General features: G+C 42.4%; 1 protein-coding gene across 1 annotated transcript; it reads right to left on the bottom strand.

Annotated features, from left to right (window-relative positions):
- Positions 1-24,593: 24,593 nt before the first annotated feature.
- TAF4B (TATA-box binding protein associated factor 4b) lies at positions 24,594-95,630 on the bottom strand. The gene is made up of 15 exons (XM_059859637.1): positions 95,357-95,630; positions 80,822-80,970; positions 79,976-80,083; positions 75,583-75,750; positions 75,354-75,476; positions 73,164-73,253; positions 69,450-70,028; positions 64,291-64,426; positions 63,601-63,706; positions 58,448-58,617; positions 55,629-55,759; positions 51,108-51,233; positions 50,093-50,149; positions 37,659-37,778; positions 24,594-26,569 (listed from the first exon to the last, which is right to left on the bottom strand). Exons 1-15 carry the CDS (start codon positions 95,628-95,630, stop codon positions 26,405-26,407), a joined length of 2,502 nt encoding a protein of 833 aa, XP_059715620.1. The 3' UTR covers positions 24,594-26,404.
- Between the last annotated feature and the right edge of the window lie 12,178 nt (positions 95,631-107,808).

Below are 107,808 nucleotides of genomic sequence, written 5' to 3'. Positions count from 1 at the left end.
GAGGGACCTAATAGAAGTCCTGTGCCTCTAAAATAATAGGAGTGTAATACTTTTCAGGTGATGTTGGAGATTATGGGCCAGATCCCATCTTCTGCCTTCTATACTCATGGTGAACTTGCCTCACACCCCAGTTAGAAGCCAAAGGGGTACAGTATGCCCGTGGACTGTCAGTGTCATTGCATCCACAGCAATAGTATGTCATCTCTGTTGCTTCTAAAAATACAATATTTTCCACTGCAGGTCAGAGGAAGTATGGGTTGATGAGACTCTTCTGTCAGCCTCGTTAAAGCCCTCTCTGGAGAGGCTGTTGAACAGGCTGGATTTGTGCTTCTTGGGGAGCACGGAGTGCTGGTGCCATGGCCCAGCCCATTGATCCCTGTCCTGTGGTCCTCAGAGCGCAGCTCTGGCTTGCTGGTCTGAGGAGAGATGGAGAGAGGGACATTTGTCTCTGTGCTCTGGAGTTTGGACTGATAAATGATCTCATCTACAACCCTAAATGGTCTTGTGGCTTCTGTTATGTAGCTTGTCAGTGTTGTTATTAATTTTCCTGAGGAAAATGTGAAGCGTTGGATGGCTGGCCTTGCCTCCTTACCATTAGGATGCAGTCTAAAAGACAGGGTGACATTGACTTGAAACAAAAACTGCATACGGTGAAGTCCCCTAAATTCATGTACTGCATTCATTCTGACTTCAGGTCAAATTGGAGGGCTCAGTGAGGCTCACCAGTGGATGTTTCATACTTCATTTGATTAAATGCCAAGAAATTGCAAAAACAAAAGGCAAAACAAGCAGAGCATGGATGCTTGTTCTGAAGATCTGGAGCCATAATTTCACTAATCCCTGCTGCTTCTGAATAAATATTTCAGTTCTGGGTGGCTTACATTAAAACCAAAAGCAGCTGTGCATTTCTTTCCCTTTCTTTCTCCAGTTCAGTTTTTCTTCTGCTGGGAGCTGTGCCTGGGCAGCTCAAGAGTAATAACTTTGGCCTAATGCACTTCTTGGTCTCTTCAAAGCATTGTACAGCACTTCAATTAAGCATCTCTCTACTTCTAAGGGAAGAAGGCAGCAATAAACTCACCTTGCAACTGGGGAGGCTGAAGAAGCTCGACTGCCACTCACTTGGGTCTCAAACTGCACATCTGGAATTCCACTTTTCCACAAGCCCTCTTGCAGTACAGAAAGAGTTGGAAATCAAGGAGGAACTGTGACACATTTATTTTTTTAAGCTGACAGTTTGAAGCTATTCAAGTACATAGAAGGCATTGCTGTGATGTCTGCATGAGCTTAAAATGTTAGCGTTACTACCATGTTAGGCTTGACACACCTTCTGATTTCTTTTTCTAATTCCTTCCAAAGTGAGAGAAAAATAAATTAAATGAAATAAAATTTCCTTTACCTTACATGTTTTAAGTGAAGTCAACTGATGGTCTACTTGATTTCCTTTCTCTGCCTCAGCTCTTCAACAGGGACTATCATTTTCTGTTTACGTCTATGTTCCTTAACACAGAAATCAGGCATTAAAATGGGAGAAGGAACCAGTGCAGTTTGTGAAAGAGTTTTGTTTGTTCATATAGTGGTCACAACAAAATCCTGCTGCATGCCAGGATGACAGGAATGTTTTTCAGGTGTGGTTGTTGAGATGGGGCAAGGCACGGCTGGCTCCCAGCTTCAAATGCTCCACAATAAAGATGACAACAGTGGGAAACTAGGGCTCAAACCCTCATGGATTATCTTCCTCCTCAAGCATCTGCTCATCTTTCTCACAGTTGTAGCCTTTAGATGAGTAAAAGCTGTGCTATCATCTCCACTGTAACCAGTGCAGCTATTCCAGAAGAAAGCTGCTTGGATCAGGGACAGCTGTTCTGCAGAAAAATTCTCTTCTGATGCATTATTGATAGATGTAAGTTAAAGCCATAAAGCTCACAGCTTTATCGGGAAATATCTACTAAATCCTGGAAGCATGTAAGATAACCTAAATGTAATCTACTGCATACCAGCTTCTTCAGTGATGGATAGCACAACAAAAGCAGGACTAATGAAAAATTAATGAAAACAGTTACTTCCATAAGAAAAATGATCTGTTTTCTCCCACCTTTGTATTGATTTTAACTGGCCCTGTAATTGGAAGTGTATAATTTTTTCCTCAGGTAAAGAGGATTGAGGGTGAGGGAGAGCAAGTGTATAATTCTATTCATGTTTGTGACATACTTTCAGGCTACAAAAACAAAGCATTTTCCTTAGGATGTTGAAGCCGCCTGTGAATGCCGACTTCAAGCATATTTTCTCAGCTCAGGCAAACTGCCATGCTGGTTTGCCTGAAACCAGATATTGCATGAGCAGAGTACTTGGCATACTTTGAAGGCTAGCAAGGAAGTACAAAGAAACAATGTTTAAGGAAAACCAAATACAGTGCACGTAAGGTGGTGGGTTTAACATGTTTCATGCATTTAAGTTCATTCCTGATTGATCTGCTCCTTGGTGAAAGGGAAAAATCCTCCATTGCTCTTTGGAGAGGGAAGGAATGTCAGGCTCTGAGGAAGGACCTTCTCTGTGAGACCAAACCAAATGTACCATGATGTTCGTGTGCCAGCTTGGCAGAGAATTCATGGCCACAGTGAGCCTCAGCCTCTTTTCACTAACACACTTAAACACAACTGTCTTTTTCTCTAAATTTAATAGAGCATTTCTGTCTTTTTCACCATCTCACAGCAGAATTCAGTCAGATTTGCAGCTGCTGTAAACTCTGTTTTTAATTATTCCTAAGTTTTTACCTGCTTAATGTTAATATATCCATTGAGCCTGAAGGGCAATGCTGAGATAATAAATCAATCAGAACAGCATATAGTTTGTTTTGCTAGGATAAAGAAGTGCACATTTTTAAAGTGTTTAGGAAGTGCTGCTTTCCTTTTCCCTGTTGTATATGCTCTGGGTCTTTTTCTAATCTCTTCCATCAAAGACATGATATGGGCCTGTAGTGTTTTGAGGACCAGGATGTTCCTACACATTTGTAGTAAATGTTACTCTTAATCTTTGGGGATTTTTTTAGCTGATATGCCTTCATTTAAAAAGTACTCTTTTTTTTTTTTTTTTCAACTTGAGAGATTTAGCCATGCCTTTTTGCTTTTATTCCTTGCTTTTCTTATTGGCCTGATAACAGCTGCAATACAAGATGAACCACCCCTTTCGATGCATGTCTTTAAAACTTCGGGCATTTACTTGTCCTCAGTGTTTGGCTTAATTTTTGTCTCAGCAGCCTGCTCTGGTCAGCCTCAGCTGGTGCTCCACACAGCAGATGTGGTGACTGCTTGGCACCAGTGACCACAGAGCCTTTGTGATGGTGTTCTGCCCAGCTCATGGGGCCCTGCTGCATGAGTGAGAGCTGCAAGAGCAGCACCAGTGATGAGAAACCACCTAAAAAGTGTTATAGCTGTAACCATGCAGCAGCCAGAGGGGGTACATGCAGCCCAGGGCAGTGCCTGTACTCACTGCTGGGGCTGGGAGAGGTGCTGCTGCCAGCAAAGGGGTTCTGGGTGCCCAGCTCCCTGTTCCACCATCAGGCAAATCCTCTGGGTCCCCTGGAGATCAAAAGGCATCGGACACAGTCCTGGGCAACGGGCTCAAGGTGGCCCTGCTTGTGCCAGGTGGGAGTGAACAAGATGATCTCTAGAGACCACTTCCAACCTCAACCACTGTATATTTTCTGTCATTTCCAACAAGAGTGGACTGATTGAGATGTGAAAGGTTCCTCAAGAAGCGTGAAATGTGGCCCTCTTTACTTGGTGCCACTGTCATATTATCTGGAGATTTAATTCTGTCCTGTCTTTCTTTTCAATCAAGAGAGATCTTTTACTTTTTTTTTTCAGCAGGGAGCAGAATGGGGATTCTGTCCTAATGGGACTTGAAAGCCAGTGGGTGCAGGTGCTGGACTTAATGTAATAAACTGTATTTAAAGTATTACTCTCAGAAATTCTGTGAACAGTGAAGCTGCATCTCACAATTACATGTCACTGTTGCTGAAGAACAAACAAGGAACTTCAAGAAAGGCAGATACAGAGCTCCTTCACATCTTCTTTGTGGGGTCCTGATTTGGGGAGGCATTTCAGGGGGCACTTAGCTTTTGTTAGAAGTTCGGTCTTCATTTCATGGGACACCCACAGCACTGAAATTGTGTTTGTATTTCCATACCTCACCAAGTGAAGACACAGAGGGGCAAGAACACACCAGAGAAAGCTTCCCCCAAGTTCTCTCTTCCGGATTTTTTTGTTTGTTTTCTTACTGTAGGGCTAAATATTGATTTTTCAGCTCTGAAAAACTGAAGACATAGCATCTTCTTCTGCCATGTTCTCAATATGCTTAAAATGAAAAAAAGCACTCCATGACCACGTTTTTCCCCTACAAAAATGTGAGCAATTAGCACAGCAGGTTTTCAGCTCAATATGTATAATTTATTGTAAAATGTATATAATTAGTTTGGCAGACAGCAAAAGCACCAACACAAGCATAAACCCTTCTATGAATCCATATGTAACACTGGATGTGGATGGATTATTACTACAGGAAGATGTCATGTTAAATAACTGATGCAGATGTACAGTAGCAAATAGTATGCCATTTTCATTTAAAAAGAAACCAAACAGAAAAAAAATTCTTCACATCTTCATTATTTATTGAAGTTGGGGGTTTTTTATATACTCACTGCTGGAGCATCTGGGTGTATTAAACAGCTGAATCCAATATCACATTAAGCTAAATTGCCCACAATGGGCAGCTGCCTCATTTCACTCTTCTTAAAAGTTCAAAATGTGTTTTCTGAACCTGAGGCATTTGTCTCCTTGCCGAAGTGATGTGCTGGTTAGTATTTCACCGAAGGGAGAAGCAGTGGGGGACATGTCCTTCTGCTGCTAAGACCCTGGCCAAAACATTCTCAGTGCAGAAGAGAGGACAGGGATAGGAGGAGAGGTCAAAACAGTGCTCCCAGCTTTGTGTGGATCTGGTTTAAAACCTGGTAGACAGGGAGCATCGTGTGCTGTCACTGTGGGGCTGGATCTGAGGAAAGAACCACCCTCCTGGACGAGCTCAGAAGTCTCCTCAGTTCTCTGGCTCCCAAGTACCTATGTGCCATGTAGGGGTGTAGGGCAGCACAGCCTGCAGTCCTTTGGCTTCCTGGTCAGGTCTTGGATAGCCCTGCAGCGCTGGACCGTGGGCTGGGAGCAGCAGGGTGGTGCAAAGAGGGATGTGGGGGTGGGGGGGAGTGTCGGGGCAGGGGGATGTTTGGGAGGAGTCACCTGGGTCTGCCTTGCTCACTGCTTGGACCACATACCTGATCTGGGCTTCTCAGTCCTGCCAGAAACCCTGAAGCCCCTCAGGAAAAAGCAGGAACTCCTGCAGCACCTGTCCAGGCTTGATCTCTGGGGCATGTCCAGTAAAGTGGGCCAGACAAGGGATCCCCCTCCATTCCTTCCCTGCTCCATTTTCCCCTGTGTCTTTTTCCATAGAGACTACAAAGTGCTCAGACATTTTCCAGCCTCTCTGGAGGTGTCCACACTTCTCCAGATGTTTCTTCCTGTCATCTGTGAGGCTTAGAGCCAGATGTCAAAGCCCCCTTATCGGTGCCTGTACCCAGAACTAGCTGTGTTTCACACCAACCTTCCTATACCTGTGTCCTCCTTCTACCTCTTCCATCTCTCTCTCATCCCCAAGTGGATTTTTCAATTAACTTCCCACCTTTTATATGTTCCTCCTCCCTTAGCCCATTTTTCATCATCTCTTTCCAGTTGTCTGTTTTCTTTCTTCTCCTATAATCCTGTACATTTGGATAATTTTCATTTGGACTGTTTAACATAACCACCAGATTTGTGTTTTAGCCTTGCTTAGCAGGTTGGAGGCTCTTTTTTCTATCTTATGTTCTGCATTTTCTTCTCCCTCTTAATATGTCAGCATTAACAGACTGGGATCCAGCTTCACTTCAGTGGGAAGTTTCACCAGTAATTTCCATAGGAGAAGAGGGAGAACATTTGAAATGTGAGAGGCTAAACCCAAGCAAATGGGTTTGTCTATTGCTACATTTCCCAAGCTTCTCCATGCTTCCAGCCTCTCCTAGCTCCAAAGGGACCTGTAAGTAGAAAGAACAATGTTTGTGAAAAGCAGGCCACATTTCCTTAAATTACAGAGATGGAGGCATCATCCTACCTGGAACCTTATCCCCAGCATGTCCCTGCTAGGCATGGTGCCAAGTCCTTCAGCCACATTTATAAGCATCAGTGGTATATTTAAGGGGAAGGAAGGAGAAAACCTTTTTTGCCTTCCAATTTTTTTTCCAGGGGAAGCTTGTAGAGGTTCATATGTTCCAAACAAGCCAGAAATCTCCCTCCAATCCCCCCGATTATCCAGTCACACATTACCTGGCTGTGGTGCACAGTAGTGTTCTGAGCACATGTATCCTGCAGACATGCTGCGGCCATCCCTAAATGACAACTGCGATGGCTGAAGTCATTCATCCACATAGATAATCCAACAAAACCACCAGTAATGTACATTCAGTGATATGCTAGAAAATATAGTTTTTCTGGCAGTATTTATCCTGTGACCCTGCTCTCTTCAAGTGAGCAAAGCAGTCAGAGATGTGAGGGATGCCCACAGGAAGCCTGCCCAACATCTGCATAGCCTGGGATGGCTATGCTGCCAAAGCACTGCTAATACAGCCCTAGGAATGGACAGCCCTGGTTGTTTTCAGCCTTGGCATGGAGAAAGATTCCCACATCTTGCTCTGATCACATTCAGGTGGGTTTTATTCTGCAGCTGTGAAACACCTCAGAAAAAGAATCCAAACTGACCTCAAGAGTGAAAGAAAAATCGAAGGGCAGCTGGTTTTGAGTGAGGCTCCTTTATCAAATGGTGTCTGTTCCAACCCCTTCTGTTCAGGAACAGCCCCAGTAGAAAAAGCCCCACTTTCCAGCTTATCCTTTCTGCAGCTGTCACTGCACTGCTCTTTCTTCGTGAAGTTACCAGCACCCGTGTCTCGGATGTGATCTAGAGGCTCCCACTGTTTATTTCAATGTAAATATTTTTTTTGTTGAGAAACAAAAGGGGCTGGAAAAAGGGAGGTTATGGGAATATTCAGGATGAGATAAGGAATCTGAGGCAGAAAAGAACACACCAATTACCTGAGCTCACATGCTCATCTGCCAGATGAAACCAGTTTTACCGGCTGTTGCCCAAAGGCAAAACACCACAGGGCTTCTGATGTCATGTTGGCCTTTGGTTATGAGCCTGGGTAAATGGGTACCTGGCAGAGAGAGAAAAAGAGGTGTGCTGCTTAATGCCAGCTTCATCTATTTATGTTCCTCTAGCATCAATTAAAAATATCTCTGTCTCATTCTGCCTGCCTGCTACTGTGGTATTTGTTTTCTTTCCATAGCACTGCAGATTGCCTTGCCTTACAGTTTACAACAGTGAGAGCTGGCACTTGCCTCTGGCAGGGCAGAGGATGAGAAACCATTTCACTTTTCCTCCACTCTGTCTTCGTGTGGAGACACAGAGGTGTTTGATGGGCTGTTTGTTGTGAAGGGGTGATGTACAAGGCCAGGGCTGTTGTTAATTTGCAGTGCTTCAATAGCATTAGCTTTTTCCTTAGGATTTAAATTGAATTGGTGGCATTGCTGGGACAATATAGTGCTGTAGATCTGAAGTGTGTTCTGTGTACTCATCTGTCTTTTTTTCTTTATTATATTACCCTTCTTTTTCTTCCTCTTTTTTTTTTTTTTTTTGCCTTTTTTTATATCACCAAGACCCAGTGAAGCAGATTTTATGCTGCAATAATTCTGTGTGTTTTGGTTATAAATTTCCCAAAGCAAAGTTAAGGATTTTTTTTCATATAACTATCAAAGCAAATGTCTGCTTCAGCCCAAATTGAAAGGGACGTTTTACACATAAAAGTTCATCAGTGGATGGTAAACAGCTTCTGTCCCAACACAATTGCAAATATTCTGCTGCGGCACAGACCAACACCTTTGGTGAAACTAGTGGAATCTGACCTACACAACAGTTCCCTGTGCTAGTTGTTGTCCCTGGAACTTAACCAGGGTCTGAGCATCCAAGAAATCCCAGGAAAATCAAGTCTTTTGCCCATAGCAATATAAAACATGCTTCCAGTCTCCAGTTTCTCCTTGCATTCCTGGTTGTCTCTTTGAGAGCAAATAATGCCGCAAAGTAATTTAAAAACAGAGGAGGTAAAAATCAGTAACTTCAGCAATTGCAGCACAGACAGTTTCCTCCATCACAATCTCCCATCTAGATTTTCCAAGCAGACTTGCAATTTCAGTGGTTGCCTTGGCATGTGCCCAGCATGATACGCCTGAAAGCAGCCAGGCTGTCTGAGAGCAAATGCACAATGATTTTGAAAAATCAGGGTTCTTCAAGAGTTCTCAAGTTGATCATCAAATACTACTAAATATTTCTCATTTTTCTCCTTCCTCAGAGTTGCACACCCTCAGAAAGGCAAATGCTTCATGATCTGAAGCCAACACAACAGCACTGGCATCACTGGCTTGCAACAACATCTATTTGAAGGGATGTTTTAAAGCAGTCTGCAGTGCTGGAAGGCGGCTTTTTCTGTACTGCTTCTAACTAGGATGTGCTGATCTGAGCACTCAGCAGCATAATTTATTTATTACGACTTCATACAATTTTTTTTCCCCATTGACACAGGATTAAAATTAAACATTCCTAATTGCACAAGATGTAAGTATAGCTTAGCTCATTCAGGTACGTCCGCATTAGACATGTGTGTAAGCAACTGCTGTCCACTAGCTTCATCCTGCTTTCGTGTACCGGCAAAACTCCCCCAAGATGACTCGCCTGAGTCGGATGTTCAGCTGAACCCTGACTGTGCCCAGAGGTGGCAGTGATTGGAAAAGACCAGAGCAAACCTTCACCAGAGCAAAGCCTTTGATTCTCCAGACTCCACCAATAGCTGCCATTGAAACTGAGGGGGGCTGCGATTAGAGCGGAGATCCTTGCGAATTCATCGATTCCTTGACCCCATTATTTCGCCTGCCAAGCACAGTGCTGCACCCACACGCAGTGAAGCTCAATAAGTCACCTCTTCTCGAGCTGCTGGAGAGGAGATGCATTCCCAAGCCATGCAGCTGCCTGGCTGCCAAGCGCTGGAGACACAGGACAGCCACCCTCAGCATGGCCTGTGGTCACTTGGGCTGACTCCACTTCACTTGAATACTTTGCTCATACCAGTTACCAAAACTGGTACCTTGCTATGGTCTCATCCCTTGATACTGCCTCTCCCAGAGACAGTCCAGACAGACAGAAAATATCTGGCTTAGTGTCCTACTGCTAGTGTACAGCAACATCTCACAGGGTGACACTGTGTGGGGCCAAAATCCTAAGAGCAGCCCTCGAGACCCCCAGGACCCAGGAGAGGGAAAGGAAAAGCATCCCCCACCAAAGATCCACTGGCAGGGAGGCAGCACTAGCTGCTGTGGGTGCTGGGAAAAGATCAGATGCCTGCAAAAACCCAGCTGGCCGGGAAGGCATCAGATGCAGAATAAAAGGTCTCTCTGCATCCAGCCACTGCTAAGGGGAGCTGATTGACCCAGCACTGAAAAACCCTGCTGGGCCCGGCACTGCTCCTGCAAGCAGGTTGCATTCTGCCTCTCAGTCAATAAATTTTCTCCTGCTCCATCAAGCACTTTTATCCCAGTGTCTGGGCTGACAAGCATGAGTTTGGGGTTCCAACATGACAGATGGGGAAGAAGGACTCCAGAAGATACCACCAGCTTTTCAGGGAAGAAGTTTGTCTGCACATCTTCTTCCCTTGGGGTCTTTGCTGCCCTTGCACCTGGGAGAAGAGTGGTGGGAAGCAGTCACCCACCCTGGCCACAGGGCATGGGGCCTGCTGGTCCTTTGCTGGTGGATGTGATATAGAAAGTCTGAGTCAGGCAGCTGATTTGGTAGTTTGTGGCATACTAGGAGCATGCATGGTGCAGACTTGCTTGAGTGGACTATGTAAAGGCCTTGTCAGGGATGGAAAGGGTTTTTTCAAAAATGTTGCCTATGAGGGTCCCTAAGCTTTGCAAAGCCTGGAAGTGAGCACAGTGCTCTGAAAGGAGTGGGATGGACTGTGGTGGACTACTATGCCAGAGCAGAAGTGGGCTTCCAGTGAAAACAACCCTTAGTGTTATCTAAAAGCTGAATGTTTCCCTGGGAAAGATCATGAAGGAGAGATGAAATATACCTGGAATATCATTGCTGGAAATATCACTGAATGCAGAACTTGTTGCATTTTACACCACTGACTTTGAAACACATCCTCATCCTGCAAGGTTGGCTCTGTCCTTCAGACTCCCTCCTTCTTTGATAAGCAACACATGTATTACTTTGTCCATTACTCCCTGTGCATACATTATGTGGTGACATACGATGTGGTGATGACACTGAAACCACCTGTTGGTTGCCCAAGGTTTGAAAAGGTGGCCTGGAATGGAAACTATTGTCACAAAGACACATGGGTTGGTTGGTTGCTTGCTTGCTTGGTGATTACAGACTAGGAAGGGATGAGTGAGTAGAGCCTGGGCAGTTTTGCTGCAAACACTGTGGTCCAAAGTTATGCTGTAGATGTTGGGGTGTCCTCATTCATGGAGATTAAAGCACTCGATAGGAGAAGCCACCATGTTACTAATGCTTGCAGAAGCATAACATATATGAAAGTACTTCCAGTGCTTCCATCTTCCCAGAAGTAAACAGAATTTAAAACGTACTCTAAGTTTGCACACACAGAATCATTAACTTTGTATAGTTAGGGACTAGAGAGAGGGAGGGAAGGGGGATTTTGGTAGGATTTTTTTTTTTTTTTTTGCCCTGGGCAAAATTTTCAACATTAACTAATTAATGTTTATAAAGCACTTTGCATATATAGTGCCTTTCATCAGGGGATCTCCAAGTATTAGATTATATTATCTTGAAGGCCTCAGGCCTGTGCATACTAGCCCTATAAAGTATTACCCTTATAAACTTTAGTAATTCACTTTGGTTTTTTTCCTGGGTTTTTTTTTTTGGTGGGTTTTGGGGTTTTTTGGTTGGTTTTTTTTCTGTTGGGTTTTTAATCTTCCCTCTTCTGAAAATGTGCCGAGTATTTTGGCTGTGTATGTAAAAAGGTGGTAAAAAGTGTGGTGTCAGCCAGAATGACCATATGAAAACTTAGGGCTCCATAATGAACTTCTCAAATCCTCTAATTGCCAGGGTTGGGGAGTAGCAACTGTGCCAAACTAAAATTCAAGTATAAGCCCCACTCATAAGTAGGGTTGAGGGGGAAGCATCATCACTGGTGAGGGAAGCAGCTCTGACATTTGTTCTGGTAATGATAATGGGGATAGGGAGAAAAGGGGAAGAAGGGGATACCTCTGAAATCCAGCAGCCTCAGGAGAAAAATCCCTTGCTCCAGCTTGGGTGCAAGCTAGCGGCTCTTCTGTATTGCGTTAAGTTTCTGTTACTGGTGGCTGGAGGCTGGGAAAGCAAGGATGGGCATGAAATGGCCCATCTGGAGTGTGTTCATTGCTGCCATCCTCCTGGGCAGAGGCAGGAGGTAGGGTACCCCAAAGCCACGCCAACAGCAGTGAATCTCCCATGTTCTAAATCTGAAAAGTTTGCTTGGGTGTGGGCTCAGTGGATGACTCAAACAATTACTTAACAATAGCTGCTTGCGTGAGCTGGCAGGGATGAAGCCAGGTTCACAATGGAAAAAATGTGTGGGCATCTTGGCTTCAGCGAAACACGCGGGGAGCAGACTTGCTGCTGCATGCAAGAGCTACCAACAGAGAAAGCAAGGCCTTGGGGAGCAGAAACTTGACAGGGACAAGGCAAAGGATGTCTTTGCCCTTACTTGCACATCTTACAGGTGGAATTCCCCCAGCTGAATTTAGCTGGATAAGGGCTGCTACTCTGAGGGAAAGGCTGAGCAGCAAATCCAGTCTTTTGAAGAGTCAGCAGTATTCAGAACTCCAGCATGGAGGAATGGAGCCATCACTTGTGAGGCCATCTTGTCCACACTGAAGTGCTCTTTCATGAGAGAAAGTTCACAGCAAGGATGGGAAATCCCTCCCCGTTCAAAGGAGAGGAGAATTCAGAAGAATGATAGCACATGTAGCTCCAACCAGACAGGTACTCTGTCATAGAAACAACCTGATAGCTCTTTAGAGTCTGCATACACTGAAGAACCTAATGGGGAGCTTGGAACAGATAAAAGTGCTCACTTGCTGCTTGTGGACTGACATTCCAAATCTCAAAATATCCACTCTGCATGCAACTCTCATGAGAGAGACAAGTGGGAGAAGTGTACAAGGCGGCTGTGGGGAATGGCTCTCCAGAGAGGTTGTGGGCAGCATCTGGACATGGAAAAACATATCAGCAAGTAGGGATCACTCACCAGGCTTGCAATGTGGATAAGAGCTTGGTACACTAAGCCTAGCACCCTGCACTGTGCACTCCTGGTCCCAAGGAAGAGTGGGAACTCCACAGAGATCTGGAGAGTGTTCACTGTGCAGACCTAGAGCAGCATTTAGATGAAGATCCAACTGTAGCAGAGCTCCTGCTGGGAGGGAAAAGGCAGAGACATCTTTGTCATGTCCACATGCTTTATCCCTGGAGCCCAGTGCTGTGGGAGAGCAGGAGGCTCAAGTCTTGTGTTGGCAGATGCCCTAGGAAGCATGGCCCACATGGGTCTGTTGCTGCGAACAAGAGAAGGTTGTGAGGGCCAGCTGTACATTGAGAGTGAAAGAGAGAGTGAACTTTCCTGCTCTGGAGACACCACAATGCAGAGAGCTGGCCTGAGAGCAGCCAAAGGTCCCACCACCTTGCTCCAACTAACAGCACGGGCTGTTGTGATTGCACATCACTATGCAATTGCAGTGAGCATTGAGAGGGACTTCTGCTCTTTTTCTCTCCCCTTCAAGCAGCTGTGGCTATAGAGAGACTGGGGGAAGAGGAATCAAAGCAAGAACTACGCTGTGATATGGCTGGGTCTGTTCTACTTGGCTCCAACGGTGCTCTTCTCCTGGCATTGCTGTGTATGCTGGTCACATTTTGCTCTTCCAGTTTCTCCAGCACTTTATGCACTGTGTTCAACCCCTGCTGGCAAGTGTGTATTTATACTGGCAAATGAGTCCATCTACCAGATAAAGGGCCCATAATGAGGCAAGCAGGCATAGTTACAAAAGGTCGCTGCCACGAGCTGTCCATGTACATGTTAATCTTGCATCCTCTTTGATGCAGATGCTTCACTTATGGGTCAGGCTAATAAATCTGGTCTTTCTGGTCTCCCAAACTTGATATGCAGCAGGAGGGAGTGCTTGGTGCTATTGGTATTATCTCCAACCTAGGGCAAGCATGGATTAATCCACACTCATCAACAGGGAGCAAGGCACCTTTTCCCTTTCACTGAACTCAGGAAGCTGACATTGCTGCACCAGGCCCTGGGGAGCTGGGAGCCGGGCATGAGGACTCACAGGTAATCATAGATGGGCTGTGAGTCATTCCTGCCCTGGAAACCGACCAGCTTCTGCTCATCAGCTACCATTACAAGAGCTGCAGCTTCTGTTAGATGTGAGTGGTTTCGCTGCCTGTCCATCCAGTTGGAAGTTACCGGTACTCCTCTTTCACTGGTGGGTGGTACAACTGCTTTGGAGCAAAATATGATGCTTGGCTTTGAAGGAGAAAGGCTGTGAGGTTTACCCATTGCACAGCCACAGCTCCACCCCTCACCAAAGCAGGTGCACTGCCAACTGCAGTCTTTACCCTCAGCAGATCTGGGAGAATTGGGGCTCTTTGGTTGCTCTTCCCATTTGCATGGCAATTCCCTCTAACTCCTGAATTCTCTCCCTGCGACAAGTGATTTGCCTAGCCAACAGGAGCTCAGGAAGAGCCATGCAGCCTGGGATTTCCCCACATTTCACACCAATGAGTCCTGACTGGTACGAGTTGAGATGTAAGAGCAACAAGGAGGCACCACACAAAGATGAGAGTGGCTTCTGCTGAAACAGAAGAGATATTGGTCCAGTGCAGGGAAGCAACACCATGTGCTGAGCTTGGGTCGACCATTTCATGGTGCTGTGTAGCCAATCACCTAGGGAGTCCTCTCCCTTGGAAGTCATGCTGCTCCGTCGGTAGGGACAGCTGTAGCTGAGCAGTTGTAGCATGACCAAAGAGCTTGCAAGGACTGACATTGTGGCACGGATGGTAACTGAGGGACTCCAGAGGGAAACAAGAAAGAACTTGCAGCAAAGCTGACTCTGCAAGGCCGAGTTGGGCAACTGCAGTTTAGATCAGTTATAGATCTAGAGGCCCTCAAGTGAAGCAGGAGACAGAGGAAGGTTCTCTCTCCTGCCAGCACACCCATATTTGGAGGTGTGGGTGAAGGCTGCTCCCTGCCTGGGGGCTCAGGCACCAACAAATTGGGCCACTTGGTCTAGTACAAAGGAAGTTTGCCACAGCACTCTTCTTCTCAGGTTTTTGGGGGTTTTGAGTAACTTTGGGGGAGGAGGTATTAATTTGTACCCCAGATAAAAAAGTTTCAGCTTTGTCTTAAAGCAAGATCCTGCATAGTACAGAAAAACAATTGATGTCCCTCCAGAACAGGTGTTGCAGGCAGCTCTCCCTACCTCGGGCAGTGCTGAGCTGGTTTTATGGCCCTGACTAAGTATATCTTTGGACTATTCAAAGCTGCGTCTCTCTCCTATTAAAGTCTGAGGACTAAATAAAGATGCCTCTTCCTCACCACCTATCCACAGGGAGGAGAATAATCCTGGTACAAGCAGCTGTCGTTTCCAACTGTGGCAAGGTGGGCACTGGGGCTTGGCTGTGCTTCCAGGCGGCACATCAGGGATATGAGGGAGCAGCAGCAATGCCCCACAGTGGGGAGAGCACTGCAACAAGGCAGGTTTGGAGGATTTGGAAGGCAACACAACCATCTCAGGCTCCAGCAAAGGGAGGATGGATTTATGAGCATGTGTAAGCCCCAACTCCAGCCCACCAACACTCTCTCCCCAAGGGAGGGCATACGGCTTCCCCTAGAGCATTGAAAACATGGAGGGAAATACCCTTCAGGAACTGCCCAGATTTCATACTTGGAATTTAGACCACCAGTCTTGTGATTCCTGGAGATCTGATTCATACTTTTTGAACGTGTGGGTTTGGCAATCCTGTGCTTACACTCACAGCCATTTCCCAACCCCTTATTTTCCCCAGAGGTGTTCTTACTTTTCCCTTTTTTTCTCTTGTACACATGAAATAAACTGCTTGGGGGTTAGGGGGGTTGTTACTGATAGCAAAACTCATCTATTAAATTCACAGTGAGTTGCTCACTAAATAACAGCAAAAAAAATCCCCCACAATTTTATAGTCTAAACCAACCACAGCAGGTTGGAGCGACTCCTCACGGCTTTTGCTTTGCCTTGGGGCAGGATATACTGAGCAAGGGTTTTTTTCCCCAAGGAGCAGCAGGAAAATGCTGTCCTCCCACTGCAGCCATGGTGGGTGTGGCAGACAAGCCCTGTACCGTTGTGGTGGATGTGACCTATCTGTCCCCACATGTTTTTGTGGGAAAGGTGAGCCCCTGTCCCCCCAGCTGCTCTGGGGAGGGAGGTCTGGGTACATGGAGGCACATAAGCTCCTAGAAGAGCATCTAAGGGCCTTTCCTGGGGTCATGAAAATAGGATGGTTTTGTTCTGGGAGATTTAATGTGAGAGTTTTGGGCCCATATTAATTTGGACCAGCAAAAATTCCATTTTTTCCTCCCATATATTTCTTTTGTACAGTCATGAAAATGACTGTATCTTTATCATTGTAGACATCAACCAGAGGCATAAGTAATTCTGTAGCTGAAAGAAACAGTATTAATTATCCAACCCCTGTGCTGAGCACCATTTGTATTCCCTCAGACAGCCTGCTGTTGGCACAATGGAAGGCAAAACCACGAACCCATGGGAGTGGAGACTGTTTTCCATTTTCTCTAAGAGCTCCCTGCCCATTTGAGCACAGAGCAGAATCAGGGAGCAAAAGGATGAGGGAGAGGGTTTGCAAAGTGCCATCCTCAAAGTGGCCCCACATGCTCAGAGGTGTTACAAGATGTGACCTTTCAGTCAGTTTAGGATCCACAGCCAATTTCAGGAAAAGGCTTTGTTGTGGTAAATCTTAAGAAGGTATAATATAGTGCTGTCCTTGGTCTACATTGCCTCAAGCAATGGGCCATGGACATTCACAGAGGATGGCGCATTGGGAAAGGGAACTACCAAAAACTAGATGGAGGGAAATCCCCAGTGCAGGGTTTCAGCTGCTGAGGAGTGCTTCCTTCTCATGGCATTCTCTGTGATGCCGCAGAAGCCTAACACCAGCAAGTTTTTATTGGCATCACAGCAAAGCCCAACTTGAACGAGACGTCTGAAAGAGCTTAATAGCCTAGAAGCACTGCAGCTGCCTGGGACAGCGTGCCTTCTTTCTGCAGGAGGTGCACACAAGAATCTAGGGAAGGAGAACTCCTCCACCCAGGCTGTCCTTCCCTGGGAAAAAGGGAACCTGCTTCTCTGACACCTTGGAAAGGCAGAAATGACAGCAGAGACTTTTGCAGCCAGCACTCCTCAAGGCTCTCGAGAAGTTACATTCAAGGTTTGGAAGCTCTCAAGATTGCAAATACCACAGGACTGACAACTGCCTACTCATTAACAAAGAAAATGGGAGAGAAAGTAACAGCCCTAATGTAGCCCTGTTCAAATTGACTTAATGTCTCGACATGCCCACAGGGACCCCCAAGTGCTCACAATTCCTGTCTGGACAACAGGTTTGTGATACAGCTTTGTGAGCTCTCAGCTCAGACAAGGGGCAGCTGAGGACTTACTTGTGCAGGAGACGTCTCCTATGGAAGGCAATCAAAGCAGCAAACCTGAAGAAGGCTGAGAAGCGATGGCAGTCATCCAAGGGAAACAAATTATTTGAGGGATGGGGAGGAGAATCAGAGCAGCCATGGAAGCTGAAGAGAAAAGTAGGCTTTCAGGCAGAGCAGAAGTGCCCAACAGCGGTGAAAGATGAAGGCGGAAGCACCTGGTCTGGCTGTTGCTGGTCCATGAGCATTTCACCTGGGTTTTGCCTAAGCACAGAAGTTCAAGTCAGGCTGGAGGGTGTCTGGATGAAGCAGACAGTTCCCTCCCAGTTCAGAATTCACAGAATCATCATAGCAGAGTAGAGGGGCTGAATCACCTTCCTTGATCTTTTGACCATGCTGCAGCCCAGGACACAGCTGGTTTTCCAGGCTGCAAGTACATGTTTCCTGCTCATGTCCAGCCTCTCATCCACCAGAAACACCAAGTCCTTCTCATCAGTGCTGCTCTCAGTGACTTCTTCCCCCATCTGTACTCATGTCTGGGGTTGCCCCAACCCAGGTGCAGCACTTGCACTTGGTCTTGTTAAATCTCATGAGATTTCCATGGGCCTACTTTTTGAGCTTGTCCAGGTCCCTCTGGATAGCATCCTTCAGGTGTGTCAACTGCACCACTCAGCTTCTTTGTCATCTGCAAACTTGCTGAAGGTGCACCCGATCCTTCTGTCTATGTCATTAAAGAAGATATTAAATGACACCAGTCCCAATACAGACCCCTGTGGAACATCACTTGTCATTGATTTCCTTCAGGGCTCTGAGCCATTGACCACTATCCTCCAAATATGATCATCCAACCAATTTCTTATCCATCTAATAGTTCATCCACCAAATTGGATGGACTGTTCTCTCTCTAATTTGGAGAGACAGATGTTGTAGGATGTTGTTGTGTCAAAGGCTTTACAGACACTCAGATGACATCTGTAGCCCTACCCTTGTCCACTTATGTAGTCACTCCATCATAGAAGGCCACTGGGTTGGTCAGGCAGGACTTGCCCTTGGGGAAGCTGTGCCGGCTGTCTGAAATCATGTCCCTGTCCTTCATGTGCCTTAGCACAGCTTCTGGGAGGATCTGTTCCATGATCTTCCGAGGCATGATGAGACTGAGAGGTCCATAGTTCCCAAGGTCTTTCCAGAGATGAGTACAATCTTTCCTTTTTTCCAGACATCTGGAATTTCAGTTGAGTGGCTTCAGTTTTCAAATATAGCGTGGCTTGACAACTACATCAGCCAATTCACTCAGGATTCTGGGCAAGTTATGTACATTCAGGTTCCTCAGGTGGTCAGGCTTACACAGTGGAAAACACTTTGCTCCCCAAGTCCCCATCCTGCTGTCCATCCACTTGAGCGATGTGGAAAAGAGGTTGCCATTGAAGCCAAAAAATTGTTGAGTACCTCAGCCTTGTCCTTATCTGCTGTCACCACTATCCCAGCATTGTTTATTGGGGAGGGTACACCTTATACTTTCAAAACATAATTCCCAGGGGTTAAAACACTGAGAAAGGGAAGGCGGGGGAGAACAGTAAGGGAAGTCAAGCAGTGCTACAGCAGGTTTGTGCAAGGCACGAACAGGGGGGAAAAGATGCAAAACTAAGGCAGCTGTAGGGGTAAAGAACTGGTGGAAAGGCGATCCAACACCACAGAAAACAGGTGGAAGGGACAAGAGCGGGAGAAGGGCCACTGCATGTTGGTCAGATGTGCCTGGGGATGCTTGTTCCAAGAGCCAGGGAGTGCTTGTGCTGCATCCCGACTTACGGCCTGCGATGCAGACTGGCTTCTCAAGGAGACCTTGTCAATGAGAGATGTGCCAGAGGAGGCTGGTGCCATGTCACATCACGGACACCCAGGGAATAATGTTTCAGGGAGAGCTCACAGCCCCCTAAGCCAGGCCTCCCACCCGCCCTCTGGCCGAGAGCCGCCGGCGCGCCGAGGGGAAGCGCCTTCCCCAGGGCAGGGCCTTCCCCAGGGGCTGGGCCGAGCCGGGCAGGCCCGGCGGCCCTGGGGCACCAGGGCGGTGCTGGCTCCTCTGGGCTCCGAGCCAAGCCGGAGCTTTCTCAAGGCTGCCTCCGCCAGCGCAGCCTCTCCGCCCTTCCCGGGGCTGGGTCGCCGCGCAGGAGCTGCCGGAGGGCCGAACGCCAGCGCCCGCCATCCATCGCCCCTGTGCCACCCGCCCTGCCCCAGCCCTGTGCTGATTCGGCTGCTCCCGTGTGTCAGGTGCCGCCCAAGGCGGGTGACAGCTAAACGGCAATTTTCAATCTCTTCTTGATCCCTTCTTTAAATGATCCGTGTGTTTTTGGGGGAGGGGAAAGAATCACCAAATGAGGCAGCCCTTCCACTCTGCGAGGGCTGGGCGGCAGCTCCCGGGCTTTATTCCTTGGGGGATGCTGCACCTGGGGTCAGCTCGGCTTCCCCGCTCCCAGACATGGCTCAGGAGTGCAGAAAGTTGAGCCTGTTAACGAGAAAAAGCCTGAAAAGGCAGACGTCTAGCTCAGGAGGTGGAGGAGCCTCACCCAGGTACAGGGAGGTCTGGAAGAGTCGGGTCTCTGGAAAGTGTTCATACCTACGAAGATTTTACTTGATCAGGACTACCGAGAAGAAGAAAAAAAAAAGAAAGAAAGAAAGGGAGAGAGAGACAGAAAGAAAGAAAGAGAGAAAAAGAGAGAGTGGAAAGAAAAAAAAGAAATAAAGGAATAAAAGGAAGGAAGAAAGAAAGAAAAGAAAGAAAAGAAAGGGCTCCTGACTCATTCTCTTCCCAAGACTGCCCTAGCCCAGGGCATTTTCCCTGCCTTGGGAAGTGTTGCAAAATTTGAGCTTGCCCTGGAGGTATCTCTCACTAATAACTGGATATCCTGGTTTTGTGTAAGGACATAGGCAGGACCTTCCCACAGGTTCTTCTTTGCCGCATGGGAAAAAAAAAAACTCGAAATGCTGATTTCTGTTCCAGCATCCCCAGCAGACTGCTGTGAAGGGCTGATTGCACACTTGAGGGGATCTTTTTCTGGAGCCATCCTCCCCAGCTCTGGGGCATCACTCACCAACAGCTTCTAAGAAGTGTGGAATTTCAAAGGCAAAAACAAGCTTACTTTTAATATTTGCCCTCTGTACCTGATGTTTGGGTCACTTTCAGGTTTTTTTTTCCCCTGTAATAAAGAAGGCTAAAGCTTTCAAATTAGAAGAAAAGACTGAGAGCTGTGCGAGATGAGGCCTCTTTGAGCTTGCACCACCCACCAGCCCGGTCTGCAAAGGGCTAAAGAATGGGCTGGTGAAAGGCAGGGTGCAGAAAATTACAGACCTGGCTCTGACAAGAGGTAGCACAAGCCTGATTACCACCTCAGCTTGACGCAAGGCGGGTGTTCACACGGGCTATAAGCCTCCAACAGTGGTTTGTTCACATCAGTAGAGGAAAATTGCTTCAGCTATGAGATGTTGAGTAGCCCGTGCTGTATTTACACAGCTCCTTGTCTAATGTAGCTACACATCTTCTCCTTTCTCCAGCCTTTTCTTTCAGCATGGGGCCACCGACTCCCATGGACAGCATGTGGCCCACAGCCCACAGTAGCTCAGTTGTGTGCTGATGACAGTACTTGCTACTCCTTCAGAGACATGAGGTGATAATGGAGGGGTTTGCCAAATGTTAAGAGACATGGAGTTAAAAATGAAAATTGCGTTGAGCAGGAAGCAACAATATAAGGATTTTTTCCTCAGCAACTCTGCTTCATTAAATACACAGCCTGCCTACATGTACTCACCTACTTTGTTTCTAGGAAGGTCCTTTTCTGTCTTTTCTCTAAAAGAAAGCCTCTGCCACAATGCACGTAAATGTATCACTGAAGCTCCTGAAGAGAGGAGCAAGCTCTGTTTTCGATTCTCTGTATGCATTCTCCTTTTCTTACCCTTCCTTCTTGAGACTTCCCACTGATCAGCTCTTCAAGGGAGTCTTTATTCTCTGCCCAATTTTGCACAAAGGTATCAAAGGATTTAAACACATTAAAACTTGAAACCTCTTAAAGAAAGAAGATAATTTATCTCCTTCCTCCCTCTCTCCTTGTTGCTGGAGTTTCACACCTGGGAGCTGTTATAACTCAGTCTTTACATAGAGAATTTCTTTATAGAAGTTACTCAGCCATCCTTATACACACAGAGTACATGTATATTCACACATAATTACTTGAAAAAAATACTTCCATCCTCCCTTCCAGCTTCTAAGAACAGAAATTAGAAACACCTTAAAATAACTGTAAATAATAAACCCCGTCATGCTAAACACTTCAAAGTGGAAGAGCAAATATCTCAAGAAGCTTGGGGAACTACACATAATTATGAATTAGCTCTCAAAACCAGATGATCTGTCAGATAATTTTTCATTTCAAATAGATTTAAAAATACGATTCCCTGTGATCTGGTAGAGACAGTAACTGCTTACTGATAACTGCAGAGCAGTTATCAAACACAGCCTGGGGAGCAGGAGCATGGCATGCCAAGCTGCTAAGAGGTACTTTATGCCTTAGCAGTACCTATGCAGAAGACCCCCACCTTTGCTCCGTCCCACCAGGGTGTAGCCCCAGGAGAGGTATTCTTTTAGTGACACTGCAAATGGGCAGAACTCTGGTGAAACACATACTGGTCACCCTCTGGGGCCTCAGTGTGGGTCCTGACACCCCTCAGTGTCCACCTGAATCACACAAAACAGGCTCTGTACCCTTTGCTAGTTCTGAGACACACAGGCAGACAATGAGACACATGGAAGAGCTGTGGGACTGTGGGATGGGGCTGGGGAAGAGAATGGATGACCATTTCTGATAGGGTGTCCAGCAGAAACTTTAGGTGGCTCTGCCAGGGAAACATCACTTGGAAGATGGGAGGCACCTACTGCTATAAGGACCTTGCAGAAAACCTCTGACTGAAGTAGGACTTAATGGTGAGTCTTAGCCACCATGAAACACCAACTTCCTGCAAGGATCTTCCTGGTGCAGAAAGCAGCAGCCTCAAGGCAGTGGGCTGACCTGTGCCACCATCTCCTTCCACTCCAGAATAACCATTAAAGTCCAGGATGAAAGTCTTCCTTTTCCTCCCTTCTTCACAGCAAAAAACCCTTTCAAAACCAGGCTCCCCAGAAGAGGAACTGTCAAGCTGTTATAACTCAGTCTTTACATGGAGTATTTATTTTTAAAAGTTACTCAGCCATCCTTATACACACAGAGTACTTGTATATTCACACATAATTACTTGAAAAAAATACTTCCATCCTCCCTTCCAGCTTCTAAGAACAGAAATAATGTTTCTCATGAGGAGAGACGCGGTAGCAAAGTTATCAGCTAGCATGCCAGAGTAGCTACAGAGAGCAGGCAGTGAGTGATCATCTCATGCCTGCAAGAGAAGAGGAAAGAGGAGGCCATAGGATATATCTGAAAGGAAAAGATGAAGTTTATTGCTTATTCCTTCAGTGTTACAAATGGGATGCTTATCTAGGTTACTGAAGGCCTGCACCAAGTGAAACACTGGCATTGTGGCCTGCACACAAGCAGCCTTTGTATCCAGTGAGGATACAAAGGCACTGACACGTGGTAATGAACCCAGAACCCAAAGTGTCAAAGCTGACAAGTCCAGTGTGCTGTTCTCTTTAGTCTTGGTACTCAGCTTTGCACCCCTCAAAGGAGTGAAGCCTTCACTACAGGTTGTAGTTATTTCCAGAGCTACAGCCGTGGGACCTGGGCTAACAATGGCATCCAGCTTTCACAGCATGCACAGACATCATGTGCCATGCACGGGGAAGAGTGTGAAGCACTTGGCCTCAGAAACCCAGCAGCCCTCATTTGAAAAGCTGCTGGGAACAAGCCTGTTTCACCAAGTCCAATCACTTGGACTGTCTGCCCCTTCAGGACATCCTCACTTGCTTTAGTCTTTCTCTCTTCACCCCAGTGATTACAAATGAAGGGGAAAGCAAAGAACAGAGCAAAGAAATAAACCTGGAGAGCAGCTGACAGCACTTTTGCTCAGCACAGTGCACTCACATGGCAGGACACAGGTGCCTACAAAGAGAGGGGGCCTAGAACAACTTGATGCAAACAGTAGCCTTAAGCTACTCGTGTCAAAGTGTCCAAGAGAGTGCAATGGCTTTGAGGAATCATCCAGCACTGTCTCACGATCCCCTGCTACCTTCCTCATTAAACCTCCAACAAAGCTGCAGGGTGTGTTAGTGCACTCCAGCTAGGCTTTCCCATGGGGAGAAGGGAAAAGCTGGAGTCAAAGACAGTGCAAAGGGCTAGATTCAGTGCTAAAACTTGAAAATGGCAATAAAAGAAAAAAGCAGCAGTTGGAGGAGAAACATTACAGGCCTCCTTTTGTCAGCAAGTAACACACAAAATTTGGCATAGAATGGTGCTGAGATAGTAGTAAAGAGCAAGCAACAACAGCTTTCCCCCCCAACTGTATACATTTTTCTTTGAAGGTTGAGCACTTCAGTGGCAGGGATAGTTGCCCAGCCAGCTCAGTGCATCAGAAAAAGCCACCAGGCTAGCAGGCCAGCTGGAAAGCAGGAAGTGCCTGAAGCAAGTTTTAGAGCCCTCCCAGCACCGGTGGCACAGACAGTTCCCCTAGGTTCCCAGGCTTGAACATGAGCACACAGAGAACTGAAAGGCAAGGGAGCATGATAGCAGGTTTTGTCCTCATAACTTTATTACTGCGATTTCAGTATTCCCATAAAGGGCAAGAAGAGCAGGGGAAAGCATGGAAGTGAACCCCTGGTGATCTCTCCTTTAATTCCTGATGTAGCCACTTTAGAGGACACTTTTCTCAGAAGTAAAGCTGAGCTCATTCGGGGGGGCAGGATGAACCTTGGCAAGGAGACAAGTATTTTCAGTTTTTGCACCAAGGACAAAGTCGACCCTGTCTGAAATTAGGCCTAAAGACTTGCTGAAAAACCTTTTTGAAACATCTGCTACTCCTTACAGTAAAAAATCTTGGATTTGAGAGGTCTTTTGGGAGTGGGGTGGGTGTGGACATGACACATGGGGGAAGAGGGAGCACACAGGGAGAATCTACTGGTGAGAGACAACTTGTTCTGGCAGCAGTAAAAGCATGTGATCTGCATCATAGGCAGGCCATAAAAACACCTGAATCATCCATAATCCCTTAGATATATCTATTTATCAATTATTTTCTCCAACATATTTCACTTCAGTATTGCACTGGTTTCAAGAGAAAGAGGCAGGCCAGTTTGCAGATGCTCTTTGTGGTTCTCCAGCCTGCATTTAATTAATTGTGAGTTGCTTTAAAAATAATTTAGGACAGTGCTTCCACAGCACATTGCTGAAGTCTGACACAGTTCATGCTTTTGCTTCCCAGAACATGTGCAAAGCTCTCACCTCTGTCCAGCTGTTACCAAAAACCCCCAGTCTCTGTGTTGTGAGGAGAAAATCAGAGACATTTCTTTTTCTCCCTGCTCACCCCTCCCCTTTCCAGCAATCCTTTTCTCTGTCACCTACTTCTGTTTAAAACCCCTTCAAACAGAGATGTTCGTAGTTAATATGTTACATGAGGAAACTGTGCCAGCCCCTGCGATGGGCAGACAGCTGGGACTGGCTCTCCAAGTCACACCATTAGTCATGGTGCTGACAGCTTCAGATGCTGAACTTCTCACATCAGGAAACAAAGTTACCAATTTATTATTTTTAATAAAATAATTGCTTTAATGTAGTATTTAAAATAATTTTAAACATCTGATCAATAAGATAACAGTACACAAATATGGAAAATGCTGCACTTTACATAAAAAGTAAAGATAAGCATTTAATAATACAAAAACAATTTTGCCAGATGTCATCAATATCTTGCAAACTATAGTCAAAGTACTACTTTTCTTATATATATATATATGTGCTATATATACATATATAAATAATTTACAGCATTCTTTTACTAGATTTGTTTACTACTGTTCTAACAAAAACCAACATAACAGATTCACAGCTTCGTGAATTTGGTCACCATCTACAGTGGTTCTGACAGTGCAGAATAGTTGTGTAAATAGTTGCTTCAAGTTTTGAAGCAGCATGCCAAGTAACCCTAGGAAGCTTGTTTCTTGTCAAAGAAAAGAAAATTCAGCAGGAAGCCATTCAATAGTTGGTTAGAGCATGGTGCTAATCATGTTCTGTGTTCGATCCCTGTGCAGGCCATTCACTTTAGAGTAGGACTCGATGATCCTTGGGGCGGGTCCCTTCCAACTCAGGATATTCTGTGATTCTGAGGATGCAGTCAGTGTCTTTCCCACCAGTCCTGGGAAACAGCCATGCTATACAGTGCTGTGTGACGAAAGGCAACATGTTTGGAGCCTGGGGAGAAGGGTGACCCAGAGGGATTTCCTTCCACCACAAGGCAGACTTTACCAGCAAGTAGACAATCTTTGAACCTGTTCTAACAGTCTCTATAATCCAGAGTCCTCCTTCTCACTGAATGGGAACAAAGCAACTGTCTAAATACTTTCTATTTGAGAAGCTTCCCTGTTACACCACATTAAAGTATTAAAACAATATTCTAAAGCAGTGAATCCTGTGCTTTGCAAACACTGCTCCTCTCCAAGGAGAGTCTTCAGCTCCAGAGTTTCAATGCATCTCAACTTTTTAGTTTTTTATAGTCAGAACAGGTTTTGTTAATATCTTTCCACATCTATGCTCAAGTTCAATGCTATTTATTGTATCCACAGAAAGATAAACTCTTTTTTCTGTTTACCCTCCCTTTTTAGGATCTTTTATTCCTTTTATTTTTAGTAACTCCAAATTTTCCATGACCATCCAAGTATGCCCTAACTACTCTGTGTGGAGTACTTCAATCACAAGAATGATTTGTCCTCCTTCCCTCAGTCACTTTCTCAGAGGAAAGGCTGAGGGCAACTGAGGCAAAGTGTGGGGTACAAAGGACCCCTCATTCCTTTTGCTTGCTACTTTGATCTCCACAAATGAGCATCCAGTAGTAATTCTAAATCCAGAACATTTAACATGTTGAGTCACACAGGCAATACATTAGCATGTTTACTGACTGCTGGTTCATTATTAAATACAGTTGCCATGCTATGCTGTGCCGTTATAATGATATTTGTTTCCCTAAATAAGACAGGGTTGGAAGGTGGCACTACACATAGAACAGATGTTGCAGACTCTGGAGTACTGAAGCAAGTGGCATTCATAAACTAGGGACACTTATCAAGCCCTCAGAGCTTGTAAGACAGTTCAATGCAAGCAGATAGGTGCTTATGTGTGCAGCTCAGTGTTTTCACTGGTTTACAGACAGATTTAAGCCAAGTATTATTAAAAACCTTACAGGTGCTAAGTTAGGTATTTAATAAAAATGTTTATCTGTAAACAAGAGTTATCCTTACAATGGATCATTTTCCAGAAACTGGAATTTCAAGACAGTGCAACAATGCTTCAGTGTTATCTTTGGCAGTAGACAGCACGGTGAAATGCAAGATTCAAATCACTTCAGAAGGGCACGGTACAAGCGTAGAGAATGCTTCATCTCCCTCTCTTGTTCCATGCAGAATATCAAGTCCCTGAGACAGACACGGGTTACTCGTGGACAGAGCATCTGCTTCGTAAGGCTAAAACCTGATGATCCAGCAATTCTATTGCTTTTCAAACCCTAAATGGGGGAGAGAGGGAGAAAAAAACCATCAGAAACATTAGAATTTCATGAAAATAGAAGTTTTAACTAAACTGGTTGGATTATACTGCCTACTTGTATAAAACTAGCTCACTGATGTTCAGCTTTCCACATTGAAAACCAGCAATCCAAAAATCCTTGCAGATTATATACTGAAAAAGACAAAGCAAGCACTTGCCAGCTGATGGTTTATTTCAGTCAAAGAAACCACAAAGTTCTTTCTTCCTTTAAAATTATACTAATATGGTAAGATATGGTATATGATATATAGTAAAATAACTGCCGTTTCACTGAAGTCTGCTAAACAAACTTGCACTGAGAAAACATCAGCCAACTATGAAGAAAGTACTAACACAGTACCTATGCAGAGTCCCAGGTCATGCACAGCTCTTACTACCACTTGCTCCAGAGGTTTCCATCTCTTAATGAGGAAAACTGTCACTGTCAGTGCACCCTAGCTTTGGAAAATGGCCAGGTGAAACTCATCCCAGCCATCATCTGTGCTCTGTCCTTTAAGAGGGCAACAAATACTCAGTGAAAGTATCCAGATATTCAGAACACTGTATCTGAGCCTATCCACCTCAGCCAGCTGCGTTGGTTATGAAAATACAGTTGGTAGGAGATGATGACATTGAATAGTTTTGTATTCAAGCTACTGGAATGAGCAAACCCCACGCTTTCCAAAATGCCCCAAGATTTATTATTAGGGGTGGGGAAGAGGAAGATTACCATGAGCTGCACAATAGACTGGCTACTTATCTTGGAGCCAATCTGTGCTGCACAGCCAGTCTCTTATCACTACTGGAGGGTTCTTGGTAATGAATGTAATTTGTACAAATACGAGTGCTCAGTCTCTGTAACTTCAGCAGGGCAATGCCTGCCAGCATCAACACCACTTGGAGATGGTGTTGCTTGGATGCAGTGTTAACTATATCAATTCTTACCCTAACACTCTCTGCAAGACTTCAGCAAAATGACTTTGCCCACTTTGCTTAGAGAAATCTGTTTAAACCCCCCATTTATTAGAAATGACTACCAGTGCTAGACTACATATAGCAGCAAATGCTACTGTTGTTAGTGTGGAAGCATTGAAATTTATTAAAAATAAAAAGAGATTCACCAGAGAGCACATGCTAGCCACAGAAAACCCAGGGCACATTGCAGAAATGGAAGCTGTATTTTTTTACAAGCAGCATGCAGGGTATTCAGCACCATTTCATTTGCTTTACAGTCAATACTATTAAACACTATGAAATGCCATCATTTGAAACTTTCAGTTTGTTAAATGGCTTGGAACAAATGCGTGCGTGGGGAAGACTGTTGGCCACATTGCACAGAGGGCACTGCTGTCCTGGTAAGACACAAAAGGGTCACAGTTCAAGTTTGTCATATGACAAGCCTGAAGGATCCAGGGAAAAGATAGCTCTGCAATGCAGCTGCCAGCACGGGTTGAAAAGGAGGTCAATCCAACAGGATGCAGCAGAAGGCCCGAGGCAATGTTATAAATGAAACAAACCCCAAGGGTTTTCAGTAACCCAACAGCAATGTCCTTTATCATTCAAAGAACTTTATTGAGGTGAAAGGATTTTCTCTCTAAATAAGTCATTAGACTGGAAGTTTTACCTTAAAAAAGACACCAAACAAAGCCACCTCAATCCTGTTCACTCTTAGAAAAAGGGAGATAGATGGCACATTTCGCCCAGCCTGCTTTGGAAGCTGCTGTAGCTGCTCTAGCTGCAAGATGCTACAACAGGGCAGAAGCTGCCTGAGTTTGAGACAGAGTTATGGATTTGTTTATTCTTAAATTCCTACCCATCATGCCCATTGCAGAGACATAAAGCAATATTATGCTGTAATACCACATCCAAACTCAAAGCTTATCCTGGGCCCCTGTTTACTAAGACAGCCATTCACAGTTCTGAGTTTCCCACAGCATCACTCTGGCTTATCAAAGCTACCAAGCACAGCATTTCAGGGGCCAGGGAGCTCTTCGACAACCAACAGCTCCTACCACAACCAACAGCTCCTACCACTTTAAAAGAGAGTGTCCTTCTCTCAAAGTACATGTTGGTTTAAAATTAAAGAAGCCAACAGACAGCCTAGGTCATTCCAGTCCAGACAGGGACCATGCTGGAGAGCCCACTTTTAAGTGAATCTATGCAGTGCTGAGCATCATCTCTTGTTAGCTACTGTCTTCCACAGTTTGTATTGAAACACTGGTTTTTCCTGGTTTTGTTTTGGAACTTTGGACCAAGCAGTGGTCCAAGATCTGCACATCCCAAAGAACCATCACAGACCCCTCTGTTCATGTCCAAGACTTTACTTATGAAATGCCCAGCTGTGAGCTCTCAAGCTGACACAAGGGACACTTTAGGGGAGGGTCATCTGTCATCTGCTGCTCCACTTGAGCGAATTCCTATTGGGCAGGAAGTCAACCTTGTATGGCCCTAGGCAACAGTCAGTAATCCTCTCCTTTAGATCTCATATACCCCCCTTCCTCAAAAGCAGAAAACTTTTGAGCCCTGAAAAACACTAGCTGACTCCTTGCTCCCAGACATCTCTATTAAGCTCTTTCCATTCGGGCAGCAACCACCTTTGTCTTGTTGTTTTGGGGGATTGTTCACTGCTAGTCTTCAGCATACCCCCAAGACAGCTTTGTCTGTTTCTAGGGGAAAAGTGTTGCTCTTCAACCAGGTCACAGACAAGTACAAAGATAAACAAATAGAAAATGCATCCCTGCAGAATCAATTCTAACAAAGGGTACTGCAATTGGCCTGCATCCCCCTACTGCAACATCTGATTATTAGTGCTCTAACTGGCAACTTCTTCTCTTCTTCTTTTTTTCTTGCCTTTTTTTTTTTTTTTTTTTTTTTTTGTTACCTTGAAGTTCCTGCCTTTCAGTAAACCCTCACCATCCTGCCTTTTTTCCAAAAGGGAAATGAGAGACACACAGCCTAGGAGGGCCAACTACCAGTGTAGACTCTACCTGTCAGCCTGGATATCCCAGCTGATATCCTCTTTGTAAGCCAGGTGAAGCACTACAGCAGTGTAACTGCACCACTGTAAACCACCCATCCCAGTACTGAGACAACAGCTGGCTTAAAATCAGCCCCAGGAGGTCACAACAGCAGCAGTCCTGCTTTTGAACTATCCTCAGAATTGAGCCCAAATCAGCACCTTTTCCACAGCAGCACACTGTCACCCTTAGAGCCTTTTATAAACACCTGACAGAGATCAATTACACTCACTTGGCAGCAGAACCCATTGTGGTGCTCCTGCTGTAGTCCCAAGCTGTTGAACAGCCAGTTTCATTCAGAGGTTGCTCTGGAAATCTGTTTAAAGATCTCTAGAGCTCTCTCCAGTGGCTGGATGGAGAATGAAATAACAATTCTCTGAACAGGCAAGAGTGAAGTTAATACAGAGCCATCAGTCCCACCTTACTTCTAGTCTGCAAGGTATCTGGAGCTTGGCATCTGCAAGTTTGGATCATGGATACCAACAAGGATTTCAAAACTGCTCAGAGCTATTCTAGACCCTAACACAAAGCTCATAGAAGTCTGCAGACATTTCCCTCCCCACCAAGTTCCAGTCAGGTTCAGTGAGCTGTTCCTGGTGGAGTACACACTCCCTTCCCGAATTCAATGACTTCACACTAACCAAAATTCAAAATTTTAAAACTCTTGGGAGGGAGACACTTTAAGGGAGAAAAGTACTCAGTCAAATGTTTAAAAGTCAAGCCAAGAGTTCTCATTTCAATTTTTGGTGTGGCATAAACATATCACAGGCCCACAGCCAAGATCCCAAGAGAGCAAACTGTTATTGCAGCTCTGCTGCACAGCAGAAGGAAACAAAGTCATGAAACACTTTGCAATGACAGCCCCAAACACTGAAAAATGGCAGCTGTGTGCAGCAGAGATGTTGCTGAAAGGTGGTAAGCTTTTGCTTCCATTCACTAGGTGCTTCCATTCACCTAGTGAATGGAAGCAAAAGCTTCCAGGTTCAACCCCCATTTCTGTCACATGTGGTCACACTGAGATCAGTGACATCTAGTGTACACTGTACTTGGTTTCCCAGCTGTAAAACACAAAACACATTCCTGTCTTATAGGAGGAAACAAGGGTTAAAAAACCATTAACACATTGTGTTCAAGCAGTTACCTCAGTCTCCTCCAACAGCCAGGGGGAAAGGAACAGACCCTGGCAAAATTTTGACATTTTTGCTCATACACACAAGTGCCTAATGTAGGCCAGAGAAAACAAAATTAAAGAAGTTGATAGCAGTCTGGTGGCAAGTCAGCCTACTGATGCTGCCTATTCTAACAAACCTTGGTCTGACAGAAATACTCCCACATTCACAACACTAAAATATTATGTGACTTAATATTTATAGGATTCTTTTTTAAAAAAGAATAAAGTTGGTTGTGTTAGGTTTGGGGATTTTATTTTTTCTTTTTTATCTTATAGACCATTAGAGTAGCTCAAGCCAATGGCTGAAAGACTCAGATCTCTATGTCCAGACTGCTTCTTGTGCAGCTGAAAACAAACGTGTATTTATGATGTTATCTGCAGCCTACAAAAAAGCCTCACAGAGCTGTCACATCTATATAATAGAAAACTCCATTCAATTACACATTTTTCTTCAGATTTCATTGCAACATTCCTACAAGTCTTTTCAAATGTAGGCAACAACATGTTTTACATATTGAAACAAATTACTGTGAATGCAATGTCAGTTTATTCACTATTATGCCCAAGATTCATGTACGCATGTCACTTCTTATGGGTACATCAGATGCTTAATCTGTACCTGGAGGTAATGAATCCTATACAAATATGTCATGTTAGTTAACAGACAATTATTAAGCTGAAATTTTCTGGCTCTTTGCCACATCATTTTAAGCAATGTATTGTCGACTAAATTATAAATCTCTTGACCCTTCACATGTCATCAACATTTGTGCATTACCAATATGTTCAGCCTAAAGCTACAATGCAATTAGTCATTTAAATTGCAGATCTCTTTCACATATAAGAAGAATTAAGTTCATCTCTAGCACAGAGAAGGCACAATATGGGCAATGAACTGTATTTCTGAAGTGTGTGAATGGCAGTTGAGAATATTTTTGCCTATTTACATGGGGGAAAAATTCAGATCAAGTGTATAGCCTAGACTGACAGGCGCCAGGAAATTCAGCACAGAAACTGAAACTCTTTAGCTGACAGAGCTGTGCTTTGTTAGGTCTTGAAACAGGTAGCTAAGATGCTGAAGACATTTTATACTTGCAGTAACTTTTAGCTCCCTTCTTCCCCAAAGGTATGACCATGTCATAGACACTTCAGTTGTCCAAGAGCTTAAATAAGAACCAGAAATTTAAATCAAGAGTCTGCATACATTAAGCATATGCAAAGTAGAAAAAAACTCACCCTTCAGTATCACTTAATACCTGTGGGCTGGGGGAAGAGGTGACAGAGACAGAAAGAGACACAGAGAAAGTCAGGGAAAACACTGAAGTATAGAAACAGATTTTGTAGCCTCGTTATGAAAGCCTACTTATATATAAGTGGCCCAATTTGAAGTGATTGCTTTTAAATTAATTTTACACAGCTTCTAAGAAAATACTTTAGCAGACTATCATGTACCCATGCCAAAGACCAGACAGTGGTCTCACTGCACAGGGAGCTATCATTTGCTACAGAGGCAATTCATGCCTTTAAATTCACACTTAGACACAGTCATGTCCTTAACACCAATACTGAAGCTGATGAATTGTGCTAGTGTTCCCTCATCAGAAGAGCTTATGGCCAAAAAGAGTGGCAGTAGCTTCTACAGTTACCACTTATAAGAGCATAAACCCCTCCTGGAAATAAAAAATAAATAAAATAAAATAAAATAAAATAAAATAAAATAAAATAAAATAAAATAAAATAAGCCATTGGATTGTCACACACCAGAAAAAACAAATCATGTCTCTTCCCCGGCCACTTGGAAGAGTTGGGTTTACTTCCATTCTGCAAAAAGGACTTGTTGCTCAAAGGCTTAGTTCTTCCTCAGTCAACCTAAAGAACATTTGCAAAGCTCAGACAAGCACCATGTACAGAATATGTTTCATCAGTGTGCATACCAGCATCCCAAAGCTGTAAAGCAAGACAGGTAAGTTTAAGTTCTGCTAACAATGATCAGATGTGGCAGACACAAGAGAAGATGACAACCTCATTTCCTCCACCCACAGTCAATACTAAAAATGGAACAGTGACCACTGTGGTAAACAAGGCATTTCTTCCATTTTTGCTTGCCAAACTTCTTTGCAGAAGGAGAATGCAAGTGTGGACTGCTGTATTACATATGCACAACCCTGGAAGTTATCACATTATTTTAAGTATGTTGGCCAGGGCTAGGAGTTTGACAGAAAGGGAGTATTTAAATGGCTCTGCACTGATCACAGCATATCAGCTGCATGATTTACTAATGTAGCAACTACTTGCAGTAGCTTATGTTTCCACAGCAAAGCCAGACTGCCTGTGATGAGGCAAGACCCACACTTACTAACAGAGCAGCCAGTCTTGGCAGGGGACAGAAGAGACACAAGCAGTATCTGGAAAGAGGATTTTCCTTTGCCATTGGATCTGGCAAAAAGAAACAAAAGAGATGAGATGTACAACCCTGAGTCAGTCAGTGGAACCAACCTAGAGGAAAGCAAGTGAAGAACTCAGCAGCAATAGTACTTTGGGGCAGGAGAGACTGCATCACTTTTCAGTGCTTAAGGTGTTACAATGGAGCCAGAAAAGCAATGCAAAGCAAGTGTTCTACCCCAAAAAATTACACAGAAGTACTGGTGTTCAACTAAGTTTTCCTATACAAAGTAGAAGAAGGGCCCAACCACAGTATTCAGATAAGGACCATAAGTGTAACAGCCAGTCTTCTGAGTCTACTTTCAGAAACATCTGTAGACTTTTTTCCTCCCTGGTGCATGATTCTGCACAAATACACAGCTCTTGGTTTAAGGCCAAAGATGACCTTGCACCCAAGACACCTCTGAATAGAAGGAAACAAAGTTTAAGGACTCAAAACTGTAGTCTTCAAATTTCTAAGATTTCAGTTGCAGTGGAAGTGAGAAAAAGCTGTTTCCAAAATGGCTTTGTCAACAGAAAAACAGTAAAACTTAATGAAAAATATAAAAAAATCCTTGACTATTTATCAGCATTGAAAACATTATGAGGCATGTTACCAGCCAGTAAAAGCTATGAAACAGAACAAAGAATTGGGAAAATGAGTCTGTGGTTTCAAGTTTACTTTTTTCTTACTTGTTTTAGAAGTCTCCTCCCTTCCCAAGATGAGTTAGTTTTCAATTCTTCCTACCCTTTAATTCATTACTGTTTACCACATGCCCTCAAACTAGGGGAGAGGGAGAGGTGGGTAACAAATGCACAAACCCCAAGACACATATAAATGAAATCCAAAGGCCTCTCCTATTCATTGTATCCAAAAGTGTCCAGAGGGATAAGAATGAGAGAGATGAAGATATTGCCACCTCTGGATTACAAGTAGCACCAATTAACACATTTTCACAACAGAGGGATTTTCTTACCAAGGCTTTCTCAAATTGCTCTTTCTGAACAATACCATTCAAATGTTAAGCTGCAGTGAAGAGAACATGCAAAACTACCCAAACTAGTGTTTCCAACAAGAAAGGAAAAAGAATTCCCATTATACTGCTGCCTTTTCTTTCTTTTATTTTTTTTTACTTAGGCCTAGAGCATTAGCCTTATTTTTTCATTCCATGATCACCATGGATTTGTCCCTACTGCTACTTCAACTTTAGAGATACATAAGCAATCGTGGCAACATATAGATTATTCTTTTTATATTGCTTTTATGTCCAAATTAGTTGAGAGGCACTCCTCTGGACAAGAGCCTCTTTCTGTACTTGTTACACTATGAGGTGAAGAGGCTGCTGGCAAGCAGGCTTCTAGCTGGAAAGCACATGCTTGTGTCACCACATGTTCTAGTTACCAAATTAAAATGACCCATAATAGGTCTCCTGGAAAGACTAAGTAAAGCACAATTTCAGACATCAAAATAAGATGAACGGGCAGGAATCATGTGCTCAAGTACCTTGGGAAAAAGACTTTTCAGAAGAGGAGCAAAGCCCAGTGCTGGTGTGTGGAGAAATAGAAAACCTTGGGCTGAAGAATCATCCCAGTTAAACACAGATACTCATTTGTGGATAAGTTAGCATACCATGCTCCCTCCCTAAAATGCTGGTTTGAGCCCTTCACATTTACTGCAACAGCAGGCAGCAGATCCAACCAACCCAGTCTGCTGAACTGAACTTTCCCAGTCTCCATTCTGTTTTGGTACTGAATAAAGAAAGGCAAATATAAGACAGATTTGCTTACAGAGTTTCACTTTTTAATACATACTGTAACTGATTATTTCTTCCCTGTCTGCCCAAACACATTAGGGCTTTGGTTTGCGTCAATAATTACTTGAAACAATTCCTTTCCTTTAATTACTGCAGTAGGCAACCGTAAAAAGAAGCTGTACAGAGCTGACATGGCCATAGGAGACACAAACATTGTACAAAGAACATTATCCAAACAAATTTGAAGTCATAGTTAAAAATCTTAATCTTAAAGCATCAGTGATTTCACTCAATAATGTTAAATATAATTCCTATTTAGGAATAACTTCTTCCATCGTACATGTCTACCAAGTTATCAGTCTTAAAAAAAAAATTTTTAAAAAAATGTCACAGGAGTATTGTGCACAGATTTACTTGCCATTGCACAATCTAGAAGTTCTGACATTTAAGATTATTTGAGAGTAAAGCTCTCTGTATTTTGTCTGTATTTGCAATTTGAAATGAAAAAGCACATCCTGCCTGTTTAAATTATTCTCAGACAGGTTGCCCAAAAAGATGATTTTAAAGATGCCCAAATGTGTATCAGCCTAAGGCCATATTGTACTTGCTTTCAGTTTCAAAGACCTCCTTTCATCTCTGAAGAATGGAATGTTGTTTACTGCTCAGGATGTTTTGCCATGTTATCATGAATGTATTACAAATGTTCTGCTTCTTGAACTAGAGAGTGTTTGTCAAAACCATTCTTTATTCTACATGAGAAGTCTTAAGCCTTTTATAAATCCTGCTCAGATATATTGGGACACTTAAAAACATTTAAATCTAAACATCCCTCTCAAGGATTGCTATCCTGCATAATTTCACAAAATAGAAAAAACAAAAGTCAGCAGAGAAATGCTTTCCAGTAGCATGAAGCCTAAGAACTAGGCACTGGAATGTGAGCTTGCATGCAAGAAACAAAAATGGTTTCACTGTCAGAATTACTTTCACCTACTGCCCTTACAAATCAGTCCATATGGCAGCCATATGAGAAGCTGCTTAAAATACAGCAGGTAAATTTGTGACAATGGAATGTTATCAAGGTTTATGGTCAGTTTTAGGTGTGTTGTGTCCACATTCTTTTAAAGTGGCAAAGTAAATAATGGATAACCACCTTTCAACAGCAACACTGTTATCTGTCTCACTTTGGCATAATCTCATGAAGCTTTTAATAAAGCAGACATACCACAGATGATGAGAAATAACTGAATAATACTTAACAGGCAGACTCGTTAAATATTCAGAAACAAATCCGACAATAATTACAGAAAACCACTATGAAGAACAGGAATAGTTACCTGATAGAAGCTTGGGGGAAGATGAGAAAAGGATGGGGGAAACTGTTCTTGTGCTAGACTGATTTTTTCAAGTTTTTCCAGTGGTATTAAAAAAAAAAAAAAATAACCATACATTTAGCTTCATGTGAAAGTGCATTAAAAAACTTCAAAGAAGAGAAGAAAAGCTGCTCAAAAGCTGTGAACGCCGCTTTCTGCAGCTTGTTTACAGAAAGATTGCTTCCCTTCACTTGTGGCTAACAGGGAGTATTCAAAAGACCTAATTCTGTATCCATGTCAGGGAAAAAATAAGTTAGAAATTCACTGAAATAAGTATATCTCACCTGCTTAATGAGGCCTCTCGTCACAGTCCACATGAAGAAAAAAACATGGGACAGTTGCCACCACTGTCTCAGTTACAATGCAAATAAATGAGGACAAGGCCCTCCCAGACTCTGCCATGCTAAAATGACAGAGTATTTTCAATCCTACCATCTATTTAAGCTTCCCAGACAACAAGAATGAAAAAGACTGAAGGTTCATCAGAAAGGACAACTTTACTACCACTGCCTCTACACAAAAGTTACTTTCCAGGTTCCTGATCGTTGTGATTATGTCAGGCCAACCAGCCTTTCACTTGAGGCTTCGTGATAGAGGGGCAAAACTGGCTGTAACACCCATTTATCCCATCTCCAGCAAAGATGATGATCTCTAACAGAAGTGGGCTGTCAGTTTCCTCAGAGAGGACTTCTGCAGCCACAAAAGCTTCCCAGGTACTGGGAACAGTTACTCTTCAACACATTGAGAGATTTGCTCAGAAAGGGTTTGTTAAAAGCACTTTCAGTATCCAACGTGAGCCATAGAAGATGATATGGCTCATTGCAGGAAGTGAATGGTCTTGCCTTGCTGACTTACTTACTGCTTGTTGGGAGAACCTAGCCACGGTGAACTCACAGAATATTTGAGAAGAGTTCCTATGCATTGTGCACGGATTAATGTCCACAGCCAAATGTCAAATCAAGAACCATTTCAAAAGCCATCCAAACCAGGAACTGTGAGTTCACCTCAGGGGCCATGACAATTACCCACTGTGGAAGGCCACCACAGCTTGGTTACCCTCCACTATAGATGGGAATTTCTCTGAGTCATCATTTCATTTAGTCCTTCACACACAGCGCTCTTATGCAGAGTCTTTCCTTTAACACACAATTACACACTCCCATCAAGTTTATCAGAAACAATCCTTTCAAGCACCTAACACACAAACCAGGTTTCTTACAGCATGCAACAAACCATTTTGTGTGAGAGAATTCGCACTTCTTCCTACAGGAAAAGATAAATGTAATTCAGTATGAAGATGTAACACAGGGCAAGTCATTGCAAGCCAGGTCTGTACCTCGAGCCCAGATCCAATGTTCAATGAATCCAATGGTCTTTTCTTCCTTGGTCCAATGGCTGCCAAAGCTGTGAGGTTGGCTTCTCTTTGTTGCATCTGTGCTAATTCCAGCTGCTGCATCTAATTTAAAAAGAAAACACCTACATTAATTATGATATACATTATGTTCAAGTTTCTTTTTAGAGCTGTTTTAGATGGCTCTGTAGCTCCTACAGAAACAATGTGTTTCATGGCATCTTTCCCCTCTTTCTGGCCACTTCTGACAAATTCTAGTACTCAGACATGCTTGGAGCCCTATGGACAGCACTGTTTAACTCACACCTTTTATGGAGACCACACTGTGGTATTAATGCATCCTTAACACAAGCCTTGCAGCTGCTTCCTTACCTCATAAGGTTTGTTGTTTCTGGTTAATGGAAAAATTTGGTCTGAACTGGTTTATGAAGCTGGATTAGTATTAAATTTGAACTTACCAGGTTATGTGACCTGGTTTTAGTCTTATTTCAAAATCTCAATTCCTGACTGCACAAGCAAGATACCCAATTTCCTCTATCACCTGAACTCAGCACTTAATATTGCCTTTGTGAAACACTGTACTACCCAATTTAACGTGATGCTGCTAGCTGACTGCTAGTCTTTCTTTTCCCAGTACGTATTTGAATGTTCAGGAACATCTGAAGCAAGGTAGAGATACACTTCATGTTTATTTTCACTCACCTCCAAAACTGCTGAACACTAAGACATCATTAGAAAAAACCTTCACCTGGGTTCAGTAACTTGGGATGGGATAGAAACCCACAGTAAGGAGCATTAAAAAAAAAATTTTAAAAAAGTTTTATTCTTGTATCTTGAGATGCATTCTGTTCAATAATTATTGATGCCAGCTGCTCTGGAGCTCAACCCAGTCAAGTCTGCTGCTGGCAGACTTACTGTCTTAGATCAGCCTCCTCACTAATACAACCACACTTCTTCCAGATCCACCAGCTGTCCAACTTGGAGCATAAGTGGAGAAGGAAGGCTTTCCAAACATAAACCTCTGGGTGATGTCAACCCTGGGATGGTCTGACCTGCAACTAGTATAGTTCTGTAGCCCATGTCCTCTCTGTTCCCAGGACTTAGGAGATTGCTCAGATGGGGATTCTCTGTATGGATGTGTGTGCATGTCTTAAAAAAATTAAAGTACAACCATAACATGGGTAGGAAAGCATCCATATCTCCTGCCCTCCCTATCATAAACCCAATGAATTACCTGGATTTCCCCACCCAGTCAATATAGATAGCTTGGTCACCAAGCTTCCAACACCCTATGATTTTGCTTGCTTTTCAGCTCTCAGAGGTCCTACTTGGGGAGGAGAAGAGCAGCTGATAACAACTGAGCTTGCAACCCCTACATGGTGTTAAGTCTCCTACTTGCTACCACTTAAATAAAGAAGAAGCCACAAAAACGAATACTTTGGGGCTCATGGGGAGTGTTTTGGGGGAGAGATTTTGGCTGGGTGCTTTCTGCGTGGGTGGTGTTACAAGCCTTTTTTTACATCATATAAGTAGACTTTAGTGATGGTGGCAGCTTCACATCAGATGGTGGCACCAACTATTTTATTTAAACAAAAACAGTATTTCAGGGCAAGATTCCTAAAATGACAATGTTCCCTGGAAGACTCAAACTGCTCAAGGTTTTTCAGCAGAAATCAGGGAAAGTGAGATTTTAATAAATATGTTGAGAATATAGTTTTCAGGGGGGTTTGTATGTTTCAGTTTTGAAAACAGCCCTATTTGCAAGTCATCTTTGATCACCCAATGTAGGCTTTTATTGTAGTAGTACTTCTTCACACAGTAGGATTTCTTCAAAGCTAGATACCATCATTCACTTACCACACACACTACTCTTGCTTTTGTGTGCAGTATACACAATTAAAACCTTATTTATCAAAATTTATTCAATTCAGTTCAGCTTGTTTTTAGCCAAATATACAGGACTGCTTTCAAGAATACACGCTATGAACTTTCAAACTACTAGTATTTTGCAATTGTCTGAGGTTAACTCCAGCCAGCTTACTAGCATAAAATGTTTAGGAAAAATTTTCCTTCAATCTCATATATAGATTAAATCCCTTATCTTTATATTCAGTAACACACTCCAGGCAATAAGAGATGGGGGAAGGTGAAAATAAATTAAAAGAAAAACTTGAAACTTTGCAAACTGTGAAAGATTGAGGCAGGAGAAATAAAATGCTTAGAATAAGCGTCAAATCTCAGCAATAAAATGCTGAGATTTTTGGCAGAGGCAGGTAGTGACTTCCAGCCTCAGCTGCCCAGGCCTCCAACACCTGGAGCCACTCCTCCTTACAGGCAGCTATGGAGCATCCCTGCAGAAGTAAAGCACTCCTTCCTGCCAGCAGTGTAGTTCAGCCATCACAATGGTCACAGGTACACCACAGTCTTCTTGCCATGAGAAGGGGCACTGCAACATGCCATGCACACAGCACCCCTCTGGGGAAAGATTAAACTTCTAAAGGCTCCAGTGAAAAAGAAAACCAGAAAGGGAAAGATGATTTGCTTTAATTTAGGAACCAATACACTCAAAGTAAAATGACTTTTAAAACCATTCAGCTTAAGACAAAGCAAAACAAATCAAAAGCCTTTATTAGTCTAATGGTGTGCTTCCATCCCTGGGAGTCACTGGAAAACACCTCTCCCTTCCCTCTCAACCCTACAAAACACACACCAACCAGCTTTACTGCAGTCAGACTTGCCAAAAACCTGTGGTTGCTGAACACCTTTGCCTTGAAGCAGCATTGAAGTAAGCCCCTCTCTCCTTTTTACAGATGCTATTAATGGGCAGCCATGGTCAGGTGTGAGGACTAAAGGCAGAGCTATGAATTAAATACCAAGAGGGCTTTGGGTTGGCATCAGCGTGGGGTGGAGGGGACTGGGCAAGCTGAGGCTCTCATGGTGGAGCATCAGGATGCTGCTCTGGTTGAGGACTGGGCAGTGCCTTGGCACCATCACCATTTACCCCATGGAATTCTAGCGGACCAAGCATGCTGCTGGCACAGACACACTGCAGGAGGGAGCAATGCTGCTGGAGGGTAGTGCTGGCAGAGGTAACAAAGGAGAGGATGACACTTGGGAGACTCTATAAAAAAAGATGTGCCTTCTAGAAACAGAACTGATGCATCTTTGACCAGGCAGTTTCCAAGACATTGCTGGAATCACATGTCATTACCAACATCTGCTCTCTCCAATACATTTTCCACCTCCTAGCTAGTCAAAAAATTTTTCAAATCATAAAGAATCTCACCAGGGTTTGGAGCAAAAGAAGAAAAAAAAATCATAGTCTTGTTGCATTCTACACATCTCAGGGATTTTTCTGAGAACATAATTAAGACAAATGAATTTAATCACTCAATTTCTATAATGGACTCAACAGATCCCCGTTAAGCGATATGGGCAGGCATCCAAATTACCCTGCTGAAGCCAGCAAAATCATCTTTTCATCAAGTTTTGTTCCATTAAAAACTGCAGATTAAATGTCTAAACATTGTGTGAGCAGTTAAAAGCACAGGAGAAGGAGAAGACAGGCAGATAATGTCAAGGGATACCCGAGGATACTGGCTGGCTAACTACTGCCAGATTTTCCTAAACAAGATTAGGGAAGAGCAAGAGGTGACTGTGTGGAGTCAAATCTTTCTTTAATGCTTAGTTTTGTAGCATGTAAGTTAGGGAAGAAAGATCACTGCATAAGGGGCAGTAAAAGCAGTAGATACACTTTATTAAAATATAACATAGAGAAGCTGCATGGTTTCCCTTCTAGAGATCAGTTTTATTAACGTTGGTGTCTTTGAGTGCGATAGGATACAAAGAGAACTGTCACACCCAGGTGAAATCATACCATCATACTCATCTTGACTACAGATTGATCTTCCTTTAAGACCAAAGGCGTGTGATGGCAATTCCAGAGGAGCAGGGGGGAGCTGCACCATACATTGGACCCCCAAACTAGCAGGCTGCCCCTCAACCGGACCTACTTCCTCTGCTGAAAGATGCTGCTCTTCCATCACAACACAAGAACCCAACACATGCTCTATTCAAAATTGGTTCCCCAAGAAGGGCAAGAAGAGGGGATGAGTTCCAGGCAAGTGGCAAATGAATGTTCATGCTTCCTTCCCCCCTTTCCAATTTCACATACGCCAAGAATGCAGTACAAAGAGTTCTAAAAACCTGTGTATAAAGATCGAATTGCTATGAAAACGTCTCAGAACTTGTAAAATAGTCTTTGTTGCTGCTGGCCTTTTTAATAATAAAAATAGGGTTTAAAGTCTGGTCTTGCAGCAAGCAGGAATCTCTAGGGTGACACAATAACCATTTTAGTTAATCTGACCTGCAGCAGAAATCAGGAAATAAGGTACGTTTTAAAGTCCTTCCTTATAGTGAAATGGCATTTGCAGCATGGCTGTAATCACACAAAATGAAAGGTTTTAAAATTGACCTCTCTGTTCTTCACTCAATCCTCTGAGAAAAGTATTTTTTTCCTGCTCACAGAAACTCTCTCCCATCTCATACACCACATTTCAGAAAATAAGCAAAATCTATTTTTACTGTTACAACGACATTTTTGAGTCACTTTAATATTAAAAAATAAATTTCAAGTTGTATAAGAAGACAAGAAGTACTTCAGCTATGAGATGCTGAAACTTTTACTTAAAGCAATATTGCAGATTGGTTTTAAACTCTTTTGGTTACAAAGTACATGATAATGTGGTTGCCTGCCTTATCAGAGCCTCAATAATGCAAGTTATGCAAATCTTGAGGCTTTCCCTGAAGAGAAAGAATCCCTTAAATACAACTGATGAAAAGTATACACTGCTACAAATAAAGACAACTCATTCACAGCAACTAATCCATGATGTGTACAGCAGAGGGTGGCTGTATTATCAAAGGTGGGGAAAAAAATAGTGTTATCTAGCTGAATACAAGTTCACCTTGGAAAAAGAGTAGATTAAAGTCTTTGTGTCTGGTCACAAAGTCCCCAGGACAGGATTCAGATATTTGATATAAGCTTTCGTAGAGGACAAAGTACATGAAACATTTGCTCTCTAGATCTTCAAAAAAAGTTTTACCAGGGAAGGTTTTTCTACAGGTAGAGATGAGATCACCTGTCTTAGCCAGGGCTCACAGAACAGTAACAGGACTGAGGTTAAAGAATAGCCAGACAGGCAGCCCTTGTCCAGCAGATGACATGCCAGCATCGTGCTGGCGTGAGAAATTCATACCACTGTCTGCTTCTGCAGGCACTTCAATATACAAAGTACTAGGAAACAAATCTGAGGAGCAGAGAAAAGAAATCTCTCTTCATTTGAACGCTAGGAACTTATGCCTGGGGTTAAAAAAAAAAAAAAAAAAAAAAAAAGCCAAAAAATTGCCTTGGCAATGCAGTAACAAATAAATACAGCCCCATGGATGTAAATGAGCTCAGAAGAAATGCTGGCAATACAGATGTTGCTAAAATTTGGACTTGGTTATAATTAATATAGGAGAAAGACTTAAAAGTACATGTACAAGATACTGGGTTTAATATTAAGTAAAAAGTGGGGATTTCTCCACATATGACATTACAGGCAGATGGAGTACAGGACAGATTAAATAAATATTTAAACTAACAGAAGAACTGGCAGGAAAGGAAACCAGGGAAGGCTGAAGACAACTTAATGTATGCCTAAGGGTTATGTGTGCTATCCAGCAATAAGTACATCAGCAGTAATAAAAGCACTAAAGTAGATGAACACGAATTTTTATAAGACTTTGGGGGGGGGAAGAAAGGAATATAGGCATACAAAAGAGACAGAAGCTCCCAATCCTATCAGCTCCCTCAATAAAGAAACTAAACAATAAATTAACAAATAGTAAAAGTCAAAGTCAGTCAAAGAAACTGTGACCAAATTTCAATGTCTACCTTTTCTAGCTCACATCTGTGAAAGAGAAAACTCAGGACCTATCTGAGCCTTTTACTGCCCTTTACTGTGTATTTTTAAAGAACTAAATACTGAGGTATCTTTTTAATGGGTCCACTTATCCCACTGAAATGACTTTTTCTGTATCCATTCTTGCTTTTTGACCAGCTTTTTTGAGCAAGGTTTCACTGGGTTTCATTATGTCCTCTGTTTAGGGCTTTGAAAGTTGTCTACTGCTCTCAGTCACTTCTCTCTTCATTGTCTTAGGAAGAAAGAACTGCAATTTTTTTCACATTCCCTTTAAGCATTTTAAGGAACTTGAGAAGAAAATGAAAAATAAACCTTAAAATCTGCTTTCAATCCCAAGCCTCTCACACTGGTTGTCATAAAGCTCAATGAGCATTACTGCCTCCAGCCTCTACCTTTCCTATACAAAATTTTCTGCCCTACAGGTTAAATGCGGCTGAATAGCAGACTTCTCATATGGGGGACATTCTCTGAGGAAAACTGACACTTGGAGGCTGCATATTTAAACATTTACCATCCTCTCCTCTTGCCTATAATGCAATTTCTCTTCTTGCAATTGCTTCCTTTCAAACTGTTTTAATTAGCCATACAATTAGTTTCCACTGACTTTTCCCTCTGTTGTAATTTAGATTTAACAGCAGAAAGGCAGAATAGCATGCACTGGTTTGAAATGCAGCCCTGACTTATAATAAAGCTGTAGTTTTATAGTGCTGAAGATTTCTTTCAGGTTAATATCCCACATCCTTGCTTCAGTAGCTGAACAGGCCCTACTGTGGCTTTGTGCCCTAAGACCAGGTGCTTTGCCTGTCTAAAAGGTTGCAATTAAATGCTTTGGAGAACAACAGAACATTTTTCCAGGATACCCACGAAGTAATCTACCCATAGGAGGAAGGAAAAAAAAAATGGTATTTTGAGTTGATACTTCCTAATATATAATTAGCTCCAAACAAGGAAAAAATCCAGGGCACAGTGACTTCCTGACCCCTTATTTTGCCTGCTCTCTCATCATCAGAATTTCCAATGTGTTGGAGTGTGTATTTCCTTTTACCTTTTTTTTTTTTCTCCTTTGCATAACCATTATTGATACATTTCTGTGTTTTCTAGGACATTTGCAACATGATTTCCCCTGTGCAGTCCCATCAGCTTGCCTTACTTGGAGGCCCAGGAAAGTTCTTGGGCATCCGGCATCCAGCATCAAGCTCTCTATGTGCTTTCAGACACTGTTTAGCCTTATTTTGCTGCAAGGACAAGAAATAAGACTACAGGACCCCACAGCAAAGCAACATATTCCACAGGTTTTCTTTCAGATGCTATCACTTAGGAGAAGACTGTTCAATGATCACCAGCAGGCAGGTTTGTCCATCTCATCATGCAGTCCGCCCAACTCTTCTTGGCAGACAGCTCTCTGGTGGATCTTCATTATCATTTTCTTTTTGTACTTTCAGCCCTAAAGTTTCCTCTATTAGCAAATTTCTAATCCAAGGCCATACTTTCAACCAGTTTTATGTTCATTCTCTGTCTCTCAGACAAACTGAGAAAAGGCTATTTGTAAATCCAAGAACACACTTAATGGAGTTTTGTGGGGGGGCTGTTTTTCACTATTGATAGTTGTTGCCATCTTTCAGGCAGATGGTTTTAGGGTATTAGATGCAGTGTCTCAGCTGCTGTTTTTTTACATTCCTTCAAAACACCAATATAAGTGTCACAAATAGGCATTTGGTTTGCTTTGTAGCCCAATAATCCAATACGTCGTGGAATTTCTATTCCTGACTTTTTACAAGACTTGTAACACACTGAATCTCTGATGATTGCCCTTTGTAATTTGTAAGGCTGCACTGGAGCTAATATAATGTATGTCTCTTTGATTATCATGGTTTGGTTTTTTTGTTTTTCAAAACATGCAGAAGCAGGTAAGAAACACTACAGAACAATAAAGATAATATAAATCAGGCAATTAAGCAGAAGCTCTTAGGCTGCCACTGAAGGCTTATAAAAAAAGCCAATTGATAACAATGAGGTCTTGTTTGCAGCAACCTGCACTTGCTTTTTTGAGAAGTTATGATTAACTTTTGCCCTGCCACAAGAGTGGTCTTAAATAATTTGAACCATTGGGTCCAGAAGACTAGATATTCGAGAAGCAGCACAAGAGGCAAAAGAAAACAAACAGCTTGAAAATGTGAGTTGGAGGTGGTAGGGCAAGCAGCACAGAATCAAATTACAGTAACTTGAGAGTGTGAGAGGAAATAAGGGAGTTAGAAGGTTATATGAAACAGGAAAAAAATATGGTAACCATTGAAAAGGTACTACAGAACAACTAAAATTCAGTCATTACTATGTAAGACCAAGAACACACTGGAATCATGCTGGCTCTTTGTCTGATGTTTTCTGCAGGGGTTGTTTTGTCTCTTCAAAAACCTTAGGGTTTGCCATTTTCCTCCCAGTCAGCTCATACTAAAGGTATTGAATTTTCTCAGCATCTCATCTACTGCCATCTTGGATCTGTGTCAAAAAATGTGAGTGCGTCACGCAGGCAGGAACAAGGAGTGGGAAGATCTGTGCAGTCCCAAGTGAACAGAGCTGCTGAGAGGGCAAAGAATGGGGCAGGCAAATCTGCTGTCCCTCAGGTGCTTGCTCCACACACTCCTCCCCTAGCTCAAGATGCAGCTGCTCCCCTTTATGCGCTGACAGGCGCTGCAAGGTGACACAAGGTAAGAGCAGGGATAAAGGTGGCTACCATCGAAATAAGCAAAGATGCTCAGTAAAATACCTCTTCACCTGCTCAACACCAAGCAGGTGTCTTGCCCAGATACATTCTGAAAGGTTTGCCCAGGCTCAGCCTTAAGCTTCCTGAAGCTGTACTACAAAAGCACTCACTTTTGAAGAGGATGGACAGGAGTACAAAGAAATTGGGAAAAATTCCTTCACCAAAAGGGCTGTCAAGTGTTTGAACAGGCTGTCCTAGGAAGTAGTTGAGTCACCATCGTTGGAGGGGTCTAAAAAATATTTAGATGTGGCACTTAGGAACATGGTTTAATGATGGTCCAAGACTTGGCAGTGCTGGGTTAGTAGTTGGGATCAATGATCTTAGAGGTCTTTTCCAAACTAAATAATTCTAAGGGATCAGAGTTTATATTTAGAATTATAGGACACACTGTTTAATACTGACATTTTTACAAGTTTTCTGCGATGAACTGTTCATATGGCTGGCTTGCACATTTGACAGTATCCTACACCTACTCAATTTAGGAAAGCTCATTTCAGGAAAGGGGAAGAAGCCACAGATAAACTATAAATACAGCAACAAGAATCACATTGACTGAACATTTTCTTTGTAACTGGAAGCATTGTGGAAAGTAGAACAGGAAATAGCAGAAACCACCTAAAAAAAGGCAGGGTTTAATAGCGCAAACCTTACAGACAATGAGAGGGCTGCATCCTCTCAGCCTGAAGAGGCAGATAAAGCAGAATGAAAAACAGGGGTAATTTACCCAGACTGCAGGAATGCCACTGCACAAAGAGCTGGTCTGTGAGGAGAGCAAGGACAAAATTCTTGAGTGCACAAAGCAGCAGCTTGGGGCAAGCCTTGCAGCTGTCTCAGAAGGAATGTGCACTTTCCATAGGTATTAAAATCTGCTGAAACAGGTGAAAGAGGGAAATAAATACAGACTTAATTCAGGGCAAGCTGCATAGGCTAAGAATATAGGAAAGTAAATGACTTAGCATAGGGGAAGTTTGAGGCAATAGGTCATGAAAAAAGGGATGAAAAGGTCACAGCAATTATGTATAGCCTTTTGGATAAAAGAATCCACTGCAGAGTCTCTGGATGTACTTCCAGCAATGTTAAGATTTTGCTTCCAGCTACTGGATGACAGCACATCCTGGATTTATAAGTATTCATTGTCAGGATGTACACCCTGCATTTTGGGAAACTTTGCTTTAGAACATGCTACAGTGCCATTACTCCACATCCTCTTCCTTCTCCCAGGGGATCCCCATCAACATACAAAAGATAGCTTTGAGGAAGGCAGGTCCATATTAATTCTTAAAGAACTATAAGCAGACAATCAGATCAGGCTTTCCAGCAGATACTCAACTGGAGTGACCTGGAAAGGATCTGATTCCAGCTGACAAAGTTTCCAAGTTTGATTCCTTAGGATCAGACTATAACCACAACATGACAAGACAGACAGACAAGGGTAAGCCATTTCAAGCCTTCATCCCACTGTACACCATGCTTCTGTGTCACCAGTTTTAGTCTTAGGACATTTGTTGATTTTTAGTTTGCTCTTATTCCAGTCCTATTCATGCTTGCATTTTTTTCAATGCAGATGTCTGCTGACCAGTTCTCTCCAAACTGTCAATAAAGTGCTAATTTTTTCCAGCTGCATGTGCTCTCATTTCCACTCTCCATCTTGAGATGGTCCCAGATGTAAAAGCACCACTGGCACAGAAGGTGGGCGTCCCCATTCTCTGTGTGAAGCTTGGAGAAGCTTCAGGCTGCCTCATTCTCTGGAGAACACAGCAGCAGGACAGAGGGCAAGTGAATACCAACACAAAGATCTGTGTTGCCCCAAGAGGCACATCTGCCTCCTCTTCTTTTGGTGGAGCAGTTGGAGATTCATTCTGGGAGCAGCACAGCATGGAGAAACACACAGGACAAAGAGTGATGCAGGTTGTGTTAGTCCGGCACAAGATGAGATACACTGAAGGAGGGGAACTCAAGACATATTAGAACACCAAGCACTAAACTTATATGCCTTCCCTGCTCTGTTGGCTAATTTTTTTGTACACCACTATGCCACTTTTTAAAAGAGATCTCATGAAAAATATCACTGAATCTAACCTTCTTTGTGTTCTAAATATGCAAACCACAGAACACTTTTAATGATTTTACACATTATTGTTCAGAAAACAAGTGAAAAGAAGCTGCATAAATGAATTACTTTGCAGTCTTCATTAAAAGAAAGTACATCTAGAAACAATCAGATGATGCAGAGGTAAAGTCACCTACAAAACAAGACAGATTAGCATCACCCACTGATTGTTGATCCTGGTGGCACTACAGGCAAACTGGGAAGGGCTTTAGGGCAACTTTGTACTCACAGATTGTAGCAATGAAGAAAGAGTTGTAAGCAGAAACAAAAAATTAAAAGATAGATAGTAAAGCAAGTTCCTTCTTTCTCATTTTACAAATTTCATCTACTGTGGTGCAAATCCAGAGCATTGATTCAAATACTATTTTACTGGATTTCCATTTGTTTTGCCTGGACTCCTACATTAATCCAAACAATAAGGGCCTTTAAAGCATTCATAAATAACCTGCTGCTGCTGCTGGCACCTAGGAGCCAAGTGCAGCAATGTTAAGCAACAACAAATTTCATAGTTCAAGAGGCACAGTTAAGGAAAAAGGTTGCTCAGAAAATCACTCTCATTTAGCACAAAGATCCTTAAAAATTGCATGAAATCAGTCAAGTAACTATAGAAACCAATTTCTTCAGCTCTGTATCACACGTCTCACACCTCAATTGTCTTTATTATCGTCTGCTGTCAGATCCTTAATCAGAAATGTGAACAGGCTTGATGATTTATTCAGCAGGGACAAGAATCTGTAGGTCAAGTGAAAAATTTCACACACACATACACACACACACACACATCTTCAACCTTAGGTACTTTCATTTCATTCTGTTCCCAGTAGCTCTGGGGGCAACTCCAGTGAGATCCAATATTAAGGCTCAATTAAAATAAGCTCCAATTAGTGGAGCTTTTTTCTCTCAGGCTAGAAAAGTCAGGAAATGGATATTGGGAAATGTAAAAAGTCAGCTACTGAGAGGAGGCTGCAGACATAAATGAACTTATTTGTTGATTTCTACAGTTGCTATGCAGAGGCCTCTGGGAGTAAAAGCTTAACCAGTCTAAGCTATAAACTAAAACCCCTGCAGCTAAACATGAACTGTGTGAAACAAGGGCTCCATTCCAGAACAGAAAACTGCTGGGCCCAGAAAATTAAAAGCCAGAGGCGTTTTCCATTTAAAACTAAATCCCAGTACCGCCTCCCAGCCAAAGAATTATAAGCAGTATCAGATTTACAAAACGAACAATTACCCTGGAAAAATGTAGCCTATTGTACAGTCCCAGATGCTAAATCTCAAAAGTTTCTTTTTTTTTTTTTTTTCTAATCCCACATTATATTCCTACCAAGTGTACTGCTGCAGTTTACAAAGGACTGTTTCTAGACAGGACTGAAACTGCAAAAATAAAATGTTAAAAAAAGAGAGCTCATAATTCATTGACCTCATTTGAAGCACTGCCCTTGCCTGTGGCAGTTCCTGTCCTTCCCCAAGGCCTCTGCAAATGGTATGCAGCAGCAAAATAAACCCTGACCTAATTGCCAGGACAGGGCTGCCAACCTTCTCTCAACACACAAAGGCAAGCATGGTAACTGGAAACTCCTACCTCTTTCGCTTTCTGCTTTAACCGCAGTTGCTCTGGATCTTCTTTATTGGAACGGCTCTACCAAAGGAAGAAGAAAAAGATTGAATAGAAATTACTGGAGTCCAAACACCATCCTATCTGTTAAATATTTAATAAATGACAGTTTTCTCTGGTGATTGAAAGATTTAGCTCCAGGGTTGAATGCCTCAATCCAGACTGGCTTCCATCCCCCTCCACACACATACGTGCACACCCCTCCTCATCTGGGCCGGCTGCCTCTGCTCTAGCCAGAGGCAAGATTAAGCTGAAAATGATGCTAACACTGTCAGTCAGGTCCAGTCTAGGCATGATGTTGTTCATGTCAGCAGCAGACACTTAAAAAGGACAGGAAGTATAGGAAAGAAAGGAGTTCTATTCATGCAAGCACAACACTGTTCGTTCAACTCTAGATTTCGGCTTCCACCCAAGCGGCTCCAGAATTCGGCTTGAAACAAAACCAAAAAAAAGAATCAACAGAAGATGGTCAAGTCACAGCTGATGAAGCAACATCTACTGTCATGGGCTTTTTTACCTCCTCTTCCTGAGGGGAAGGAAGAGAGAAGAAACTTATTCTGTACTAGCAAGAGCTCCATCAGGAGTTCATGGATGCTGTGGTACCAGCTCCAAGGCTAGCCCTCTAAACTTGACTACAGAAAACAAATACACCTGCAAGGGTGGTGGATCTCACCAGACTTCTGTTTCAGAGGCAAAAAGAGATACAGGAAGGACTTATAGATTTTTTTATTTCATTTTGACCAGTAGAAATTATCTCAAAAAAGTAGTTCACCCACCACACATTTCAAAAAACTCTTGTAGACTTTTGAAAAAATGTAAATAGGTTAAATCCTTTTCTGTATAGCCTCAATTGTCCTAAACATTATAGATTTTCAGTGACAGAATTAATGGTTACTACATTTAAAGCAGAAGTAGGAGAAACCTGAAGATGGTCACCAATCTAGAGGACAAGACTACTTCCCTTGGAAACCTTGAGTCTTACCTTGGCTGCCCGAAGCAACATTTCACGTTCCTCTTCATCTTTTCTCTGCTTTTCTAGGTGATCGAGCTTCTCAAGAAATCTCAGCTGTGCTCTGGTGTCACTACATACAATGTACTTATCACTCCCCTGAAAAAAGAATTTTGTTATAGACAACCAGGAGCTCATAAACGTAATGGGAACAATCTGAGAAGAACAACACTATTTTTCAAAGCTGAAGAGCATGGGCTGTTTTACAAAGACTTCAGGTGGTAGGTAGTCATTTACATGTCTCCTCTCCACTGAAGCATGTTTCCAGGTGTCTGTGACTAGTAAGAGGTTATTGAACAAGCTGACATTAACAACATCCAGTCTATAATGACTATAATAACAGAAGTCTTCCTTAACCTTAGACTAAAGAAATTTTATTTTAAACCACCAACTTATTATCCAGTAAAAACGTCAGGAAAGAAAAAGGAATTGTAAAGCAGCAGGGCATAATATCTTTTCTCCTTTGAAGAAAAAAAAATTAGAATTTGACATAAATTTCTAGTGCTTTGTGTTCCAGTTTCAGCCATTTAATGCAGAAGTTGAAACAAGCATCACCTGGTATTTCCAAAAAGATGATGTATGTATTGGAGGGGTGGTCTAGAACCAGTTATAATGAATCTTAGGGGTGAAGAAGATGAAATGTATGATATCTGCTTTATTATAGCTTTAAGAATACATATTTTTGTCTCAGTGAATCTTTCAAGTGCCAGGATAGCTTATGTTGAAAGGTAACCTAGGGAAGTCATCTGGCCCAGCCACCTGTACAAAGCTGGGCCAGTGAATACCAATGATGGGTTTTAGCCCAACAGCCACTGGACACAGAGGCATTGAAACAGGACTGAGGTCCTTTTGGTCTCAAGAATAGCAATTGGTAGTTTATTTTACGTTCTATTTTTGCCCCCACTGGAAAGCCTGAGTTGACATTTACTTGAGCTCAGAAAGGCAGAGAAAGGAAAGATCCAAAACATGGTGAACTGGCAATGAAAAGCTTGGTTTTAGTACTCTGCTCTTCCAAAGACAGACTCCTTGAGCCATGCATTGGCCAGATGGTAGTTAGGCAGCACAAGACAGGGAGCCCATTCTAGATGAGGCATGTCTGTGCCACCTGTTTGTACCACTTTTTAGTGCATGTCCTGCAGCTGTCTTCTTTCTCTGTTACCTTGTGAACTTGCTTTTTTTTTTTTTTCCCCCTGAGAAATTTATCCTGGGGCATTTATCAGCCAAAAACACCATGTACTTTCAGTGTCTCTTCATTCTATCCTACACCAGTCTCACATTGTAATGAAACAATTTTGACACACAACTATTCTAAAAGAAGCACAGGATATTTTACAGCTGTATTTTAGGCAAGGTGGACTATCCATGACTTCAATTACTCAGTTTTCAAGGATACTATACTCAGACTCTTCTTCTCACACCCAGTTGTACATTATGAAAAGACGGAAGGAATGTAAAAGTTGTCTTGTGGAGCACTGTTGTCTCGTGATCTGAATTTTCACAACTGAGAGCATGAAATCAATCCCTTTTCTGGTATTATGTTTGGGCCTTTTCAATGAGCCACCTCACTGTCACATATTACCAACTGTGGCCCAAAACACACCATATAGTGCAACCAGAGACTTTCCTAAGCAGTGTCTGTGGCTTTGCAAAAAGTCCAACAAACCTTTTCCTCTCCACTTCTGTCACTGCTTGAGTCTTTTTTAACTGCTCTCCAAAAGCATAAGCTATTTCTGAGTCACTCTCAGTACATCAGTACAACTTGTTTTGAAGCAGCAGTTTATAATAATCCACCACCATGCCACAATCCTTTTAAAAGGACAAAGAAGAAAGCTGTAGTACCAGAAGATTATTTTTTCCAAAGTTTAGAAGTGTATTTAGCTTTGGAATAGCCAGATATTTACACATTTTTAGACAAATCTATGACCCTATACCAACCAGCAATGTAAGTCTCTCAAGCAGAAGCTCCCCAATGCACCACCATGAGCTTATATGGGACAAGAAATAGGTGCATCTATTTCAGTAACAGTATTTCAGCTGATCACCTGTTTTAAGATAGCTTATTTCAGGAATTTTTAAAAGAGGAACCTGCAGTTATATTTCGTCCTACTCAATGAACTTCTCTGTGGTCATATAGCAGGGAATTGCTGAGACAGAAAACACTACATTGTGCCCCTGTTCATGACTTGTGGCCAGTGCTGTTATGATGAAGCATTATCACCCACATCCCATGGCCCTACAGATAATGCAGTTTAGTGTTGTGGGATTTCAGGGCTACTGCATGAGGGGAAAATGTTTCCATGAACATCATTTATAGCTCAGCACCACACCATGCCTCTTAGAGCCATGAGCTCAGGGCCTCCAACCACAGGAGCATGGCAGCTGTTTCATGCTGGGATGAATGCACATAAAACCCCTTTTCCTTTATGGTCTTCCAAAGGCTCTATACGAGCACTGCAACAGGAGCTGCATCATAGAAAGCAGCTCCTGACCATCTGAAAGGGTATTCCTACTTCACAAAAAGAGACCACCATCACAGTTTTATCCCAATTAAGTCAGTGACTTCCAATTATAATTTCTTTTCTTAAATTTAACAAAATAAGCACTAAAGTTGACAAGTCTAGGTGATGGCATAGCATGAAGCTTTTACCCTGCCAATTCACTCTCTCTGCAGGGCTATCTATCAGATGAAAGCTGCTAGGCATGAGCTGAGCAAACTGGAAAGAAGAGTTTCCTGACTATGATCCATGAATTACTGGCCTTTTTACACCAACTCCCACCCTAACAATAGTTTCTTTGGTTTCACCACAACTACCCCTATTAATGTCTTTTTGTAATGAAGATAGGCCAATACAAAACCCCCAATGGAGCAATCACCCAACCCTCCTGGAAATACTTTGGGAATTTATCTGACATAGATGTGGCCCACATGGCACACAGGGACCAATCAAAAGCCAGGAGAGAAAAGAGAACAGGGGGTAAGCACCAGGGCAGATGGAATTCAGGGCTGTATAAATACCTATACTAATACATAATGGGACTCCAGCACCCTGCAGTGCTCTCTTCTTGAACTTTAGATTTCTAAAAGCCTGTCAGCATCTCTCACAACAGCATTGCTCACAAAGGCAATCCTGTAGGACACTCCTCTGTCAGGTAATACCATCTTCCTAACAAAAGAGGGTATCTGTGCCTCTAAGATTACTGTGCCCGTAACTTTTGATTTTTTTTGTTTGTTTTGCTTTTGAGAAAAGAGGAAAAGAAAGCCAGCTTATTGCAATCTTATAATCTTATCATTGCTTCTGGCAATTCAATCAGACAAAAACCTGTTTTTCTATTGCTTTAGTTCAATGAGAAAGAAACTAGCCCTATCCAGCCTACTGTCCAAAACCATTTCCTTCTGTTCTTGGTGTGTGCAAGACACTATGTCCTACTGGTTACTCTGGACTTCAGCTTCCTCCTCATTTTTGTTCACAAGCTCAATAGTACCTCCCACTTTGTAGAAAACAACATACAACAAGTGCAGATTTCTGAAGTCTTTTCCTACAAAACTCTGTACTTGTTCTGTATTGATTTTCTTTCCAATTACATCTTCTTCTGGGAAGGAACAGAATACTCCTACTGCTCCAGAAAACACCATAAATACTCAGAAGCTTCCAAATAGTTGCTCCTCTTTACAATTTCTGCTGTGGTGCTGAAAAGCCTATAAAGAGTATCCAGTACAAAAATAATTCCAATTCCATCAGTTGGTTGTTCTTGTTAAATTTTATTAAGTATAAGTTCTTGTAAAAAAACTCAACCTGAACAAACAGGAAACTAAGAGCTGACAAACATATTTGCTCCTCACCTTTTTTTTTTTTTTCCTAAAACAGCTTCACATTGAAAGATGTAAGGATTAGTATCTTGCTATTGAATGACAAAAGAAAAAAAGAAAGAGCTGGTTTGGCCAGTAAATTATCACTTCTCATTTGCACCATACAAGTATCTGAAGGGATACTAGCTCACTGGGACACAATATACTTTATATTGAATGAAGCTAAAAAAAAGACTTAAGATGAAAAGGGCCTCTGCCTTCATGGAGAACTTTCTAAAAGTAAAATAATCAATTCCGTTTCCCAAGGCTTTTTACTGAGCTAATACTAACTGCAATTCCACCAACAGCACATTCATAGGGAAAATACAAGTCCCTAAATCAACCCACCATCAAGTGCATTCAAAGTCAGCTTTCCATTTACCATGTAAGAGACTTTGGATAACAGCCACCACTGCTATGGAAGAGAAGAAAAATATGCATTTAGTCTTGTGCTGGGTTTTAAGAGCACCTGTCCAACAAGTCAAATGGAACAGTTACATGCTGGGCCAGACATAGCTAAAACCAGCCTTTGGTAGATACTAAGAACGCAAATGTTGCCTGTGATGTGCCCACTCTTGGAAGAGGTTTACCTTCAAGGCTGCAAAGCAGGAAAACTTTGAGCAAAACTTGCTAATGATTTCCTTTACCTTGTGGGTTGATACTCTGTGCCGAGCAATTACAGTTAGTTTTTCCAGGAGCCCTCGTAATCTTTCCTGTGTAGCGTGGGAGATCAAGTTCACAACATCAGAGTTAAGTTCCATAATGTCATGCCTTTTACCTGTGGAAGCAGAGAAAATCCATTACGTGTTTTAGTAGTAGCTGATAATTGAAATAATTAGCACAGCAGGTATTCTGTTCCCCCTGGAAGTCATACCCATTATGAATAAAGGTTTGGAGATTATGATTTTCCTGGTAAAGTCACAACTTCAAAGATCTTAGACATTACATTAATAAAACTTAGCCCGGAGCTTCAGAAAATATAGACATTGTTTCACTTAGCCTCCAGAACCACTCTCCTTGCAAGGTCATTTATAGGACAAAGTTAATAAGAACACAAATCAAGCTTCATGTTCAGGGAGGGGGAGAAGCGGTAGCTGTAGAAATTAGTGCCATATTCTGTTAATTCCAGTAATTAAAAAAATACAGAATTACATTTTGCCCTGCTTGACACCGTGCTTGTTAACAACTCATGACATTTATTTGACGAGCAGGAATGGGTTTTGCAGCACACTCCAGGCACACGAGACCCTCCAAAGCGCCTTGACCGACCGACAGGGGCAGCCAGACCCAACCGAGCCTCAGCAGCCGCTCGGACAGCGCGGATTCCAGTCCAGCCGGGCTCATCCTGCCACCACCTTCAACCTTTCCTCTCGGGCTGCTGCTGAATCTCAGCATCTCAGCAGCTGTGACCGAGGCTGGTGACAGCTCCAGGCAAGGCTGTGCTGGCCCTGCACCCAGAGCTGGGCATCACCCCTGTGACCTTCCCGCGGCTGCTGGCTGCCGTCGGAGAAGCCTTCCCATGGCTGACACCATCCATCACTCAGCACGGCTCCATCAGACACCTGGGTGGCAGTGGCTTTTCCCTGGTAGGCATGGCAGGCAGCAGTTCCACATGCCTCATGCGTTGTACCTGTCAGAAGCACTTTTCCTTGCCCTACACTGCATTTACAGCAGCTGTAATACTTTATGATGCAATATACAGCACGCCTTCAAAACCCATTTCAGTATTTACTGCCAAGCCAAGTGTTAAGAATGGATAAACAGCACGCTGTAAAAAAACTAATCACCTATTTCATTTGCTTTTGCTACTGTTACTGAAAATGAATGACAATCTCACAAGGCAGGGAGAACCTAGAATGTTTTCCCAGGTACAATCAAAGCACTCCCCTGTTTGATCAGTAAGCACTGGCCTGTAACTTAACTGAGTGCAAAGCTGATTTTGGTCAATCACCTTTCAATACTTCCTCTGCAGCTTCTCACTAGACTATCAGATTACTGAAACACCAACTCAAAGAGAAAATATAATCCCTCCAAACCTCAAGATCTCCCTACACACACATTTCTTAATCCAAAGACGGCTCGGTTCAAAAGCAGACATGTTAACTTTCTGAATTGCTCTACTCCCTGGCAGCATTCCTTTCCTTGCAAACAAGCACTTATCATTTATGACATGAATTATTGATATTGCTATTATTATTATTATTAATTTGGAACAACTACCATTCTAGCTATGAAACAGCCAGGCTTCTATTTTCCATCTTTCAACACAATGTCTTTACACCCACAACCAGCAAATTATTCTAGAAATACTCTCTCTGTTTTTGCAGAGCTCTTTATTTTTCCTTATATCCACTTCCACGAATGACTGATTCATCTTCTACTGAACTTGGAGAACATCTTCTGGGCACCTGGTCTGATGTGCATTTTCCCTCTGCCACTAGTAACACAGCATTTGCTACCCCCCATACAGCTTGAGATGACACATCTGGCTGACCGGGGCAGGAGCACCAAGGTCACAGGTAGCATTTGCAGGTTACATGCTTGTCACAGGCTGGCTGCTCACTCTGGACTAAGAACCAGTTGTGTGTGGAAACAGAAAGACTTTGTGAACACGTGGTTAAGCCACTGTGACAGAATTGTGACTGTACATTCAGGCTTTACTGGATGCTCAGCTGTAAAACTCAGTGTTCCAGTACAGCAAGTACTGGGCAGAGGGCACAAGCAAGGAGCTGAGCAACAAGCATCGAGTTTGCTGTTGTCAGGAGTGGGACCAGCCAGTGTGCTGCTACACAACTGCATGCTCCCTGCTCTGACATAACACAATGCTAAGCAACACGTATTTTTTTTGCTCAAAAGAAATGATATCTACATTAGAAACTTCCTGTAACACAGGCATTCAACATACATTCCACAGTGTTATTCATTATACAGACAAACAGCTTCAACATCTCTTTTATATAAAATTAACAAAAGTTTTTTCTGTGAAGGGAGTCATAAACAAAGCTGTGCTCTGTGTGTATTGGAAGTTTGAAACTTCTTCCTAATGTTAGTTGATAGATACATATACCCGAACAGGCAGAGGAATGCACAAACTGTTAGGGAAGTTAGTGTAATGCATCAAATTGCAAGCTGCTGAGACAGAAAAGCACATTTAAGTGTTTTGATGTATGGTTGTTAAGTGTTGCATTAGGTTTTGGAGTAAGAAAGTTGCTCACTTCTCACATATTAAAGCGGCATCAGTTTCTTTTTTTGGGTTGTGCTTCAGACAGTTTCCATGTAAAGAAAACCTTAAAGGACAGTTGTTTCCTAGAAGGGGAAGTGAAAACTCAGTATTGTTTGGTAGAAACATGTAAGATGGTAGATCATAATAGTTCCAGGTCCTTCTTCACAGATTGGAGGCTGGCTGATGAAAGAGGCAAGGAAACACTACATCCATACATATCTGCAGTGTGTGCTTTGTTCTCACCTATGTTCAAGATCTTACTCTGAAGAGCTTCCAGAGACAGAAATGGTTCATCTGCACAAGAGCGAATCACTGTGCCAATGAGCTCAGAGTTTGCTGCCAAAATGCAGGCATTCTCCTCATTGAGATTAACCCCAGCCATAGAAGTCACATCATTTAGGTCATCTTCGTCTCTGCAAAAGAGGAGACCAACATTTTATGCTTTGTTTAGAACAGACACAAAGAAAAAGTCTCAACTATCAACAAGCAGTCACATTCACATTTCCTATACACAACAGATGTTCAGCATGGGTGTGGACAGGGAGCTCCTAAAAGCTCTCACACTTCTGCAAGGTGCCTCTGAAAAATTAATTTGGCTAATGCCTCAGTTGCTAGGCATGCAAATCCTTTATATGAAACTGAAATTTTGAGCCAGCTTGGAAATCCAGGACTGAGTTAAACCCAGATTAAAAGTTCCCACAACCCCTAACCCTGCACCACCACTCTCGCAGCCTGAAATTTGTTCTAAAACTAATTTACCAGGTAGAACCAAGTGTGGAATGAAGTTGAATGTTGACTCACTGGACTATAAACAAGCCCATTTTCTAACCAAGATGCCTATCTTGCAAACTGAGGCTTAATGCACAGGCTTATTAGCACAGACATCATCTTCAGTTTTCTTTAGCGAGTTCCCTTAAAACACAGGACACAAACACTCCTTGATTACTTACTAAAACAAATCCAGACCTTGTACTTTGAATCACTCCTACTATACTTGTGTACACAGCAGGGAAGATGCCACTGCTTCTGAAGCACAGTGCCAGAGCTCTAGCTGGTTAACACCATGAGCTGGATTCTCATGTAGCAGCTTTGGACTATATGTTCAAAATAAAAACTCAGGGTGAACATCACTCAGACTAGCTTTAACAGCCTGTGTGCTTCAGCCTAATGTTTTTGTTTTTTTTTTTTTTTTGGACATCATTTAAGTTAAAATACTGAATTAATCTGATAGGGAAAAGTTTTTGCACTACTTTGGCAGTGAAACAATCCAAGTTTTTATCAAATGAGTTCAGACCATCAAGAGAAAGCATTTTTACTTCACAATGTGACAAAGGCCCTAATGGTAGCTTCAGGGATTTAGGACCAATCCATAACAGACATATTAGGACAGATAAATAAAATCACTCAATCTGAACAGCTTTTTATTTGGAAAGCACAGAAAACAAAACCAACACAGACACATCCCTCTTGAAGAGTATTCTCTGGCAAGGTTTGATAAAGTTCACCTTCAGAAAACACTGTGTGGCCTCAATAACTCTTGAACAAGGGTTAGCCAGGAATTTGTCGTTCTAAGGTGAAATGATATTTCTTGGAGTCTATCCCTTGACTGACTAGAGGCAGAGGCTAAAGTTATTAGAACATAAGTTGGGGTTAAGGTTAAGCAATACTCAAAAGACATAAGAAAATGTTAGTATATTCTTCTTAGAACTATAGATGCATTTTCTCCTTTGGGTTTCAGTATATTTCTATTGCACAATTCTTCTGCAAACTTCCAGTGAGAGATCCGGACAGAAAAGGAGTCCAGCCTTGAGTACAGACTTCTTCTACCCCTCCTTCCATTTGTGCACCCTCACTGCTAGCAGTTCCTGTGTGTGTGTGTGTGTGTGTGTGTGTGTGTGTTTTCAGGGAAAAAAAGACCCAACAGATTCTCAAACCAGCTCCAGCTCTTTATGTCTAACTAGACACAATAGCTTCCCAACCAGGCTTGTGCCCCAAATCCATCATGCTAAGTGTTATATCCCAGGACTGTCAGAACAGTTAGATGTCCACAGCTACAATTTGAAGCTGAAGCCAACAGTGCCAGAACAGCTTCGCTCCTCCTACTCCTTCCCAACCAGCAGCTGAGCAGCTCCAAGTGTATACTCAGGATCTATCAGCCTAACAGAGACCCTGAACTTTCAACAAGCGTGTCAATGAATCTTCATGGGATGATAATTGAGTGCTAACTGATCTTCACAAGTACATTCCAGTTTCCTCCTCTTAGTGACCACTACAGAGAAGTCTTTGCTGATGGCAGAGACAAGAATCCCACTGAAGCACAGCAACTGCCACATATCTGCTGACAAAATCAGCACAACCAGCACCAGGAACACACATCACAAGCTATCGGTGCTGGAACCTGACATTACTCCAGTGGAACTGTTTATGGAATCCCAGGAAGGACGCTTGCATCCCAGGTACAACTGCATAGCATGCAGTTTCAGGAAATCATTTTTGCTTTCAATCTGGCCACATATTCAAAACACTCAAGCAAACAACAAATAAACTTCTATAATGTACATCTATCCATTTTTCTACATAGAAAAGGTTCATTTCTTTATAACCTGCCTTTACCAGGTTACTATTTCTTGATCATTTCCATGCACACAGTCTCTAGTGGGTACAAGCATACAAGTGTTTATATGCAAGAAGACATCTCTACCTGTACTGTTCTTCAGTACCCATTCTAACTTATTCACTGCAAGACATAAATTTGCATTAAGTCAAGCTTTGATGAAATATATGAAAACACTGTCGCACTTATTTTACTTAACCCAAAGAAATTACAATATTCCTTAGAAAAGTGCTCACGAGAGATTAATGGAAGTTTCAGAAGCCGTGGTAAATTCATACTTTTTACTACTCTTTTCTTTGTTCAAACAAACTTCAATCATTTTAAGTTAGGTATCGAGTACTTTGAGTAAGCTGTAGAATCATTCTACTAAGGTGATAAATTTAAAATATTACAGAGTGTACATGCAGGTGTTTCTGATGGATATTGACTTGCTTTCACTTTCAGCAATCCCTCCATAAAGCCCCTTTTTTGCACCACTTCATTTAATGCCCTTGACATTTGATCATGTCACACTCAGGAACGAGCAGGAAAAACTCACCCAGCTGTTACAAGCCTCCAGTGATTTAAGCTTACTGGGACGAGGTGGAAAGCAGAACTCAGGAGCTCTGAGTGATAAACCACACAAAGTCAGGTTTGACATTTCTACTGGATATTCACTGCAAAAGAAGCCCAAGCAATGCAGACGCACCTCACATCTATGAATTTGCCTGCTGCCTGAAAAGTGAGTCTGTGGCACCCTCTGGTGTCTGACGACTGCACTTGTCTTCTGAATATCTCTGATTTACTCCATTTTATCCAAGACTCAAAGGGAAAACTAGAAAGACACACTGAACCCAAACCTCTGTGCACCATCCCTGACAACTACCCAGGCCAGAATAATTCCAGCCAAGCCAGAAAGTTGCGTGTGCTTTGGAGAAAAACTCAATTGAGCAGAATAAATTCCAACCAAATATTTGAAGATGAAATATGTGATTTTAGAGTGCTCTAGCATCTACTTTAGAGAAACATGTAGATCTGTTTACAAAAATCTTGATATTTCAAAACCAGGCTATTTCTTGACATGCCATGGTGCAATGTCCATGCTTAGCTGAAACAACATCTAGAAGGCTGGAATGCTTTGTCTTTTGTTGGGTTTTTTTCTGTTTGTTTGCTTGGGGGGCAGGAAATCACCACTCTTTCAACTGCTTAGCTCAGGCAACCTAAAGCAGCGTGTTAAAGAGCAGACAAGGTCAAACTGTAGCTAATGAAGTACAGCTTAGTGAGTAGAATGTCCTCAAATCCTAACCTAGCCTAGTCACACTATGGCAGAGGGAGTCAGGCTCGATGACACACTGCAGTGAGAGTGCACAGTAAGGGCACTCTCATTAATGCCACATGCATAATCACTTCAATTACAAGACACACTCTCTGCTTGTAACAAATTTCATCACAAAACCTAAAAACAGGCCATGGTGCCTCTCTCTGCCTCACACATGACCAGCAGTTGATTGATCATAGGTAAGAAAGTTTGATTATAGCAGTGAATAGAAGAAACAACAAGGGTGTATCCAAAGACAAATTCTTCAGAGACAAGAGACTCTACAAAGAAAATTTAGGGTGAGTTAGAGATTTCTTATCTAAATTCTCATGGACTTATGCTACTTTTAAGATCACAATCTAAAAGCAAGAAGAGAAATCTCTATTGAATCACACTGTAAAAGCAGTATTTTTCCTACACCACGAATCTAACAATTCAGGGAACAATTTACAAAAATTCAAATTTCTCATGTACAACAGCTAATATATTCCATTTGGAAGATCACAGAAATTTTTTTTCTTTTTTTTTCTTTTTTGGGTTTGACTTTGTTCATTGTTGCATTTTTTTATTATAATATTTATGAAGCCAAAATTACATCCCACATTACATTCTAAAGTATATTTTGTAAGACCTTTAGGCAGATGAACAGAGCTATTGCTTTAATATGAGCTTTTCATTTCAGCTTCTGGCAACCACTGTTTTTAAGTGTTCACTGTATACTGTGTGTTACTGTAAAGAGCAGCAGCTTTCTGTCTATTCCAGTGCATTCAAAGCTGCAGCTTTCAACAGATGAAGTCAGCTGGTCAACAAGAGGTCATGTCTGCTTTTTTCCCTTGGAAGGGCAATGTCAAACCTGCCCTGAAGCGGTAAGACTAATAATGCTTATGGCAGTCTGTACCTCTAGTCCAACATCACACTTCACAGCTGCAAAAATAATTTCTGCCTTTGAAAAGTTAATCAGTTGCCAGAACTAAAAGCTTTAAGCACTCTTGCAATCTAAAGGCCTAGAGAACATGTTAGAAATCATGATTAGAGATGTAGTCAAAGATTTTCACCATACACACAGAAACAAGGAGCTAATAAAAGATTCTGAAATGCAGCACAGAGCTTTAGAGCAGTCCAAGTAATAGCTCAATGCTATGAGATTATATGCAAAAACCAGAGGTTCTTTCTGCTTTAATCCTGTTGAGAGACTTTACTACAAGATAACTAGATTAGTAATTGTACTGGTAGGATGGAAAACATGTTAGTGAAAAGCTGACACAAAACCCAACCTCACCAGGACAGTTTTCTAACACTAAGAATAATTAACATCTGCGTAGAAGTTTTAAGGTTACCCATTGCCCATGAGTATTGTGATGTGAAAAGCATGTATCAGGAAAAAAGCTTGTGAAGAAAGTTGCTATTATTTGGGCTCCATTCCCACCTCTACACTTGCTTCTTCCTTTTGTTCCTTTTTATACTTCTGATATTGTTCATTTTTACCTGAAGGATGTTGCTCCGTTCTCTTTCATTTTCACTTTTTGAACAGGAGATGCTTGAAGCGACAGAATTTTATTTCTTGGCAAGGTAATTTGCTTCAGAATGGACCCTAAAACAAAACAAAGAACATGCTGTAGTACAAAGAAAAATGCTAAAACAACTGTTGAGTTATTCTAGGTAAGGCTACTCAGACTCAGTAACAACCAATTGGGTCCATCTGAAAACCAGACACTCTAGAATCTTACATTCTACAAGTTCTGTATGGCCCAAAGTCTCACACTCCCAGCAAACACCCTCCCTTCTCTGCTGATCAGGGAAATGTTTCAGTGAAAACTCACTGGCTGAGACAAACTCTTACTCTGTATCAACCCGTTGAAGGAAAAGCAAGGCGTCATGAAACAATTCTCAAAATCATCAGCTTAGAGGAAGTTCACTGCAAGGAGTTCAGTCCCAGTATTTTAACAGGTACAAATATTTGATTGACTTGCTCTTAACAAGTGCCAGGAGTAGATGTGACATTGATTTTCTCATCAGAGCTCCAGACAGTGAAGATGTTCAACTTAATGCACGGAACTCGTTGCTCCCGACAGACAGCCACCTTCTTGCACTCCTAAAATCTACCAACAGCCTGCACTTATTTCTATACCTCAGCAGTGCTCCCCCTTGTCCATGAAAGAGGTTCCTGCACTTTACCTGCAGGAAACGGGTTGGTTTGAATGAGTGTATTCAGTGGCATTTTCTTCTCAGCAGATGTCTGTAGGGTGAGTACTGAGGGCTGTGGGAGTGTGGATACTTGCTTGACAATGGCTCCCGATGGTTGCTGGACTACCTGGAAGCGGAATATCCAATATCAACAGTGAGAAGAGCTAAAAATACAGAGAAGTAAACAGTATCAATGTTTCCATTTAGCCAGAAGTGCCACTGGGCAGGTATGCTTGTCTAGTTCTCAGTTTAAAGCAAACAGCATGCTCAGGAAAGACCCTTTTTATTTTAAACTTCATGTCAAGAAATCTTAACAAGTGGTAGTGAGCTGCAAGCTCATTCCGTGAGCTCTAACAGACACTTCACCCCTATTCTCTACTGATGACTCAATTTGACGAGTGTCACTAATTATCACACAAGCCATTACACTGAAAGGCTTTCCTCTACCTCGCCCAGCAGTCTAACTATGAAAGAGTGAGTCTGCCAGTAACTTCAAAAGGGTGGGTATCACAAACACCTAGTCAAAAAGGAAGACCACCAAAACAACTGAAGTCTTGCATGAAATACTGTACCTGCTAAGAATTAAAGAGTATGTGCTATAAAATCACTGATGTGTTTTTGGAATTGCAACATTAATTATAAATTGAGATGCTCAGTTTCAAAGTGTTAAGCTAAAATACACTAAACAGTTGCCAGGAACATGAAGTACTAAATAGCAACACCTATAGCAAGTAGAGCCTCTATACAAAGACATCAGTACACAGCTGAAGGGTAAAAAGGAAGGCAGTTCATAGTTTTGTTTAAAGAGACTCTTCAAAGAAACAAAACCAGACAGCAGGATGTCACTACAACACAGACCTACAGGCACAGCCCATAAATACTAATCCTTCCTCTTCGGGGGCAGCTATTAAAATGCAAGAAAGTAATAAAATTGCAGCATCCCTAAAAATCTCACTTCTAAGCCTCTTGGCTAGCAGAATGTGGGCTTCAGCTTTGATACATCTATAAAAAAGTCCTTGATTACAGGCAGTAGAAAGATGTTACTTCACCATAGCATAAAATCAACATTTTCAGACTGAATCCTATCTTTTCAGCAGCAGAAAACTAACATAGAAAATGTCAGGGTCAAGAAGCCATTTTTCTCCTCTACATCTTTCATTCTTACTTCAGAAAATCTAGAGGGTGCTTGCTCAAGTGTAATTAAAGAATTAACATTTACAATACTTCAGAAATTAAGCTCTCTCCTGTCACCTAACTTCTCTGCTATTAATAAATATCATCAACATAAGAATCATACATTCACAAAAAGATACTTTGTGTATCAAAGAGTCAAGATAACCTCTCAACCATCTCTGTATTGGTAGCACTAAGGCTTGCTGTAGCAGGAGTAATAGAGTAACTCATCTGAAAGTGGTATCTGAAAACCTGACAGACAGTTAACATTAAGATCTAGAGGAGGAAAGAACCACAGCAATACAGGGACAGACTGTGGACAGAGATGAGGCTCACATATGCAGCACTTCCTCATGGAGCAGAACAGATGCTAAGGTTTACCACGATGTGTTTTTCCCTAAGCTCAGTTTGATCTCTCTGAAAGGTCTGGCTTCCAAAACTGCAAGTTGTGAATAGCACTAGCAGCATCTTTTGTGAGTTCAGGTAACTAATGAGGAGCCAACCAGCTTGGACACGCTACTCACAGGCTCCCCTAGCACCAACACACACCTAGAGATCCTCCTTACCACCAGGGAGAATGATGCTTCATCTTCAGCATGCAAAACACTGGAACAGCACAGGAGGAAACATAAGCATTCCAGACTGAGGTACAGCAGACAAAAAACCAGAGATAGCAATGTTACAAAAATGGTCTAAGTGGAGACTGGGATGTAAGTCAAGTAACCAAAGAGGCGACATTGCCAAGAAACAGAGAGGATATGCTGGCAGTAGAGCTCATTTTCTGACTGCCATTCTAGCTCTAGACTAACAAAAGCTGGAAGTCCTTGAGAGTTGCAATGGGAGAGAACAACAATACTGGAAATTTCAACAAGGATCCAACGCCAGAACGGAGCATTACCAACATTGGTAATATCTGTGAGAATATCCTTTCTTCAGGTTAGCAGCAAGAAATAATAAAGAAAAGGGACTGTTCTTTTGTGCCCTGTAAAGCAGGCTGACACAGACATCAGAATAAAATCATTGATGTTCTTAAGTTAAAAAAATGCAACACAACATTCAGCTGACAATGAAGAGAGAGCTGACTGAAGGAGATTTTGATTAGCCTCACTGAACCTGTTTTACATTCATAAAACAAAGTTTGGAGATCAGCAGAGGAATGCTGAGGTATCATCACACACAAGCAGTATTGCTTCATGAAGGAAGCCTCACTAATGGGATGCAAGAGCAATAACCAGGCCAATAAAAATAATGGAGAAGACTCATGAAAGTTCACCTCTGAGGGGTCATGACACTAACAACTGACTAAGAACAAGCAGTTGCAACAGCATAAACACTTCACTCCTTGGTTCAGTCATTAATAATCTCCAGGCAGTGTGTCTCACTGGTAACTGTGGGGACTACACCAGAAACCCCTAGCTGGTTATGCCTGACATGAAGCTGTAATCTCACAGCAGCTTTCTCACCAATGGATGCCAGCATCTGGTATGTAAATTGTCATTTACTGTGCTTTAACAAGAGACAAAGCAATTCTAGAGCAAGACAAACTGTATTTTCAAGATATAATGTCTTTGTAAGCCGGCAGCCTTAAACAAGGTGGTGTTAAGAAAGTCACAGCAGAAAATCCTTTAAAATATGCAACTGCCACAGCACAGGAGTGCAATCAATCTCAGCAGCACCCCTGAAGAACAGGCCCTTCAGTGTCCACACAGAGTTTTGATAATAATGCTACAGAAATGAAAAGTTTCATGTTTCATCACTCCAGTCCCAAATTTGATACTAAAATACAGCAGTGCTGCACTCTTGAGCACCGCCAACATATAATGGAGCTGGCACCTCAAAGTTCAAATTCTCTCAGGCACAAGAGGCCAAAATTAGAAAGGGGCATACAGAAGGAGTGTATGGCATCAGACATCCCTGTGGGCTGAAAAGGGAAAAAATTGCTGGCAGCATTGTATAGACAGATTTGCACAGCTGGCAGTGTGCTTCCTTTTTCAGCTGGCAGTAGGACCCTTCTGTTTAGGGAGGGCAGGTCCAGATTTGTTTTCTTGTGGGAGAAAACAGACCCTCTGCCCTTTCAAGAGAAGGCATCAGGGTAGCAGCCATAGGAGATACAGCCACTTCTGCTAACTTGCCCTTTGTGCTAGTAAGTTGTCTGAGCAAACACCAAGCTCCTGATACGGCTAAGCTGTGAAGCAGTCAAATCAGTCCCTCAACTGTATCTGAGAAGAGCAAGTATTTTCATCACTGTGCCTACCCAAATGAGGATAAAAACATGTTTTGTATGCAATTCTATATATGTAAGGCACAGCAAAGAAAGGCAATTGCAGCAGACTACCACAGTGCAGCAGTGTAGAGGCAGAAGCCATTTCTTGAGTTCACCAATATCAAATTCAAGAAGTGTTTTGACTCCCCTGTGTGGAGCTAAGCTTCCTTGCCTATTTGTACAGATGGTCAACCTTTCCCCTGGATTACAAGACTTGCTGTGTAGCCAACAAACTGCTATCCTGCCCTTGTACTACCTAAAAAATCCTCCTTTTCTTCTGGCTGGAATTTCAAACTTAGTCCTCGAAGACAATATGAGTACCAACTCCTTTTCCAATCTGACTTTAGCTACTACTAGCCAAGATTGTCAGCGCATATGCTTAACAACTCTGCTTTGGAGTTTTGGGGTTGAGGGTATTTTGCCTCTTTTTTTTTAACAAATCCTCTCAGAAAAAGGACTCCCCATCCACAAGCAAGTCTGGAAAGCTGTAAAGTGCATGCTTACACTACCATATCATGAACTGTTTATTTAGAATGCAGGATTCCCGTATTATATCTACCTTATTCCCTTTGAAAGGAAAGGAACTAAAAAGGCAAAACATTTTAGGGGTCTGAACACTGTTAAATCAAGTATACACAATATCCAAGCTAAAAAGAAAACTCACACAGCAGATGTCCTACCATACCTGTGGAAAGTGAATCTAGTTTCACAGGAAGTCTAATGGTGTTCCCACTTTTTAAAGAAAAAAAAAATTTTACAAGGAATTCCTTTGCAAGAATTGAGTTCTTTATCTGCCAAAGGGAGACTAATTCTCTCAAAATACTTGAAAGCATTACTTACAGGTAGACCAGCTGGACACCATGCTACTTGGTATCCTAAACACCTATAAGCCAAACCTAATTTATTTCACAAAGTTGCTCTTTCGGGTATACCTGTGGATCCATAGTTTCTCGGTATTTAATATTAATATTAGCAAGAAGTTAACCTGTGCCAAGAATAAAAAATGTTAACACATTGCTTTTGAGGGTATTGTTTTAATAAGACAGTTATTCCTCCTGGAATTTGTTAGCTAATGAGGCCTGATAGAAAAAACTCACTTTTGGACGACTTCATAATTAACATGTCTTAGTAAATGTGGAGGTCAGAACTCAGCTCGGAAAAGCTCCTCGAGGTAGTTCATGCATTTCAGACAACATATCACTGAACAATATCAAGCCACCTGTGCCTGCCAAGTACCCAGGGCAGGAACTACCAGGAGAGAGAGACTGGCATCCCTGGTGGCTAGCTGAAGCACAGCACTAACAGGGCATCCAAGAGCAATTAATGTAAATATCCCATCAGCAGTTTCTGCTCCTGACACTCACATTTCCTACCTTTTCTTCCAGGTGCCAACCTGGCTATGTGCTTAGTGGGGGCTAGACCTCGTATCCCCCTGCACCTCAGAATGGGTGTTCAGTCTGGTGAAATGGTGGTCAACATGTGTTACAAGAGACGAAGCTGACAGCTTGGCTTTAGATTCACCTTTCCAGCAAGGGCTCAGCATTTCTAAACTATCACAAACATAACCAATGGACTCAAGACAGACTAGCTTCAAAAATTAAAAGAAAAAAACAAAAGAAGAACCAGAGGTCCAAACAGGTATCCTCTTTATTAAATGGCAAGAATCAAAGTAAAGGAGGTTGGTTATTACAGAGAGGCAGAGAATCCATCTTACCAGCTGCTTCACTTTAACCACCTGCTGAGCACCCGCTGACCGCGCCACAATGGAGCTGGGCTGCGAGATTTTAATACCAACTGGGGTTCCAATGACTGGTTTCAGAGGCTGGAGAGGACTTGCTGCTGAAGATGCCACTGTAGACACCAGCACTGGCTTTGCAGACTGCAGAGAGGGCGCTGGCACCGCAGAGGTGAGGACCGGCTTGCCCGGCTGGACAGCGCTCAGCCCGGACGACGGCACGGCTGCGGGGAGGACGGAAGCTGCGGGCCCCAGCGCCGCTGTCCCCGCGGCACGGGAAGGAATGGCCTTCACAGCCTGCAGAGGAGCTGCTGCCGAAGTGCTGGCAAGGACTGGTGTGATAACTACAGGGGCTGTGACTGCTGCCGAGGCAGGCGAGGGTTTGACAGCCGGAAGAGCAGTTGTTGCTACAGCCGAGGCTGCTGCTCCTGTCGAAGGAGCTGCTGCTGCAGAGGGACAAGTGGAAACCTCTTCTTGGGCTGGAGCTGGCTGCTCCATACACTGCTGGATAAAGCTCTGAGGATTAGGCATTAGCTGCCGTAAGGCAAGCATGCTTTTCTAAAAGAAAAATGAAAAAACACTGAATGTAGTAGCAGCAGAGTTTTCCATAATAATAATAATACATTTGTAACTGAATCCTCTTCCTAATTTTCCAATTAAATTTTTCATGAGACAATAAATGGCAAACAAGTTTTGCTAAATTTCAGGCATGCTTAGGTTGAGGACAATCCTGTTCAGTGAAGATGACAAGAAACACCAACACCAGCTGAGCAAAGGTTAGCCATCACCACAGCTATGCTACACATAGTAATCCCATCTATGGGGAAACTCACATATAACTTTGTTCTTCTGTTTGGATTTTTCAATTTGGAATTTATGTTTCAGAGTAAGATGATTTTAACTGCTTTATTACCTCAAAGAATTTTGTTTTGCCAAAAAATCCTGCTATATTGGAACAGCTGTGTTTATTTCATGGAGCCTGACAGGGAGCTACGAATTATCCAGTAAAGTCAGGAACAAGCTCTGAAGACAAGAACACTTTTATACCAATACAGCTGTATCTACACTAGGGGGGGATACCACTTTAATAATGTCTGTAGAGCTGCAACACAACTTCAGCCAGCTACTTCTCTGCAATAGGAGAACAAAAGTAAAGGCATCTGGCAACATCTCATTTTTACTACAGCTGTGTTTCAGAAGGTTAATGGACAGAATAATCTTCAAACTCTCTACAGATTTTTCTCCTTCACTGTTTATAATCTGCTATGGCTCTGAACCAAGGGAAATCAGTTCTGCACATACCTGTATATTCTTGAAAACCCTTGTATTTTTTCCTCCTCTCTTAACAGTTGCTAAAGTTTCTAAGAGCTTCTAACACAGTGCTGCCACTTTGGACTTCATGCAAAAGGTGCATGTCTCACATGCTAGCATCCCAAGTAATCATATTGTTTGCACAACTGGACCTTTTGCAGCCCATCTGCTTTTTAACATTCACTTCCTTTTATTTTAAAAAGCTGCTTAGCTCCTGATGTGATTTATGTACCAAAAGCATCCAGCAGACTTGAAAATCAAGCAGGCTTCACAGCCAAAGCCACTGTACTTTTTCCACCTCTTGGAACAGACAAAACGAAACACATGCACAACCTCAACAAAAACCTGCAGCTCAAAGATAAGAGCTGGCTCCACAGAGACCTCCCTAAAATTCCACTTCACTAGCTAAAAGTGGATTGGCAAAAAGCCGTATCACATTTCTTTCCAGACTCAAGCTGCAAACATTTCCCCCACAAACAAGGCCAGCACTGATCCTCTTAGCACCTTCCAGAAGTACTCCTGAAGTCATCCTCCATTTGGCACTCAGTCCTGTCACAGCTGTTCAGAGTTACAGATCAACCTAATTGTGTGTATCAGCCACACATCCTTACAGCGCTTCAGGAAAAGGCAATCTGGGTGCAAGATGTTTTGAAGGATTGGCAACACTGCAAAGTCAGCTAACTCTGACCATGTCTGAACAACACTTCTGAAGTCACAGTATCTCTTTGTTAATGTAGCACGCAACAGGGAGACAGCACCATGCCAAGGATTATGTGGTATGGATACTGCCCAAACCAGAGAAGCCTAGAAGATGCCAGTACCTGGCAGTGCACTGCAGAAGAAACACACAAGGGCTCTGCTGCGACAGGGCAGGGTCTGACCCACACTGATGAACCCAACTTAACCCCTGCAGAATTGTTTTGAGTCCTCTGTATGAAGTGTAGCAGCTCTTCACATTGTTGGACGGCTTCTTGTAACAGCTGAGCACTTCTGTGAGTGCCAGTCACACTGACCCTGTACTCACAGCCTGGTCCTTCTGCAGCCAGAGCCACACTGGATGCAGAAAACCCACTCTCAGAGCTGTTTATTTGTCTGGCTTTTGCATGGCTATTTAAGAAGCCTCCAGGAAATTAAACAGGTAATAAATGACCAATTATAAAATTTTATGTATCATAGAATCATCAAGGTTGGAAGAGACCTTATACCTTTAGGATCATCAAGTCCAGCACTACCACTGTATCCCCATAACCACTAAATCTCATCACCCAGCACCAGATCCAGATCCTATTTAACACCTCCAGGGATGGCGCCTGCACCACTCCCCTGGGCAACCCATTCCAACGCCTGACCATCCTAACAGTGAAATTTTTTTTTCTAATATCAAATCCGAGTCTCTCATCTCAGCTTAAGGTCCTGCAGAGATGACTGCACTCTTTCAGACTCATGGCAAACCTGCTAGCAAGGCATTTAAAATTGCCACTGTAAGGAAAATTTTTATCCCAGATTTCAGCAGATGAGCACCAGCCATGTAGAGCAACATCAACATTATCACATGACTTGTTATATTGCCTGTCAAATACCAAGCAAAAATGGCAAACTCCAGAAAAACTCTGTCCTAGCTTTACCACTTAACTCTTCTTCCTTTATTTCCCATCATGCCTATAATCAATGCACAGGTCTAACAAACCTAAGAGTATGGTGTACATTGGAATTTAGTAAATTTAACATAGTTTTCCATGTTTTCACTGAGATTTAATGCTTGCTGTATAATTAATTTTTATTTTGTTAATACCATTCTACAATATGATTAAAAGTCTCGAGGAAGCATTTTTTCCTTTATATGATTATTTGCTTGAAGAGAAGTAGAGTCCCTGGGATTCTTTTCCTAAGCTACAGTAGTCTTGTCAGACCCTTTCTGGAGCAAGAGGCAGAGATTTTTCCTGCCTCCAGCTAAACATAAGCCAGCAGAAGGTGAATAGCTTTATGCAGATTCTTTGGTCTTTAACATGGCATAAGCTTGTGTATCGCCATTGCTGTCAGCCTCTGAGTTAGAACTCAGAATTGCTACAATTTTGATGAGAAAGGAGGAGGTCATCTTAACACAGCTGCTCTACTGTAGATTAGATGCACAGCTTCCAACACACTAGTCTCCAATAACACCTAGAGGGCAATTACTCTACAACATTAGGAACACAGCATAAATTACTCCTCAAAAACTCCTCTCCCCCTTAAGAATTGCCTTTCCAAGCACAACAGTCACAGAGGTATCCTAAGCACCATTCTTCAACTGACCAGAACAAATTTGAATGCCCCAACTCTCTTCTCTTCTGGTCCTCCTCCCTTGCCTCTTTAAATACTACAGATCCATAATCAGACACTTACCTTGAGGAAAGGAACTAAATATGGTTGTGGAGATGACTTAAGTTCTGTGTACAACTTTTTTGTAAATTCCTCTGGTTCAATCTTTGCTTCCTAAGAGGAAAATAAAAATACAATTTTAAGTTATAACTGAATCCACCTCAAGACATATCAAAAGATCATGGAAACTTATATTATCATGGCATTGTTCACTTTCAGTACTCAAATGCTTTTTTCCTGCTTTATTTAAAAAAGAAAAAAAAAAGGGGGAGTTAGGATAGAATAATGTTGTAATGTTCATATAGCATTACCCAAGTTGTTTATGGTTTCTTCAGCTACAGGCAGTTAATACACTTAGGGATAGATGTTCACACCCAGTCACTGAAGTGAAGGAATAGAAAATTGTTTATAAGCAACACTGATCCTTTTGAGTATCTCACTGTTATGTAGATGTATTTTAAATCAACTACTAGTACCTTCAGTGAAGGTAGTTTATCTGCATAAAAATAAACTTAGAGACATTGAAGACTAGTGACAACTTAGCAGTTTTTGTAAGACAATTCCAGACTACTGCATACACAGGGTAACAGAACATTTAACCGAGTCTTTCCAAAGCAATCAAAACATTTCTGCATACCCTCATGGTAACAGTCCTCTGAATTGCAGAGTACTGTTTCCTTTCTTAATGCTTTCCAGCCTGTCCCAACACAAACACCTGACTCAAGGGCTTGGGAGGGTTAGGAAGCTGCAGCAAACTTCTGAGACCCCTCACTTGTACAGACGGCTAAGCCCCAGACCCTGCTACCCTTCCTCACCCTCCCAGCATCATCAAGAATATTACCTCCTCCAAAAAGGTATAAACACACAAAGAGAACAACAATCTCCATTTCTGCTGAGAAAGTACTCCTCTCACCCATATTCACCTCTGGAGCAATTGTTCCAAGTTGCTACATAACCAGGACAGGGATTTTAGAGACTGTTTTTGCAGACAAACAGAGCTTCCAGCAGCTCTCCCATTTAGCCACTTGATCTGTTGCCTGTTAGATCTCTCTGAGATGCAGACATGGTCACTGAGGTCTCACTGATACAGATGCAAGTGGTTTGGTACACTAAGGCTCAGTGCATACAGGGTGCTTGACACCCACTTGAAACACTGCCTTAAGGATCATCTTGCTGCCCAGATGCAATTTACTCATTTCTCTCATACATACAAATGCATTTAAATCATACACATACCAAATAGCAGATTTTTAAACTATTACAAAAAGCAAATAAGTGTGCAGTTAACAATGTATTAATGTCTCTTAATAACTGCTCTTTAAAAAGAAAAGAAAAAAAAAAAAAAACCAAAAACAAAACAAAAAAAAACCCCAAAAAAACGAGTACTGAAAGCACAAGAAAGAACAACTCAATTTTTCCCACAGAAGGAAAGTGTACAGTCCAGCAGGGACAGAGGCTAAGAAATCAAATTTTTGCAAGGCTGCATTCTTCAAACAATCTGCTCTCTGAAATTACACCTATCTACATCACACCTTCCCAGACTGAAAAGCCCTTTGGTACCACTGGCAAAGCCACCCCCCTCCACCAGCACACAGCCTTCTGCTACAGTGGAACAACAACACAGCAGCAGCGGTCAAATGCCATGACAAGAAGTGGCAGGAGAAATCGTTACCAGGAAAACCCAGCTGTGCTGGGATACAGCACGAAGCACCATACGGAAGCCACCTGCAAAGAGAGAGGGGTTGGCAGCCACCACATTGTTTGCTCCATCCTACTGTTTTAAGCTATTGATAATGTCATTCCTGTGCCACTGCTCAGTTCTGTCTTGGAGTAAAGCAGTAGTATGGACTTAGCGCTGCACTGCAACCTCCACATCAGATTCTTGCTACTGAGGACTCAAACCTACAATAATATGAAAAAAAAGATACCCAGAAGCTGTGTTAACACTACCAGCTCCTCCTGCTATTAATTACCTGTGTGCATAAAGTGAAACAGAACTGTGAGGGGGGGAAATAACACAGCATGGGATCCAGTTAAAAAAAGTAAGACTTATAACGTAAGACTTAAGAAGGGTCAGATGCACCCAGCCACAAATACAACTCCTGAGCTGTTAAAAAAACAAAGCTACAAAATAATAGGAACAAAACTATGATAAAGTAAATGTCAAAAATCTATCAACAAATGATGCAGACTTTGTTTTGAAAAAAGTCTCACCAGTAGGTTTTGCACGAGATTCTTCACATTCTGCCCCATCTGGGGGGCTTGAGGTCCGCTAGATGCCAATTTTACTAGCGTAGCAAGAAAATTCTTGCATTTCTTCACATTCTCTAGCATCTCCTAGTGTGGAAATAAAGAGAAGACTGTTAGATGTTGCACTGTCTCTTCAACCTCTGATGAACATACAGAATGTTAATTTTTAATTAAAAACTTTTTTTTTCCTTACTGTAGAAGTGCTGGTCTGTGCTACTGTTGTGCCCTCTGCTTTCACAGAGACTGCCTTTTGGGAGATAGCTTGTGCAGGTGGTCCTGTAACTGGAAGTTTTACAGGTGTTCCAGTACTCAAAGGCTTTACAGCAGTAACTGTAGTAACACTAGCTGTTGCAGCTGCTGGCTGAAGAGAAAAATTAACACTTTTTAACCAAGGAGCAACGTGACAAACATACTCGATTCTGCTAGCATATAAGGCAGCAACTTCCCTGGATTCTGCTACCATATCAGGTAGCAGCTTCCCTCCACACTGCTATTTGAAGCACAAAGAAACAATTCTCCTTGTTTTTAGAGTTTAGATTAATTTGTTTTGGGAGGCTCTATTTAATATAGTAAGTGACAGCCACAGCCATAATTCTATTTATAAATCAAGAATGGGGGGAAAACATTACAGAGACACATCCCGACCAAAGCACTGCCTGCAACTTTGAAGGAAGAGAGGAAGGTAAAATTGTCTTGAAGAAACCAATATATTAACTTTGCCAGGCTCCTACAGTGTAAGACTAATGGATTTTGGACAATTCTAAGCCAGGTGATGCTTCTGAAGACAAACAGAACCATAAGTCATTATTTATCTTCCAGTCACGCCCTGAAGCTCCTCTCCCAATTGCAACACCCCTTGCTTTTCCTATCACACACAGAGTAGGCAAAAGACATCATGTCACCTTTGGAAGGATGCAAGTGCCAGCAGAAGCAGCCAGCTCAGCAAATGGACCTACCAAGTTCTTCCTGCTTTTTCCTTGTGGGCAGCAATTTGGATCTGCTTCTCCTCTGCCCTGACAGAAATTCTTACAAAATCCAGTTATTTTGAGACCTCTTTTTAAAAGCTCATTATAATTTACCAACAGATTCAGAAGCTCCAGCAACAGGAGAGTAATTAAGGTTTAGAAAAAAATACCTCCCTTCTTTGCAAACTAGGCTAAATCTAAAACCCACTAAACTGAAGTATTTCTACTTCAGATTTTAAAGAGAACAAACAAACCATACCCAAAACACCAACACAGTTCACACAACAGAATACAATACAATTAAAGCAATCTGCCCATGCAAAAAACCACAACTTTTGATTTCTCAACTTAAAAACTGAAAAGCCAGAGGGAACCCACAGGCAGAGCTCTAGGTTAACATTTGAAACCCAAAGTTGGCTGTCATCTTTCCTCCAAGCCTGTGAAGAGGAAGAGAAAGTCTGGTTCTGTAGTTCAAATTTTAGGTTCAGATCTGCACAATGTAATGGCTTTCACTGACTCTTAATGCATTTAAGCACCCCAGCTTAGTCAAACAGGCACAACTAATAGTGGCTAATTGCATCAATCATAAGAGAGTCAGACAGGAGTCTAACCTACCCTGCCATGGATAAACAAAAACTTATCAAAAGTGGGACAGACATCACACAGAACAGCAGTCTTTCAGGATAGGGAAAATTAATGAACAAACATTTAAAGCTAAAGCAAAACCATAACACTTTTGTCACACATTTACAATTTTTTCTTTTCTGGGTGGGTGTCCTCTCCTCCCCAAGCTGCTGCCAGCTTGACATGAAAGCAGCAGGCAGCTAGCAGAAAGCTTTCTAGCTTAGGCTCCCACTGTTGGTTACACTTTAATAGCTCTCTGCAGGATCTTTGCCACCACCACTGCCTCTTCCAAGGATGAGGCTCAACAGCTCTGAGACCACAGGGAGGCAAACTGGGCACAAGAATCCCACAAACAGATGGGCAGGAGGAAGACGGAAGGGGACACAGTGCAGATCTGCCAAGCTGCAGAGCCCTGGGCTTTTAAAAGTCGAAAACAGGAGCTGATCTCTTGCAAATTCCAGCATGCTTACACATCAAGACTGGAACAGCATTTTATCAGCTGAGGGAGGAAACAACAGGAAGTCTGCTGGACCCTTTTCCCAGGAAAATGAATATATGGGAATTAATTTCTGTCATCTGCTGTCAACCTTTTTCGCTACCGACAATTCTCATTCTCACTTTGAGCAACAGAGAAACGGTCACCACAAAAAAAAATGGCATTAATCCTGCATATTTTGAAGTCATTTCAGGAGAAGAAGTGCTCTGCATCTAAATGAAAGTGCCCCAGCATGACGCTAATTAGACACTTTGCAGCTTTGTTACGCCATCTGGGAAACAGGTAAAAAGTAAGAATGTGCAGGTAATTTTGTCTGACCTCAGAGCTTAAACATTCAGGAATGTCAGAAATGTCAGAAAAGCAAAGTATTTTTGTTGATGAGGAGAATAATCCTGCAGTCAGTACCTACAGAGTTTTGCAGGGAGTGTTCCAAGTTGCATTTCACACAAGACTGAAGATGCAGAACCAAGCCAAGTATTATTTCCTCTCCACTCTCCACCACCTTCAGTGGTGACATCATACTCCCAGACCAACACTCCTCTCCTGTGACCTCAATAAATTATCAAGACTAAGATCAGGAAGTTACTTTAAGACTGACGAATGAATTGCTGCCAAGGAAATCAGACTCAAGGGCTCTGCCATTCTTTCCCCAGATGGTTCCATCAACTTTTTGCACTGGCTCCCTTTTCAGCAGTCTTCTCGTGTCCACCCGGGGTGAGGAGCAACATGACCACATGATGGCAAGATGTATCCACACAGCATCTCTTTACTCTTCATTTACAAGGAGCTCGGACAGAGGGCTTTGCAATTCTCTGTAAAACAGAGGGGCTTCAAGGAAGCCACTCCAAACAAAACAGCTCTGTCAATTTTTCCTAGAGTCATCATTCCTGCTGTCTAAATCTAGCCCTACAGCTCATTCCAAGTGTTCCAGTTTCTACAGTGCAGGGTGGGGGGGGGGGGTGAAAAGCTTACAAAAAATACTCCAAGTCTATGTCTTTAAATATCTCAGAAGAACACAAGTTCAATAGACTATATCAAAACTGAATTAAAGTATAGAAAAACCAAGCCACAGGCAGATAAAAGTTTTAAAAAGAGAAGTTAATAGCATGATGAATCTCAGTGTTTACCCACATGAGAGTGTGAGGATGCATGCAACTCCATCCATCAGATGATGGATGACCTTCATCTCTTTTCCCCAGTGCAAGGGTAGTATAGTAGATGACTATTGTTTTTATATCCTAAAGACCTCTATGCAGAGATCACAAACACGGGGTTTGCAAGCTACTATTCTAAAACAAAAGGAAGGAACATCCACTACTGTATTTAGACATGAAGCATACACTGTTTCCATTCTGAGCAAAATAGGGACTGTATTAAGAGAAGCCTCTGGGTTTTCCACTTTAGCCCCAACATTATCCATCTGTAGTGAGAGGGAACTGAAAAAAGAGCACAGAGTGTGCGCAGCGTTCAGCTGCTGATACGGAAGAACAGCAGAAGGATGAACTTGTTAGTCAGACTGTTACACTGTCAGCACACACATCCCCCAACCCTTCAAAAACCCTCAGGGTCAAGAACATACATCCAGCATGTTTTTTTTTTGAATGACTGATCTTGCTCATTTTACTGAGTCTTTTGTCAACTGCTACAGCTCAGTCTCCTTCGAAGTCTTGTCACAAAATACAAGTAGACCAGACTTCTTCATGATTCCTCCTACAGATTATGAACAGAACATACTATCTGCAGAAATATGTAGGTTTCTTTTCATTCCACATGCTTATCCAGAAGCCTGGTCCCCAGGAACAGAGGATGAACCATACGTAGGAAAAATCTCATACTCTGCAGGTGATAAAACCCTCTTCAGAAGAGGTCTACAACATTTTTTTTTCTCTAGAAAAAGCAAAATAAGACGTAAGAAGTAAGACAAAAATACTACATGAAAATAATGAGGCATTTTCAACCACTGCCTATTTACAGCTGTACCTGTGGAACCCATCTGCCACATTCAATTAGAGAACAGGTCTTCAGCTATGACCTTCCTTCAGTTTATAATGAGGGGGGAAAACATCATCTACATGAAAAACAGCTTGATTGGTGCAGACAGCTCATTTTCCCCTCAACATCATCTCAGGTATACCTTTTTCTACACTAAGGAGTCAGGGAACCCCAACAGGAGCACATCTCCCAGAAAAGATTTAGCAAGAGATTGAAGGAGCTCTGTCACAGCCTACAAAGGCATTGGAAATGACTCTCTGAACTATTTATTTTATTCATTGTTCATGTGCTTTCTACTGTAGTGAGGTAAGATTATCAGACACACGCTGATAGAAGCCTAATTAAATTATGCATTTAAAAAAACAGATTTGGGAAATGATTTGTTATGAGGACAAAGGTTACTCAGCTTACTGAAAACCAGATTACTGTTAGAAATAACAAGAGCGCATCCATATTTTCTCTAGTTCTTTCTGCCACTTATTCCACCTACTATAAAGCTTGCAAAGTACCTGTATTACAGCAGGTGTCTGAACAGTAGAAACCACAGCATTTGTTGCTTGAGATAACGTTTTCACAGGAGCAGCTGCTATTTTCTTTACTAACTGTGTGCCAGAATTCTTTGAAAAAAAATAAAAATAAAAAATAATTACACATGGGCAGAGAACAGTTGTCAGACAAGTCAATGACAAAGCAGACATTGAAGCTGGGGTCAGATACAAACTGAGACACATCCTCTCAACAGTAACAATACAGGCATCACTTACACAGTCCATATCATTTAAACGCCGCTCAGCAAAGCTCTTTGTCTACCAGTTTAATATTCAATAACAGATTCAGAGATATTTAGAGATAATGCATAATCAGAATAAAATGGTTAAAGAAATATGTAAATTGTTACTTTTAAGTAGCTCCTTACTCTTGCAGGCTGAACACACAAGAGATGGAAGCAAAAAGCCGGCAGAGTTCAGGGAAAGACGAACATCCTGGGGACATGGGAAAGGTCCTCAGCTTTGGAGAAATATCCCAACAAAGGATCACAAGGCTTTAGATACTAGCAGTAACCATTTAGGCAATTTTGGCTGGCATTTTTTTTTTCTTAAAATGGTTCACATCATCATCATCATCATGAGAGAGGAGTTCACTAATTTGATCATTGCCAAATGTAACAGGTCTCAAGTTTTCTTCCAAGCAAGAAAGCAAAGCACATAGTGATGTTTATTGGCGCAAAACCAAACACCACCACCCCACTCAGAAAGGGTTGAAACACTTATTTAACCCTCCACAACTTATTTGCTAAGCCTGTTCTAACTACACAACATACAGCTATGCCAAACTAAAGTTACGAGAGAAGTTACCTGCACAGCACATATTCTGATTGCAGGTGTGCTGGTTGGCACAGATGGTCTCACACTTGTGTTGTTTTGTGTCTGGTTCTGTGCTCGTCCTATTGACTGTTGAGATACCAGCATTAGGTGGCCATCACTGCTTCTGATAAGAACAGTTCCTGTTGAAAAAAAAACACATTCCGACTGTGAAATTAAGTCATATTATGGCTTTCCTATATTTCTGTGGAAGAAATAACTAGACCACACTAGATAATGTAATATTTACTTTATTACTCCAAGGAACAGCTGCCACGAAATATAAGAATAAAGTGCACATCAGCTTTACTATGCATCTCATGACAGAAAATAAATCCTAAATTCAAGAGAAAAACTTAACCACTGGCCACGCTGAAACACAGTGTGCATACAAGATGCAAATTGCAAACAGCTCAGCATTTGAGTCAAAAAGATATTTTGAACATTAAAAAGACAGACACACAAAATATACACACACTCTGGGATTACTTAAGCACTAATTTTAAGCAGTTCTTCATCTGCAAAATTCATCACCACTATCACACTTGGCTGCCTCTTCAGCTTCTGAACACTTAGGCACATACTTGGAGGTGAAAATATGGCTTTGAGAAAACTGTAGTGAGAACTGAAGCCTGATGAGCACCAGCTCACCCACCTGTATCAAAATCATCCCCCCCAGTCAAGAGGGCAGTGGTCTCCCATGAAAATCAAGGTCACTGAGATATCTGAAGCTGTCCCTCTGCCAAGGGTGTGTCCAAAAGCATTAAAACCCAGAGTTTTATTGGAGCAGTTTGAAGTCAAATAGGGAGATTCCAGTGGGAAAGAATTAAAAAAGAAAGGGAGGAAAAAAAAGGACCATTCAGCTACTAAAGCCTCCTCCTCCAAGGGCTCATCTCTGAAAAATCTGAGTATTCAGAACAATCAAAAATACAAAATGCCAGCTGGATACTTGGTCTGTACCATGTCAGATCCTTCAAGGGAGCTACAGAGGACCCTACCTTTGTTGTGCCTCACCTCCTTTGCCTTCAGCAGCAGCTGCTGCAAAGTCCACCACTGAAAATGCCATCCTCAAACACCGTCACTTAACACTGATCTTTCAAATAAAAGGAAGGAGGAGGTACAGAAGAATCCAGACATGTAAATAAGACTACCTCAATGTTTCTGGAGGGCTGCATTAAACTTTCTTGCAAATTATCCAATATCTGAAACCCAAAACTTCTATGCACACTTACAATCTTTCCTAGAGTAAAACAAGACTGTAATGAAAGTCTTTTTATTTCTTGGTTAGTCTGAAAGCTGACAACATAGACCACACAATACAGTCTAAAACACTGCTTCTGTCTGAGTTTAAATGCATACAACAGAAAAAGCCACAAGCTCCATGCATTCAGTTTTGTTGAGTATGTTTTGGGTTTTTAAAAAAAAAAAAAACAATCAAGCTGTAACCACATGCTTAGAAACAGCTTTTCAACCTCCACATCTAAAAGCATAAGAGGATATTGCAAGACAACACAAAACCTGGTATAAAATTCTGTAACATCAACATATTGCCATTTACATAGCAGACACAAGCTGAGAACTGCAAGAGCAGCATCTACATGATCCCCTCTTTTCTCAAGCAGCTTTTACTACACAGGCCAGATGCAAAAGCCAAGTTGCATATTCTGAAAAACACTGTTAACTCCATCTGACAACTCAGCTTTCTCCTCCTCCACTGATGACTTGACTATAATTATATTTAGGTACAGATGGATCATTTAATTTAATCAATGAATAACCGGAATTATAGAAAACATTAGATTTCTCATTTTCTTTTCACGCCATCTCATTTAGACAGTGATTCATGGCAAACAATTTATCATCAGCCAGGAAAAGGGTATTGTTTCCCTTGTTCAGACCACGTGCTTATGCAGATTTCACTGAAAGAGAGAAAGTTGACCACATTTTGCTAGCAATAGCATTTCTCTCTGCTCTCAGTCTACATTCAGAATGGCAGAAGTGCTGCTACTGGAGATTTTAGGCTTTTCTTTTATAAGCCTGGTTTAAAACATCACTGACAGCTCTACTACTTTGAGATGGCACATATAAACTTATAATTTCATTCCTTTAGAGGTCTGGAATGCATTAAGAATTAATTTTCATGTACTTGAATATTTTGTTGCTACTCATTACATTTGTCGGTTAAGTCAAACTATCAGGAGTGCATTTTCTATTTCTGCATTTGAGAAACCATATTGATACCAGTCAACTTGATTACAGGGCAGGGACTGGTTTTGCACTGCTGTTCTGCATTTTCAGTTGGCATTCAAGAGAGATGGAGACCCTGCTGGAAAAGTATCCCATCCTCCAGTCACCTGAATGGGATGAATTTCCACCACAATCTGCTTGCTTGACATTAAATTACCTCAAGAGCCAGAGCTAGAAAGTTTATACAAATACAATACAGTTCATATGTAAATTCATTAACAGCTCCAAAAAAGAAAAGGTAAACAAGTAACCCCTTTACATTTGAGCAGGATAGCAGTGATCCCAAAAAGGATGTAACCCAAAACATAATGCAACTTTCCAGCCCTAGCAACGGGATTAGGCAACACAAGGACATCCATACTGAATTAAAATAACTTAGTGAAAGCAACCACAGCAGAAGTTACCTAAGGCCAGTCCAGTGGTGATAGCCTTGATTGGAACATTCAACTAGGATGATGCCTGTTACTTGAATATAAGTTAGAGTAACAATCATGTCCCTATCTTTGTTCCATTTGGCAGAATTTTTAATAAAGCATGGTAACCTTTTCAGGGCAGCAGCTCTTTGTGACACTGGCAAAATGATAACTCCCAACCAGTATTATGGTAATCTAGTAACTACTGCTTCTGCAGGCTTAATGCTATTGATGCTTGATGCACAGATAAAGCTGAAGGCAAATTTGAAACAGCTGTTAGAGCTACAGTTCCACACACTGAAGAACCACATCTTGTCCAAGCACGAGAGACAGTTCTGGGCAGTTACAACCTAATGTCACAAAGGGACAGTAAACTGACATATGAGCTGCCTGAAACTCTTTGAAAGCTGTTGAGAACAGCACTTATTTTTTACCTCTCATTGCCACAATTTAATTACAGTTTTTCACAACTTTGGTACTCCCCTTCTGCCTGGAAACAGAAGCAATAACCCCATACTACAGCCAATAGCACAGACTCCAAGAGGTGGCACAGGAGGTCTCTTATGCCAGAAGAAGAGGTTCCATGGCTCTTAAAACCAATGCCTGAAGTCTCACACACTCTATACAGCTGCACAAGTGTGAAATGAGGGAACAGCAGGTGATGGTAACCTTGAGGCTCTCAACAGAAAGGTCACGTAAACAGACTGGTGCAGCTACCAGGACGCTACTATCAGAAAGGAAGGTAAGTGCAAGAATCCACATTCTTCACTCGGCTGGGGGAGAAAGATAGTAGTTCTTATCAAGAGCTGTTTTACATTCAGTAGAAAGCAAATACTAACAAAATAAATGTGAAAACACATCATGTCTTGCAGTCACTGCAACTCCACAAGTAAATGGGGGGAAGAAAGAGAGAACACACGAAACAACACAGGATCTCTGAAGAGCTGAAGCATGAAGTTTCATCTAACATCTCTCAGCACTGCATTTAAGAACAGAAAAGGTATTGGCAATTGGAGCAAATTATCAGCATCAATGGTAGCAAATGAAGAGTGATGAAGCATCCTCACAACACTAGAGAAGCCCTCTTTTGGGCTGTACTTCCAAGAACATTATTTGATAGTTTTACTGGAGTTGTTTCAGAGAACGGGAATGACTTCCTCATTATTCACGCACTTTGATAGGACAAGCAAGGCACAATCCCTTTGGGGCTACAAAACTGTTCCTATTTTCAAACCAAAGTGACCAGTTACCATCAGGGATTATTTCTTACATTCTTCACTGGAGGACTCAAGTGTCTCCTACAGATTTAAAAAAAACCAAAAAAACAAAAAAACCCTTTTTGCAATGAACTGAGACTTCCATCCCTAGATATTCTGTCCTGCCAAAAACATACTCTAGAAAGTGATTTGGTTTTCCTACACTGGCTGAAAAGGCATTTAAAACACAATCAGCTGTTTCAGCCATTTGTTCTCTGCACACCTTTCTTCAGCTGTAACCCTGTGAAGGCAGCTGGAGGGCAAGTGCCTGACAACCAAAACCCACCCCAGTTTCCCCCAAAGCTACACAGAAGGAGCCACACTATACATTCTTACCTTGAAGAGGTCTCATTGAGATCTACACCCTGCCTTCTCCTGGAACCAGGGCTGCAGGTACCCTGCTTTGAGGAGGAGAGCCTGGCAATAGTCTTGTAAAGCTCTGGCAGCCACAACCCAGATCAGCCTCTACTGAGACTGTGAGCAATGGAAGATCAGAGGCCTTCTAATGAAATTTCACTTAATTTCCTTTCACAAACTTGAGATCCCTCTGCTACAAATTTTCCCTGCCCCAACACCACTGGTGAAGGAAACCCACCTTATTCTGAACTTGGTTCAGCACCCAACCCAGGAACCACAAAACACAGGTTAGCAGCTTCCAGATACCTCTGCATTTTAACTAGAAAGCACCAAAACCTCACTGGAGACACGAGCAAGAAGCTGTGGGATAACAGCAGAGATCTGTTTGTGCCACTGTATGTAATGCCTGGGCTGCATGGGCTTCACTGCATGGGCTGCATGGGCTTCACTGTTTTTCAGGGAACAGTGTAAAGGAAACCACAATGCTGTTAACACAAACCTGTGCTGCCAACTGAAGCTCTGGGCTTCATCCAGCAGCACTGAGCACCAGTGCATGCTGAAAGCATCCCACCGTAAGGGCAACCTCCACCACAAAAGACAAGCCCGAGACATTTCTGATGGGGAACTTCCCCCAGGAATTTCCTGAGATGAACCAGCTGGCATTTGTGCTCCGGTGGAGATACACCTTGTGCTGTTACTACAGGCGAAGCTGAAGCTGTCACATTAAGCCACCACTTTGATTACAAGTTTTCCAACCCAACTGCTCAAGCAAACAGCTCTTGGGAACTGCTGCTTAGGGAATAACATGAGGAAATGAAGAGAAGTCTTTTGCTCCTAAAATAAAATACAAGCAAGAACCAAGCGCAGTGAGACCAAGCTCATTTAAGAGAACGTAAGTCACAAAAGCTGCATTCAAAGAAGGGTAAATTTAACTTATTTCAAAACAAGGAGTGCCTCCATCAGGTATGCTGCCAATCTTAGTAAAGTACACTTAAACCCAGTTATAAAAACAAGGCTAAATGGGGACTTCCAGGTCTCAAATCGGTAATGAAACAGCAAAAATGTTTTAAAACAACAGTAGTGTGTCAGAGCTCTCTGTTCCTAAACAAATCCCATTCTTTCACTGAGCACTCAAAACAAAACAATAGCTTTTAAGGAAGTTATTTCAAGCTAAAACCAAGCTTGAAAGGGGATGTTTTAATAGAAAACTAAGTGGCAATTAGAAAGGAATATTGCTTTTAAGTTTCTTTAACTATTTAGGATCATTGAAAATTTGGAAAATAACTTAGCAAACACTACTAATCCATGCAACAGGTTTGCATACAGTTTTTCTCCCTAAAGACATCCCTTAGGAAATAAAAGTTTGTTTTTTCCTCTTCAATTCCATTGATCAAGCTCCACAGACTAGGTCACCTGAAAGTTTTAAAAAATAGATTACAGGAGTGAATAAGACAGACCAAAAAAGGGCATTACTAGAGATGTAGACTGTTATAGCAGTGATTGTACCAAGGTGCATTTTGTCAGTGTGTTAGCTAAAAAAGAGTTCTAAAGAGGCACAAAGTGTTAATGAAATACTGGGAAAGACAGTAACCCAACTTCTACATGATTGACATAATCCTTCTAATATGAAGGGGCTGTAATGTTTTCAGATGAAGTACGGTCTGTAGTGCATGCACTATTCCCTATGAACCTCACTCAGTACTTGAGTTTTCCTAGATATCTACTGCAAATTTCTGTAATGGAGATGAAGAAACAAAGACAACAGCCCAATTTGGAGGCAACATCTAGTAGTGATTTTCACTGTTTTAGGAACAAAGCTACAATAATGATCTACAGGCTATACCAGGTTACCTCATCACATGCTCTTAATAATGATCTCTAACTTGTATTTTTAAATGCGGTTGACTTCAGACAACAGATCTTTTGTCAAGTCAAAGATTGCCTGTTTTAGGCTTTTCTTGGGAAAAGCACCAGCCATTGTTCTTAGATTTCCCAGATTAGCAGGGCAGAGGGCTCATCTACCCTGTGTGGGGTCAAGATAAGTTGTCCAGCATCTACACTACAGCCACAAAACATTTTACTCCATACAGCAATTCATACCAACCTTTGGAAGTCGATTCTAGCTGATATAAGAATTCAGCAATGTTCAATCCACAATCAAACACTGCTATTGCAGCAACCAGAATCACTCACCACACATCCAGGCCCTCAACCAATTAATTCCATTCACATTTTGTTTCACAAACCAAATAATTACATATCTCAGAAATCACCCTCTGTGCTCTTTCCCTTTGCTCCAGGGAAGCCTGTAAACTAATGGGTCTTCATAGCAATGGCTCAGGACCAGTGACTAGCATGTAGATATTGCAGAGTCACAATGAAATGTCAGATTTTGAATTCCAATGAAAGACACCCTGTTTTACCCATGGATATGGAAATCATTAATTTCCATGTCAGGAGAAAAATTCTGAGGGCATAATCCCCATATTCTTTCATGCTACAACAGAACACAGTCTATATACAATGTTATACCTGTAAGTTCTTTAAAGATGTTGGTGGCATCTTTGCCAACTGCACAAATGGCACTGCAGTTTCATGTAGAATCTGGAATACAACTTTCAAGGCTGATATAGAAAACCAGGAAAGGGATGATGCTATCTCTTCTAGGCAGGATGGAGCAGACTCTGGTATCCTATTGTTTAAAACAGTCTGGAATAACGGACACCACACATCCTACTCAAGAGTGCAAACAAAGTCCCCTCTCCCTCCCTTTCTCCAGGAACTAGACACAAAATGCTAGAACTGCAAAAATCTGAAGCCAAGTTTCACACACTGCTCAACCAGCAAGTCTTATCCAAGCTGTTGAAGACTAGCTGCTCATCAATGTATTTTGGTGCCCAGATGGATATCTGTTTAACAGTCTAGCAACTGGGCCCCCTTAGTTTTCACATTTTCTGATGCCTTTTAACAGAATACAGGCCCACATTTCAGTGTTAAAAGAGTTCTCCTCGACAGCACATATGGCTGAGCTGCTTTCCGTGAGAACACATTTTTATCTACATAATTTTACTGTTATAGTAGAACTCTTAAGCAAAAGTACAACTGTACAACCAACAACAAACAACCAATAGGTTTTCTGGGCATAGTTACAAGATGGCAATACCATTTCTATTTGGATTCAGAGTGTATTTATTACACTTGAATCCCAAGAGGTGCTGTTTTTATTGTGTGTAGGCATCAGGGATTCCCAGCCAACACTGTGCACCACAAGGCAGAGCTTTATTGGATATTGTGGTAGCATCTAGCTCTTGTCCTTGGGCCACGCCTTTCAGCAACTGGGATCATTTCCCGTTAGCATTTCCCCATCACATCTTTGTGGTTTGCAACTTTGCACCTTGAGGCTTGGTTCCTTTCCTATCTGAGTAATCAGACAGTTCTAGGACTGTCTACAGCTAAGATGATCTGACTTGAGCATTCTCTGGGACCCAAATTACCTCATACAGGAGCTTCAAATATTTGCTGGGGACCCAGCTGATGGCAGTGAAATAGTGCCTCAAAGGAGCAAAGTGACACTTCCTTGCTCTCAAGACAATTCCTACAGCAGTGAAAGAAGCACTGAGTTTCTACACCACATTCTCTTGTGTACTCCTAGTACTCACTGTAGTGAAATTCTTCAAATAGCAAGTTATATGCTTGGCACACTGCAGCCATATATATACAGCAGACAGCTTTCTAAGGACCAGAAGGTATGCCAACACCCTGCACTTACCATTTCTGGAACAGCCATTTGCCTGTTACAGAGAAATCTGAAGCTGAAATGCTAAACCACAAATCTTAACTTTAAACCAAGAGTTGCTGAAAACATCATTGGTGTTTTGGTAGTGCTTTAACTAAGGACAAGATCAGTCCTCTTTAAATCTGTCTCCTTTAAGTAAGAAGAGAATCAAGTCAGTTAATTGAGATTAATTTTACAATGCAACATTTGTTTCCTCATTGCTCACCTTGGGGACCAGAAGAAAGTTGAATTCCATTTCTGAAAGTGCAAATTTACTCCTCAGCTGGATGTTTTTTCACTTGCAAACAACAGATCAACACTGAATTTTAGCAATGATCACCACCTTGCTCTAAGTGTGATAGAGCAAACAAAAATTATTGCAGAAGACAGCAAAACCTCCATGGGAAGCATTAACTTCTGTCTACACAGATATTGTGGAAACTGTCACCAGAACTGCGTGATATTTGTCAAGTGCCTAGTATGGCAGCTATCTGTAAAGGTGTTCTGAGTGCACTAACCCCCTTCAACAGAGAACACTGGCTGCCCCACTAAGACTGCCTGGTAATGCACCACCCACCAGTCAGCTGGACCTGGCTTCCAGGGCTCCGCCAGGAACAGGTGGAACTGCCACTGGGCAAGCTGCCAGGGAAAGGCTTCAGGTGCTCTGCCAACCAGGGCATGCTGTTTCACCCAGTTGTTGTTCTAGCCTGGACATCCACCCAAGGAACTCTGATTTCCCAGGCAACTCCTAGGAGCAGCCAGTACTAATGAAAGCATCTCCTCTGCCTCCACCAAACTGGAAGTGTGCTCTGGAAGAAGTCTGCAAACATGAGCTGTGAAAATTAAGTGTTACCATATCATCGGACTGTTCTTACAGCACAGTAAGATCACGGAGCTTCACCAGTTCTCTAGCCTTAACAGATCCTAGATTTCCTCATTAGCAACAAGGATCTTCCATCTATTGCCATTTTTACCCCACTTCAGTTGCAATCAGAGCTTATTTCCTCAAGACACTGGTGGAAAAGATCTGTTAGTGGACTTTGTTCTAAAGGTGATCCAGATGGCAGAGCAGACCTTAATTCCAACAATCTGAATAGTAAGACACTTAACATCTATGGTGATTTTTTCCATTTTGCAAATTACACCTGGTTTTCTTCTGACATCATCAATTTTCAGAAAATGCCAAGAGAATTCTCAAAGGAGTATTTGCATTTTGCTTTTGTCTAAATGGTTAAGGCAGTACTAATTATTCATCTTCGATAGTTATCAAAAGCATTGCAATTGACATCAAAACATGCATACACATATATCTGCAAATACAATCCTACCCACTAGGCACAGCACAGACTCCAGTCAAGTGGCAAAACAAATACCTGGTTCTCTAAAATGACTTAAAAAACCTGGTATGGTTACTACTCAAAATAACAGCACATGAGCTTACCTAGATTTTATCAGCATATTTGGGAAAAAGAATACTGAAACATAATTAGTATTTCCTCCAGCTGTCACCTGTGTGAATGATGCTATTTTTACCGCTACAAGCTGAAAGGCCTTTAAATACTGCAGAAGCAACACAAGTCATGCTCACATTCTCTCTCTTCTAAGGATTAAAAAAAGTTTACTGTTCACCAAACTGTAGCTGTAATTCTTTGCAATACACTCAAATCAATGGTAAAATCTCAACAGCATTTAACATTAATTTTACTGAGCACCATATTTCCATGTTTCAGTTTTCAGGATGCGTCTATATTTTTTTTCTGTGTTTTGGAAAACCATAAATCTAGACATTAGCTTTGCATCTTCTGCCAAGATTTAAATCTTAATTCCCACATGGCTGTGCATTTAATCATATGAAGGCATTATTTTGCTAGACATACTCAGTCCTGAAAGAAAAATCAAGTCCTATAGTGCAGTTGAAATTTCAACTGCACAACGCAGTTCCTCGCTATTATCTAAGTTTGACTTAGTTCTTCAAGCCCACCAAAGCTTTGTTCACCCTTACTCAGCAAAAAAAAAGTTGATCAGCATCACCTAATGTGAAGAGAGAAGTTTGCAGAGAATCCATCCCCAGAAGCCTGCTAAACAGAGGATGTTATTGGGAAACAAAAAGTTACAAGCATTGATTATTTAGCCCCTACTGGTCTAAGCACAAGTACCATGCTCAGACTTCATGGAACTACCAACATCCAGACACTGCATACTTTGAAGGAATTTTGACAGTTTTCTGCCTGCTGAAACAAGAAATCTTTAGATAGCCTACTCCTACTCAAACATAATATAAATTAAGAAGTATTTTAAAATCTGCATTTCCTCCTATTCTAAAGCAACGGACCAGATACAAATATTACCAAATATTCATATTATCGAATTCCTCATGGTTTTACCACTGAAAAACAACAACTAGAACATGACAAGGGAGAAAGCAGAGGCCAGCAGTATCCCAATGTTTATCAGCCCTTAGCTCTTCAGGTTACCCACCTTATGTTCTACAGACAATTAAGAGAAACTCAACAAGACCAGGCTCCACACCACCCCAATCCAGTTTTGGAATATCCACGCCAGGTCTCTCCTTCCCACCTACAGGAGTCCACATGCTGCCTGCCTGCCCCCATGCCACACAGCCCAGCCACCTGACACACAGCACACCTGGCTGTGCTTTCTGAAGTTACCCACTATCAGCCTAGATAAGCTGCAGGCAGTGGAAAACCTGCCACAGACGAGGCAAAACATCCAAGCAGAGACAACTGAGCTGCAAACAGAAACCAAGAAGCTGAACTTGCTGCTGTTCCTCTCTAAGTCAGGAAACCTTACACGGAGACCATGCCTTGCACCACACTGCTAGTGAAATTACAGCACACTCAGGACACCTTTTCTTTGCTGACACCATGCTTGCTCAGCCCCACTGGTGCTAGCAGTAATGGAAAGCATAAAACAGAAATACACACACCAGAGGCAGCCAATGCTACAGTGGAGAGTGATGGCAGCTGCTGCCACAGCCCTGTGTGGCATGAGGTGAGGTTTTCAAAGAATTTTCCTGTTCTAAGCAAACTGAAGGTAACAATGGAGGATACTGGCATCTGTTTCAGTTCTGTCTTTTTTCACCCCATCAGCAGAGAAGCAGATTTATCTACTAATTGTCCTTCCAACACCTGCCTGTAATGAGCATTCCAGGGCCAGGGATAGACCGAAAGTAGAGACACAGAAGTGACAAAAACCTAAGTTCAAAAAAAGTAAACAAAACCAAACCAAGAAACAACATTCTTCTTGTTGTTTTTATGTTCTTTTTCTACCCTCCACTTCTCTAAAGCAGTGTGGGGCCCAAAAGACAGTAAGGTGAAGTACAGACATTTGTCACGGCCGTTGTCTCTCCTTCCCCTTCCCAATTATTTCCTCCTGTCTAATAGCACAGACCATCCATTTCTCCCCCCCATTAAGCTCAGGTTAACCAAGGACACAATTTCTTGTTAAGCAGATGGTCCATGACATGAGACTTTTGCAGGTTTGTAGGCATCAGCACAGGCCACATGGAGCTCAGGACAGAGGCAGCACTGCGCTCACCACGCCGCTCTGCTCTCTGCAGACCCAGACTGCTACGTGCAAAGCCTTCTGAAATGCTGCTAGCCTTGTTGCTCTTGTCAGTAAAGAGGGCAACTGAGCAAAGGTCCCTCTGGCAGATCAAATTCCCTTCATTTGGGAGGACATGGCCCAACCACTGAGTCTAAGAGCTGATGGTATGCAAGATAAGAAGACCAAAGCCATCCCTGATGTCAGACTAGCTGGAGTCCTACTGCTTGCTAAAAAGCAGTGGTGCTCAGCTAGGGATGGACTGGAGCAGGAGGATGGCCCTGGGCATCTGAAGCACTGCTTTGCAGCTGGCTGCTCTGCTGAAAACCAGCACTTTGTAGAGGAAATCGTAGGAAGGTGATGAAAAACCCTTGTTACTCATGAGAAAGCCTGAGTCCTTCAAGACCAAGAGAACTTGTAAAGCTCAGTGGTCTTTCCTGGGCAATCAGACAAAAAGAGGCGCTTGGCAGATGGGCAATCTGTGCTCAGGGACATAAGGAGTCAGTCATTAGCTAGTCATCTGCTTTTCCCAACTCCTGGCTTTTTTCTGAGCAGGAGAAAGAGCAGTGTAAATCCCAGATTTCCATGAACCTCCACTGCCCTCCAGGTCACAGAGGGAAACACAGCTCCACTGGTGCCCTTCCTTCCCCAAACTGCAGTGTTGTGGAAGCAATGCCCACTCTGAGCCACAAGTAGTTCATCAGAAACTCAGCATGACCAGTAAGGGCAGTGCTGTCCAGCCTTCCTCAGAACAAGCCACCCCAAATACTTCCCTTTGAAACTCAAGGGAAGGATGTTTTCTGTAGGCATATTTCTTAACAGGTGCCACAAAAGATGAATGCCATGATTTTAAACCTAAGTGCATCCTCCCTTCTGTATATTATCCTCCATGGCTGGATTTGACAGTTTATTTGAAATAAAAAACTTTTCAAGCCTTGGAATTTGGTGGTTTATTCCACTTCTTTTTCTTAATGCTGCTAACACTTGCAGCTTTAATGCTATCCATCTTGCATTTTTTATTATTAATTAAAAATTGAATCCACCTAGAAGACAGAGGTAAAATACTAACACTTTTTCAAGACAGAATGCATTTTTTATCTAACCGAAACATTGATCCATTTGAAATCTGACAACGTCTAGTTTTTTCTGAAGCACTGAAGTCCATACAGTTATTTTTATTTACAATGCTGCAGAGTACCAGCACCTCAGAACTTCTGATACAAAGACTGCATCGTCCCAGGAGCAAGGAAAACAAGCTGATGCAACTGAGGGGTAATACTACTTTTGTGACATCTGCTTCCTACCACAATAAGAGTCAGATGACATTCAACAGTATACCTGGATGCAGTCAAACCTAAGCTACTACAAAAAAACTGTAAGTTTTGCTAACTTGTAGTTCCCAAACCACAGGCATCTCACATGATCATCCACCTTCACAGAAAGGTGTTTAACTGAATGTCAATACATTCCAGAAAGCAAAAGTATTCGATACAAAACCTGAATACCTGGGAAGCCCTGCTACAAGTTAATATATTTCCATTATGGCTCATTTCAGAGGAAAGTTGGCAAGGATTTAAACTCATCCTTGACTGCTGACTACCCAGACATTACAGCATCATGAGTGCTGGGAAATCTACAGCGAAACTGACTAAAGACTTTTTTTTTTTTTTAATTAGCATTGTATATCTCCTTGGGAGGAGGTGCATGTCTTTGATAAAGACATTAGGATTAAAAAAAAAAAAAAAAAAAGGAGGAAGGAAAAAAAAGCAAATATGCACTACCAGCACAGGAATTACTGTAAAGCCAGTCATCCTTTTCAGCAATATCCAACCTGAAAGTAATTGCAACAGATGCTCCAACAACAGAACTGTCCTGGCAGGAAATAATTATAGCATCAAATAGCAATGAAGTCATTACATATCTTGGGGTCTCAACAGAGCGAGACCAAAACCAGTGGAAGAAAAGTAACAACTTCTTTTTTTTTTTTAAAAAAGGGACTTAAATACAGCCCAACAGGGAGAAATGAGAAGATCAGAACCAACAGCACCTTCTCCCTCTTACGAGAAAGTGCAGGTGGAAGCCCTGGCAATTCTTGTTGCTATCCAAAGTATTAAGATGTCTGTATCAGCACTGTGCAACTCCTACGTTAATATTCTCACTGCTGCTATAGGAAGCACATCTGCAAAGGCGGCATCTCTCCAAACCCTTACGTTCCCCGCAGAGGATTTATAGAAAAAATGGTTTCACGTAATGAACTTTCAACTCTGTCCACCTTAGGCAAGGCAGTATTTTGTTTCATGAACAGTCGCATCGGCCTGGTTGTGCCGGTGACAAGAATTCCCGCGGGACCGCCCGGTCGGAGGCGAGTGCGGGCAGCCGGACCCGCTCGGTAAGTTACGGAGCCGCTCTACAGCCGCCAGCCCACGCTCACACCCCCTCCCGAGATACTCCTGCATCCAAGTTCCATAAAGCCTCGAGCAGTCTTTTCCAAGTCACGCATACGGGTAAGTTAGCCGCTGAGTTTTTGGTTACTTCTCCGGCTCTTCGTGCTATCCAGCAAAGTAAGAAGTTGCCTCTATCCAGAGACTTCCAGATCCATCCTGCAGACAGGCTGTAAGCATCCCCAGCGCTGCCCGACGGAGCCCAGTCACACTGCCCATGCCCCGCAAGGCAGACGCACACGCCGGTTCCCAGAAGTTTGGGGCAGACAAGCAGCCCGAAACACGCACCGCCACTACATTACCGCCACCCCCGCCGCCCTGCCCGTCCTTCGCCAAGGCTCATCTCCAGCAGCAAGGGCAGCGCGCCGGGCTCCGTCCTGCCCACCGGCCCCCCGGCAGCGGCGACCGCGGCACGCCGGCTAGGTCGCGACACGAGTCGTGCCCGCAGCCGGGGCAGCCCGGGAGGGATCACTCACCTGGGGGCAGCTGCAAGTTGGCCGGCAACCGGAGGGTGGCCGCGGGCGGCCCCTTGGGCGCCACCGGCCGCGGGACGCCGGGAGCGGCCCCCCGCACGACCGGGGTGCCCGCGGGGGCGGCCGCGGGACGCGGCGGGGCGGCCGCGGGGCCGGCGGGCACAGCGGCGGCGAGGCTGCCCCGGTCGGGCGCCGAGCCCGCGGCGGGGGCGCAGGCGGCCGCCTGCTCCGGGTGCCCGCCGGGCATGAGCCTGATGGGGGCCGCCGAGGTGCTCATGGAGGAGGAGGCGGCGAGGGGACGGGGGGCGGCCGCGTCGCGCAGAGCCCCGCGGCGCCCCGCAGCATCGCGGGCGGGGGGCGCTCAGGCGGTGCCCCGGCCGGCGGCTCGCCCGCGGAAACACATGGCAGCGCCGCTCCTCCGGCTCCCGGGCGCCGCGCACGTGGGCCCGGCCAGCCCGGCCTCCCCTGCCGGCGGCGGGAGGGGAGGAGGAGGGAAGAAGGGCGGTCCAATGCCGCCAGCGCGTCCTACTGCGGCGGCGCCCGGCGCGGCCCCGCCGCCCCTTTGAGCCCGCCCGTGTTTATGGAGCCATGCGGACTCCAGCGGCTGTGCCGCGTTGAAGTTGGCGGGAGCCGTGAGAGTCCGGGCGGCCAGAGGGGGACGCGCCCGGGGCCCCGGGATGGGGGTGATGCGTGGGTGGCCAGGGCAGAGCCGCGGAGCTGCTCCTCCCGCCGTGCCTGCCTCCGGCCCGCCTACCTGCGCCAGACCACCCCCGGCTGCACCTGGGCTGCAGGTGCCCTTGGGGCTTCCATTCAAAACAAGAGCGGCTCCGGCAAGTGTGAGAGTTCGTCGCGTCGTGATGGGAGCCTGCTGACAGGCCGAGACGGCGAAAGGAGCGCGGACCTGTACGGATGGAGGGGACAGCGTTGTCCCGTTTGACCTTCATGCACGGGGCTCGACTTGAAGAAAGGCTGACGGAGGACGTGGAACTCAGTCCCCCTTGTATAGCAAGGGTGATCCTGACAGTATACACACGACACAGCTCTAAAAACAAATTTTAAAATACAATGGAAAGGTTTTGCACGTGTGATAGGGAAATCAGCATGACCTTCAGTAATTCTGCTTTGAGGTCGTTGTGTATCATAACCAAGTCTAGATTAAATTTCAATTCATTCTGAGGCATGTTGATGCCCATGCTTTATTTTATGCATAAAATTTAAGGAGTATTGCTTATAACTACCCAAACTGAGCACAACATAAGCAATTACAAAATACAGGGCCTACTGTATGGTTCATTAAAGTGGTACAAAAAGCTCAAAGTCCAAAGAATATTAGGAGAAAAAAAAACAATTGCTCTTGTGTTAAACTTCCTTTGCAACTATGTTTTTCAGGTAGAAATGTAGACAAGAAATGGAAACACTCCTCTTTTTGGCCATTTCGAGTAACAGGTTTGCTTGATTCCACAGCGTTAGTGCTTTTTATTGCTGTCAGCAGCAACAGAAACAGAGAAGAGAAATTGCTCACCTCTTGCCATGCCTACTCTATTCCAGAACAAATCAGCCCAAAATCTCAAAGAGGTGGCAGCAGCAATGGTCAGAGTTTCCAAGTGTCAGAGCAAACTAAGATGATGGTGAAAAAGAAGAGGTGGTAACGCAAGAGAGGGCATCCTCTGTACAGCTCTGCCAAGTCTGACCAAATTATATCACTTCTTACGCATATGAAGCTGTGTTACACACATAAAGTAACAACCAGGGTACAGTGAGTTACCTCCTACATGCCAAAGGATGCACGGAGACCAGGAGAGAGGGATGCTTCATTTCTAGCAAAGACCAACAGTGACTGATGGCAGAAGGGAAGAGGATGTAAAGCAAGGCTTCATGTTTATTATTTTTGGACTTCAGGAAGAATGGAGTTGGCTTCTTGCTTAAAGCCAAGTTTTTATCTTCTTGCAGCCATTGAACTTTAGAGGCAATCTCTGAGACCCCCATGCAAATGCTCAGGAGTGAAAGTGCATCTGAAGGAGGCAAAAAGAAACAGCTAAAGACAACCGAATTGTATGCACCAAAGCTGCAAAGCACAGCAGTGTGTGGAAATGAGAAGTAGAAAATACAGCATAGTGAGAGAAAGAAGTACATGAATCAAGGAGCGAAGGAAGCAATATGAAATGCATTACAAGAAAAGGCATGCCACAATTACAACAAAGAAGAAAAAAAACCACCATACCTAGAAGATGTAGAAAAATGCATATCTTTAAAAAAATTTAAAAGTTAAAGTGCCATAAGTATCTTCTCCAAACAAAGCAGAGGCACCCATCATTGTATGAAACTGCACGGGGAAATAAAAGGAAGAGTCCTTTTCCCACACGGGAAACATGTTATTATAGAGGTCCAGTATGCACTCTTTATTAGCAAAGTTAAGGGAAATACAAAAAGTCATTCAGAATAAAAAGGAACAAAGAATCTGGAACTTGAAAGCTGTTTTCATAACTGGAGAGGTTACAGCACATGTAAGGAAGGTACTTTTGTCATTACCTGGAGTTTTGGAGTTTTTAAAAATCTCTATTCTCTTGGGTAAATGCCACCATCAAAAAAAAAAACCAAAACCAACAAAAAACAAAAACCCATACATTAAAAAACTCTGAATTGTCATCATTCTTGTCTACACTCTTTTTTACCCCGAAACCTTGTCTGAGGGATACTGCTAAACATGGTAATTGCTTTTCCAAGTCAGCTGAAGATGCATCGCACCATGGGACTCTTCCTTCCATGAACACCTGGCCTTGGCAAACTGACCTGGGCACATCTGACATTCATACAGAAGTCCCTTCTTTACCTTCCAGGCACAGGAAAGCATTACAACAAACAGCAGCTCAGATTTCCTTTCCAGGAGCTATTAGGTTAGATAGATGCTGCCCGTAGTTTGCTCTGCATGACCTGTTTCCAACAGCTGAGACCTTCACAGTGCACATTGAATCAGTCTGTGCTACTCTAAGTTTCTAGAGGCTTTCAAATAGCATATTTAAAACACAAACTGCCCTCCAAAATTTCTGTCCATACAGCCAGCCTTAACTCTTCCAAAGATGGACCTTTTTAAGTCCTTAGGTGTTTAGCCAGTTTCACATACAGCAACAGTTTCAGCTTCCTATAATCCTATAAAATCTATTTAGTATGCTTCAAGGGTTTTTAATCTGTCCATGATTCTTTTTACAGAAGTTTTATATTCTCTTAGTTAGGAATTCAGGAATAGAATACATGAGTAAAAAGACTAAGTTAGGGGAATCAAAGGTGTAAACGTGTATCTATTGACTAATGAAAACAAAGTGAAATCACAGATAGCTATTTAATATCAGCAGTTGGTTGCAATTTCAGTAGATTTGTTTGTTTGTTTGTTTGTTTATAGTCAGAGATACAGTCTGCCCTGTTTTTTATCTTGACTGATGATCTTTTTATGGAGGTGCCTCTTTCAGATATTCAGGTCACAATGTATATACAGATTTGCCTAAGTCAAAGTCTTTGTTTCATGAGGAACAATACCCTGCAGCTTCTAAAACATTTAAAACTACAACAGGAAGGTATAATAAAAGATTTGGGCATATACTTTTATATTGTTACACAACATAAAGCTTGGTTGACTATACTGAGCTACTGATAGCAAGAGCTAACAGTGAGGCACGTGAAGTCCCAGCAGAGGAATTCCTGTCTGGCTGTGCACCTGCAGTGCCAGCTGATTTGAGGAACCCCAAGCTACATCACAGAGTCATAGAAACGTGTTGGAGAAGACCACCAAGACCATCAAGTACAACCATAACCCTGCACTGCCAAGTCCATCACTAAACCTTGTCCCTCAGTACCACACGTACAGATTGTTGCATTACCTCCAGGGATTATGACTTCCCTGGGCAGCCTGTTCCAATGCTCAGCAGCCCTTTCAATGAAGGAATTTTTTCTTATCTCCAATCTGAGCTTCCCCTGGCACAATCTGAGCCCATTTCCTCTTGTCCCATCACTTGTTACTTGGGAGAAGAGACCAGCTCCCACCTGGCTACAGCCTCCTTTCAGGTAGTTGTAGAGAGCAATAAGGGCATCCCTCAGCCTCCTCTTCTCCCAGCAGCTCCTGCAGCCATTCCCCAAACAACTTGTGCTCCAGACCCCAGACCCTTCCCCAGCTCCATTGGCCTTCTCTAGACACGCTCCAACACCTCCATGTCCTTCTTGTCATGAGGGGCCCAGAACTGAACACAGGATTTGAGGTGCAGCCTCACCAGTGCAGAGTACAGCGGGACAATCACTGCCCTGGTCCTGCTGGCCACACTACTCCTGATACAGGCCAGGATGCCATTGGCCTTCTTGGCCACCTGGGCACACACTGGCTCATGTTCAGCTGGAAGTGACATGGTGAGGTGGGAAGGTCTGGAAAGCACAAGCACCTCACAAGCTTGGCTCTAAGTAAAAAAGATAGATCAGAAAATTAAGTATGCAAAGAAGAAAGAAGGGAAGAATGGGCATGAACAATAGCCATGAGGAGCTGAAAATAGAAAGTAACAGGAAACAGGTCCAGTAAAAATGCCTCTACAAAAGAGATCCACAAATTAAAGCTTAGCCGTTGGGCACATATATTCTCAACAGAACACAGAATAAAACCAACTGATCTCAGACTTAATATGGTAAGAATTACAGAACTATACTATGAAATTATACTGGATACCATTGCTATCCAGTAAAACTCACTCAAAGAAAAGAGTTTTATCACTGACACTGCAGTGGCCTATAATAATACAGCATTATGTAAGGTGACTTTGCTATTTTATTAATTTATTAATATTGTTCATGAATAATGTACAGTATTGCAACACTTAGTAAATGAAACAGAACACAAATAAGACCTTTACTGTACTCATAGTACCACTGAGCAGTGATTAGCCTATTTGCAAAAATTACAATTAAAAAGGAGGAGGAAAAAAGAGGTTCTGACAGATTTTACATATCCTGTACCACCAATAACCCAGGCCAATCATCAGCTTCTGGAACACACGTCAGTAATTTTTCGTGGCAAATATATGTGCAAGGGGGGAAAAAAGCGCCTCTTTTGTACAGAGCTCAAGCATATTGGAAGTAGCACGACTCTAGTTCTATCATGTTTCAGGAAAACCCCAAAACAGCTTAGATAGAAACAAGTTCATTCAGCAGCTCTGTACACTGTAGACAATTACTGCTTCTTAGAGCTTCAAAAACATTATGCTTTCATAATTGTTCTGTGACTTAGATCTTTTTCCCTTCTCTGCTTCTGTAACTTGCATTTCAGTATCTTTTGCATTAAAAATCTGAGTAAAACAAAACAATTAATGCCATGGATTTCCAGTTGTGATGCTCCAATCTATTTTTCTTTTATCGTCCTAAGTATCACATTGTAGAAAACTATTGCTGGAGTGGTGTGTTAAATTTCCACCTCCCTATGCTTGCATATCGTCTTAGATTAAGCAGGTGCGTGTTTTTTAGCTGAACTGCTGGTCTCCCACTGGGAATTCATAATTTGATTCACCCTTAATGCACAAAGAGCATAAAAGCATAGAAAGCTAATGATTTCTGAACCTGGAACTGCAATCTTGTTTCCTTGTTTTTGTTCCATGGATAATTCAAAGAAACTGATCAAAAAGTGCCTGCAAGGAATACCTGGATTTATCTTTTTTTTCCTTTTGGTAATTTATAAAAATATTGAGATTTTTTTTCCCTTCCTCTTTCTTCCTTCACACTGTTCTCATATTTGAAGGGGGAAAGAAGGGTATTTTAAACTTTGAACAAATGTTAAAACTGAAAAATTAGCCTAATTTCAAAAGCATTAATGTGAAGCAAACTGTTTGCTCTATTTAAATATTTGGGAAAATGCATGTACATATTGTTTTCCCCCCTATTTTTTCTGTGCTGTTTCTGAAACATCCAAGTCACAGTCACTTACTGTTCTGTCATACTGGGAGAGAGGAATTGCATACTGAATTTCAAAGTACACACTCGTTAAAATTTGTTATTCAAGCTGAATACTTAGAGACAGGCAATACCCTCTGGTGCTCCATCACCCTCATTGTAAAAAAAAACAAAACAAAACAAAACAAAAAAACCCTGATGTTCAACATAACTTCCTGTGTTGCTGTTTAAGCCTGTTACCTCCAGTCTTGTCACTGAACACCACTGGCACTGTCCTCTTCCTACCCTCCCATTAGATATTTACAGACATTGACTTTACCTCCCTGAGCCTTCTCTTCTGCAGGCTGAGCAGTCCCAACACTCTCAGCCTTTCCTCACAGGTGAGATGCTCCAGTCCTTTCATCATCCTTGGGGCCCTTTGCTGGACTCTCTCCAGTACATCCATGTCTCTCTTGTACTGGGCAGCCCAGAAGGGAATACAGCACTCCAGGTGTGGCCTCACCAGAGCTGAGCAGAGAGGAACATTTGTCTTCCTTAAATCTGCTGGCAGTACTTTATAGAGGTAGTATCACAGTAACTATTATGAAAAATGAGAATACTGTGTTCTGATAATATTTTAATGCAAATTTTTTATACACTATGTAGCCTGTATCATCCACTTGTGATGGAAACTGAAGCTATTAAGCTACAAAGGGACAACATCATGTCAGAAACACTGTGGTAAGTATCACTGTTGGATAAAACACTGCTATAATTTTCATCATTTTCAAAGACATTGATAATGTCTTATACAACCCACACAAGTAGCATGTTGCCATACACCTTCCTACACTGCTTCCTGCATGAAATGTTCCCAGCAGTGTCTTACACTATTATAAATCAGCAGCAACCATTATAGCTCCCAGCACTATCAATCTACAGAGACACTACAAAAGTCACCTAACATTGTACCACCAGATGTTAGGGGAGATTTCATACATCAAGTTGAATGCACAGGTGTCACCTGGAATAATTTTTGTGAGAAGATTTTGCATACCATTTATATAATTGTTTCCTATAGAGTTATTAATACATACCTGGGATGGCTGGTTTCTCCTTATTATAGCAAGTTCAATGTTTTTTCCACCAGATTTCACAGTGTAGCATACAATGAAATAATTAAAACAAGTATATTTACCAAGTATTTTTGCATGTTTATGAAGGAAAGAGGCCCAGGCATTACTTGAAGCTTTTAGCATGCACTTCACACTGGATGACTTCTTAGCTAATTCAATGGTGTCCTTTGAGCTCCTGGAGCAGCTTTGGAGTATTTCTATTCCAAAAACTCTTACCCAGCTTTAGCATTGTCAGCAATTGCAGATGACAGAAAGGAAGTTGCAAATCTCACCACAACACACATGAATTTACCTGCTTAAATTGATCTTATAAAGGCTTATGTACATTTTGCAAAGGGACTCCCTCACAGTCACCATGCAACAGGCAATGCACAACTTTTCTGTCTGCAAGGTCAACCATTTCCCCTTGCAGCTTGTAGTTAGACTCTGCTAACATTCCAGTACTTCATTGTAGGATATCTAGGAAACATAAATACATGAGAGAATCAGTTCTCATCTATTTTTATGCCACATGTCTTTATTCTCTGGCAACTCTTGTTAGCCAAAACCTCTTCTGATCAACAGCTATGGAAAAAACAAAAACTTCAATCCTTTAACACATTCCTGTGAGCAACAGTTGAAGGAACTCAAATTCTGTCCATGGTAGAAGCATCCTGAGCAAGCTGGGATGTAGACTACTTCACTAACCCATGTAGATCTATATTCAGCATTTTAGGAATGCCATGGATGAGTTAGGCAGGGGTTTTTTTGCAAAAACAGCCAAGAATCTCAATTTGGCAGAACTGCAAAGTTTGGTACATACTTCTTTACATCAGATAAGAAAAAAAAAAGGCATGCACAAGATTTCTCTCAAATGGAATTCCAAACTTTTTCCAGTTTCATTGGCATCTAAATCACTATCAGCTTCCTAGTGAATTAAAGATTGTCTACATAGTCTAATGTGCAAGACTAGCTTCTAGTACTGTGTTTTCTTTTCTTACATTATCTAAAGAATAGATATTTGGAACGGTTCAATGATTATCTTTCCCACCCTGCAGCTGAATAATAATAAAAAAATTCTAATATAATAGCACTAAAAAAACCCCAGTAGTATTTGTTCATTTAGAAGAGATGCAGAAGGTGGGCAGAAGCTTCACCTGGGTTTACTGAAGAGCTGATTATGACCATTTTCACCTGTGCTGTGCTTTTTCAATAAATATTATCCCTGGTGGTCCAACTGCCAACTCATGTTCACCAGTCCTGAAGACAAGGATCATCCATCAGCATTTTTAAAAATTAAAATCATAATGGCAAGAAAGGTGTTCTGCACTGTTTACAGTGGGGGAAAAAAAGTATATTCAGACGATGGGAAAAGCAGATGGGGCAAGGGCTTCCCTGCTTTCTCTTTTTTGGGAATCTAACAGAGAATGTGAACAGTAATCTAATTAACTACACTCTTGAGGCAAAAACTAGGGAATAAGAGGCAGGTACAGGCAGGTCCCAGTGGGACAGAGAGCCAGGAAGGTGTGAGTGGCACATCAGAGTATAGAACAGTAGAAGACTGCAAAGTTTAACACCACCACTTGCATTGGTAAGTAACTCTGCTACCTTGGGAAAAATAAAACCACACAAACAAACATGCAATACTTAAGAAAGGAGAAAAGAAGGAATTAGGACTCGTCATTACCTTTTGTCCATAACCTCCAAATTAAGAGCCCAAATCTCTGAGCAAAAAGGAATTGAGAGAGAGATAATGGTAACAGCAAGAATGGCTACCACCTGGCAAATTATCAAAAAGCAACTTTCCCCACCAAGGTTCTTAAGTAGAGACAACACAAAGTGTGTACTTACTTACCAGTTCTAGCAACTACTTCAAAGCATCAATAACATTAAGTGGTTAAAGAAAATTGGCAAAAATATCAAATAAAACTAGCATTTACAGTACCAACACAGTGATGAGAAGTATTTATGTACTAAAACTACCCACTCAGAAATAAAGATAACAGAAATTATTATCACAATTCAGCCTTGAATTTTTTTATTTCATTGACGGACAAAAGCAGAGAAATTCATAAAATACACAGAACATACATAAAGTTAGTGTAAGCCTTTAAAGGATCCTTATGTCCTTCAGTCCTTTGCCTCGAAGCCAGTGTAACACTTGCTTTTGCCTTCACCAAGGCGCATACTCTTACAGGTCTGGGGGAGTTTTAATTCTACAGAAAAATTGTTCATATTTACTCATAACCAAAGAATGGAAGCAATTACAAAATGTGCTGATGCACTGTTTTCCTCCCTCCTCTTCTCCTACTAAGCCTTATCAAAGAGAACTAATTAAAACTGAGCAGTGAAGGTGGACACCACTCCTGCTGTGCACTGGGGAGACAAATCCAGTGCAGCAACTTCCAGCTGCCTTAGCTATATGTATGCCAGAACAGAAAGGTCATCAGACACTGGAGCAGGCTCGTCTCCATTTCCTCAATGGTCTCTGGCACACATCAGGAACCTGCAGCCAAGACACAGCTGGTCCATTCTGGAGACAAGGAGACTCTGGTTTGAACACGGTCTAGAGGACAAAACCTGGTCTCAAGCAGTTTTGTTCACTAGTGAAGAGGCACCCCATCAGCTCAGGCACTGTAAGAGCTTCCAGAATCCTGGAATCCTGGAAACTCTGCAATGAAATTACTCCACTGGATTATAGTGGTAACATTCTTGACGGACTGAGCACAAAGTATGGACAGCACCAGCTGCTGTCAGGTGTGACTGTTCCTTTAGCCAGAAGATTTCCTCAACCAGCTCCCATACCTCTTCATGATACTCACCATCATCTGACACTTTTAAGCAGAAACCTAAAAGTGTCAAACCTTATCTGCTAAAGTTGCAACACAGTGTGTGATGTGTTCTGCTGTGGCTGGACCCTCAAGAGTCAGTCTATGGGGCTTTGAGTCACTGTTGTGGCACCAGCAGTCAGGTCTACATAACCACAATGATAAAGTCCTCACAAAGAGTCCTTCATTAACTAACAACAAATTGTTATTCAAGAAGGAGAAAACCACTGCAACTTTTTTTTTAAGTCAAAAACTGCTAAGAGAGCAATGTAGGTAAAAACAGACAAATTAAAAACCTGACACAGAAATAACTTTATTCTGAGAAACAGCAATTATAAATAAATTTCAGGCCATAACAGTTTTTAAGTTTGCAGAAAGTTAACTTGCATAACTAAATATGGGTTTAGCCACTCCAAAAACACATATGAAAAGCACCTTCTTCCCTAGATACTACATGTCATGGTTTTGGTATTGTACCACTCCCCCCAACCACAGTACCAGGAAATGGGGGTTGCCAGCAGCATGATAGTGTGTAAGAAGAGAGGGCTACTGAGGTACATCCTTTTTCTTCTTGATTACAAGATACTGTAGAAAAGCACAGTACCACATCACAAGTTTCCTGAAGGTAAAGCCAGTTGAGCAAGTTCCTTATTTCCCAATTCCTAGTAAATTATTCACTCTCTGGTGTAGTTCTTCGTTCTCCCATTCTCCCACAAATTCACCTGCTTGTGAGGCCAGTGAAAACATACAGTTTCCAAAGGTAAAAGATAATAATTTTTTTTAAGTTGGATCATTCTGATGAGCTGTTTACTACAAAAAGCTGAAATTTCTTTGATCACTTGGACTCCCCTTTATGGAAGCAGTTCCACATTTAGCATCAGCCAATCTAAGAGCCCATTGCTACAAAAGAAGAGGTTCTCCTCTCTCCTGCCTCTCACTGCATCTTTTGATTTTCTCTCTATTTTAAGATGAGCAGTTCTATAGATGTTAAATTACTGTTGATCCACCTGTGTGTGGATCAAACTCAAAATCAATTTTTTTGACAAACTGAATTTTGTTTTCATCCCTTTGAAGACACACAAAGAGGATAGTTTCACCTCCTGATAGCATAACCTAAATGGAGATTGCCACAAAATACAGCAGTTCTGTTCTTCCCAACCACTTCCACAGACATTCCTGCAGCTTTCCTTGAACTGGATTTAACAATCACACAGCTTTGTGGCAACTCACACAGAAAGTTCGCTTTGCATTAGATCAGTGAGTTTAGCACAATTATCCTCAACAGCAGCCTGCATACACAATTGGTTAGGTGTAATATCAAATTCCACCCTCAGTGGGTGACATTATTGGTCTGACCCCCCAAAAAAGAACAGTTACATCTCCTCCCCCAACTTCTTCCTTCACTCCCTCTTCCCCTCACAGGTATGGGATACAAATGGCTTCCCACTGAATCAATGCAACAAGCAAGTGAAGATTTTTTTTTCTGGGAGGTTGGTGAGCTGAGTCCACTCACAAGGGCTCCAAAGCAGCATCAGAAAGGGCACCAGGGAGAAGATGACAGTGCTTAGGACAGAGCAGAGGCAGGAGGAAGAAGTGCCACCACCCAGTAGCACACACTAATGTGAGAGTTAAACAAGTCAGTGCTGTGGCTTTGCTCTTGGAATTGCTTCCTCTTTTTAGTCTGTGGCTCTCACCTGGCTGGGGGGAGACACTGCAAGAAAACTTCTCTGTTATCTCCCTGCCCTGCAGGGCTTCCAGCCTGGTTTACCATGCCCCAGCCAGGCAGCAAGGCCAGCACAGAAGTGAGAGCACAGCCTGGGGTAAGACCTTTGCCTTGAGATGCCAGGTAGCAATGACCAGTTTGGTTTAGGGGTGCCATGGAACTGTACAGGGGGATGATATGTATGCTCTAGGCAGTTCTGCTAACCATCTGCTGAGCTTCCATGCAGTTTTGCCTTCATTCAGTCCTCATCTGAAGAAAAATATTCCTTGTGGAGGCAAATGCTCCAAAGTACTGGCTTATATATGTTTGGAAGAGGGGTCTCTTTTAAGAGATGGACTTGTCAAGAGGCAGCAGCTAGGGCAGGAAAGGGGACAGCAGCAGAGATTTAAGCCCAAAGTTGTGTTCCAAGTCTCCAGAAATTTTTCCAATATCATCCTCATTTGTTTTGATGAATTTTATCTGTAGGTTAGCATTTCTTTTCTCTTTCAGTCTGCCTATTGCCATTGGAATTAGTTAAGAGCAACTTCTGCTACCCAAGTGGCTTGCTCCTAATAACAAGATGCAAGCAGACACCTAAAAGATGATTAAAAAAAAAAGAAGTTCTATTTATTTTGCAAAATCAAAATTATAAATTATTCCTACAGGCCCCATAAGAATCCCTTGGCCATGTTCAAAATAGTTGTGTAGAAGCCTTCATGTCCTAGTACCAATGTCCCAAACCATAGTGTCCATCTTCACAATATTCTTCATAAATTCATAGTTTTTCAGTTATCTTCATATATTCAATCTTCATAAATTCAGTTTTAAAGGTCTCCTATGTATCCTGTACTTGCAAGGCAACATATTGTGGTGCAATAACTGGTAGCAATACCTGCAATAACTGATCAATAACCT

The sequence above is a fragment of the Haemorhous mexicanus genome, chromosome 1 (genome assembly GCF_027477595.1).
Source record: "Haemorhous mexicanus isolate bHaeMex1 chromosome 1, bHaeMex1.pri, whole genome shotgun sequence".
NCBI classification, from domain to species: Eukaryota; Metazoa; Chordata; class Aves; order Passeriformes; family Fringillidae; genus Haemorhous; species Haemorhous mexicanus.
The sequence above is the reverse complement of the archived record's forward strand: the minus strand, read 5'-3'. Positions and strand labels throughout refer to the sequence as shown.

Bases quoted from the DNA above. Each gene is read 5' to 3' on its own strand.
- TAF4B (XM_059859637.1), bottom strand. From the start codon at position 95,630: ATGAGCACCTCGGCGGCCCCCATCAGGCTCATGCCCGGCGGGCACCCG. The intron at 70,029-73,163 runs GTAAGTGTCTGA...TTTTTCTTTTAG, and splicing joins ATTTAGTTCCTTTCCTCAAG to AAAAGCATGCTTGCCTTACG. The intron at 64,427-69,449 runs GTAAGATGGATT...TTCCGCTTCCAG, and splicing joins TGGTTAAAGTGAAGCAGCTG to GTAGTCCAGCAACCATCGGG.